Here is a 144,179-nt window from a genome sequence, read left to right as displayed (position 1 = left end):
AGTTTCTCCCAAAGGTGGTGTCAGCGTTTCACCTGAACCAGCCTATTGTGGTGCCTAGGCTACTAGGGACTTGGAGGACTCCAAGTTGCTAGACGTTGTCAGGGCACTGAAAATATATGTTTCCAGAACGGCTAGAGTCAGAAAATCTGACTCGCTGTTTATCCTATATGCACCTAACAAGCTGGGTGCTCCTGCTTCTAAGCAGACTATTGCTCATTGGATTTGTAGTACAATTCAGCTTGCACATACTGTGGCAGGCCTGCCACAGCCAAAATCTGTCAATGCCCATTCCACAAGGAAGGTGGGCTCATCTTGGGCGGCTGCCCGAGAGGTCTCGGCTTTACAACTTTGCCGAGCAGCTACTTGGTCAGGGGCAAACACGTTTGCAAAATTCTACAAATTTGATACCCTGGCTGAGGAGGACCTGGAGTTCTCTCATTCAGTGCTGCAGAGTCATCCGCACTCTCCCGCCCGTTTGGGAGCTTTGGTATAATCCCCATGGTCCTTACGGAGTTCCCAGCATCCACTAGGACGTTAGAGAAAATAAGAATTTACTCACCGGTAATTCTATTTCTCGTAGTCCGTAGTGGATGCTGGGCGCCCATCCCAAGTGCGGTTTATCTGCAATACTTGTACATAGTTATTGTTAACTAAATCGGGTTATTGTTGAGCCATCTGTTGAGAGGCTCTATTGTTTCATACTGTTAACTGTGTTTCATATCACGAGTTGTACGGTGTGATTGGTGTGGCTGGTATGAGTCTTACCCGGGATTCAAAATCCTTCCTTATTGTGTACGCTCGTCCGGGCACAGTACCTAACTGAGGCTTGGAGGAGGGTCATAGTGGGAGGAGCCAGTGCACACCAGGTAGTCTAAGATCTTTCTAGAGTGCCCAGCCTCCTTCGGAGCCCGCTATTCCCCATGGTCCTCACGGAGTTCCCAGCATCCACTACGGACTACGAGAAATAGAATTACCGGTGAGTAAATTCTTATTTTTTGTCTCAGATTTTACCTATTTTCGCAATTTTTGCAGTTTTGCGTTCCTTGTTGAATTAGCCCCTATAGCCGCAAGCATCGTGCTGTTATAACACTTCCTGCTTCGCCTCATTACCGAGGCAAAGCAGGAAGGGACATCAACAAGATGTACAGTATTAACATCTTGCCTGACGAAGCGCTCCCCCCTCCGGCGATGTTCCCCTGAGCACACAGCGCGTCAGCTCAGTGCTGATGCGCTGTGTCTCCTTCCTGGCCAGCTCCTATGCGCATGCGCAGGATCTCGCTACTCACATGAGCACCCCAGCGCAGACCGGAGCCGGCACCCGCCACAGGCAGAAACAGCTCTATCGCTGCTGTAGTGTATGGGCATCGCCACCATGCAGCTGTCGAAATCGACAGCTGCAGGTGTTGGAATGGTCAGCGATACTGACCATTCATACATTGCCCGCGCATATCGGCCTGCTATCTTTTAGATAGCCGCACCACAGCCATCATACATGGGGGAGAAGTGGTATATGCTCCACCTCCTAGATGTTAAACGTATTCCCACAGCAATGATGTAACGGAATAATTTTTACGCTGACAAAAGGAGGTCGCCGGGGCTCTGTATGTAAATGTCCCAGCGCTATTCTCCACCTTTGATGTTTGTAGTTACTGTACAAAGTTACTGTATATCCAAGATGCTATTAACCAACATTGGGAATGGAGAAGGCTAGCAGTTGCACAAACTCACAATGCTGCCAAAGTACTTTACCCACGATGCTGTGGGGATAACTTTAACATCTAGGAGGAGGAGCATACTGTAGCGCCGTGCTCTTTTTGAACCATACAGTCAGACGCCCTCCCTCCAGAGACTGACATTGCTTGAATAAATAAGCACAACTAACTTTAACGGAATACAACTATTGAAACTAAAATTCTAAATGGCACTTTTTAGGATTGGATACTATCGATTAAGGATTTCTGTCCATAAACCTTTATTGGGTAACCTTAATCATTTGAAGATAAAAGGAGTCTTGTTCAATGGTTCATTTAATATATTTTTAATGATATATTGTTATTATGTGTGCATAATGTGTATGTAATATTCATTTTTAATAAATTTGTTATTGTGCTCACTAGGTATTCCTATTACCTTTTTTTGTTAGGGGTTAAAGTGAGTCGGAACGGGGCGGAACTACGTTTCCATCAGTGGTATGTGGAATAAGCGGCTCTGCTACCATGGCCATTTATTATGGGTATAAGCGGCATTGCTACAGTGGGCATTATTATGTGTATAAGAGGCACTACTACAGTGGGCATTGTTATGTGTATAAGAGGCACTGATACCATGGCAAATTCTTATGTGTATAAGCGGCACTGATACCGCTGGCATTATTATGGGTATAAGCGGCACTGCTACCATGGGCAATATTATGTGTATAAGCGGCACTGATATCATTGGCATTATTATGTGTATAAAAGGCACTGATTATGTGGCCATTCTTATGTGTAAAAGTGGCACTGCTACAGTGGGCATAGTTATGTGTATAAGAGGCACTGATCCTGTGGCCATTCTTATGTTTATAAGTGCCACTGATACTGTTGGCATTATTATGTGTATAAGAGGCACTGATCATGTGGCCATTCTTATGTGTATAAGTGGCACTGATAACATGGGCATTGTTATGTGTATAAGCGGTACTGCTACCATGGGCATTATTATGTGTATAAGAGGCACTGCTACAGTGGGCATTATTATGTGTATAAGAAGCACTTACACTGCGGGCATTATTATGTGTATAAGAGGCACTGATACCGTGGGCATTATTATTGGTATAAGCGGCACTGCTACCCTGGCCATTATTATGTGTATAAGCGGCACTGATACTGCGGGCATTATTATATGTATAAGATGCACTGAAACCGCTGACATTATTATGGGAATAAGTGGCACTGCTACCGTGGCCATTATGTGTATAAGAGGCACTGATATCGTGGGCATTATTATGTGTATAAGAGGCACTGCTACCTTTGGCATTATAATGTATATAAGTGGCACTGCTACCACGGTCATTTATTATGTGTATAAAAGGTGCTGCTACTGTGGGCATTATGTGTATATGTGGCACTGCTACCGTGGGGAATTATTATGTATATAAGATGCACTGATACCACAGGCATTATTATGTGTATAAGCGGCACTGATCCTGCGGGCATTATTATGGGTATAAGTGGCATTGCTACCATGGCCATTATTATGTATATAAGCAGCACTGATACCGCAGGCATTACAGGTTGAGTATCCCTTATCCAAAATGCTTGGGACCAGAAGTATTTTGTATGTCGGATTTTTCTGTATTTTGGAATAATTGCATACCATAATGAGATATCATGTTGATGGGACCCAAGTCTAAGCACAGAATGCATTTATGTTTCATATACACCTTATACACACAGCCTGAAGGTAATTTTAGCCAATATTTTTAATAAATTTGTGCATTAAACAAAGTGTGTCTACATTCACACAATTCATTTATGTTTCATATACACCTTATATACACAGCCTGAAGGTCTTTTAATACAATATTTTTAATAACTTTGTGTATTAAATAAAGTGTGTGTACATTGAGCCATCAGAAAACAAATGTTTCACTATCTCACTCAAAAAAAATCTGTATTTCGGAATATTTGGATATGGGATACTCAACCTGTATTATGTGTATAAGAGGCACTGATACCGTGGCCATTATTATGGGTATAAGCGACACTGATACTGTGAGGCATTATTTATTATGTGTATAAGCGGAACTGATACCTTGTGGGCATTATGGGTATAAGCGGCACTGATACTGTGGACGTTATTATGTATGTACGTGGCATTGCTACCGTGAAAATGTATTATGTGTATAACAGGCACTGCTACTGCGGGGTATTATTATGTGTATAAGGGGCACTGCCACTGTGGGCATTATTATGTGTATAAGGGGCATTGCTACCGTGGGCATTCTCATGTGTATAAGAGGCACTGCTACCGTGGGCATCATTATGTGTATAAGCGGCACGGCTATTTACAGGGGGTTTCCTTTTGTTTGTTAACTTTCACATTACACTGTTGATATAAGTGAAGTGGAGATGGCAATTAAGGTGACTGAAGGAAGGCCACACCCCTACACCACTGTTCATGACCCCCAGATCACTAGCCACACCCCATGTGGCGGCACACAATTAGGCTCTTTGTAAATTTCAGCTCCAGGCCCATGTGGACCTTAATCTGGCACTGTCTCCAACTCATATTGTGCCACATTACAGTGGTCTCCAGTTCATATAATGCCACATTGCTGTGCACCATTACCATTATAACATCCACTACACACTCCTCTCACCAGTGGTGCAAGTAGAAAAAATGTCCTACGGGTACTGTGCAAAAAAATGGGTGTGACCAAATGCCACATGGGGCGTGGCCAATGAAAATGGGGGCGTGATACACATATGGGGGAGGGGCAGATACACGTATGACCCCAATAGTGTCAGATACACGTTGCCCCACAGTGCTAGATATACATTGCCCCACAGTGCCAGATACATATAACCCCACAGTGCCAGATACACATTTGCCCCACAGTGCCAGATACACAAATGTCCCCAGAGTGCCAGATACACATTGCCTCACAGTGCCAGATACACATTGCCCCACAGTGCCAGATGCACATTGCCCCACAGTGCCAGATACACAAATGTCCCCAGAGTGCCAGATACACATTGCCCCACAGTGCCAGATACACATTGCCCCACAGTGCCAGATACACATTGCCCCACAGTGCCAGATACAGAAATGCCCCCAGAGTGCCATACATTGCCTCACAGTGTCAGATACACATTGCCCCACAGTGCTAGATACACAAATGCCCCCACTGTGTCAGATATACATTGCCCCCCGTGCCAGATACAGAAATGCCCCTACAGTGCCAGATATGCCCCCAGTGCCAGATATCCTCCAGAGCCAGGTATACATGCCCCCCTGTGCCAGATATCCCCCAGTGCCAGGTATATATGCCCCCCTGTGCCAGATATGCCCCCCGTGCCAGATATCCCCCAGTGCCAGGTATACATGCCCCCCCAGTGCCAGATATCCCCCAGTGCCAGATATCCCCCAGTGCCAGGTATAACATGCCCCCCCAGTGCCAGATATCCCCCAGTGCCAGGTATAACATGCCCCCCCAGTGCCAGATATCCCCCAGTGCCAGGTATACATGCCCCCCTGTGCCAGATATCCCCCAGTGCCAGGTATATATGCCCCCCTGTGCCAGATATGCCGCCAGTGCCAGGTATACATGCCCCCCTGTGCCAGATATCCCCCAGTGCCAGGTATATATGCCCCCCTGTGCCAGATATGCCCCCAGTGCCAGGTATATATGCCCCCCTGTGCCAGATATGCCCCCAGTGCCAGGTATACATGCCCCCCTGTGCCAGATATCCCCCAGTGCCAGGTATATATACCCCCCCTGTGCCAGATATGCCCCCAGTGCCAGATATCCCCCAGTGCCAGGTATAACATGCCCCCCCAGTGCCAGATATCCCCCAGTGCCAGGTATATATGCCCCCCTGTGCCAGATATGCCCCCAGTGCCAGGTATACATGCCCCCCCAGTGCCAGGTATAACATGCCCCCCTCCCCTACTCACCGCTGCCGTCGCTGTCCTCCTGTCTGTCATGTGAGGGAAGGAGAGTGCAGCCTGCGCCTCTCGTTCCCCTCAGTCTCCGGCGGGTGTCTCAGTTTAATTCAGCGCCGATCCATGAGCCAATCAGAGCTCGAGAGTGCGAGCTCTGATTGGCTCACGGATCGGCGCTGAAGTAAACTGAAACACCCACCGGAGACTGAGGGGAACGAGAGGCGCAGGCTGCACTCTCCTGCCCTCACATCAGCGGCGTGTGCGGCGTGTGCGGCGGTGCGGCGGTGCGGCGTGGGGGAGGGAGGGAAGGAAGAGGAGCGGCGGCCCGTCGGTGTGGGTACGGCGTACCCACGGCTAAATTCTTACGGGTACGCCGTACCCACCCGTACCCGCCCACTTGCACCACTGCCTCTCACTGAAAATGTACTGTCACACAGTTCAAGCTGAGCAATGGATCAGACCCAATTGCTTATCAGGCAAATTGCCATTTTGAGTATAATTTTTCCCCGCAGCTGCAGCGCCCGATGTGGGACTTCAGAAAGGTAAGTATTAAAATGTGGGTGCATTGCGTGTGTGGTGTGCGTCCCCTGGACCCAGAAGCCCGTGTGCACCGCACACATTGCACCCATTATAGAAACGCCAATGTTGGGAATGTGAATGCTGATTATTTTACAGGACAAAAAACAGTACCTTATTTCACCAAAGTTCAAGCCGCTGCAGCAGCTGTATTTAAACCTTAACCTCTGTACTGTTCACACACCTTACGTACACAAGATCGTACCATGGAGGTCATTCCGAGTTGTTCGCTCGCAAGGCGATTTTAGCAGAGTTGCTCACGCTAAGCCGCCGCCTACTGGGAGTGAATCTTAGCTTCTTAAAATTGCGAACGATGTATTCGCAATATTGCGATTACAAACTTCTTAGCAGTTTCAAAGCAGCTTCAGACTTACTCGGCATCTGCGATCAGTTCAGTGCTTGTCGTTCCTGGTTTGACGTCACAAACACACCCAGCGTTCGCCCAGACACTCCTCCGTTTCTCCAGCCACTCCCGCGTTTTTCCCAGAAACGGTAGCGTTTTTTCCCACACGCCCATAAAACGGCATGTTTCCGCCCAGAAACACCCATTTCCTGTCAATCACACTACGATCGCCGGAGCGAAGAAAAAGCCGTGAGTAAAAATACTACCTTCATAGCAAATTTACTTGGCGCAATCGCAGTGCGAATATTGCGCATGCGCACTAAGCAGAAAAACGCTGCGATGCGAAGAAATTTACCGAGCGAACGACTCGGAATGAGGGCCCATGTGCGCACTCTGCGTACCTACGCCGTACGGACGTAGCAAGTACACGGTTTGCGTACACAGGCCTACACACTGATAGCACAATGCAGCAGCCCAAGTGGCTGTAAATACACTTTAAACCTTAGCAAGGAAAAGGGACACGACACCAATTGTATTTCAAAACTATGTTGGGGTCCAACCCAACAACGATTATTTACTAGCAGGGGGTTACAACAATAATACAATACAATAAGAGAAAAGGCTACAGTCAATGGTACATACGTTTGTTCGCCTGCGCTACACGGTCTGGTCCTCAGTCAATCAAGGTAGATGACCTTCAGAGATTGTGTGTGACCGGGCCTGCAGCCGGCCTTTTATACATTTGTCCAAAGCCTAATACAATGGAAACTGTAATCTCTTCACCTATAGGTCACTGGGATGGTCCTTTACAGTACAGGAAAGGTCATAGGTCGGTTTGAATAGGTGGGCGATGTCTGGTCCAGGTGCACTTGCAGTTGGTCTCCACTGGGTTCCCGCCGAATATCAGGAGTACAGTAAATACAGTTGATATTAATATTCTGCTCCTACGCATATCTATTCGCAGGAGCGTGCTATCTTCCGCAAACCAACACCGGAATATTGCTCTTAAAATACCCTACAGCTGGATACCACACACCACCTCCTAACCTAATTCTGTCCCCTCATATCCTGTAAAGGTGAATCCCTCTGTTATTATACCCTTTAAGCAAGTGTAACTCGCTGGTGTGGTGCATGTAGACATTGGGGTCGATTCTATTCGGCAACTAATGAATAGCGCCGGGAATTAGCTCCCGACGCTATTCAATTCAGCAACTAGTTACGTCGGCGATGGCCCGTTCTCGCCGACAAAACAGGTTGAATTGTCGGGAGAACGGGCATTCTCCGACTTAACTCCCCGGCGCGAGGCTGATTCCCGACAGAATCAGCCTCGCGCCGGCCGCGAGGCAGCACTTTTGTCGGGTTTCTCTTCTCATCCCCCGGGGATGAGAGAAGAATTCCCGACAATTGCAGGTAATTAGTTGCTGAATTGAATAGCGTCGGGAGCTAATTCCCGGCGCTATTCATTAGTTGCCGAATAGAATCGACCCCTATGTGTAAATTGTGCGCTATGTATATTAAATATGAAATGTGTCTTTGTGGCTTTTCCATGCGATTACAAATGCTACCATAATTACTCATACCATGCGCTAATATGCACTACCGCGTGAGTGGCTATACGCAGCTTGCGAGCATGCACACACACGGCAGCACCAGCACGCGCACGGAGGCCATCTGTGTGGAGTTTGTCCGTGATGTGTATGTCTGAAATATTTTCAACTTCGACAGGAATCATACTTTGGATTGCCAGAGAAGAAATCCATGATTAACTGGGGTACCTGGTATGCTTTCCTTTTGTGAAACATCTTCAGCTGAGAATAAGGTCAAACCACTTGTTCCATAAAAATAGCCTTTTTTCTTTTTTATCTCTGAAATGGATATTATCTTTCAGTTTTTGGTAACTTGTATTAGCATAAGATAGCAAGCAGTCTGCCCCAGCCATATGGAGAAATGGCTACAAATGTATCCAATCCAGACCAGCAACCTGGTTTGCAAATATTATTCCAGGGGGCACTGTCTTCAACTTGGTTTCATAAGTGTTCCACAGCTGAGGCACAATTCGCTACATTTATAAGAGAGCTGTCACCCTAATATTCTAATTATTCTTATTAACAGTTTCTATTATAGCGTAGCAAATTCCAAGCTAAAAATGGAAAAAATTATAAAACAAAACTGGGTAATAACAGTCACAGAAGTAGGAAGGCCCTGCTTGCAAGCTTACAATATATAGGGACATAGGCACTGATACAGTAGGTGCTATCTATTGCATGGTTGTCCACCAGATTGCAAAGGTTCTTGGAGGGCTGCAAGATACTGTATGGCCACAAAGCAATGATGAACCGGGATCAGGAGGAAGGGAAAGTGAAGGAAGAGAAGATTTGTGAGGATATGTGGGACTGTACAGTGGGGATATAGTTGGATAGGAAAGCTTAAGAAGTTCATGTGAGCGGTTCTGGAATTTGATAAGCTTGCCTGAATAGGTGAGTTTTCAGGAAATGCTTGAACGTTTGGAGACAGGGGGACATGTACAAAGCAGTGATAAAAGCGGAGAAGTGAGCCAGTGGAGAGGTTGCCCATGGCAACCAATCAGCACTGACATAACATTTATAATTTGCATACTATAACGGAATACAGAGCAGTGGCTCACTTCTCCTATTTTATCACTGCTTAGTACATGTCCCCGTAGAGGAGAGTCTTATTGTGCGTGGTAGGGCATTCCGCAGAATGGGTGCAGCCCGAAGGAAGTCCTGCAATCGTGCATGGGAGCGAGTAATGAGTGTGAATGAGAGACGTAGATCTTGTAAAGAGCAAAGAGGTCGGGTTGGGAGATATTTTGAAATAAGCAAAGAGATGGAGATAGGTGTAGTTTGGTTGATGGCCTTGTAAGTAAAAGTATTTTTATATTGAATACGGTTGAAATGCAATGGTTAGAGTCTGTATTGGAAAGACCAGAGAGACTATTGAAATAATCAATGCAGGAGACAATGAGAGCATGGATTAGAGTTTTTGCAGTGTCTTGTGTAAGGTATGGTCGTATTTTGGATATGTCTTTTAGATGTATGTAACATGATTTTGAGACAGATTGAATGCGGGGAACAAAGGACAGTTCAGAGTCAAGGATGATACCTAGGCAGTGAGCTTGTGGGGTAGGATTGATTGTCAAGTTCTCAACAGTGATAGAGATATCAGGTTGACAACGACTACTGACCAGTGGAAAAATAATTTACTCTGTTTTGGAAATATTACGTTTGAGGTGGCGAGATTACATTCAAGATGAAAGGGCAGAAAGGCATTCAGTGACACGGACCAATAGAGATGGTGACAAATCTGCTGAGGATAGATAGATCTGAGTATCATCTGCGTACAGATGATACTGAAATCCAAAAGCGCTGATTAATTTACCAAGAGAGGAGGTATACATTGAGAAAAGCAGAGGAGCTAAGACTTAGCCCTGCGGTACTCAAACTGTAAGAAGTAGCGAAGAGGAGGTATATTCAGAGAAGCTTGAAGGTATTGAAGACCTACGGATTGTAATGTTTGTATGAGAAGGGGTTACTGTTGGTAATCTGATCGCTGGGATCCTGTATCCAACCCGAGCTGCTTGACATGGAGATTTACTGTATGTTTAGCACACATACGAAAAGCCAGATGGATTTTGGTGTGTATTCTAACCAGTGCCAGATTAAGGTCCACATAGGCCTGGAGCTGAAAATCAGGAAGGGCCTATTGTGTGTCGCTGCAGTGGGTATGACATGCATGTGGCGGTATGACTAGAGATGTGTGGGCGTGGTCTATATAGGGTGTGTGGCCTGTGTTGTGGTTTCTCCATGTTCCTATTAGTGTTCATCCTGCATACCTAGCCACTGTAATGTAAAGATAATTATAGTCACCGCCATGTAATACAGAGAGCATTGCAGTAGCAGCCATATTATACAGAGAACATTGAAGTGAATACTATATAATACAGAACGCATTACAGTGACTGCTAGATAATACTGATAGCAGAGCATCAGAATACTGATAGCAGAGCATCAGTGGCCATTGATAAAACAGAGAGCACCGTAGTGCCTGTCATGTTATACACCAAGCATCCAAATGACCTCCAAAAAATACAAAGAACATTGTAATAAGTCCCATATAAAAGAGAGAACTCCAACTACCACCATAAAATACAGAAGACATCACAGCCACACACTATGGCCTGTAGAATGAAATAAAACAGACAAAGTATATCTATGGTATTAATCTATAATCAGTACTTATTGGGATTCACACTTTTCAGTGCTGGGCTCTGGCAGAAGCCCTGGTCAGGCAGCATATTGGAAGAATGCCTGGGTAAACACCATACCAGGCACAGCCCCACCACCTGCCTCCCTTCTCTGTTCTTTACTCCCGCCTATGTCCACGGCACCACTGAAGAGTGATGATTATTGACCATCATCACCCTTCATTCATCACAACCAGAGCTGGATTAAGGCATTGGGGGGCCCGGGGTACTTAAGACAGGGGGGCGCTAACGTCTAAAATTAAAAGTATAGCGTATTGGGTAGTTTGGATAAATTATACTATATACAAAGCAGATGCTCAGCACTCCCGCACAATAAATTCCACCTCGCCTGGTGCCCTCCACAGCAGAAGCAATATAGCATAGAGTATTGCCGGCACTCACGGACTTGCAAGAATAAGCTCAGGTCGACACACCTGTCTTCTTTCAACGTTACTACTTATTTCAACCTTCATCAGGAATGACAAAGGTTGAAATAAACCAAAACGTTGAAAGAAGACAGGTTTGTCTATCTGAGCTTATTCTTGCAAGTCCGTGAGTGCCGGCAATACTCTATGCTATATATATATATATATATATATATATATATATATATATATAGAAAAGAAATAGAGACAGCACTCAAGGCCATAGACAAAAAGTTTAAGGGAGGTGCAAGGCAGCAAAAAATGATATAAAGGCACTCACTTGATCCAAATGCAGGAAAAAGTAAAACAAGCCAGCACTCACGATTTTTGATGCAAAGAGAAATCAAGGTTTATTCCATGTGGTCACGAGGAGCGTACATACAAGCACAGCCCACAGCCCTGGGCTGTGCTTGTATGTACGCTCCTCGTGACCACATGGAATAAACCTTGATTTCTCTTTGCATCAAAAATCGTGAGTGCTGGCTTGTTTTACTTTTTCCTGCATTTGGATCAAGTGAGTGCCTTTATATATATATATATATATATATATACAGTTGGGTCTGATTTGCTGGCGGTCAGAATACCAATCGCGGCACTTACCTTTCCCCAATATAAGAGTTCGGCACTCACGGGTCTTGTAACATCGGTGTATCGCTCACAATGTTAGCATTTGGTATGTCCTCACAAAATTTGATCAAATTAAAATAAAACATTAACAGAGGCTGTCTCTTTAGCTGGAATGCTAACTTTTTGAGCGGTTACACCAATGTTACAAGACCCGTGAGTGCCGAACTCTCTTTCTCTCTTCTACTTGAAAACCATAGGTCGCCACCCGGGCACCTTACTGATTCTCTACTGGCATGCCAGCCACCAGCGTTGTATGTATGTGTGTGTGTGTGTATATATATATATATATATATATATATCTATCAGGGACAGTTCTAGCCCTTGCGGCGCCCCGGGCGAAAATAGGGGCATTGCTTCATAATGGGCGTGGTCAATGTGCCCCCAATAGTACTGACCCCGTTTGTGCCCCCAGTAGTATTGCCCCCGTTTGTGCCCCCAGTAGTATTGCCCCTGTTTGTGTGGCTTTTAAAAATAAAAAAAAATGAATACTTACCATCCCCGTTCCAGATTCCCGACCGCTACTGCCCTCCATCTCTTGCCGCTGGCGCCGCTCCTCTGATCTATGGGAGAGACGTCATGACGTCTCTCCCATAGAACCGCATAGACACTAGAGGTCAATCATGACCCCTAGTGTCCAAGTGCCGCTCCCACAATGCCGTGTGGTGCATTGCGTACCGCACAGCAGTACCGGTATGGGTGGAGGGGGGGCAACAACAGTATCGGATCTTGTCACAGCGGCGGTGCCCTCCGGAAGGCGGCGCCCCAGGCAAAAGTACCATGTGCACGTACCAAGATCCGCTACTGATATACACACACACACACACACACACACACACACACACGGGCTGGGTCTGATATGCTGGCAGTCAGAATACCAATCATAGCACTTACCTTTCCCCAATGCCCCCGTAACCCTTCCTTAACACAGTCTAAAGCTAACCCTCCCCCTCCCCTGCAAACTGACCCTAATCCTCCCTGGGTGGTGCCAAAATCTAACCTCCCCTTCCCGCAGCCTAAACCTAATCCTCCACCGCAGCCTAACCCTAACCTAGACACCCCCTTCCTGCGACTTAACCCTCCGGTGGTCCGGCAAACATTCGTTCGGGATTCAAGCAATGTCGGGATTCCGGCATCAGTATCGACTGCTGGGATCCCGACCACCAGGATCCAGGCTTGATCCCATACATGTATACATGTATGTATGTATGTATGTATGTATGTATATATATATATATATGTATTGTACTGAAGGTAACGGACGGCACTCCATGGTGTTGCAAGAAATGAAGACAGCTACAACATTTCTTAGAAAACCGTGGAGTGCCGCCCATTTCCTTCAGTACATTGCATGGGAAGGCACCCAGGTATTATAACATTTACAGTATGCGGAGTGACGTTGAATTTTTATATATATATATATATATATATAAATGTACAATATGTCTGGCACTCACGCTTAGAAGCATACAACGGGTCCGGTGCACAACCTCTCTCGACGAGTATATGGATCCCACACGTTGGAGGCACTCGGCGAAATAAACTGACAACACCACAGCCGGTAAAGTCAACGTTTCAGGGACTTCTCCCTTTTATCAAGACACAACCAGCACTATCACAAATAGAAATATATATACATAACAGTATCTTACCAAACACCAATCAATGAGCCGCATCCGCTTTCCCACCCGCACCGGCGCCGAACTCCACAGCTGTCTCACATCGCGCCGAGAGCAGCGTCCGTGCAGGGTGGGCGCGGCCTCCTCCTGCTGAGTACGGGTTGCCTAGCAACAATCACCCTCACGTCCTCCAGCCAACCACCGCAGCCCAAAGCCGCTGACATCACAGGCGCATCACTTCCCCCGTGGGAGCGGCCTGACCAGCGGCAGCTGACTGGCTCTCTCGCCCGAGGGGTTGCCTAGCAACCACTCCAAGCAGGAACTGGCCACGAATGCCAAATAACACCACATGTGTAAGTGAACACAAAATAAAACACATATATTACACCCATGCCTATGGAAGACGTAGAGGTATTCTGATCGTCCTCCATAATTACATAGTGGAGAGCGGCCAGACAAATAGAAATATCACGGCTGATACATATCGGGCATGTGAATAGGATGAAACAAATTATTTAGAGCTAATAATACTGTAGCAGCTAGGAATAACATACTAACATTAATAAGATATTCTAAGGTAATAGCATGTCTAAACTATAAGGGATCCCCACATAAAGTATATCTAAGATAACAAATCTGACTCCGACTCAGCCCATACCAGCTATATAATATGATGATTACAAGAAGCAACTAAAGCTCAATGCTTCATTGAGGCCATGGGGATGCACAGTCTGCAATTTGTGTATCCACCATGCCTCTTTCTGTAGCAGGGTTTTTCCCCTGTTACCCCCTCTGATGTTATCCGGGATATGATCGATCATTTTGTAACGAATGGTCGCAAGGGAATGGTGGCAATTCTTAAAATGTCTTGCCACCGGCTGATCACTTCCTTTCCCCTCCAGTGCGGCCCTAATGCTGGATCTATGTAAAGCAATTCTCTCCTTAAACTGCCTCACACTTTTGCCCACATATAGCAAGCCGCACGGACACTTAATGTAATACACAATGAATTTGCTGATGCATGTAAGGGCATACTTAATCTTAAATGCTTTCCCTGATCTGGGGTGCAGAAACGTATCACCTGTTTCCAGGCAACTACAGGTAGTACATCCTGTACATCTGTAGTTCCCCGGTTGGCGTGTAAGGAAATGAGACGGCTTTTCTGGACCATGCTTAGAGATATCATTATGAACTACAAAGTCCTTCACGTTACGTCCTCGCCTGTATGAAGCCATCAGAGAGGTATTTTTCAATGAGGGCAATTCTTTATCCCTAGAGATCACAGGCCAGATCCTCTTGGCCCTACTATATAGATATTTGCTGGCGGTAGTATAGTCCTGAGTCCACACCATCCGTGACTGGTCATCAGACCGTGTTTTGGTCCTGAGTGCATCAGATCGTGAGATGGCTAATGCTTTTTGCTGAGCTTTTTGTAGTGAATCTGTAGTATAACCTCTGGCTTTGAATTTTTCAGTCATGCAGGAGATCTGTATTTGGGCATCCTCCTCGTTGCTGCAGATTCGTCTTATTCGCAAAAATTGGGAAAACGGAAGGCTCCACTTCATGGATTCTGGATGAAAGCTGTTTGCTCTTAAGACCGTATTTCGGTCAGTGGGTTTGTAATACATGCTTGTATTAATACTGAAATCAGCACCTATTGAAACTGCTACATCCAGATAGTGGATTTTATCAAAACTGCATTCAAACGTAAACTTAATGTCAGAGTCCTTTGCATTAATAGATGTCATCATCCCTTTGAACTCTGCTTCCGTTCCTGTCCAGACGATGAAGATGTCGTCTATGTAGCGACGAAATAGAAGGATGTTCTCAGCGTATTCCTGGTTGTTAAAGAACAGCTGTTTCTCCACTATATTCATGAATGCATTGGCGAAACTGGGTGCCACGCACGATCCCACGGCACACCCAGTTCGTTGACGGTAGATCTTATTATCAAACAGAAAGTAATTTCTTTCAAGAGTAAGACCAAGCAGAGTAATGAAAAAGCCAATTTCAGGACCACAATATTCTGGTTGGTTCCTCAGGAATGTTTCCATTGCCTGTAGACCCCTATCATGGGGAATACTGGTATACAGATTAATTACATCGACTGTACACAGCAAATGGCGAGTCGGTAACGGTGAAATGGACTGTAGTATTTGAATAAAGGCAGTGGTGTCCTTCAGACACAGTGGTAATTTTTGAATCAACGACTGTAAATAAAAGTCCAGAAATTTAGAGATATTGTAATATAGGGAGTCCCTTGCCGCAATAATAGGGCGTCCCGGCGGGTTGACCACATCCTTATGGAGTTTGGGAATGGTGTAAAACACCGGAAGTATGGGCCATTGTTCACTCAGTGCCTCCCTAATTTTATCTGTGATGAATCCGTCATCCACTGCCTTCTGTAAGATCTTATTCAATTCAATTTGGTACTGTACCGTCGGGTCCTTATCGAGTAATTCATAAGTCACTGGATTATCCAGTTGTCTGTAAGCTTCTGTTTTATAGGCGGTGAGGTCTTGCACCACTATGCCTCCACCTTTGTCCGCCGGCCGTATGGTGATGTCTCTGTAGCTTCCTAATTGTTTCAAAGCTGCAAACTCCATCTTCGAGAGGTTGTGCACACCTGTGTGTTGTATAGGGGTACTTTCTTCAATGTAAGTCTCCATACACGTGGTGAAAGATTTAATGCTTTTATTTGATGACAGAGGGTTAAAGTTAGACTTCTTGTATATAGGTGTGGGTTCAGCTATCCTTGTATCGGTGGCAAAGTGTTCTCTGAGTTTGACCCGGCGATTAAGCTTGAAGAGATCAACCTTATTGGTAAAGACATCAGGCCCACACGTAGGGACAAAGGAGAGTCCTTTGTTTAATACCTGGATTTCTGTAGTGCTCAATACCCTTGATGACAGGTTGAACACTATGTTTTCTTGGATACGGCTTTTGCTGGCTTCCCTTTTGTTTTGGCCCCCCTGCGTGTCCGGGCTATTTTTTCTGCTCGTTTTTTGAGCGAGTTTTTATTCCAGCAGGCTGTTTTTGGGAGGCGGAAGTAGATGCACATTCTGTATCACTCGAAGATAGTGCCGTGCTTGATTGATCTGTTTCCAGTGCAAAATTCTTAGATTCTTGGAAACATTCCTGAGGAACCAACCAGAATATTGTGGTCCTGAAATTGGCTTTTTCATTACTCTGCTTGGTCTTACTCTTGAAAGAAATTACTTTCTGTTTGATAATAAGATCTACCGTCAACGAACTGGGTGTGCCGTGGGATCGTGCGTGGCACCCAGTTTCGCCAATGCATTCATGAATATAGTGGAGAAACAGCTGTTCTTTAACAACCAGGAATACGCTGAGAACATCCTTCTATTTCGTCGCTACATAGACGACATCTTCATCGTCTGGACAGGAACGGAAGCAGAGTTCAAAGGGATGATGACATCTATTAATGCAAAGGACTCTGACATTAAGTTTACGTTTGAATGCAGTTTTGATAAAATCCACTATCTGGATGTAGCAGTTTCAATAGGTGCTGATTTCAGTATTAATACAAGCATGTATTACAAACCCACTGACCGAAATACGGTCTTAAGAGCAAACAGCTTTCATCCAGAATCCATGAAGTGGAGCCTTCCGTTTTCCCAATTTTTGCGAATAAGACGAATCTGCAGCAACGAGGAGGATGCCCAAATACAGATCTCCTGCATGACTGAAAAATTCAAAGCCAGAGGTTATACTACAGATTCACTACAAAAAGCTCAGCAAAAAGCATTAGCCATCTCACGATCTGATGCACTCAGGACCAAAACACGGTCTGATGACCAGTCACGGATGGTGTGGACTCAGGACTATACTACCGCCAGCAAATATCTATATAGTAGGGCCAAGAGGATCTGGCCTGTGATCTCTTGGGATAAAGAATTGCCCTCATTGAAAAATACCTCTCTGATGGCTTCATACAGGCGAGGACGTAACGTGAAGGACTTTGTAGTTCATAATGATATCTCTAAGCATGGTCCAGAAAAGCCGTCTCATTTCCTTACACGCCAACCGGGGAACTACAGATGTACAGGATGTACTACCTGTAGTTGCCTGGAAACAGGTGAAACGTTTCTGCACCCCAGATCAGGGAAAGCATTTAAGATTTAGTATGCCCTTACATGCATCAGCGCATTCATTGTGTATTACATTAAGTGTCCGTGCGGCTTGCTATATGTGGGCAAAAGTGTGAGGCAGTTTAAGGAGAGAATTGCTTTACATAGATCCAGCATTAGGGCCGCACTGGAGGGAAAAGGAAGTGATCAGCCGGTGGCAAGACATTTTAAGAATTGCCACCATTCCCTTGCGACCATTCGTTACAAAATGATCGATCATATCCCGGATAACATCAGAGGGGGTAACAGGGGAAAAACCCTGCTACAGAAAGAGGCATGGTGGATACACAAATTGCAGACTGTGCATCCCCATGGCCTCAATGAAGCATTGAGCTTTAGTTGCTTCTTGTAATCATCATATTATATAGCTGGTATGGGCTGAGTCGGAGTCAGATTTGTTATCTTAGATATACTTTATGTGGGGATCCCTTATAGTTTAGACATGCTATTACCTTAGAATATCTTATTAATGTTAGTATGTTATTCCTAGCTGCTACAGTATTATTAGCTCTAAATAATTTGTTTCTTCCTATTCACATGCCCGATATGTATCAGCCGTGATATTTCTATTTGTCTGGCCGCTCTCCACTATGTAATTATGGAGGACGATCAGAATACCTCTACGTCTTCCATAGGCATGGGTGTAATATATGTGTTTTATTTTGTGTTCACTTACACATGTGGTGTTATTTGGCATTCGTGGCCAGTTCCTGCTTGGAGTGGTTGCTAGGCAACCCCTCGGGCGAGAGAGCCAGTCAGCTGCCGCTGGTCAGGCCGCTCCCACGGGGGAAGTGATGCGCCTGTGATGTCAGCGGCTTTGGGCTGCGGTGGTTGGCTGGAGGGTGAGGGTGAGGGTGACGTGAGGGTGATTGTTGCTAGGCAACCCGTACTCAGCAGGAGGAGGCCGCGCCCACCCTGCACGGACGCTGCTCTCGGCGCGATGTGAGACAGCTGTGGAGTTCGGCGCCGGTGCGGGTGGGAAAGCGGATGCGGCTCATTGATTGGTGTTTGGTAAGATACTGTTATGTATATATATTTCTATTTGTGATAGTGCTGGTTGTGTCTTGATAAAAGGGAGAAGTCCCTGAAACGTTGACTTTACCGGCTGTGGTGTTGTCAGTTTATTTCGCCGAGTGCCTCCAACGTGTGGGATCCATATACTCGTCGAGAGAGGTTGTGCACCGGACCCGTTGTATGCTTCTAAGCGTGAGTGCCAGACATATTGTACATTTATCTACAGAGTTTCACTACGGTGTTTCTGCTAGTCATGGCACCAGCTAAACTTATCTAAGTTTGAATTTGGACAGACACAGTGAATGGGAGGATTACACTGTTTTTTGTTATTCACGTTTGATTAAGATGTCTATGTCGACTGAGGTACCAGGATTTTGTGTTCCTACCTTACCTGAAGGGGAAACCCTCACACACACGGATACAGAGGCTGAAGCGATATTGTTCTCACATGATTTAATAACAGGCAGCGATGTGGATTCAATAGAACATTTGATTGCAACATTGACCAAATGAAAAAGAGAGAAGTGGATTTTCTACTGCATGGGGTTACCTTATCTGATTATTTTAGGGATAAGAGGATCCCAAGAGGTTTCAGAATCAGAAACATACCGACCATAGGCCGTCATAACCCAGATTTTTGTAGAAAGTGGGCAGCCGTATTAAATCGGTGTTCCTTTGATTTGATTTTATTGGTAGTGGCTGAATCTAGAAGAGAGTTGGAGATCACAAAAGAAAAAATCTCCACTTTTGAAAGTATTTACTTAAGCAAAATCAAGGCAGAAGCACCGCCAGATTGGTTAGAAAAATTATCAGTACAAATTGATAAATACCGGGCAGATCTTATTAATTTCAAAAAGTCCAAACGTATCACTGTAAATAGAGATTACGACCAGAACCAGGTATACAGCTGGGTATACAATAAAGCATCAGCCCAATACAGGAAACCGAGATTTCAAAGAAAATCTAAGAATTTTGCACTGGAAACAGATCAATCAAGCACGGCACTATCTTCGAGTGATACAGAATGTGCATCTACTTCCGCCTCCCAAAAACAGCCTGCTGGAATAAAAACTCGCTCAAAAAACGAGCAGAAAAAAGAGCCCGGACACGCAGGGGGGGCCAAAACAAAAGGGAAGCCAGCAAAAGCCGTATCCAAGAAAACATAGTGTTCAACCTGTCATCAAGGGTATTGAGCACTACAGAAATCCAGGTATTAAACAAAGGACTCTCCTTTGTCCCTACGTGTGGGCCTGATGTCTTTACCAATAAGGTTGATCTCTTCAAGCTTAATCGCCGGGTCAAACTCAGAGAACACTTTGCCACCGATACAAGGATAGCTGAACCCACACCTATATACAAGAAGTCTAACTTTAACCCTCTGTCATCAAATAAAAGCATTAAATCTTTCACCACGTGTATGGAGACTTACATTGAAGAAAGTACCCCTATACAACACACAGGTGTGCACAACCTCTCGAAGATGGAGTTTGCAGCTTTGAAACAATTAGGAAGCTACAGAGACATCACCATACGGCCGGCGGACAAAGGTGGAGGCATAGTGGTGCAAGACCTCACCGCCTATAAAACAGAAGCTTACAGACAACTGGATAATCCAGTGACTTATGAATTACTCGATAAGGACCCGACGGTACAGTACCAAATTGAATTGAATAAGATCTTACAGAAGGCAGTGGATGACGGATTCATCACAGATAAAATTAGGGAGGCACTGAGTGAACAATGGCCCATACTTCCGGTGTTTTACACCATTCCCAAACTCCATAAGGATGTGGTCAACCCGCCGGGACGCCCTATTATTGCGGCAAGGGACTCCCTATATTACAATCTCTCTAAATTTCTGGACTTTTATTTACAGCCGTTGATTCAAAAATTATCACTGTGTCTGAAGGACACCACTGCCTTCATTCAAATACTACAGTCCATTTCACCGTTACCGACTCGCCATTTGCTGTGTACAGTCGATGTAATTAATCTGTATACCAGTATTCCCCATGATAGGGGTCTACAGGCAATGGAAACATTCCTGAGGAACCAACCAGAATATTGTGGTCCTGAAATTGGCTTTTTCATTACTCTGCTTGGTCTTACTCTTGAAAGAAATTACTTTCTGTTTGATAATAAGATCTACCGTCAACGAACTGGGTGTGCCATGGGATCGTGCGTGGCACCCAGTTTCGCCAATGCATTCATGAGTATAGTGGAGAAACAGCTGTTCTTTAACAACCAGGAATACGCTGAGAACATCCTTCTATTTCGTCGCTACATAGACGACATCTTCATCGTCTGGACAGGAACGGAAGCAGAGTTCAAAGGGATGATGACATCTATTAATGCAAAGGACTCTGACATTAAGTTTACGTTTGAATGCAGTTTTGATAAAATCCACTATCTGGATGTAGCAGTTTCAATAGGTGCTGATTTCAGTATTAATACAAGCATGTATTACAAACCCACTGACCGAAATACGGTCTTAAGAGCAAACAGCTTTCATCCAGAATCCATGAAGTGGAGCCTTCCGTTTTCCCAATTTTTGCGAATAAGACGAATCTGCAGCAACGAGGAGGATGCCCAAATACAGATCTCCTGCATGACTGAAAAATTCAAAGCCAGAGGTTATACTACAGATTCACTACAAAAAGCTCAGCAAAAAGCATTAGCCATCTCACGATCTGATGCACTCAGGACCAAAACACGGTCTGATGACCAGTCACGGATGGTGTGGACTCAGGACTATACTACCGCCAGCAAATATCTATATAGTAGGGCCAAGAGGATCTGGCCTGTGATCTCTAGGGATAAAGAATTGCCCTCATTGAAAAATACCTCTCTGATGGCTTCATACAGGCGAGGACGTAACGTGAAGGACTTTGTAGTTCATAATGATATCTCTAAGCATGGTCCAGAAAAGCCGTCTCATTTCCTTACACGCCAACCGGGGAACTACAGATGTACAGGATGTACTACCTGTAGTTGCCTGGAAACAGGTGATACGTTTCTGCACCCCAGATCAGGGAAAGCATTTAAGATTAAGTATGCCCTTACATGCATCAGCAAATTCATTGTGTATTACATTAAGTGTCCGTGCGGCTTGCTATATGTGGGCAAAAGTGTGAGGCAGTTTAAGGAGAGAATTGCTTTACATAGATCCAGCATTAGGGCCGCACTGGAGGGGAAAGGAAGTGATCAGCCGGTGGCAAGACATTTTAAGAATTGCCACCATTCCCTTGCGACCATTCGTTACAAAATGATCGATCATATCCCGGATAACATCAGAGGGGGTAACAGGGGAAAAACCCTGCTACAGAAAGAGGCATGGTGGATACACAAATTGCAGACTGTGCATCCCCATGGCCTCAATGAAGCATTGAGCTTTAGTTGCTTCTTGTAATCATCATATTATATAGCTGGTATGGGCTGAGTCGGAGTCAGATTTGTTATCTTAGATATACTTTATGTGGGGATCCCTTATAGTTTAGACATGCTATTACCTTAGAATATCTTATTAATGTTAGTATGTTATTCCTAGCTGCTACAGTATTATTAGCTCTAAATAATTTGTTTCTTCCTATTCACATGCCCGATATGTATCAGCCGTGATATTTCTATTTGTCTGGCCGCTCTCCACTATGTAATTATGGAGGACGATCAGAATACCTCTACGTCTTCCATAGGCATGGGTGTAATATATGTGTTTTATTTTGTGTTCACTTACACATGTGGTGTTATTTGGCATTCGTGGCCAGTTCCTGCTTGGAGTGGTTGCTAGGCAACCCCTCGGGCGAGAGAGCCAGTCAGCTGCCGCTGGTCAGGCCGCTCCCACGGGGGAAGTGATGCGCCTGTGATGTCAGCGGCTTTGGGCTGCGGTGGTTGGCTGGAGGACGTGAGGGTGATTGTTGCTAGGCAACCCGTACTCAGCAGGAGGAGGCCGCGCCCACCCTGCACGGACGCTGCTCTCGGCGCGATGTGAGACAGCTGTGGAGTTCGGCGCCGGTGCGGGTGGGAAAGCGGATGCGGCTCATTGATTGGTGTTTGGTAAGATACTGTTATGTATATATATTTCTATTTGTGATAGTGCTGGTTGTGTCTTGATAAAAGGGAGAAGTCCCTGAAACGTTGACTTTACCGGCTGTGGTGTTGTCAGTTTATTTCGCCGAGTGCCTCCAACGTGTGGGATCTATATATATATATATATATATATATATATATATATACACACACATACGTGAGATGCGGCACTCCCATCTGATTCAAATAAGACACAGTACCACGGATACCGTATCAACGTTTCAATTCAATACAAAGGTTTTTCGTATCCTGATGACAATTCTGTTGAACTGAAACGTTGATACGGTATCCGTGGTATCGTGTCTTATTTGAATCAGCTGGGAGTGCCGTATCTCAACTAATGTGTGTGTGTGTGTGTGTGTGTATATATATATATATATATATGTTATATATATATATATATATATATATATGTATATATATATATATACACATATATATGTATATATATATATATACATATATACATATACACACACATACACAGTTCAGAGCCTAATTTCCGATTTAATATATGACTTGAAATAAAAACATCAATACAGGTTGAGTATCCCTTATCCAAAATGCTTGGGACCAGAGGTATTTTGGATATGGGAATTTTCCGTATATTTGGAATAATTGCATACCATAATGAGATATCATAGCGATGGGACCTAAGTCTAAGCACAGAATGCATTTATGTTTCATATACACCTTATACACACAGCCTGATGGTCATTTTAGCCAATATTTTTAATAACTTTGTGCATTAAACAAAGTGTGTGTACATTCACACAATTCATTTATGTTTCATATACACTTTATACACACAGCCTGAGGGTCATTTAATACAATATTTTTAATAACTTTGTGTATTAAACAAGGTTTGTGTACATTGAGCCATCAAAAAACAAAAGTTTCACTATCTCACTCTCACTCAAAAAAGTCCGTATTTCGGATATTTGGATATGGGATACTCAACCTGTATAGCCATACTTACAAATGATACAAGGTGAGAGCTTGAATGTTGCTCTGCACCCTGCCCCGGCACAAATCCCCACGCAGCTGGGGAACTTCCTTCTTCCAGCCTGCGTGCTCAGCCAGTAACTGAGCCGCAGGCTGCAGCTTGAATTCCTGTTGGGCGGCTGAGCCGTCGCTCAACAAACTGCCCAGCCAGCTCTGCACGCAGCCGCAGCGCCGGCAGCTGTGATGAGCGGCGGCTGGCTGGAGGCAGTGGGGAGGGGAGCGCAGCACACTGCCGCGAGGCGGATCTGATTAGAGATCTGGTCTTCGGCGGGGGGCCCTTTCAGTTAGGGGGGGCCTGGGGTACTTATCCCCGGAGCCCCCCCTTAATCCGGCTCTGATCACAACGCTGGAGCTTACTCCCAGCCACCATATCCTCCAACACCCGGGTTACATGCTTCAGCCATCCCCTGCATCCCAGCACAGTGCCATAACTAGACATTTTCGTGCCCTGTGCAAAAAGAGAATTGGTGTAACCCCTCCTCCCCCCATATTTGAAATGGGATACAGTAGCTTAGTAAAAATAATGGTCGTGACTTTGTGGGTAAGGTGCGTGGCCACAGAATAGCACCAATTCACATTACACTACACAGCAGAGTCCATTATTCACTTAAAGAATTCTGGGATAAGCAGTAGAGAATATTTGTGTCTGATGTTTACAGGGCCGGTTCGAGGGCCCTCGGCGCCCCGGGCAGGGAATGGGGGCGTGGATTAATACAGGGGGCGTGGCCAGTTACACCCCCTGTACAGTAGAAGCGCCGCTTAAATGCTGAGCGGTGCGCGATGACGTCATCGCGCACTGCACAGCAAAAGGTCCTCTCCACGAAGGGAAACTAGACGCATAGCATCTAGTTCCCTTCGCGGAGAGGACCTTTGCTGTGCGGTGCGCGATGACGTCATCGCGCACCGCTCAGCAAAGGTCCTCTCCGCGAAAAGAAACTAGACGCTACGCGTCTAGTTCCTTTCACAGGGGACCACAGCCGGGACAGCCGCAGAGCCGGGGGACACAGCGGGTAGCGGAGGGCACAGCAGTGGCGGATCTTGCCATGGTGCGGCGCCCTCCGGAAGGCGGCGCCCCGGGCAAAAGTCCTGCTTGCCCGTGGCAAGATCCGCTACTGGATGTTTAACCCTTGTTAGTCAATTCTCAAACTTTTCTTTTTCCCCCTACAAAGAATTTAGCTCCAGCAGAAGACTGGGACTTCCTGATGAAACCATGTTTAAGGTTTTCCTGGATATATTTATACTATATATTGCTTTTGTTTCTAGTACAGAAAGAAATTAGAAAAATTAACCTTGCCTTGAATGAGGTCTATAGGACAATCCCACACATGGTAAAGAGGAAGGCTTTTTATACTGTGAAAAATTCAAGGCTTAAGGATCTGGGTAGTGATGAATCTCAATGTCAGTTAGATTCTCTTCATTCCTGTACATTTCAAACACAGACTGCAATAAAATAACACATTCTTCACAGCATAAAATCTATTTACCTTTTATACGCTTCACACATTATTCTGGAGTTGGATGAGAATGGTCAACTTGCATAGGTTCTCCCAGAGTTCAAACTGGAGGGGAGAATTGTGTAATAATTTATGAGAGCTTCCTCTTCTGAGCATTTTATTTACACCAGACATTCATTTTCAAACACAGTGACATAAGACCAGGGGCGGATCCAGAAGAAAATGATAGGGGGGGGCACCATGGAAGGGGCAAGTACAGTGATGTGCGGCTTCGGTGCATGTGAGGTGGCGCTTCTTATACAATGCCCACAGTTGTAGCGCTCATTATACAATGTCCACTGTACTGGTAGTGCCCCTTATATAGACCCCATAGTAGTGGTGCCCCTTATGCAGTGCCCGTATTGCCCCCAGTAGTAATGTTGCCTGTAGTAATGCCCCCAGTCATTTAGTGCCTTAGTAGTTATGCCCCCAGTGGTAATGCCCCTGCAGTTATGACCCCAGTAGTTTACCCCTGCCCCCTTTAGTTTAGCCTCCCAGTGGTAATGCCCCCAGTAGTTTGCCTGTTTGTAGTTTAGCCACCAGTAGTAATGTCCCCCTGTAGTTTGGTCCCTGTAGTTATCCCCCAGTAGTTTGACCCCCCTGTAGTTTAGCCCTCAAGTAGTAATGCCCCTGTAGTTAAGCCGCCAGTAGTAATGCCCCTGTATTTACGCCACCAGTAGTAATGCCCTCCTGTAGTATGCCCCCAGTAGTTAGCCCCTTTGTAGTTGGCACCCAGTAATAATGTCCCCCAGTAGTTTGCCCCCAGTAGATGCCCCCCAGTAATAATGTCCTCCAGTAGTTTGCCCCCAGTAGTAATGCCCACTAGGAATTTGCCCCCAATAGATTATCCCCCAATAGTAATGCCCCCAGTAGATGCCCCCCAGTAATAATGCCCCCAGTAGATGGCCCACAGTAAAAATGTCCCCCAGTAGCTGCCTTCAGTATTAATGTCCCCAATAGATGACCCCCCAGTAGTAATGCCCCCAGTAGATGACCCCCCAGTAATAATACCCCCAGCAGTTTTCCCCCAGTAGTTTGCACCCCCAGTAGTAATGCCCCTTGTTGATGCCCCCCAGTAGTAATGTCTCCCCATAGTTTGCCCCCAGTAGATGCCCCCGCTGCACTAAGGAAGAAAAAAACATCATATTTACCAAGCCCCGTTCCCGCTTCCAGACCGCTGCAGTCTCCTCTTGGTGTCCGCTCCTCAGTCAGCACTATGAGAGAGACGTCATGACTGATGTCTCTCCCATAGTGCACGCCATACAGTGACAGCGCTGGAAGCCGGAGCTCAGTACTGAGCTCCTGCCTCCAGCTGCCGCTGTGCAGGGAGACAGGCGCCTGCTGATAACACAATCTCAGTGGGTGCCCATCATCTCCCTGTGCGGTACCGGGAAGGGACGGGGGACGGAGGTCACAAATCACAGGGGGGGCACAGGCCCGAGTGCCCCCCCCCCCTGGATCCGCCACTGTATAAGACTATCTAGTCTGCAACGTAGTTCTCTAGAGGCTAGCTCATTTATAATGATAAAGCCTATTCTTTATCTTATAACATTCACTATATATTGGTAAGAGACTCAGTACGCAATTGGCGTACGGGGTACCGTAATGGTACGCACTTAGCGTAGCAGACGCTAGACCGTGAGCGCGACGCACGAGCGACACGTACGCTCGCGGGTTTACGCTTGGTATCGAGCACGCTATAGGCGGCCGACTACCGTAATGCTACGCTACTAGCGTAGCGGACGCTGTGCCCACGAGAGGAACACGAGCGGTGCAGACGCTCATGGGATGACACACAGTAAACCTTGTTAGCAATACACTGAAAGGATATACTTATACTGTAAACCTTAATACTGAAATTCTGTAATGATATAAAGCTTCTTAACCTTGTTAATATAAAAGCTGCTTGAGCGATTGAGACGCTCAGAGTACCCTTAGCAATGTAATGATAAACACACAATACCTTGTAAGGTTCCAAAACCTTTATCTAGATGATTTTAGTATGTAAAAAGGGGAAAACAGTTACAGCTTATACACTACAAAACTAACATTAATACCTAAACAGAATAACTATACATAAATATACAATAGCGGCACAATCGCAAATAATAACAGAGAGAAAGAGTAAATGGCTAACACAGAAGGAGAACAAGATGGTCACAGAGAAACTTACACACGTGGGGATGAATCGCAAGCGCAGTCCTGGACCAGGAACCCAGCCTTCAGTGTGAAAACCTTGCAGAGTCTTGTGTGACCAAGCCTATTGCAAGCTATATTTATTTACTAACTCAAGACATACTACAATAGATACTGTGTGCTCTCTTTCCATTGGTTAGGGGGTGGGACATGTACTGCACCTGGGATCATTGGTTAGTTCAAGAAGTGGGCGATGGCTAGGACTTGTTAGTATTCTAAATTCCTCTTTGTCTGGTTATATTGAGGAAAGCTATTGTTTTGGATCTTCCAAACAAACTCTGTCTCTGGGCTTTGTTCACCCCACTGTCCCCTCCTTCAGTTGAGACAATTGACAACTCAGCCCTCATTATTCTGGAGAGAAACCTGGTCCTATTCATAAACAAAGGTGTAAGCCCTCTTCATAGAATCTCAAAGCTTAGTGTAAATAAGGCTATTGTATTCAGTCTGTGGGAAAGAAATGACTGAATTCCATTCACCTACCCTGCACTTATGTGTAATTTATTCGGAATACAATTAATCTTATTTTCTACTTCTGTGCATAACTATGCGTAAGGACATGTGAATCCCTCCCAACTATCATAGGCCCAACACCCCTTGAATTCCCCACAGCTGGACACCAAACACTATCCTCCAACCTTTGTCTGAGCCCTCCCAGCATGCAAAGAGGAATCTCTCTGTCCAAGAAGTTTTAAACTTACCATACTTGCTGACATTGTTAAGGGGAATATTATCTATAATATACGCTATTTGGGTTAAACATGTCACGATCGGGTCGCACGCTACAAGCTCACAAACTCCGCCGTATTTACACATCCCATGCGCACGAGACGCTGGAGCGTCCCTTACAAAACCTGCAGGGATGTGTACGCACGGGGGACCAGGCGATGAGCAGCATGCGCACACATTAAGGGTTAATACAAGGCATATGAATCATGATATTTTTCGACTCCGACAATAACTTGTTTAAAATGAGCATGCAAGAAAGCCTTGTTATTCCAACAAATACTGAACAGCATACTGACACACTGGTTCCCCGTCTGGGGAAGCGGTTACAATACCACTAGTCGAGATCCCGGAGGTCACAATGCCACCACCGGAATACTGAGTATTCCCCACAGGGGAACAGGGGAAACCAACGGCGGGCCCCAGTGCCTGGGGGCCCACCTTCTGCTCTAAGGATCAGATTACAGACTGTGCACTTGAATTACACATCATACATGTTACCTTATACTGGACTATGGTGTATTTTCTACAGTGCATTGCTGTTACTTATCTGGTACATTATCATGCATGCAGCAGCTGAATTTATCATATATATTTATAAAGGGGCCCAGACATTGCACTTTCTAATTTGAGGTGGCAGGCCACACCCCCTCTGTGGACTGGTTACACCCCTAAACATGGGCCCCTACCACGGCATTCCCCCAGTGAGCCCTGCATGCCCCAGTCCTACACTGGCTGCAGCCTCACACCAGTCCCAGCTTCCCAGGGCTACAGAAGGCATCCGGAAACAGAGCATGGTGAGCCCTACACGAGCACCCGAACCCCTCCTCCCCACGGAGCACAGATCAATGCTCAAGTGAGGGAGGGCAGGGCAGAGGCGCCCAGAGAGGACACCCCATCACGTTTCTGGGAGAATGGGGAAATGCTGCTGCAGCCAGCAATGAGAGAGAGTGTGGGAGAGAGGATCGTGTACAAGAGGAAGGTGCACAGGGCTCCCCTTGGTGGTTGCCAGGCACACAAGCGTAAGCAGGCTGCACGGAAAAGTTCAGGCTCAGGCAGAGCCATGGTGCAGGAACTGTGCAGAGATGTCGTGGAATAGGGATCAGGGGTGAGTGATGTCCATAGAGTGGTGCCCTGGCTCAGGTGATGCCCCTTTGTGTGGGCTTGGACCGAATACCACTGTTTTGTTCATATGTTTGTAAATCCAGTCATCAGGACACAGAGACATGTGAGTTCACTGCTGTGCTGTTTTATTCTATCACCAACTCCAGGCACACTGCACACTGGACCACCCACTTCCCAGCATCCCCCTGGTCCTAGGGACCATCACTGAAGATTCAGACTTACACATATTAGTAAGGGAGTGTTTACAAATATTAAGCATTCTAATACACTAACATCACAACCACAATCAAGGCTGTCTGTGAAGCCTTGCTATAACAGAGACTGCGGGGGTTAAAGCTCCCTCCCCGGTTGCTAGGCAACCGCAGTGCCGGCAAAAGAACTCGGATAGCTCTAAGACCCAGGGACAATTGAGCCCTGTCCCTACAGAGCAGGAAGCCCAACAGCCGCCCTGATTGGTGGGCGAGATGCGGCAAAGAAGAGAGGAGGTGGCGTTTAAAAAGGAGAGAGGAGCGGCGTGAGCGGTGTGTGCTGAGCCGCGTGTGAAGAGGACGGGGAGTGCTGTGCAGGATCAAGTGACAGCCGCAGTCAGAAGCCAGGACCCGCCAGCAGTAACCCGCCCGCCTGCAAAAAGAGAGAGCCGGGACCTACCAGCCATAACCCACCCATCAGCCTGCAGAGAGGGGGAGCTGGGACCTGCCAGCAGTAACCCGCCAGCCTGCAGGGAGAGGGAGCCGGGACCTGCCAGCCGTAACACGCCTGCCAGCCGCTGGAGAGATCCAGACACCGCTGCTAACCTGCCAGGGAGCTGGTAAGCAGGTTGCACCTACACTGTACCACCAACGATTCTGATCTGGGATATAAGGGTCAGGACAAACCAGGAGCAGTTAACCATTTGCTCCCCTTGCCCATCAGCTCTAATTGGCCAAAAGACTATCAGCCCTGCCAGCACTACTAGTGCAATATGCTCCCCTGCCCATCAGCTCTAATTGGCCATAAGACTATCAGCCTTACCAGCACTATTAGTGCAACAAGTAAGAGACTGGAGAGAGACATAGTGACCAGGTCATAGCCGACCCGCAGAGCTACATCACAGTCTTTAAATTCTGAGGACCCTGTTTGAGTGATACCCATTGATAACCGCTAAAGCAAGTGGTCCAAGCAATCACACCCCTCTGGTGCTCTGAAGACATCAGATCATTTACACCTGGCAGCATTGTGTTGTTTTCTGCACCCCACCAAGCCCTATTGGTGCAAAGCTTGCCCTGTCTGTTATAGGGATACTCGACAACTAATGCCTTGCCTGGAGAAAGGATATCCACTGTGACCTAATATGTTTTCCCTAATGTGTTGCTATATTGGCCTATGCCAATTACCACTTTTAAGTTATCCGTCATCTTACCTACAAGATGACTTTTGTGATTCATCTAAACCAATACCTGGACATCTTAGGATTGTGTGTAAAGTCTGAGACTTCCTTATTTCAGTTCATACCGCCACCTAGTGGCTCATTAGTATACTGTTTGAACATTCCTGAACCAGCCTGGTTAAATAATATTTTGGGCTTTAATGTTCTGAGAAGCACTTATGTTGACATTGTGATACGTTTATGTCTACTACGCAAATGATATGTGATATTCAGTAATGTGTTTTGTTTGACATATGCCAGATTTACTAGCCAGAGACTGGAGTTACTTGAAACGATGACTATCCTCTTTCCCTACTTAATAAACTTGTTATCACCATCAATTAGCATTTCCTTTATCCGTGGGGTCCTCCTTGGGGTGTCCATCCTCCTGTCACAGGTTCCAATGGAAGAAGCCATGAGGGTTTTGGAACCAGCGAGCGTCATCTGGAGAAAGCTGGTATGACTCTACTCCGACACAGGGGTTGTATTACAATGGCAGCGAGGAAGCCTTGATCCCAGGAGGCACTGAAGCTGGTGGCTGGGAATCTGGGAGGGAGGGAGGGGGAGGGTGGGAAGAGCAGGAACAGCAACACCCTAGCACACAAAGGGCCATAAAACCAGTGTTGCAAGTATGCAGGTATGCTCGGGTACGGAGTACCCTTAAGCATTTGGCAGCAGGTACCACCCACTGCACATTTTGCACCTGTGACTGCCATTACTGCAATTATAATGCACTGCTGAGCAACAAGACCATGGTGTTCGGCAGCAAGACACCGCCTCCCACTTTGACAGGGCTACAGGGAGCGCGATAGTGACGTCATGGTATCACATCACACTTCCACTCCTGGCGGCTACAGCTCGCACAAAGAGAGAAGCCGGGGGACGGGGCTGGGTGCCTTTTCCTGCAGTCCAGCTGTTTCCCTTCACTTGGTTTGAGTGACGCATCAGCACTGAACAGCTTTTGTTCTTCACAGGCTGGGCTGCTCGGCCTGTCTCTGGCTTCACTGTGTGGAGTAATTCTTTTTTTTATATAATGTAGACACTACTATTTGGCCCTCATTCCGAGTTGATCGGTCGGTATTTTTCATCGCATCGCAATGAAAATCCGCTTAGTACGCATGCGCAATATTCGCACTGCGACTGCGCCAAGTAATTTAACAATGAAGATAGTATTTTTACTCACGGCTTTTTCATCGCTCCGGCGATCGTAATGTGATTGACAGGAAATGGGTGTTACTGGGCGGAAACACGGCGTTTTATGGGCGTGTGGATGAAAACGCTACCGTTTCCGGAAAAAACGCAGGAATGGCTGGAGAAACGGGGGAGTGTCTGAGCGAACGCTGGGTGTGTTTGTGACGTCAAACCAGGAACGACAAGCACTGAACTGATCGCACAGGCAGAGTAAGGTTGAAGTTACTCAGAAACTGCAAAGTAGTTTGTAATCGCAATATTGCGAATACATCGGTCGCAATTTTAAGAAGCTAAGATACACTCCCAGTAGGCGTAGGCTTAGCGTGTGTAACTCTGCTAAATTCGCCTTGCGACCGATCAACTCGGAATGAGGGCCTATATTTCTATTATTATGAAGGCATTACTATATATTTCCATTGTACTGTGGACACGCTTATATATTTCTATTATACAAGGCGCACTACTATAGTATATATTCCTGTTATAATAATACATGCATTACGATATATTGTTATTAAATTGTTGGCATTACTATACATATTTATTATACTGGGGCATTACTATATATTTCTATTATACTGGGGGTATCACTATATTTTTATATTGTAATGTGGGACACTGCTATATATGTCTATTATTATGGGGATATTACTATATATTTCTGTTGTAATGTGGACATTACTTTATATTTCTGTTGTATTATGGGGCATTACTATATATTTCTTTTGTAATGTGGGACACTAGTATATATGTCTATTATTATGGGGGCACTGCTACAGTATATATTCTTGTTATAATGGGGGCATTACTATGAATTTTTATTAAATTGGGGGCATTACAATATATTTCTATTATACTGGGGGTATCACTATATATTTATATTGTAATGTGGGGCACTACTATATATGTCTATTATTATCGGGCATTACTATATATTTCTATTGTAATGTGGATACTACTATATATTTCTATTATACTGGGGGAATTACAATAATATTTATTTTATACTGGGCATATTACTATATATTTCTAATTATACTGGAGGCAGTACTATATTTCTAGCCTTGCATCCAGAGTGCAAAGAAAAGGGACTGTGCTGTGTGGCCACACCCCTAGTGTAATGTAGCCACTGCCCCTAGTGTCATGTGGTCATGCCCCCTTAAGACATGTGACCATGCCCATTTTTCGGCACACTTAGTTCCACAAAGAAAAATTTTCTACTTGCACCACTGCATAAAATCCCTCCCCATCCCAGCTGCATTACTCAGCTCCAGCAGGATTTATAACAATGGGGGTTGTTAACTGTGGTCAACAAGAGCACAGGCAGCAAGAGGCCGGTAACTTTTCACCATTGGCACGGCAGGCTGCAACAGCAGCCCCCCTTTTCCCCGAGCCAATGCAGGGATGCAAGTGACAGAGCGCATTGCTGAGCTTTTGCAAAGCTGTCTTGGGCACTCTCCACGATTTTTGTCGCCAACAATATGAGGCTACCAGATGACGCCGCTCCAAGGTACCAGCTACGGCCATAACGCAGTGCTGGTAGCAGGCCTTCTGCATCCCTCAAGTCACCGGGCAGCGCTACTACACGGCACCAGGGAGCAGCGTTTCACAGCACTGAGGACGGAGAATGGAGGCTACCAGCCGGAGAACTGCTGTGAAGCAGGTAGGGAAAGTTAGGGAGAGACATCTCACTTAACCATTTAACATCCAGAGCTGCGGTTCAAATCATCAACTGCCGGCACCCACCTGGACGCCCTGCGCTCTCCTCATTGCATTAGTCCTGTCACTTAAATATTCACAAAAAGAATGTTAACATCAAACATTGTTAACCTACTTTTTGTTTTTCAGGTAATGAGTCTTAACATTTAAACACACAAGCGCTCTGTTATCATTTTACCTTCTGCATCTCTCAACCAGCCACACCAGACAGGGTCAACTCCGTCTTGCCTATGTGACGCCCAGCCGGGAGGCACAGTCTTCAGTTGTGGCGAACAGAGAGCAAGGAAGAACAATCCAGGAATCGGGATCGCCAAGTCACTCTTTGATTACTCGATCAGTTGTCGCCACAACCAGCGCAATAGGGACTTCTGCAGCAGCCCCCGTCGCCATGTCTGGCGCAGCGGCAGCAGGAACTCATGCCGCGCCAGTCACCACGTCCAGCACAGGCGTATTCGCGGAACCCGTACTGACAGCCACGTCCAGCGTAGAACGGGATCTCAGGATTGGCGAGAGCATTAATGTTATTGATAATAATAAGGGTATGTTGCAACTACTCAATGCGGGTAGTGTGCTAGAGAACGGGTTTAAGAAGGTCGATGCGCAGGTATCAGGGTAACATAGCGAGGACACGGATGCCGCCTCAGATGCTTAGGGAGCACCTCAGACCGTCAAGGGCTAAGCGCAGATTGAAAAAGACCAATGTGCCAGGGATTAACACAGCTAGTAGCAAGCTGGGCGCAGTAGCAGAGCCAAAAATGGCAAGGTTTTTGCCGCAAGGGGGCACTCTGGATCCCAAGTTTGCGGATTTGGCTACCTAAGAATATTAGAAAAGAGAGAAAGGAGCGTTGGTGAACATATGGACGCTAACGGAAGCGGGCTTAAAGGATAAAGAGAGATGTACGGCAAAAGATTCAGGGAAGGCGGAGGCTTACAAGACATTTGATAATTGGCTCAGTGGCATGTTTGCTTACACTGGCTGTTACATAGCGGCTTATCCATACATGTTGATGAATATGTTGAAATATATCTGTTTTATGCATTCAGTATACAAGGAGCGAGTGTACGGCGAGGCGAGTGTACAACAAGGCTTTCAGAGCTAGGTCGCAGGGGAAGAAGCCAATTAAGTTTGGCGCACGGAACATCGATGTGTAGCTTAGGGCGCAGGCGACTGGCCTGGTGGATAGGGGCAGCTCAACGTCAAAGTGGACAGGGAGGCCTAGCACACAGAGGCAAGACAAGTTTAGGTTCTTTACTTTTAACAATTCGCAATGCACGCGGTCAGTTTGTAAGTTTAAACATGCATATGCACAGCCTGCAGTGGACAGCACCCCGCCAAGGAATGCTTTAAAAAGAAAGGAGCCAAGGGGCAGAAAGCTCCCGGGGTGCCTGTCCCTGGCAAAAACAACTAGTCCAGTTAGGCTAGAGGGGAAACCGGGGTGGCTATCCAGGTATCCCAAGCGCTTAGAGGCCCAGCTATTGTTTAGGGGGTTCAGGGATGGCGTCAGGATTCCAGTAACAAGGGAAGTGCCCCCAGCGGGATGCAAAGGGAACCTGAACTCAATTAGGGTGATGCCAGCAGTGGCAAGTGAAAAAATTGCGAAAGAGCTAGAGTTAGGAAGGATGGCGGGACCATTTAATGCCCCGCTATGCCCAGACCTAGTCATTTCCCAATTGGGGCTGGTACCTAAGAAAGCGACAGGAAAGTTCAGGCTCATCCAGCACCTGTCCTTCCCAGAAGGAGGGTCAGTGAATGATGCATTGGATAAAGAACAGTGTTCCATGCAATATCAGTCATTTGATCAGGCCTTGAAAATAGTCAGGCAAGGTGCTTTGATGACAAAGCTGGATATTGAGTCAGCATTAAGATTGTTGCCCCTGCACCCCGACAGTTTCAAGCTGAGATAAGCTGAAGGCTGCATAAGCCTGAGGCCATATAAGCGATCAACTTTTTGTGATTGGTTGTTAAATGACTAAGCAGTTGCTAGGCAGATCAGTTTTCCCGGTTGGTTTTTTCCTATTGGTTTAAGGGGTTGTGCATCAGGATGAAGAGGAGGGTCTTAGGTTAGTATATAGGGGGTGGCCATCTTGCTAGACTCCCTCTTGCCTTTCAGTTTATGCCCCAGGAAGGATAAGTACTATTGCTTATTTTCACTGCCTGTAAATTGTTTTTGTTTTGTTTTTTTTGAATTTCATTTGCCTTCTCTAGGGCATTATACAGTGCTGTGCCCCCTCTCTGCGTGTCATTGTATACTTTTGCAGATTCTCCCCCCTCTGCCATGCCTCGTCCAAAACGTGCAGCTCCCCCCCCCCGGCGCCTCGTGGATGCGGGGAGCGCCTTCCGCTCCCGCTCCCCGAGCGTTGCGCCACAGAGAGGACTTCCCCCTGTTTCAGACAGGCGGCGGGGACGGGCAGTTACAGCCCGCTCCCCTGCCGCACGGAGACGGGCGGCCAGCGGCCGCTCGTCACGTGGTGCCGATGCGCGCGGCTCGGCCGGGCCGCGCGTCCCGGCGCTCGCAGCGGGACGGGCCTCTCCTCTCCCTCCTGCCTCGGGCGTCTGCAGCACTTCCCCTCCGGCGGCCGGCGGCCGCTCTGCACGTGGCGCGGGTGCGCGCGGTCCGGCTGGGCCGCGCTCCCCGGCGTCTCCCGCGGGCGAAACGACTTCCCTCCCTCCTTCCATAAGTGCCTCCGGCCCTCCTCCTCCATCCCCGCGGTCGGCTCTCGGCGGCGTCCTGGGGGCACAAGCTGTGCCGGACGGCCGCGGCAGAGCTGCGGGGGGCGAGGGGGGGTCAATATGCAGCTGGGGGATATGAGCCCAGGGCAGCGGGTAGCGGCTCCCGCTGTCCCCGGGACAATACAGGGCCCCATACTACCCCCCTCCAGCGGGGGGTTTAGCACACCGCACCTCAATTTAAATAATATTGGGCCGTTTGGGCCTAGTGTCGCCGGGGCGGGGGACGTGGCAGCGGCGGCCGCCACACCCGCCCCGGCGGCAGTCACATGGCAGGGTTTTCCCCCGGCCTCGGTGGCCTGCTCGGGCTCCTCCTGGGTGTCAGACGCCCCGACGCCATTAACGGCGCCCCCGCTCGTCGGTTTTCAAACCCCTCTCCACGCCCTTCCCGGTCCTTTTCAGTTTGGGTCCACACAGACATCCGTCTCGGCGGCTTATATGACGCCCGGCGGGGCGCTTTCGGTAGCAGCGCAGCAAGGCTTCGCGGGGAGCCAGTCCTTCCCCGGGGGTTTTGCGTGGCCTCCGGCTCCAGCATTCCCCTTAGCCGCCAGCATGCCTTCCATGGGCTTCATGACGGTGTCCGGCACACAGTTTTCCCCGCACGGGGCCAGCGCGGGCGCCGGCGTGCAGTCCACGTGGTCGGTCGGTGGCCCCCGAGTCGCGGTGCCCTTGCCGGCCTTTGCGGGCCTGCAGTCAGGGCAAGCACCGGGCGGTGGGTATCAGGTGGCACAGAGTTGGCCCCCTCTCGCGGCGCCCCCTCAGTTCCTTCCGGCGTCATACGGATGGGCGGGGGCGGGCGGCTGCCCGCCGCATACGGCGTGGCGGCCGTCTTACCCCGCGAGTTTCGGTGCAGTGAGCGGGTCAGCCTTTACGCAGTCGATCGGGTACACCTCGGCGGGGGCCCCCTCCCTGCAGCTGCCGGGCGGCCATCCGCCACGGAACGGGGGGACGGGCTCTCCGCCTCCGCATTTGCGGACAAGTGTTAATGATGTTCTGGTTCCCCCGGTGCCGGTTGTCCCCTCTTTTTCTCCCTTGCAGGTTCCGTCTAATTCAGGGGCTACGCCCGTCACGAGGCGAAGGTCACGGACAAGCGCGACTGCGAACGTGGAGCTACGGCCATCAGCGGAGGCGGGTGCAGCGGACGACGCGGTTCCGGGTCCTTCAAACTTCGGTGAGCTAAATATTCCTTTACACGTTTCAACTTGTAGTTCCTCGTCTTCTAGCAGCGTATCATCCGGCTCTCCGCGGCGCCCGCGTAAATTAGCTAGGCTCATCGCGCGGCGAATGGCCAAGGAGGCGCACAAGGTGGCCGCTCCTGCGCAGGTGGTCCCCTCCGACCCTCCCCGTTACGGCGAGATGGTACATTGCGCCAACACGGCAGTGACAAGAGGGGTTCGTAAGCGCATGCGGGAAAAAATACGTAAGGGGAAGTATGTAGACATATTCACCCTTACAGAGGAAATGCGGCAGGGTTTTGACGCGGCCAAGAAACCGGGTGGTATTGGGGAAAATGCGTTTCGCAATTTTCACCAGTGGCTGCGTGGGTTTTTGGTGTTCATGGCTTGCTACACGGAATCGCGTCCCGCGGAGTATGCCAACTTGGTGAAATATTTGTTTTTAGTACACGATATGTACTTAAAATCCAAGGGTTCCGCGTGGCGGGATTACGACGAGAAGTTTCGTCGCAATCAGGATGGCAACCCCACCCTGCCCGCGGGTTTTAAGGATGTTGAGGTGTGGTTGGAGGTCACGCAGCAGGTCAAACCCACCCCGGACGTCACGGCCAAGAAGCCCGGGGCGGCCGGGGCGGTGGCTTCTCGATTGACGGGAAAAGGCAAGTGCTTTGCCTACAACGACGGCAAATGCGGCAAAGGAACGGGCTGTCGTTTTCGCCACTCATGCAGGTTGTGCGGAGCCAGTCACCCGGCCAAGGAATGCACCGCGGCGACAGGCGGTAAGCCTGCCGCTTCCACCGAGGCCGGTGGAATTGGCAAGTAAGGCCTTCTCCCCGATTATAGTTCCCGAGTTGCAGCGCTGGCTTACCTTGTACCCCGATGAGTCGGCGGCATCGTTTCTCTTGCAGGGCTTTCAGCACGGTTTTCGTTTGCCAATCCCGGATTCGGTGTATGTGGTTGCACGCTAGAATTTGAGATCGGCTCGGGAATTCCCGCAGGAAGTCCGGCGGAAGGTTGACGGGGAGATTGGGCTGGGGCGCATGGCTGGGCCCTACGCCCTTTCCCCGTTGCCCTCCTTGTGCATTTCCCCAGTAGGGGTAGTGCCCAAGAAGGCCATAGGTAAGTTTCGTTTGATACAGCACTTGTCGCACCCGCCGGGGCTGTCGGTCAACGACGCTATCCCGGAAGCCCAATGCAGAGTTCGATATCAGTCGTTTGACGACGCGCTGCGATTAGTGCGGGATTGTGGTCCGGGGAGTCTGTTGGCAAAATTGGACGTGGAGTCGGCCTTTCGGCTACTCCCGCTACACCCAGATTCCCTGCGGTTTCTGGGTTTCAAAATAGGGGGCGAATTCTACGTCGATCGGTGTCTCCCCATGGGTTGCTCTGTCTCCTGCGCCTACTTTGAGTGCTTTAGCACGTTTTTGCACTGGTGCGTCCAGACCGCCTCCGGGCAGATGGGGGTGGCTCACTACCTGGATGACTTTCTTTTTGTAGGCCCCGGAGACAGTTCGGTCTGTGGGGACATTCTCTCGGTGGCCAGGTCGTTATTCTGCGCTTTAGGGGTACCGGTTGCGCAGGATAAGTGCGAGGGTCCTTGCACTTGTCTTAGCTATTTAGGTATCGAGATTGACACGGTAGGGGGGTGCTGTCGCTTGCCCGAGGATAAGGTGCGGAAACTATTGGGTTTGATTACAGACTGTTTAGGAAAACGCAGGGTTCGGCTTAAACAGGTGCAGTCCTTGCTTGGTTCTCTCAATTTTGCGTGTCGGATTATCCCCATGGGTAGGATTTTCTGTCGCAAACTTGAGCGGGCCACCGCGGGGACGGTTCGACAGAATCACTCCGTGTACCTTTCCCGCGAGATCAAGGATGATTTGCGGATTTGGGTCTCGTTCCTGGTGTCCTTCAACAGGGAAGTGTTGTGGCCCGCTCCTTGTTGTTCCAGTAAGCAGCTGCAGTTGTTCACGGATGCTTCAGGCAGTCGAGGTTTCGGCGCGTTCTTCGCTGGCTCATGGTGCGCTGCGGCCTGGCCGGCATCTTGGGTAACGCGTGGGTTTACCAAGAACCTGCTTCTGCTGGAATTGTTCCCGATCTTAGTGGCGCTTGAGTTATGGGCCGGACGGTTCGCAAATAGGGACATTTTGTTTCTTTGCGACAACTTAGGGGTAGTGCATGCGATTAATAACCAGCGTTCCTCATCTCCGCAGGCGCTGCGATTGCTAAGGCATTTAGTGTTGGTTTGTTTGCAGCGCAATATTAATTTTAGGGCTCGCCACGTACCTGGAGTTGACAATGGAATTGCGGATGCATTGTCCCGGTTCCAGTTTGACAAATTCAGGACGTTGGTTCCGGGAGCGGAGGCAGAGGGGTTACAGTGCCCACCTTCTGTCTGGCAGATGGTCGAAGCGGTCTAACGGCGTTGGCCAGGTGTGCACTGGCTCCCTCTACGCTACGAGCGTATGATGCTGCATGGCGGGATTGGTCAGCCTTTCAGAGTAGGTACGGGGTAGCAGGTGAGTCCTCGGCCGACGCCCTGTTGACCTTTGTTTGGGAGCATTACCAAAACGGTAGGTCAAAAGCGGCCATGGCTACTGCCCTTGCGGGCATCGCCTTTCACTCGCGACTCCACGGGACAACGGACCCCACGGGGTCGTTTGTCCTTTCCAGAGCGCTGAAATCATTGATGATTTATTTTTTATTTGGGAGGGGAGCACAGAATCAGCAGAAGAATTTGTTGCCAGTTTGAATTGCAACAATTATGGTTTGAATTTTACGGGGTACTGCCACCCCACGCAGGTCACTTTTTTGGATATAGCACTTAAGGTCGAAAATGATATCATTATAACAAATACTTTTGTTAAGGAGGTAGATCAAAATCGATATTTACACTACAAGAGTAGTCATTTACAACGATGGAAGGATAATATACCGAAGGGCCAGTTCCTTCGGATAAAAAGGAATTGTTCCACCAAGGAAGGAGCGAGAGAACAAATGGAATCTCTCTATGGGGCGTTTCTTACTCAGGGGTATCCAATATCTGTTCTCGACCAGGCTTGGAAGGAGGTGGAAAATATGGAAAGAGATCTTTTACTGGATACCACCAGTAATAATACTAGGAAGAAAAACAACAAAATGACGGATAGGACAACAATGTTTGTAACTAAGTATAATACTAGTGCATATAAGATCAAGAAGATAATTAAGAAGAACTCCTCCATTCTTAAGTTGGACGAGATGTTGAATTCCAATGTAGTTCTTAGTGAACAGGTAATATTTCGGAAGTCAGATAATCTGAAATCCGCACTAGCTCCAAGTTTTTTTAGGAGACCTGGGGAAAAATCCATGGCTCCAGATGCCCAAGGGGGACAAATAGATACATGGATACCCAAACCGCCATTAGGGTTCCATAAGTGTGGTAGACTAAACTGTACAACATGTAAACACACAAAAAAGAAAACTACACAATTTGTCTCATCTGTATCGGGAGAGAAATTCAATATAAAGAGTTTTTTGAATTGTAGATCCATGTATGTTATCTATGTCCTACAGTGTGGATGTGGAGCACAGTACGTGGGGCGCACCACTCGGGCACTCCACGTTAGGTTTATGGAGCATAAAAGACAGATAGATAAGAAAGTAGGAAACACTTACCTATACCGCCATATTTTGGAATGTAATGGAGGGAAAAGTGATAATTTACAAATTATGGCAATTGAACAAGTGGCGGTAACCAATAGAGGAGGTGACAGGTATAAAAGGTTATGCAAGAAAGAGGCTTTCTGGATTTTTAGCCTAAAAACCTTGATCCCGCAGGGTCTGAATGATACGGTTGAGTTAAATAAAATTTAAGATCAAATGTTTAATATTTATAATATAAATATTTGATCTATATAAATATCATCCTTGACATATAGTGTAAGGGGGGGTGGGCTAGGATATGGTTCCTTATGATGCTGGATTATGGAGATGGAGATAATAGGATTATGTATGATAATATGAGGGGGTTGCAATTATGTATTTGAACCACAAGATGGCGTGTTGGAATCTAAATTGTAATCCAAATTAGTCCCCTTCTATTTTTGAGCAATGATACTGTTGAGCAGTATATTTAATATATTTATCATCTGTGCTAACAAAATGGGATGTGTTGATTAGTATTAATATTGTTCCTAAATATGGTCATATTTGTACTGATGTTGCTAAATAAGATATGGATTATTTGTAGCTATGATTAAATTAAATTAATTATGATTGAATTAAGTGATATAATCTTGTTGAGCAAATTGCACTAGAGTCCAGTATAATTAAATATGACAGTTGTAGATAATTATGTTTTAAAACGAGGCTTGATTCTGATATTATCAATAAGAATGATGGATTTGACTTCCGGGTGTGATAATGAGGCTTGGATCTCGTGGTTTAACTAGACAAAATGGCCGCCGGAGTCTATTTAAAGATTGAAATGAGACTGAGGCTTGGAACGCACGTTTGAGTGCGCATGCGCGAATGGCCGCGGGAATTTTAAACAAGTGGGGCTATATAAAGTGCTCATTTGGATGATGGTCATTCGAACTGAGGAAGCCGCTGAACGCATTGGGAAGGCGGAGAAACGCGTTTTCGAAGGACCTACTGACAGTGACTATCACCTCCTGTTTGTTTTACACGATCACCGGCTTCTGGCTACGATATAACAGCCAGTCTACCTGCAATTGCGGTTAGCCACCAGCAGAGGGAGCCGGAGCACTGTGGACGGATTCCCGTGGATATTGTCTCCAGATATTCTGCAGTAAATGGACAAGCACCAGCAGAGGGAGTCTTTCTAATTGGGATGGTCCTAAACAGACTGTTTTAAAGAGGTGAATGAAAAGCTTATCGCCCATGGTAATTATCCATTCAAAGTAATATATGTGTGCACACATCTTTTCGGGACATTAATTAATTGAGGACACATTCATGCAAGTAGTGTCCGTAAATACCGAGCTCACTGGTATATTATCCAATCATGTGGACATTGTGAAATCAGCTTATTCAAATCCAAGCCTCAGATATTATACGTATTTAGGTATATACATTTGTGTATGTGGAGCATTTATATTAAAGGCATCCACTATACACAGTATGCATTTTTATGTATGTTAATTTTGCTGCAGCAATATATGTTAATAAAGTACGATTTATGTGTTTTAAAATTTAATAGCAATTTGCCATTTTTTAGTTACTTTTGATTATCTCCGATAAATGGTGAGGACAGCGCTACTGATTTCCTACAGAGGGTCACACCTGTGTGGGTAGTTTGTGGTTTTTTGGGCTAGGTTGCACCCGGCGCCTGCGGATTCACGTAGGCCTATAACGTTGCAGCTGCTAGCGGAATTGCTGCGTGTGCTACCTCGGATTGCGTCCTCGGAATTTGAGGTGGCATTGTTTAGTAGCGCGTATGCCCTTGCCTTTTTCGGGGCTTTTCGGGTGAGCGAGCTAGTGGCGAGCAGCAAGGCGTCCCGGGAATCGGGTCTGCTCTACGAGAATGTGCGCTTGCAGGAGGGCCTGTTGCTCTGTAGGATTGTGCGGTCCAAGACAGATCAAACAGGTCGGGGTCGCTGGTTGTCCTTGGAGGCTCAGGGAGGTATGGGCGTTTGCCCGCTGCGGTTGACGCAAGAGTATGTGCGGTTAAGACCTCCGGGGGGCAACCAGTTGCTGGTGCACGCGCAGTTGGACCCTCTGACAAAGTTTCAGTTCTCATCGGTGTTCAAGAAATGTTTGACGGCGTTGGGCTTGCAGGAGGCGGACTTCGGTACTCATTCCTTTCGGATTGGGGCGGCTACCCATGCGGCGGCCGCTGGTTCATCACCAGCGGCTATTCGGGAGTTGGGTCGCTGGAAGTCGGCCTCCTATAAGTCCTATGTCCGTATAGATAAGTTATAAGTGCGCCTGTTGCGCTAACCCAAAAACGTGTTTACTCGTCGGTTTTTGAACGCTTACCGTTCAGGAATCGAGGGTGTGAAGCGAATTTTTAAAATTTTTCCTCCGAGGGGGCCTAATTTCAATTGGCTGTTCTACCAAGGTCCACGGGAGGTTTTTTGAGTTTTCTCCTTCACTTGGGTTTTATTGGTTACGTTGTGTTTAAGTTACAGATTATGTGCATAATCTGACATTAGGATATTTTCTTTTACAGCTGTCAGCAATTTTGGAGACCACATATGGATGGTTGGTCATTCATATGTTTTTTGGGCGGAGAAACATCCCATGGCATCTAGGGCGACTGAGATTTTTGGGTCCCGGCAATTTAGATGGTTAGGTGTTAGGGGCATGTTATGGGGTGATTTGTTGCGCGTCCTTTTTTCTAGGGAGCGCCGCTGGGGTCGCCCCAGTTGTATTATCATTCATCTGGGTGGTAATGATCTGGGCCGAGTTAAAGGCATAGACTTGATTTTGTCTATAAAGGCGGATGTGGTGGCGATACGTTGTCACTGGCCTGGGGTATGCATTGTCTGGTCGGAAATGGTGCCCCGTTTCCATTGGCGTGGTGCGGTGCGTTTCTCGGCGCTGGAGAAAGCACACAAAAAGGTGAACTCGACGGTGTCTCTGTTTGTCAAGGCCATAGGCGGAGTGGCAATTAAGCATCCTCTGCTGGTGCTGCGGAACAGGCAGTTCTATAGAGAGACGATGGGGTTCACCTTTCTCCGGAAGGAGTGCAGTTTTTTCTGGAAGATATTTTCGGTCTTTTTCGTTAGAGCTAGTTAGTTTCTGGTTGGTTAAGGTTCTGTTTGCGGATGGCGGTGGCGGTTTGGAAAACCTTGGTGGCGGGAAATCGCTGCCAACCAGCTGTCACACAGGCATAAGTGGTCATTGTGGGGCTCCCTCTTTAAATGGACGGCAGGTGTGTCCTTTTCTTGCGGTTGGACATTTAGACGTTCCCCTGCGGGAACCGAACGTTTGCCAGAGAAAGAGGGGTAAGGCCAGCACAATGCGGGTTATGCGGGAAGGAGGCGGGGTATGTGTACTCCCCTCCTTGGTTTGGTGGTTTGTCATCTAGGTGACAGGTGCTGGTGTTTGGCAGCGGTTTTCTGTTTGCCATCCTCCAAACTAAAGTTAATATATATTCAATTCAATTCTAATTCGGCCTCAATTATTAGTTTAAAGAGTTGGTCAGCGATTAATAAACATCGTCTGACCTTTAACTCCAGCTACTGTGTCCGTGTCTTTATTTCAGTGTGTGGTGTGGTTTTATTTAGTGATAAGCTAGCTTAAGTAAAAGGTTTATGTAATCACAATAAAGTTATGAGCGGCTTAGATAAGCTGAAGGCTGCATAAGCCTGAGGCCATATAAGCGATCAACTTTTTGTGATTGGTTGTTAAATGACTAAGCAGTTGCTAGGCAGATCAGTTTTCCCGGTTGGTTTTTTCCTATTGGTTTAAGGGGTTGTGCATCAGGATGAAGAGGAGGGTCTTAGGTTAGTATATAGGGGGTGGCCATCTTGCTAGACTCCCTCTTGCCTTTCAGTTTATGCCCGCCCGCCCTCCCAGAATGCGTCTACGTTTTTTGTTCTTGCTGTGGGCTATTGAAAGCCAGATTGGCGGGAAATCGCTGCCAACCAGCTGTCACACAGGCATAAGTGGTCATTGTGGGGCTCCCTCTTTAAATGGACGGCAGGTGTGTCCTTTTCTTGCGGTTGGACATTTAGACGTTCCCCTGCGGGAACCGAACGTTTGCCAGAGAAAGAGGGGTAAGGCCAGCACAATGCGGGTTATGCGGGAAGGAGGCGGGGTATGTGTACTCCCCTCCTTGGTTTGGTGGTTTGTCATCTAGGTGACGGGTGCTGGTGTTTGGCAGCGGTTTTCTGTTTGCCATCCTCCAAACTAAAGTTAATATATATTCAATTCAATTCTAATTCGGCCTCAATTATTAGTTTAAAGAGTTGGTCAGCGATTAATAAACATCGTCTGACCTTTAACTCCAGCTACTGTGTCCGTGTCTTTATTTCAGTGTGTGGTGTGGTTTTATTTAGTGATAAGCTAGCTTTTGTAAAAGGTTTATGTAATCACAATAAAGTTATGAGCGGCTTATGGGTTTTCAGTTTCAGGAGCAGTGTTTTATTGACAAATGTTGCCCATGGGTTGCGCTATCTCTTGCGCTCTCTTCGAAACATTCAGTTTGTTTTTGCAGTGGTGCTGGGAGCAGGGGCGTCAGAACGTTTTTTGGTTGGGGGGGGCAAGATAAAATCTCAGCTTGGCGCCCCTAGCTTCAGGCCACCTTAGACAGGTCTCTTGCACCTGTATGGAACTCTATGGAGCAGCTGGGAGTGGCCCCTTATACACATTATGCCAGGTAGAGCCCATTATACACATTATGCTAAGTGTAGCTCATTATATACATTACACCTGGCTGAGCCCATTATGCACATTATGCCTGGTAGAGCCCATTATACACATTACGCCTGGTAGAGCCCATTACACATGTTACACATTTGGCCTGGTAGAGCCCATTACACATTACGCCTGGTAGAGCCCATTACGCATATCACACATTACGCCAGATAGAGCCCATATATACATTACGCCTGGTAGAGCCCATTATACACATCTGCTAGTTAAGTGCCTCCTCCTCATTGTTCATCTCCCTACTGCTTCCCCAATGCAATGCAGAGGTCATGAACTTGGGATTGAACTGTAAGCAGGTGATGGATCCGGTGTGCTTGACATCCAGTACGGACACTTTCATGCTGCTCTCTCCATTCCATACATGGATCTTGCCATCTTCCGACCCGATCATAATGAACTGAGAATCCGGAGTGAAAGAAGCTTCTAATGTGACCGTTTTACTGTTGTTATAACCCCCAAAGGTGTGTAGCACAGCCCTTTAAACACATCAACCAGCCTCAGGACGCCGCCATTGGTTGAGCGACGTCCATTCGCAGGTGCGGTCATAGGGGGTCATTCCGAGTTGTTCACTCGCTAGCAGTTTTTAGCAGCCATGCAAATGCTAAGCCGCCACCCAGAAGTAGCAGAAGTACGAACTAATGCATCGCAGAGCGGCAGCAAAAAAAAATTGTGCAGTTTCAGAGTAGCTCCAGACCTACTCAGCGCTTGCGATCACTTCAGACCATTCAGTTCCGGATTTGACGTCACAAACACTGCGTTCTACCAGCCACGCCTGCATTTTTCCTGGCACGCCTGCATTTTTCCGAACACTCCCTGAAAACGGTGAGTTGACACCCAGAAACGTCTGTGAATCACTCTGTGGCGTCCATTGCGACTGAAAAGCTTTGCTCGACCTTGTGTATAACTACATCAGCTGTTGTGAAAGTACTTAGTGCGTGCGCATTGCGCCACATACGCATGTGCAGAAGTGCCGTTTTTTTCCACTTAATCGCTGCGAACATTTTTAGCTAGCGATCAACTCGGAATGACCCCCACAGTTCATCTTAAAGGTCGCAAAGAGACCCTTATCAAAAGAGCGAAGTTCATACAGATTCACCATCTCGGAATTAACTCCTGCAGCAAAAATAAGACCCTTTGGATCAAATGAGCACACTAGCTTTCCCTGTAAGTGCATCAGACCCTGACAGTTGGGAGACCGGTGGTCCCACAGGCGGATAGTTTTATCCAATGACCCAGAAATAAACGCATCGTCCACCGGAGACATAGATAACGTAACGGCCCTTTTATTGTGGCCGGGAAATAACGGCTATATTTATTATCATGAAGAGAGATGGTATCATCAATTTTGTTGGAGCTATAAACCACGGTATTTGCTGCATGTGTGTATCGGATGAGATCCACACAGTACTTCTTGCTGTACAGCGTCCTCTTGGGCTTGCCCTCCTGGCAGTCGTACAGCACGAAGGAGTCGTCGTCGCAGCTGGAAATGACTGTCTCCCCGCCAGAACTGAAGTCAAAGCAGTTGATCTTATCGGAGTTCTCGCGGAAAATCTCTGCAACCCGGAAGCTGTGCAGCACGTTGTCGGTCAGCTTCATGGCTGCCCCAGGGGGTAGGGTGATGCGCCCCGATGCAGAAGGGCCACAGAATATGGGGGTGCAGGCAGGGGTGGATTGGGATCTAAAACCAGCCCTAATAGGGGTGGGGTCTATTGGGGGGTGGAGTCTGTCAAGTGGGCGGGATCACTGCTCAGAAGGCCTGAATACAGGCATGTATGTAAAGTGCGCGCAGCAGGTGCGCTGCAAGATTTTAAGGGCGTGGCTTCATGGGGAATGGCGTGGCCACATAATAGTGCCAATTCACAATACACCACACAGTAGTGCTGCTTATACACATTGCACCAGGTAGAACCTCCTATACACACTGCGCCAGGTAGAGCATGTTATACATATTGCACCAGATAGAGCACGTTCTACACTTTGCGCCAGGTAGAGCACGGTACACACTTTGCACCAGGCAGAGCACGTTATACACATTGCACCAGGTAAAGCACATTATACTGTACACATTGCACCAGGAAGAGCATGTTATACACTTTGCGCCAGGCAGCGTCCATTATACACTTTGCGCCAGTCAGATCACATTATACACATTGCACCAGGTAAAGCATATTATACACATTGCACTAGGTAGAGCACGTTATACACGTTGTGCCAGGCAGAGCACGTTATACACTTTGCGCCAGGCAGAGCACGTTATACACTTTGCGCCAGGCAGAGCACATTATTACACATTGCACCAGGTAAAGCACATTATACTGTACACATTGCACATTATACACATTGCACCAGGAAGAGCACGTTGTACACATTGCACGAGGTAAAGCACATTATATACATATTGCACCAGGCAGGGCACGTTATACACATTGCACCAGGCAAAGCATATTATACACATTGCACCAGGCAGAGCACGTTATACACACTGCACCAGGCAGAGCACGTTATACACATTGCACCAGGTAGAGCACATTATACATATTGCAACAGTTAGTTATTATACATATTGCACCAGTTAATTGTACAGTACTTACTGACTGTCACACAACTGGTGTGTGACGCAGTCAGAATTTGCTGGTTGCTAGCTCCTGCTTTGCATGCTAGCTGCAGCAGCCACGAGTCCATTGTGCAGTGTGCTTGCTGTGACGGCCCGGGCTGGAGGGGAGGCTGAACACATGATGCAGCTGGAAGGGAGGCGGAGCCGTCAGTAGTGACCGACGGCTCAGAATATTATGCATTATTGGGAGGAGGGGTTGCTGCGCATGCGCAGAAGCTCACGCGGCAGCAATTTTCAAAGTGCTTCACTGAGCTTCTGTGCATGCGCAGAATCTTTCAGTGAACGCTGCCGTGATAGCGGCTGGCGGGCAGCCAATGAGAGGATAACAGAACGGCCAAACGGAATCCAGTCCGGCATCCTGGCATGCCAATCTGCCGCTGGGAATAACTTTCCTGATACTGCAGCTCTCCCTGGCACCCAGCCCACACTGTAGAGTCAAGGTGCATACACACGGTGAGATTCGGGCTAACCCTGATTTTTCACTGTGTGATAGGGACTAGGGGTGTCATTCTGACCTAATCGCATGCTGCAGTTTTTCGCAGCGCAGCGATCAGGTAACAACTGCGCATGCGTATGCACCGCAATGCGCAGGAATATCGTACAGGTACAAAGTGGATAGTTGCTGAGCGATGGATTTAATGAAGAATCCATTTGCACAGCCAATCGCAAGGAGATTGACAGGAAGAAGGCATTTGTGGGTGTCAACTGACCGTTTTCTGGCAGTGGTAGGGAAAACGCAGGAATGTCCAGGCGTTTGCAGGGCGGGTGTCTGACGTCAATTCCGGGACCAGACAGGCTGAAGTGATCGCAAGGGCAGACTAAGTTCATACCTACTCAGAAACTGCACAAAATGTTTTTGCAGAGCTCGGCTGCACAAGCGTTCGCACACTTGCAAAGCGAAAATACACTCCCCCGTGGGCGGCGACTATGCGTTTGCACGGCTGCTAAAGACAGCTAGCAAGTGAGCAACTCGGAATGACCCCCCAGGTCGGTATCGCAAGCACATAATGAATGTAATTGCGATGCTAACTATGGGGGTCATTCCGAGTTGATCGTAGCAGTGCTAAATTTAGCACAGCTACGATCTTTAACTCAGACATGCGGGGGGACGCCCAGCACTTGGCTAGTCCGCACCGCATGTCAGTGCCGCACCCCCCCCCCCCCCCCTGCAGAAGTGCACTTCAAGAGTAGCTCCCGACCAGCGCAGCTTTAGTGCATCGGCATCACACCAGGATCGCAAGGTGACTTTCACCTTGCGATCTGCTCTAACTTTTCTTACGATTTTGACTATACAGTCAAAATCGTAAGAAAAAATCTCACCGTGTGTACACACCTTAAGACACAGATGAGCAAGGAGTCGCCGGCACTAACCTGTACGGATGCTTCTGTCCGAGGATAAGGTCGCACTTCCATTTCCTGCAGGCTGTTGGTTCCTTGTCCCCAATGGCTGTATGGCTCCAGGATGACCCCGTGCAATTACATGGCTTGGACGGCTCTGGACGCCTGGCCACTCAGTCAGTGCCCTGGCTGCCCCTGGTCATTACGTTGATGGCAGCACTCTTCATTGCTGCTGTTCCGGCTTTAATTCCGCAGCTCCGGCAGCATGCTTCATTGCTGTGGCTCGGGCTTGCATGGCTCCAGCAGCACGCTTCATTGCCATGGCTTCCTGCTTGCATGAGCTTCTGCACATGTGCAAAAGCTCTGATCATGGCAGCAGCAGCCGCGTATATATGAACCGGCCAAAGCGTGGGGGGAGCACGGCCACTGGAGTTAGCAGGGGGGGGGCGGCCGACCAGTGGACTGTCGCGGCATCCCGGCGCCCCAATGCACCGCTGGGTGCAGGTATACAGGGGATAGGGGGGTGCACCTGAGGTAATGGGAGGGGGGGGCTGAGGATGGGGGGTTATTGGGGCACAGGGGGAGGTAATGTTTGGGAGAGTTGCAATCCCTGTTAGGGTCACTTAACTTTGCGTGCAGGGTAATCCCAATGGGGCAGATCTTCAAACGGCATTTGGAGAAAGCCACTTCGGGTGTAAAAAGGAAGCACCACTTTATCAGGTTGGGAGCAGAGATGAAGGAGGATTTGCGCATGTGGGAAAGATTCTTGCAGAATTTTAATGGCGTGCGTCTGTGGCATGCGAACCATGAGCTGCAGCTTTACACAGACGAATCTGGGGCCCAAGGCTTTGGCGCCTATCTGCAAGGGCAATGGTACGCTGAAGCCTGGCCAGAGAGATGGAGAGACAAGGGTTTAACAAAGTACCTAGCAGCTTTGGAGTTATTCCCAATAGTAGTGGCGATTGATATTTGGGGACAGCAGCTTGCCAACATGCACATACAGTTCTGGTTCAACAAACTGGGTGTAGGGCAGGCCATAAATAACCAATGCGCGTCCTCTCCACCAGTAGTGAGGTTACTCAGGTGGCTGGTCTTTTAAAGCGAGGCACGTGCCAGGTGTGCTGAATGTCATAGCCGATGCACTATCTCAGCAAAAATAGGGAGTGTTCATGGCAGTAGCACCGATAGCCAAGCGCGTGGGACTAACTTGCCCATCTCATCTTTGGGAGATAGTGGAGCCGATCTAAGAGATCTGGTGGAGAGGTCATTGGTGCGAAGAACTTGGGCAACCTATACGATGGCTTGGAAAAGATGGACGCAGTTTCAGGCAGGAAAATCATGTGTGCGCAGAGATTCCATGCAGCAGCTATTGTCATTTTTGGGTAAGCTGAGGAAGGAGTGCGTGTCAAGGGCCTCGGCCGTAGCAACGCTGGCAGGTATTTCCTTCTTCACAAAGGTAAAGGGCAGGGAAGACCACACTAAGGCTTGCGCACAATCCTCAGGGGGTTGGCCAGGGCGGAGGTTAGGGTCCCCGACGCGTGAGAACCAATCACCTCGGATAGACGTAAGGAGCTGGTGGGTGCACTACAGTGTGTCTGCCGCAATGAGAGCAAAGCGCTGTTGTTTAAAACAGCATTTGTTATGGCTTCTGGAGGCGCTTGCAGGATTAGTGAGCTGGTCGCAGCATGAAATTGCATCTTTGTTACTTTACAGGAATGTAGTAGTGGCTAAGGACTCGGTCCTATGCTGGATACATAGGTCCAAGACAGATCGAGCCGGTAAGGGAAGGTGGGTCCAGCTGAGAAGGCACAGGGAGCCAGCAATATGCCCGGTGGCAGCGGTGCTGATCTTCACCAGGGATAGGCCGTCTGAGGGAGCGGCATTTCTAATACACAAGAACAAATCACCTCTAACAAAGTATCAGTTTACAGCGGTGTTAAAAAAAAAATGTGTGGCGGCACTGGGATGGGATACCGGTAGGTTTAGTACGCATTCCTTCAGGATAGGAGGGTTATCGGAGGGAGACATTAAGTAATTAGGAAGGTGTTAGTCGGAGTGTTACAAGAGATACAACAGACCCATGGTCTCCTCGGATGTAGGTAACGTGTTAAAAGAGGCTAACCAACACCTTCTCCTCCCCTTCCCCCCTGTTCCGCAGGCAGTGCATATAGAAGGCATGTATGGATCATGGCCACTCCTTCATTCATTGGGCAGGAGCACAGGTGGCTACCAGGCTGTATGGACGCCATTTAGCCTTGGCACAGGGCAAATGGGAGGTGAATTGGCTAGGAGTCAGGGGAATGAGCTGGGCCCAATTGAGAAGGGCGGCCATCAGGGAGGAGACTGTGGTGGGTCAGGCATAGGAGGTATTGGTTGTGCATCTTGGTGGGAATGACCTGTTTAAGATAAAGTTGCTGGACATGATCAGAAGGATGAAGGAGGACCTGCAATGGTTTGGTGGTCGGTGGAGCTGCACGCACATAGTATGGTCCAGGTCCCGAGGTTGGCATGGCGAGGGGCATGGGCCAGAAAAAGGGTGAACACGGCTATGTGTAAGCTAGTCCCTGCCATGAGTGGGAGCATAGTGCAGCACTCGGACATCACGTTTAAGTGTGTTGGTCTATACAGAAGTGATGGAGCGCATCTATCGGAAGTGGGGCTCAATTTGTTTAACAATGCTTTGCAGGAGGTGTTGGAGCAGGTTTATAGGTAGCTGTCACAGGGTGGGGTGTGGGGAAAGGGGTGAGCAAGGCATGGTACGTAAGGGGATGGCAGACGGCCAAGCATATTCACCAGGCCGCACGCCTGCCTCCAGCTTGAAATGGTTGAGCCGCATGGGTTGCGCGCCAGTGAGGGGGTATGCACGAGGTGCGCGGTTCCTGGGTGGTAGGGGAGGGGGGGACATGGTCGTCCGGCACCAGTTGGGACGACCGTGCCCCCCCACCCAGGTTTGGGGGGGGTGAGGTACTTGCATTTGCAAGTGGACTGGGCATGCCCCCACCCATAGGTAGGAGGGGAGGCAGGACGTGCCCCACCACCTATTTAAGGAGAACCTTCCTCACCAATACTTTCCTGACCCTGCAACTTTTTGTGTGAGGTTTGTTGATGTGTGTTTGAAGAGTGAAATAAAAGCGGTGAACGATTTGGCCCAACAGAGGTGTCAACTCAATTCTTTGGAACGCACGTGTACAGGCGGTCGCCGGATGGTCGGCCTCTTCCCCTTATAGTTAAAGGCAAAAACAGACAAATGAAACGGGGAAAGTGATCTACACTTTTTATTGCACTTCAGAAGAGCAGCAAGAAAACGATGACAGATTTGTGGCATTCAAAACATATCCAAAAAATTAAGTGTATTTCTATTTTATTGTATCAAACCTTTTCCACTCTATGAAGGGATGTCATCAGTAACACCTGGGGAGCTCCAACAGCAAACTGCTGAGTCAGAATTCCTAAACCACTTATTCTGAGAGATGATAGAAATTTCCTTTTTTAGATGTTAGAAAATAATACTAATTTGCTGCAATAAAGCTTATATCAAATTCAATAACATTTTGTGATAGTCTTTTTTTTCGTCCTGGCAGTTTACAGTGTAAAGCAGAGCCCATTGTTAATGATGTTAATACTCAATTGTTATTCCTGATAATAAAGGGTAACAAATATGAAGGCGGACAAATAGTCTTCTTGCTATGGATCAGTTTGGCTATAGATACCTTCTGTCTAACAAACAGTAGCATGCTGTGATTGGATACAAGTGCAGTGCTGCTAGCAAATCATGGGGGTAATTCCAAGTTGATCGCAGCAGGATTTTTGATAGCAATTGGGCAAAACCATGTGCACTGCAGGGGAGGCAGATATAAAATGTGCAGAGAGAGTTAGATTTGGGTGGGTTATTTTATTTCTGTGCAGGGTAAATACTGGCTGCTTTATTTTTACACTGCAATTTAGATTGCAGATTGAACACACCCCACCCAAATCTAACTCTCTCTGCACATGTTATATCTGCCCCCCCTGCAGTGCACATGGTTTTGCCCAACTGCTAAAAAAAATTCCTGCTGCGATCAACTTGGAATTACCCCCCATATTGTATGTCTCTTATACGCTAATGTTTGAAGTAGTAACAGCTTTGATAGATTAGTGTCTGCATTATGAGAGAAGAGGCAGTTGATGAAAGATTGTTTCTAATACCCTTTTCAGGCAGATAAGGCTGAAATTCCCTGCTTTTTCCCCCAGCATCTTAATGCCACGTCGCTTAGCTGGACCCAGCATGACCCCCTTTCACACAGAGAAGCAAATTACCAGGTGAAGCAGTTCTACCCGGTAATTTGCAGATCAAAACAGATTTCTTCTGCAGACCTTGTGGAGCCCAGGGCAAATGTTTCCTGTGCCCCCCCCAGGTAAAATAGAGTTGGTGCACGCCCCAAAACAGGGGCGTGGCTCCTTCATAGGGAAGGGGCGTGCCCATAGTTATTCCCCTGTACTTGTGCCCCCAGTTAATTTCCCCCCTGTGGCTGTTCCCCCTGTAGCAGTGCCCCCTTTGGTAGTGCCCCCTGTAGTTGTGCCCCAGTACCAGTGCCCCTTATCGTAGTGCCCCCATTAGCGGTGCCCCTTGTAGCTGTGCCCCCAGTTGATTTGCACCCTGTAGCAGTGCCCCCTGTAGCTGTGTCCCCAGGACTTGTGCCCCCTATAGATTTGCCCCCAGTAGATTTGCTCTCAGTAGCTGTGCCCCCTGTAGATTTGCCCTCAGTACTTGTGCCCCCTGTAGATTTGCCCCCAGTAGCTGTGCCCAGTAGTTGTGCCCCCAGTTAATTTGCCCCCAGTAGCTGTTACCCCTGTAGCAGTGTCCCCTGTATTTGTGCTCCCTTTAGCAGTGCCCCCAGTAGCTGTGCCCCAGCTGCTATTCCCCCTGTAGATCTGCCCCCATTAGCTGTGCCCCCATTTGTAGTGCCCCCTGTAGTAGTGCCCCCACTTGTAGTGCCTCCACTTGTAGTGCCACCAGTATGTGCCCCCACTTGTAGTGCCACCAGTATGTGCCCCCTGTAGTAGTGCCCGCACTTGTAGTGCCACCAGTATGTGCCCCCATTTGTACTGCCACCAGTATGTGCCCCCTGTAGTAGTGGACCCATTAGTAGTGCCCCCTTTAGTAGTTCCGCTTTGAAACCTTAAAAAAATAAAAATCACAATACTTACCAGCCTCACTCCTGTTTCCAGACCGCTGCTGCTACTGTCTACGGGCGCCGGCTCCTCTCTATGGGAGAGACATCCTGACGTCTCTCCCATAGCAGCGCCGCACTGACACTAGGAGTCAATTATGACCTCTAGTGTCTGTCAGCGACGCCGGCTGCAGCGGGCGCACATGGTGCTCGCTGGAGCGGGTAGATTAGTAGAGGCTCTTGCTACGGCGGCGGCGCCCTCAAGGTAGCGGCGCCCCAGGCAAAAAGCCTGCTTGCCCGTGGCAAGAGCCGCTACTGTTCTTCTGTATGAAAGGGTCAACCCATGTCGACATTACAGAGTCTCCGACCCTGGTAAATTCCTGGGTCGAAGTCCCGGGAATTTCTACCTGGGCCGACCCTTTCATACAGAAAAAGGAGCCGTGTTTAGAACATCTTAACTCAGTAATTTGACTTTCTGTGTGAAAGGGGTATGAGTGGAGGAAACCCAATTTTTCTAGGGCTAGACCAAAGCACATGGTTAAATTAAATATAACCAGACATGTATTGTCATTTGGAAGTGATTAAAGTGTTGTTTACAAAACACTATAGATTGGCACATATGAATTATAGAGGCATTGTTTAATAAGTGACAAGCGCAATAAAAAACTTGGAAAATCAGTTAAAGAGGATAGTCAGAAATTAATGGTTTGCTTTTTATTCGCAATGATATACAATAGGTAACAGAGTTTAAAACGTTATTACATTGTTGCAAGAAAAATCGATGGTCTCATGGGTTTTCATTACTGGGGTTACAAGAACTAGATAAAAGTATTTCTTTTTCGCTTCCTTCTAACCATACCCTAACCCAGACTTCAAACTGGCACACGTATACCTGCAAGATGGAGAGAAATATTTTAATACAGGGAAAAACAAATTGCAGTTAATGTGAAGAACCAATCTGCATGATCATTAGTCAACAATATGCCTTCAGTATAAATAAACTGAATAAAGGAAGCAATATATTATTATTTTCATATCTGATTGCTATTATCTTATTTTTTTATTTATAGATTTGATTACCTTCTCCCCAGTGAGGCCCACCTTTCTGGTGATATTGCCCCATATTTTAAGATCACAGATTGCTATGAAAGAGGTGGAAAAATGCCAGCTCTGTTCTGCTAGTCAAGAACAGGAAAATAAAATAATATGGCTGTGTACTGTGTAAATTAACTTTGTAGAGACACTACAGATAACATGTTCATTATAATAATAGTAGTAATAATAATAATAATAATAATAATAATACAGGTAGTAGTAATAATATCACACTTTCAGATAGTACTGTGATACCGCCTAAACAACGCTAATGCCGAGTCGGACCCGGGATTTGTACATGGGTCCTTCCCAGGTGCAACCCGGCTGAGACCCCTTTCAGACCGGTGGCCTGACGCGGCTTATTGCTGGGTTGGCGACGTCACCACCGACGCATCCGGAGGCAGCATTTGGAGAGGAGATTATCTCCAAGCGCTGCCTCTTCTTATGCTGTGAATGGGTCCCGGATCACATCAATCTGGCTTACCCGTTCACACTGCACCGTGAGCCGGGTTGAACCCGTGCTCAGCCCTCCTCGCTACCCGAGTTTAAATATCGGGTCACTGGGTTGGATTATTTCAACTGGCCCCTTTCAGACAGTAAATATAATATTAATACAAAAAAAATCCAAAAAACACATCAGTTTACAAACAGCTAATACAATTAGAATTGAGTACTGTACATGTGTTAATATCTAATTACTATCATTAATATAAAGTATGGTCAAGAAAAAAATATTTAAAAAAATAACAGACAAGAACAACTTTACAATCTTAAAAAGAAGTTCTCCCTTATAGTAGAAATTGACTAATTGTGGGGCACACATAATTGGTCATTAGTAAAATTCCACTGTATAAACAGTGATTTGCTACTTATTAGTCATTTGCTTTGGGTCTCCATAATGAGCAAGCTGCGTTTGATGAGGATTGGTTATATTTTCTTCCTGTGGATTCTTAGGGGTTAATTTACTAAGGTGGGAGTTTTTTCTTTTTTAGAACTGGTGATGTTTCCCATAGCAACCAGTTTCTATCTATTATATTCTAGAAGCAGCTAGGTAACTGTCAAGTAGAATCTGATTGATTGCTATTAGCAACATCACCAGTTCTTAAAAACTCGCAGCTTAGTAAATTTACCCCCTAGGCTGAAAAGAACCCCCAAACCACAGGACTTGGATGGGCAATAAAATGGAAAACAAGGGGTTGTGTTGGGATGTTTTAATTTATAATAAAAAAAAAAATATATATTATTTTTACTTCCATTACTTGTGGTTCCTCAAGTCCCAGAATGTCCTGGCAGTCATGGGTATGCTACAGCTTGTAGTACTATAAGTTCCTAGCATGCCCAATTTCTTAATAGGCAGCCTGGGCATGCTGTGAACAACGGATTACCTCCTCCCACTCCTTCCTACAAGATTTTGCACATGCTACTGCCTATCTCTGGAATTCTCTACCTCTCCCCATCCAGTTCTCCACCTCTTTACAAAACTTCAGATGGGCTCTCAAGACCCACTTTTTCACCAAACCCAGCCAACTCTCCTCCTAACCCTCTTGTCTACACTAGAGATGAGCGGGTTCGGTTCCTCGGAATCCGAACCCGCCCGAACTTCAGCCTTTTTTGCACGGGTCCGAGCAGACTCGGATCCTCCCGCCTTGCTCGGTTAACCCGAGCGCGCCCGAACGTCATCATCCCGCTGTCGGATTCTCGCGAGACTCGGATTCTATATAAGGAGCCGCGCGTCGCCGCCATTTTCACACGTGCATTGAGATTGATAGGGAGAGGACGTGGCTGGCGTCCTCTCCGTTTAGAATAGATTACAGAGACACTTGATTTACTACTAATTTTGGGGAGCATTAGGAGTACTCAGTACAGTGCAGAGTTTTGCTGATGGTGACCACCAGTTTTATTTATAAATAATCCGTTCTCTGCCTGAAAAAAAACGATACACAGTCACATACCATATCTGTGCTCAGCCTCAGTGTGCTGCATGATATATCATCTATGTATATCTGACTGTGCTGAGTGCTCACTGCTCACACAGCTTAATTGTGGGGGAGACTGGGGAGCAGTTATAGCAGGAGTACAGTGCACACTTTTGCTGGGGTGGTCTTCTGTTTGCCGGCGGTCGGGCTCCCGGCGCTCAGTATACCGGCGCCGGGAGCCCGACAGCCGGCATACCGACACTTATTTTCCCTCGTGGGGGTCCACGACCCCCATAGAGGGAGAATAAAATAGTGTGGCGCGCGTAGCGCGCCACCGTGCCCGTAGCGTGGCGAGCGCAGCGAGCCCGCAAGGGGCTCATTTGCGCTCGCCAAGCTGTCGGTAAGCCGGCGGTCGGGCTCCCGGCGCCGGGATGCTGGTCGCCGGGAGCCCGACCGCCGGCCAGCCGTAGTGAACCCCTTTTGCTGCTAGTGACCACCAGTATATTGTCTGCCTGAAAAAGTTAAACACTCCTGTGGTGTTTTTTTATTTTTTTATTCTATAAACACATTCTCCTGACAGTACGGTAGTCCACGGCTGTGGCTATCTCTGTGTCGTCAGTGCTCGTCCATAATTGTATACCTACCTACCTGTGGTGGGTTTTTTTTTCTATCTTCTTCATACTAGTAGTTTAGGAGTCTGCTGACAGTGTCCACCAGGTCCGTCATTATATTATATACCTACAGTAGTAATATATTTAGTATATTATCTATACTAGCAGACGCAGTACGGTAGGCCACGGCTGTACCTACCTCTGTGTCGTCAGTGCTCGTCCATAATTGTATACCTACCTGTGGTGGGTTTTTTTTTTCTATCTTCTTCATACTAGTAGTTTAGGAGTCTGCTGACAGTGTCCACCAGGTCCGTCATTATATTATATATACCTACAGTAGTTATATATATTTCTCTAACGTCCTAGTGGATGCTGGGGACTCCGTCAGGACCATGGGGATTAGCGGCTCCGCAGGAGACAGGGCACAAAAATAAAGCTTTAGGATCAGGTGGTGTGCACTGGCTCCTCCCCCTATGACCCTCCTCCAAGCCTCAGTTAGGTTTTTGTGCCCGTCCGAGCAGGGTGCAATCTAGGTGGCTCTCCTAAAGAGCTGCTTAGAAAAAGTTTTTAGGTTTTTTATTTTCAGTGAGTCCTGCTGGCAACAGGCTCACTGCAACGAGGGACTTAGGGGAGAAGAAGTGAACTCACCTGCGTGCAGGATGGATTGGCTTCTTAGGCTACTGGACACCATTAGCTCCAGAGGGATCGAACACAGGCCCAGCCATGGAGTCCGGTCCCGGAGCCGCGCCGCCGACCCCCTTGCAGATGCCGAAAAGCGAAGAGGTCCAGAAACCGGCGGCAGAAGACTTTTCAGTCTTCATGAGGTAGCGCACAGCACTGCAGCTGTGCGCCATTGTTGTCACACACTTCACACCAGCGGTCACGGAGGGTGCAGGGCGCTGCAGGGGGCGCCCTGGGCAGCAATGAGAATACCTTGTTCTGGCTAAAAAATACATCACATATAGCCCTTGGTGCTATATGGATGTATTTAACCCCTGCCAGGTCTCACAAACTCCGGAGAAGAGCCCGCCGAAATAGGGGGCGGGGCCTATCTCCTCAGCACACAGCGCCATTTTCCTGCTCAGCTCCGCTGCGAGGAAGGCTCCCAGGACTCTCCCCTGCACTGCACTACAGAAACAGGGTAAAAAAGAGAGGGGGGGGGGCACTTTTTTTGGCGTATTTGATATATATTAAGCTGCTATAAGGGAGACAACACTTCTATAGGGTTGTTCCTATATATATTTATAGCGCTTGGGTGTGTGCTGGCAAACTCTCCCTCTGTCTCCCCAAAGGGCTAGTGGGGTCCTGTCTTCGATAAGAGCATTCCCTGTGTGTCTGCTGTGTGTCGGTACGTGTGTGTCGACATGTATGAGGACGATGTTGGTGTGGAGGCGGAGCAATTGCCGGTAATGGTGATGTCACCCCCTAGGGAGTCGACACCGGAATGGATGGCTTTATTTATGGAATTACGTGATAATGTCAGCACATTACAAAAATCAGTTGACGACATGAGACGGCCGGAAAACCAGTTAGTACCTGTACAGGCGTCTCAGACACCGTCAGGGGCTGTAAAACGCCCTTTACCTCAGTCGGTCGACACAGACCCAGACACGGACACCGAATCTAGTGTCGACGGTGAAGAAACAAACGTATTTTCCAGTAGGGCCACACGTTATAAGATCACGGCAATGAAGGAGGCTTTACATATCTCTGATACTGCATGTACCACAAAAAGGGGTATTATGTGGGGTCTGAAAAAACTACCTGTAGTTTTTCCTGAATCAGACGAATTGAATGAAGTGTGTGATGAAGCGTGGGTTAACCCCGATAGAAAACTGCTAATATCAAAGAAGTTATTGGCATTATATCCTTTCCCGCCAGAGGTTAGGGCGCACTGGGAAACACCCCCTAGGGTGGATAAGGCGCTCACACGCTTATCAAAACAAGTGGCGTTACAGTCTCCTGAAACGGCCGCCCTCAAGGATCCAGCAGATAGGAGGCTGGAAACTACCCTGAAAAGTATATACACTCATACTGGTGTTATACTGCGACCAGCCATCGCCTCTGCATGGATGTGCAGTGCTGGGGTGGTTTGGTCGGATTCCCTGACTGAAAATATTGATACCCTGGATAGGGACAGTATTTTACTGACTATAGAGCATTTAAAGGATGCATTTCTATATATGCGAGATGCACAGAGGGATATTTGCACTCTGGCATCGAGAGTAAGTGCGATGTCCATATCTGCCAGAAGAAGTTTATGGACGCGACAATGGTCAGGTGATGCGGATTCCAAACGGCATATGGAAGTATTGCCGTATAAGGGGGAGGAATTATTTGGGGTCGGTCTATCGGATTTGGTGGCCACGGCAACAGCCGGGAAATCCACCTTTTTACCTCAGGTCCCCTCCCAACAGAAAAAGACACCGTCTTTTCAGCCGCAGTCCTTTCGTTCCTATAGGAACAAGCGGGCGAAAGGACAGTCATATTTGCCCCGAGGCAAAGGAAAGGGTAAGAGAGTGCACCAAGCAGCTTCTTCCCAGGAGCAGAAGCCCCCCCCCCCGGCTTCTGCAAAGCCCTCAGCATGACGTTGGGGCTTTACAAGCGGACTCAGGGGCGGTGGGGGGTCGACTCAAGAATTTCAGCGCACAGTGGGCTCACTCACAGGTGGACCCCTGGATCCTGCAGAGAATATCTCAGGGTTACAGGTTGGAGTTCGAGAAGTCTCCCCCTCGCCGGTTCCTAAAGTCTGCTTTGCCAACGTCTCCCTCAGACAGGGCGACGGTATTGGAAGCCATTCACAAGCTGTATTCTCAGCAGGTGATAGTCAAGGTACCCCTCCTACAACAGGGAAAGGGGTATTATTCCACACTATTTGTGGTACCGAAGCCGGACGGCTCGGTAAGACCTATTCTAAATCTGAAATCTTTGAACCTGTACATACAAAAATTCAAGTTCAAGATGGAGTCACTCAGAGCAGTGATAGCGAATCTGGAAGAAGGGGACTTTATGGTGTCCCTGGACATCAAGGATGCTTACCTGCATGTCCCAATTTGCCCTTCACATCAAGGGTACCTCAGGTTCGTGGTGCAAAACTGTCATTATCAGTTTCAGACGCTGCCGTTTGGATTGTCCACGGCACCTCGGGTCTTTACCAAGGTAATGGCCGAAATGATGTTTCTTCTACGAAGAAAAGGCGTATTAATTATCCCTTACTTGGACGATCTCCTGATAAGGGCAAGGTCCAGGGAACAGCTGGGGGACGTAGTAGCACTAACCCAAATAGTGCTGCAACAGCACGGGTGGATTCTGAATTTTCCAAAATCTCAATTGACCCCGACGACACGTCTGCTGTTCCTGGGAATGATTCTGGACACGGTTCAGAAAAAGGTGTTTCTTCCGGAGGAGAAAGCCAAGGAGTTATCCGAACTTGTCAGGAACCTCCTAAAACCAGGGAAAGTGTCTGTGCATCAATGCACAAGAGTCCTGGGAAAGATGGTGGCTTCTTACGAAGCGATTCCATTCGGCAGATTCCACGCACGAACTTTTCAGTGGGATCTGCTGGACAAATGGTCCGGATCGCATCTGCAGATGCATCAGCGGATAACCTTATCGCCACGGACAAGGGTGTCTCTTCTGTGGTGGTTGCAGAGTGCTCATCTGTTAGAGGGCCGCAGATTTGGCATACAGGACTGGGTCCTGGTGACCACGGATGCCAGTCTGAGAGGCTGGGGAGCGGTCACACAGGGAAGAAACTTCCAGGGAGTATGGTCAAACCTGGAGATATCTCTTCACATAAATATACTGGAGCTAAGAGCGATTTACAATGCTCTAAGTCTGGCAAAACCCCTGCTTCAGGGTCAGCCGGTGTTGATCCAGTCGGACAACATCACGGCAGTCGCCCACGTAAACAGACAGGGCGGCACAAGAAGCAGGAGAGCAATGGCAGAAGCTGCAAGGATTCTTCGCTGGGCGGAAGATCATGTGATAGCACTGTCAGCAGTGTTCATTCCGGGAGTGGACAACTGGGAAGCAGACTTCCTCAGCAGACACGATCTACACCCGGGAGAGTGGGGACTTCATCCAGAAGTCTTCCACATGATTGTGAACCGTTGGGAAAAACCAAAAGGTGGACATGATGGCATCTCGCCTCAACAAAAAACTGGACAGGTATTGCGCCAGGTCAAGAGACCCTCAGGCAATAGCTGTGGACGCTCTGGTAACGCCGTGGGTGTTCCAGTCAGTGTATGTGTTTCCTCCTCTGCCTCTCATACCAAAAGTACTGAGAATTATACGGCAAAGGGGAGTAAGAACGATACTCGTGGCTCCGGATTGGCCAAGAAGAACTTGGTACCCGGAACTTCAGGAGATGCTCACGGAAGATCCGTGGCCTCTACCTCTAAGACGGGACCTGCTTCAGCAGGGACCGTGTCTATTCCAAGACTTACCGCGGCTGCGTTTGACGGCATGGCGGTTGAACGCCGAATTCTAAGGGAAAAAGGCATTCCAGAAGAGGTCATTCCTACACTGGTAAAAGCCAGGAAGGAGGTGACTGCACAACATAATCACCGCATTTGGAGAAAATATGTTGCGTGGTGTGAGGCCAGGAAGGCCCCCACGGAGGAATTTCAATTGGGTCGATTCCTACATGTCCTGCAAACAGGATTGTCTATGGGCCTCAAGTTGGGGTCCATTAAGGTTCAAATTTCGGCCCTGTCGATTTTCTTCCAGAAAGAATTGGCTTCAGTTCCTGAAGTCCAGACTTTTGTAAAAGGAGTACTACATATACAGCCCCCGGTTGTGCCCCCAGTGGCTCCGTGGGACCTTAATGTAGTTTTGGATTTTCTCAAATCCCATTGGTTTGAGCCACTCAAATCGGCGGATTTGAAATATCTTACATGGAAAGTAACCATGCTACTGGCCCTGGCTTCAGCCAGGAGAGTGTCAGAATTGGCGGCTTTATCGTATAAAAGCCCATATCTGATTTTCCATTCGGACAGGGCAGAACTGCGGACGCGTCCTCATTTTCTGCCTAAGGTGGTGTCAGCGTTTCACCTGAACCAGCCTATTGTGGTGCCTGCGGCTACTAGCGATTTGGAGGATTCCAAGTTGCTGGACGTTGTCAGGGCATTGAAAATATATATTTCAAGGACGGCTGGAGTCAGAAAATCTGACTCGCTGTTTATACTGTATGCACCCAACAAGCTGGGTGCTCCTGCTTCTAAGCAGACGATTGCTCGTTGGATTTGTAGCACAATTCAACTTGCACATTCTGTGGCAGGCCTGCCACAGCCTAAATCTGTCAAGGCCCATTCCACAAGGAAGGTGGGCTCATCCTGGGCGGCTGCCCGAGGGGTCTCGGCATTACAACTCTGCCGAGCAGCTACGTGGTCGGGGGAGAACACGTTTGTAAAATTCTACAAATTTGATACCCTGGCTAAAGAGGACCTGGAGTTCTCTCATTCGGTGCTGCAGAGTCATCCGCACTCTCCCGCCCGTTTGGGAGCTTTGGTATAATCCCCATGGTCCTGACGGAGTCCCCAGCATCCACTAGGACGTTAGAGAAAATAAGATTTTACTTACCGATAAATCTATTTCTCGTAGTCCGTAGTGGATGCTGGGCGCCCATCCCAAGTGCGGATTGTCTGCAATACTTGTACATAGTTATTGTTACAAAAAAATCGGGTTGTTATTGTTGTGAGCCGTCTGTTCAGAGGCTCCTACGTTGTCATACTGTTAACTGGGTTCAGATCACAAGTTGTACGGTGTGATTGGTGTGGCTGGTATGAGTCTTACCCGGGATTCAAAATCCTTCCTTATTGTGTACGCTCGTCCGGGCACAGTATCCTAACTGAGGCTTGGAGGAGGGTCATAGGGGAGGAGCCAGTGCACACCACCTGATCCTAAAGCTTTATTTTTGTGCCCTGTCTCCTGCGGAGCCGCTAATCCCCATGGTCCTGACGGAGTCCCCAGCATCCACTACGGACTACGAGAAATAGATTTATCGGTAAGTAAAATCTTATTTTTTTTTTTATATCATTAATTATCATCTCTATACTAGCAGACGCAGTACAGTAGTCCACGGCTGTAGCTACCTTTGTGTCGTCAGTCACTTGTCATCCATAAGTATACTAGTATCCATCCATCTCCATTGTTTACCTGAGGTGCCTTTTAGTTGTGCCTATTAAAATATGGAGAACAAAAATGTTGAGGTTCCAAAAATAGGGAAAGATGAAGATCCACTTCCACCTCGTGCTGAAGCTGCTGCCACTAGTCATGGCCGAGACGATGAAATTCCATCAACGTCGTCTGCCAAGGCTGATGCCCAATGTCATAGTACAGAGCATGTAAAATCCAAAACACAAAATATCAGTAAAAAAAGGACTCAAAAATCTAAAATAAAATCGTCGGAGGAGAAGCGTAAACTTGCCAATATGCCATTTACCACACGGAGTGGCAAGGAACGGCTGAGGCCCTGGCCTATGTTCATGGCTAGTGGTTCAGCTTCACATGAGGATGGAAGCACTCAACCTCTCGCTAGAAAAATGAAAAGACTTAAGCTGGCAAAAGTACAGCAAAGAACTGTGCGTTCTTCGAAATCACAAATCCAAAAGGAGAGTCCAATTGTGTCAGTTGCGATGCCTGACCTTCCCAACACTGGACGTGAAAAGCATGCACCTTCCACCATTTGCACGCCCCCTGCAAGTGCTGGAAGGAGCACCCGCAGTCCAGTTCCTGATAGTCAGATTGAAGATGTCAGTGTTGAAGTACACCAGGATGAGGAGGATATGGGTGTTGCTGGCGCTGGGGAGGAAATTGACAAGGAGGATTCTGATGGTGAGGTGGTTTAAGTCAGGCACCCGGGGAGACACCTGTTGTCCATGGGAGGAATATGGCCATTGACATGCCTGGTGAAAATACAAAAAAAAAAAAAAAATCAGCTCTTCGGTGTGGAAGTATTTCAACAGAAATGCGGACAACAGGTGTCAAGCCGTGTGTTGCCTTTGTCAAGCTGTAATAAGTAGGGGTAAGGACGTTAACCACCTCGGAACATCCTCCCTTATACGTCACCTGCAGCGCATTCATCATAAGTCAGTAACAAGTTCAAAAACTTTGGGCGACAGCGGAAGCAGTCCACTGACCAGTAAATCCCTTCCTCTTGTAACCAAGCTCACGCAAACCACCCCACCAACTCCCTCAGTGTCAATTTCCTCCTTCCCCAGGAATGCCAATAGTCCTGCAGGCCATGTCACTGGCAATTCTGACGAGTCCTCTCCTGCCTGGGATTCCTCCGATGCATCCTTGAGTGTAATGCCTACTGCTGCTGGCGCTGCTGTTGTTGCTGCTGGGAGTCGATGGTCATCCCAGAGGGGAAGTCGTAAGACCACTTTTACTACTTCCACCAAGCAATTGACTGTCCAACAGTCCTTTGCGAGGAAGATGAAATATCACAGCAGTCATCCTGCTGCAAAGCGGATAACTGAGGCCTTGGCATCCTGGGCGGTGAGAAACGTGGTTCCGGTATCCATCATTACTTCAGAGCCAACTATAGACTTGATTGAGGTACTGTGTCCCCGGTACCAAATACCATCTAGGCTCCATTTCTCTAGGCAGGCGATACCGAAAATGTACACAGACCTCAGAAAAATACTCACCAGTGTCCTAAAAAATGCAGTTGTACCCAATGTCCACTTAACCATGGACATGTGGACAAGTGGAGCAGGGCAGACTCAGGACTATATGACTGACAGCCCACTGGGTAGATGTATTGACTCCCGCCGCAAGAACAGCAGCGGCGGCACCAGTAGCAGCTTCTCGCAAACGCCAACTCTTTCCTAGGCAGGCTACGCTTTGTATCACCGCTTTCCAGAATACGCACACAGCTGAAAACCTCTTACGGCAACTGAGGAAGATCATCGCAGAATGACTTACCCCAATTGGACTCTCCTGTGGATTTGTGGCATCGGACAACGCCAGCAATATTGTGCGTGCATTATATCTGGGCAAATTCCAGCGCGTCCCATGTTTTGCACATACCTTGAATTTGGTGGTGCAGAATTATTTAAAAAACGACAGGGGCGTGCAAGAGATGCTGTCGGTGGCCAGAAGAATTGCGGGACACTTTCGGCGTACAGGCACCACGTACAGAAGACTGGAGCAACACCAAAAACGCCTGAACCTGCCCTGCCATCATCTGAAGCAAGAAGTGGTAACGAGGTGGAATTCAACCCTCTATATGCTTCAGAGGATGGAGGAGCAGCAAAAGGCCATTCAAGCCTATACATCTGACCACGATATAGGAGGTGGAATGCACCCGTCTCAAGCGCAGTGGAGAATGATTTCAACGTTGTGCAAGGTTCTGCAACCTTTTGAACTTGCCACACGTGAAGTCAGTTCAGACACTGCCAGCCTGAGTCAGGTCATTCCCCTCATCAGGCTTTTGCAGAAGAAGCTGGAGACATTGAAGGAGGAGCTAAGACAGAGCGATTCCGCTAGGCATGTGGGACTTGTGGATGGAGCCCTTCATTCGCTTAACCAGGATTCACGGTTGGTCAATCTGTTGAAATCAGAGCACTACATTTTGGCCATCGTGCTCGATCCTAGATTTAAAACCTATGTTCCGCAATTGGGGGTGCGAGGAAAAGGCTCAGAATTCCGAGCCCACCCGCTGGCGTTGATGCAGGGCAGTCTGGAGCGACTGCTGATGCTGACATCTGGTCCGGACTGAAGGACCTGCCAACGATTACGGACATGTCGTCTACTGTCACTGCATATGATTCTCACACCATTGAAAGAATGGTGGAGGATTATATGAGTGACCGCATCCAAGTAGGCACGTCAGACAGTCCGTACGTATACTGGCAGGAAAAAGAGGCAATTTGGAGGCCCTTGCAGAAACTGGCTTTATTCTACCTAAGTTACCCTCCCACAAGTGTGTACTCCGAAAGAGTGTTTAGTGCCGCCGCTCACCTTGTCCGCAATCGGCGTACGAGGTTACTTCCAGAAAATGTGGAGAAGATGATGTTCATTAAAATGAATTATAATCAATTCCTCCGTGGAGACATTGACCAGCAGCAATTGCCTCCAGAAAGTACACGGGGACCTGAGATGGTGGATTCCAGTGGGGACGAATTGATAATCTGTGAGGAGGGGGATGTACACGGTGATGAATCGGAGGATGATGAGGTGGACATCTTGCCTCTGTAGAGCCAGTTTGTGCAAGGAGAGATTAATTGCTTCTTTTTTGGTGGGGGTCCAAACCAACCCGTCATTTCAGTCACAGTCGTGTGGCAGACCCTGTCACTGAAATGATGGGTTGGTTAAAGTGTGCATGTCCTGTTTATACAACATAAGGGTGGGTGGGAGGGCCCAAGGACAATTCCATCTTGCACCTCTTTTCTTTAATTTTTCTTTGCGTCATGTGCTGTTTGGGGAGTATTTTTTGGAAGGGCCATCCTGCCTGACACTGCAGTGCCACTCCTAGATGGGCCAGGTGTTTGTGTCGGCCACTAGGGTCGCTTAGCTTACTCACACAGCTACCTCATTGCGCCTCTTTTTTTTCTTCTTTGCGTCATGTGCCGTTTGGGGAGTAGTTTTTGGAAGGGCCATCCTGCGTGACACTGCAGTGCCACTCCTAGATGGGCCAGGTGTTTGGGTCGGCCACTTGGGTCGCTGAGCTTAGTCACACAGCTACCTCATTGCGCCTCTTTTTCTTTGCGTCATGTGCTGTTTGGGGAGTGTTTTTTGGAAGGGCCATCCTGCGTGACACTGCAGTGCCACTCCTAGATGGGCCAGGTGTTTGTGTCGGCCACTAGGGTCGCTTAGCTTACTCACACAGCTACCTCATTGCGCCTCTTTTTTTTCTTCTTTGCGTCATGTGCTGTTTGGGGAGTATTTTTTGGAAGGGCCATCCTGCGTGACACTGCAGTGCCACTCCTAGATGGGCCAGGTGTTTGTGTCGGCCACTTGGGTCGCTTAGCTTAGCCATCCAGCGACCTCTGTGCAAATTTTAGGACTAAAAATAATATTGTGAGGTGTGAGGTGTTCAGAATAGACTGAAAATGAGTGGAAATTATGGTTATTGAGGTTAATAATACTTTGGGATCAAAATGACCCTCAAATTCTATGATTTAAGCTGTTTTTTAGGGTTTTTTTGAAAAAAAAAAAACACCCGAATCCAAAACACACCCGAATCAGACAAAAAAAATTCGGTGAGGTTTTGCCAAAACGCGTTCGAACCCAAAACACGGCCGCGGAACCGAACCCAAAACCCGAAAAATTTCCGGTGCACATCTCTAGTCTACACTCACTGGGGTAAATTTACTAAGGTGGGAGATTTTTTAGAACTGGTGATGTTGCCCATGGCAACCAATCAGATTCTACTTACCATTTATTTAGCTGCTTCTAGCAAAAAATAGTTATAATCTGATTGGTTGCTATGGGCAACATCACCAGTTTTAAAAATCTCCCACCTTAGTAAATTTACCCCACTGTCTACCCCTTTTGTGTCACCCCAGTTGCAAAAAATAGTTATAATCTGATTGGTTGCTATGGGCAACATCACCAGTTTTAAAAATCTCCCACCTTAGTAAATTTACCCCACTGTCTACCCCTTTTGTGTCACCCCAGTTTGTTAGCCCTTCATCTTTTAGATTGTAAGCTCGCAAGAGCACGGCCTTCTCCCCTCATGTGCGTTTCCTTCTCATACTTACACTATCTTATACTTCATACTTCCTTTGATGACACCTGACCCCTGGTTGTCCATACTAGTTTTATATCGTCTTGAACTGTAAGTGCTGTTGTTGCTAATGTTTTTGTGTGCTCGGTAATGGGCGCTGCAGATCCCTTGTGGCACCATACAAAAAAAAAAAAAAAATTGTGCCAGGGACAGATAATAAGTTTTAAGTTTTGTAATCATTAACTAACTTACACCAATGCCCTGTATACAGTAGTTGTATATATGTGGCTACTTGATTTGGATTCTGAGAAAAGCAGGAAAATACGAGACCGTGCTTGGATTTTCACAGATCCTTGAAGTTGGGAGTTGAAAATTTCCCCCTACCCCAGTGGTTTTCAAATTGTGTGCCATGGCGTCCTGCGCTGCTTCTGGGTACTTGCAAGGGTACCCTGAATTGATGGTCCAAGGACAATTTAAATTATTTACGGTCATTGTAATAGATAAAAACCAGTGCTTGTGGCTTCCAATTAGAGATGTGCACAGGACACTTTTTGTGTTTTGTGTTTTAGATCTGGATCTCAATTCATGTTTTGGACCTTGATCTGGATTTTTTTTTTTTTTTTAAACACCCCCATAAAAACAGCTAAAATCACAGAATTTTTATTTTTTTATCCTACAGTATTAAGCTCAATAACATTCATTGCCACTCATTTCCTGTCTATTCTGAACACCTCACAATATTGTTTTTAGGCCAAAGGGTTGCACCGAGGTAGCTGGATGACTAAGCTAAGAGACACAAGTGGGCGGCCCAAACACTTGGCCCATCTAGGAGTAGCACTGCAATGGCAGACAGGATGGCAGTTTAAAAAACTAGGCCCCAAAGAGCACATAATGCAAAGAAAAAAATAAGAGGTGCAAGATGGAATTGTCCTTGGGCCCTCCCACCCACCCTTATGTTGTATAAACAGGACATGCACACTTTAACCAACCCATCATTTCAGCAACAGAGTCTGCCATACGACTGTGGATGTTTGTTTGGGCCCCCACCAAAAAAAGAAGCAATTAATCTCTCCTTGCACACACTGGCTCTACAGAGACAAGATGTCATCATCATTCTCCGATTCCTCACCCATTTCAATGTTTACAGCCTCATACTCACAGATTATTAATTCGTCCCCACTGGAATCCACCATTACAGGTCCCTGTGTACTTTCTGGAGGTAATTGCTGGTAAAGGTCTTCCTGGAGGAATTTATAATTCATTTTGATGAACATCATCTTCTCCACATTTTCTGGAAGTAACTTCCTACGTTGATAGCCAACAAGGTTACAGGCAGCACTAAACACTTTCGGAGTACACGCTGGAGGGAGGGCAACTCTTTTTCCTGCCAGTATACATACGGACTGCCCGACATGCCTACTTGGATGCTGTCACCGATATAATCCTCCACCATTCTTTCAATGGTGACAGCATCATATTCAGTGATCGTAGACATTTTAGTAATAGTTGGCAGCTCCTTCAGTCCGGACCAGATGTCAACACTTGCTCCTGACTGCCCTGCGTCACCGCCAGCGGGTCGGCTAGGAAATTTTATTTGTTTCCTCGCAGCCCCAGTTGCAGGAGAAAATGAAGGAGGAGCTGTTGACGTGTCACGTTCCACTTGAGCTGACAATTTTCTCACCAGCCGGGTCTTTACACCTCTGCAGACTTGTGTCCACCGGAAAGAGAGATACAACGTAAAGTAGGCTTTAATCCTAGAATCGAGCATGGTGGACAAAATGTAGTGATCTGGCAATGCGAAAGAAGGGCTCCATCCACAAGTTTTACATACTTAGCGGAATCGCTCCGTCTTAGCTCCTCCTTCAATTTCTCCAGCTGCTTCTTCAAAAGCCTGATGAGGGGAATGACCCGACTCAAGCTGGCAGTGTCTGAACTGACTTCACATGGGGGAAGTGCGAAGGGTTGGAGAACCTTGCACAACACGGAAATTATTCTCCACTGTGCTCGAGCCAGGTGCATTCCCCCTCCTTTGCCCATGTCATAGGTGGATGTATAGGCTTGAATGGCCTTTTGCTGCTCCTCCATCCTCTGAAGCATATAGAGGGTTGAATCCCACCTCGTTATTACCTCTTGCTTCAGGTGATGGCAGGGCAGGTTCAAGAGTGTTTGCTGGTGCTCCAGTCTTCGGCACGCAGCCGCTGAATGTCGAAAGTGGCACACAATTTTTCGAGATACAGACAGCATCTCCTGCACGCCCTTGTCATTTTTGAAAAAATTCTGCACCACCAAATTGATTCTGTGTGCAAAACATGGGATGTGCTAGAATTTGCCCAGATGTACTGTAATGCTCGCACAATATTGGTGGCGTTCTCAGATATGACAAATCCCCAGGAGAGTCTAACTGGGGTAAGCCATTGTGTGATAATGTCCCTCAGTTTCTGTAAGAGGTTGTCAGTGGTGTCTCTCTTATGGAAACCGGTGATACACAGCGTAGGCTGCCTAGGAACGAGTTGGTGTTTGTGAGATGCTGCTGCTGGTGCCTCTGCTGTTGTTGCTGTGGAAGGCAATACATCAACCCAGTGGGCTGTCACAGTCATGTAGTCCTTAGTTTGCCCTGCTCCACTTGTCCACATGTCCGTGGTTAAGTGGACAACCGCATTTTTGAGGACACTTTTCTTAATGTCCCTGTACAGTCCAGGAATTGCTTGCCTAGTGAAGTGGAATCTAGACAGGATTTGGTATCGGGGACACGGTACGTCCATCAACTGTCTTAATCCCACTGCACTAATGGCAGATATCGGACGCTTGTCTAACACCAGCATAGTTGTTATGGTATCAGTAATCCGCTTTGCAACAGGTTGACTGCGGTCATATTTCATCTTCCTTGCAAAGGACTGTTGGGCAGTCAATTGCTTAGTTAAAGTAGTACAAGTGGTCTTCAGACTTCCTCTCTGGGATTATGATAGACTCCCAGCAGCAACAACAGCAGCGGCAGCAGTAGGCGTAGCACTCAAGGATCCTCCGGAGGAATCCCGGATAGGAGAGGACTCGTCAGTCATGCCAGTGACATGGCCCGCAAGATACTTCTGTTCCTGACTGAGGAGGAAGTTGACGTTGAGGGAGTTGGTGGTGTGGCTTGCAGGAACTTCGATATAACAGGAAAAAGGGATTTAGGTGTCCATGAATTACATACGCTCTTACCCAAAGTTTCACAACTTGACAACCACTTATGATGAATGTACTGAAGGGTGGGTGTTCCTAGGTGGTTAACGTCCTTACCCCTACTTATTATTGATTGACAAAGGCAACACATGGCTTGACACCTGTTGTCTGGATTTGTGGAGAAATAAATTACACACCGAAGAGGTGGCTTTTTTGTTATTTTGCCCAGGCATAACAATGGGCTTTTTCATCCCATGGAGAACCACCATCTCCACTGGTGCCTTATTCAAACAAACCACATCACCATCAGAATCCTCATAGTCAACTTCCTCCTAAGTGCTAGCTATACCAATATCCTCCTCATCTTGGTGTACTTCTACAGTGACATCCTCAATCTCAATATCAGCAACTTGACTGGCGGTGCAAATGGTGGTAGGAGCCTCCTCTTCCCATACAGTCTTGGGAAGGTCAGGCCTAGACATCACAACCGCAGACACACTTGGACTCTCCTTGGGGATTTGAGATATCTCTGAATGCAGTGGTTTTTTTCCTGTGCTTTAACAAGCTTAATTTTTTTAAATTTTGAGGGGGAGGAGGACTTCCATCCTCATGAGAAGCGGAGCCACCAGTCATGAACATAGACCAAGGCCTTAGCCTTTCCTTGCCACTTCGTGTTGTGAACGACATATTGTCAATTTTACATTTCTCATCAGATAATTTATTTTTTATTCTGATTATTCAGTTTTGCTTCTTGGATATCACATGCCCTCTAAGACATTGGGCATTGGCCTTAGCAGACGGCGTTGATGGAATTGCATCGTCTATGTCATGACTGGTGGCAGCAGCTTCAGCACTAGTACTAGGAAGTGAAAGTGGTTCCTGATCTTTCACTATTTTTTCCTCCAAATTTTTGTTTTCTATTTCACAGGGCAGCACTCTATTATTACAGGACACAGAACAGTGCCCCTGTATTTTTACAGCATCCCTGTATATTTAAAGTATACAGGACAGGGCCAGTGTTCCTTTATTTTAACACCCCTGTATTTTTACAGCACACAGGACAGGGGCACAGCACCCCTGTATTTTCACAGCACCCCTGAATTTTTACATCATACAGGAAAGGGCCAGTGTTCCTTTATTTTTACAATACCCCTGTATTTTACAGCATACAGGGCAGGTACACAGTACCCCTGTATTTTCACAGCATCCCTCTATTTTTACAACATAAAGGACAGGGCCTTTATTTTTACAACACCCCTGTATTTTTACAGCATACAGGACAGGGACACAGCACCCCTGTATTTTAACAACACCCATAGGCGTTCGCAGCACATTTTATTAGAGGGTGCAAGATTGGAGGGGCATGTCTAGTACCGCATATTGGGTGTGACTAACACCACCTATTCACCTTGTCTAGCACCACCTATCGGGCGTGTCTAGCACTGCATATTGGCACTAATAGAGTACACAGTGAAGGCTTGCAGATGATTATTAAATCATCATACAATCAACAATCACAGTGTGACAAAAGCAAAAATCTATACCATGGCCCTGGCAACCGCTAATACAAAGTGGTGGAAATATACCATGGCCCTGGCAACCACTAATACAAAGTGGTGGAAATAAATGTGTGTGCATAGTATAATTTATAAATAAATATATATATATATATATATATATATTTCCAGCAATGACAGCACTCAGAGATTTTTTCAGCAATGAAAAGTGTATTAAAGCAATTGACGTTTCGGAGCTACAAGCTCCGTCCTCAGAATACACACCACGATACAAAAAAAACGAACAAACTTACCCCCTTATGTAGAGACCCACAGCCCCGTGAACACCGTCTCTGTACTTCCGCCGACTCGAGCGTCCCGTCTGGACGCTCGAGTCGGCAGAAGTACAGAGACGGTGTTCACGGGGCTGTGGGTCTCTACATAAGGGGGTAAGTTTGTTCGTTTTTTTGTATTGTGGTGTGTATTCTGAGGACGGAGCTTGTAGCTCCGAAACGTCAATTGCTTTAATACACTTTTCATTGCTGAAAAAATCTCTGAGTGCTGTCATTGCTGGAAATCTACTTAGGATATGGACATGCACCTGAGGAAGTTGTTTCCGTGTATGCGAGTGCCGGTATTTACCGGATGGATAGATAGATATATATATATTTTTTTTTAGATGTGTAGAAGCTGCGCTTGCACATTCTTTTCACACATCAGCTGGGGTGCTCAATCCAGAGCAGAGTCCAATCCAGACAAAGTCCCAAATATATTTTTCAAAAATGAGAATGCACTCACCAGACTTCTTCAAAATGTACAAAATGAGGCTTTAATGCCAACAGCCTTTTTCAAGAACAGAGCACCAGATTGCCATCTCCATTGCACTGATCTTCACGCAAGGGCCATATATACCATCATTGCGGTCACCCCCACCAATCTATCAATCAACTCCAGGAAATATTGAAAAACATTAGAGTAGAGATGCCAACAACACAGCACATTAGAAGTAAGCCACCCTGAATTCCTGCATGTATACAATGTGAAAAGTCTGTACAGGATAACACCTTGTTATACCTTAAAACCGCTGAAGTCCACCAGTGAAACGCACGCCAGGACCCTGAAACGCATTGCGCTTCCGGCCCGGCCCGCGTCACTTCCTGTGTCTTACATACACAAGCGTCCCCATACTAAAACTCTCACTGAAGATCAGATGTAACGGGTGGAACGCACACGCACGCAGTGGAACGCTTCGCGCTTCCTACCTAGCCCGCGTGTCACTTCCTTTGTGCAGTACACAGCATTATCACATAATCAACGTCACTAAGCAACGATCAGACCAGCTTAAAACACAAATGATGTCACCTATCACATCCCCTTCACACCGACATCATAATAGGAATATCTAGTCATGGTAAAAAAATGAATAATGTGTATAATGAAAGCGGGTGGGTTAGTACTTAAATCATATAGGACATTTTTATAGTTTAATCCACATATAACCACATTAACAGACTATCCTACTTCACTCATTATATGTGATAACTATAGCCACTAGATGTTAACTCCATCATGGTAATTCATTGATGGATATACCAACTTACCCATATTTATAAAGTCAACCCCCCATAAACATTAATTTGAAATAGGTTTAAAACCAATACTAGAGGGATTGGTCACTTCATGTGCTGTGCCGTTCACATCATGCCCAAGACACTATCCAAATATAAAAAAAGGGTCACTACTCAACAGCTAGTTCAATACCAACCTAGTGATCCGCAAATATGGTACACATGTGTTCTATGTTTGATGTATTTTTTAATAGCATATTACCTCAATGTTTTGACCATTATCCCGATTTGGGTCCTGACAGAGAATTAATATTTTCAACAGCGTCTCTGAACTCTGCTGGTTAATCCCACCCCCCTTCCAGAGAAACTGATCTTTTCAGACAAAGAGGTTAGTTTACAGTCAATAAATTGCCAACACAGTACTGTATGTAAATGAAGGGCTGCTACGTAAATGAAGATACTACAGTTACTTTGGTTGGGGGAAAGGACTAGAGAGTACCAGAGGGAATGTACATTTAACAGTACAGTACTGGGCTGCTAATCGCTCTAGAGTACTGGATTAATGGAGTATTAGCCTCCCAGTGGTGAAAATGTGTATTGCATGCTGCGTATGAAGTCATGCCTCAACGCGCCTGTCCGTGCAACAACTGAACAACATGAGCCATCACTTAGGCATGACGAGGCTCCTCCGTTTAGGTGGAGAAACAGCAACAATGAGGGAGGCTCCATCTGTATATGGAATCCAAAACCCACGAGAATCCGTCAGCGGGATGATGACATTTTGTCTCGTTCTGGGATCCGAGTCTGGCAGGAAGTCAGTCCCGAGCCGGGCTCGGATCGTGAAGGGGGGATAGGGAGGGGGGTTAGAATCTCTAATATCCGAACCCGCTCATCCCTACTTCCAATCAAAAAATATGTGGACAAATAGAAGTGAATCCTGTCCCTCACCACATAACTGAACCTAAGGATGACATATAAACCCCGATTTACTTCATTTAGTATTTTTTTCCAATGAGAAACTTTTGGCCTAGGGATGCCGTGAAAAAAATGCGGATATTCATGACTAAAAACGTTTGGGAACCACTGCGCTACTCTGACTAGATAATATTCCAACTAGTTGGAGTAATTTAACTGCAGTGTGTCATTGCAAAGAGCAGAAGTGGGGATAAGCGTATAATAGGCTGCAGTGTGCGGGTGGGGCAGGGAAAGATGTGTGTGACCGGCTTCTGTGCAGGGTGTACTGCTCGAGACGACAAATACAGTATTTTTCCAGATGTCAAACTATGGACAGGTGGCAGGAATAAACTACCCCCAAAGGCAGAAGATGTTACAGCGCATCTAAGATCTTACATACAATATCATACTGTATGTAGGCTTTACTACAGCTCTTTACGATTATATATAATGTAAGTTGATCTTGTTTACTGCATCTCCTGATATGAAACTAATATGTTTACCTATTTGCTGGGCAATACTGTGCAGTGACATTATATATTAACTGAAAGCTTGTGGTACTGTAGAATTTACCTGCGCCCCATCGGAACATGCCACATCACAGGACGCGCCATCACCATAACCACTTGAACGATTTTTTGCACACTGTGTCCGTACAATATTGGCAATTATATAATATTTTACTCCGGAAACAACCTACAAGAGCAAAAAAGAAAAAAATGGTAAAATTAAACATTTTGACAAGAATATATAAGATCACTTGCTTAGTACCACTGGCAGCATATAGGACAGCTGTAAATGTTCTCGTAGCTTACAACATTAGACATCCTGTAGAAAAGAAGGTGTGTGCGTGAGACTATAGGGTGCAGGATTGCTGGCTGATTCATTATTCATTTCTCTCTCAGCTATTTAGAATTTATTAAGTGAGTAAAAAGTGAAGATATCACCTGGAAAAAGCAGGGCACAATGGTAAGATTTTAATTTGTCATTTTGGCCATTTCATCCAATTAAACCAACCAGTACTGTATATAGCGCGGGGTGTATCAAGCCTTGGAGAGACAAAAAAGTGGAGTACTAGTTGCCCAGAGTAACAAAACAACTTAACTGTCTTTTCAAAGACTGTACTGAATAAATTACAGTTAGAAGCTGATGGGGTTTCTTTGGGATGCTTCTCCAGTTTATATCTCTTCAAGGGGCAGATGCAAGGGCATAGCTACCATAGATGCAGGCAGTGCAGCTGCTATGGGGCCCAGAGCTGAGAGGGGCCCAACTTCCCGGTCACAGTTACATGTGTTACACACATTTGTCTCCATTGGTTGGTACGTAGGGGTTGTTTCAATCTTTTTCCTTGGGGCCTGCAATATAGCTAGGGATACCTCTGGACTTGCTCATTGTAGTGAGGTATAAAATAAACTGGAGGGCAATTTTTAAATATAATATAATATGAGCCAGGGAACTGTAATGAGGCACAATATGAACGGGGAGCACTATATATTGTACCGTGCGGCATAATGATTAATAAAACAAACTAGGGCACTACTATGGGGCATAACATTAAATAAAGCTCTACTGTGGTTCAGAAAATTAACTACAGTAGGGCACTATTATAGGGCATACAATGAACTGCTGTAGAGAAGTGTCTTTCTGAAGCATTGGAATGGGGCCCCTTAAAAAAGTTGCTATGGGGCCCACAAAGTTCTGGCTATGCCTCTGAGCAGTTGTATTAAGCCTAGAGAAGTAATAAAGCAGTGATAAGTGGAAGGTGATAACAAACCAGCCAATCAACTCCTTTAAATCTGAACAGGGTAATTACAGACCAGTAAGTCTTACATCTATAGTGGGGAAATTACTGGAATGCATTTTAAGGGATAGAATACAGGAGTTCCTTGACACCAATAAGGTTATTAATGAGAACCAACATGGATTTGTGAAGAGAGATCATGTCAAACTAACTTAATAGGCTTTTATGAATCAGTTAGTGTAAACCTGGATCAGGGTAAAGAGGTGGATGTAATCTTTTTAGAGACTTTGCCAAAGCTTTGGATACAGTACCTCCCATGAGACTTCTCTACAGTACAAATTAAGAGAACTTGGGCTGGCCAGCACAATATGCACTTGGGTTAGCAATTGGCTGGACAAAAGGGAACATAGAGTGGTGGTAAATGGAACCTTTTTCAAAATGGACTAAAGTACTCAGTGGTGTGCCACAGGGGTCTGTACGTGGACCACTATGGTTCAACATTTTCATTAATGATCTAGAAGTAGGTCTAGAGAGCAGTGTGTATATTTTTGCAGACGATACCAAACTGCGTAAGATTATAAATTCGGTGGAGGATGCAGAGTCTCTTCAGAACGACTTATTTAAATTGGAAACATGGGCAGCAAAATGGAGAATGAAGTTCAATATAGACAAATTTAAGGTAATGCACTTCGATAGCAAGAACAAGAATACTACCTACATACTAAATGGGTAAAAACTAGGGAAAAAGATTTAGGTGTTCACATAGATAATAAACTTAACAGCAGTACCCAAAGTAGAATTGCAGCAAAAAAAGGCAAACAAGGTTTTAGCATGCATTAAGCGGGGAATTGATGCAAGGGATGAGAGTGTTATACTCCCATTATACAAATCACTAGTGAGGCCACATCTCGAATACTGTGCACAATTCTGGGTACCATACTACAAAAAGGATATCATGGAACTAGAAAAGCTCCGGAGACAGGTGACCAAATTAATTAAGGGGGTGGAGACTGTAGAATACAAGGAAAGGCTTGATAGGCTAGGCATGTTTACACTGGAAAAAAAAGGAGATTAAGAGGGGACAGGATTAACTTTTACAAATATATAAAGGGTCAATACACAGAGCTAACGGGGGATTTGTTTTTGTTTTTTGTAAAATAATCACAAAGGACACGTGGACACCAGCTTAGGTAAGAGGAGAGGAGATTTCACATACAGAGACGAAAAGATTTCTTCACAGTAAGGACGATACGCATTTGGAATTCCCTGCCTGAGAGAGTAGTAATGGCAGACTCGTCATTGCTTTTAAGAATGGACTAGATCAATTCCTAATGGAGAAGGATATACAGGGTCATGGTGGGTAAATCATGTAATTTAATATAAAAACAAACGAGTATTTTAGTTTACGGCTAAACATTCACCACAGTTAAAATATTAGTGCATTAGTGTAGGAGCTCACTAACAGGTTGAACTCTATGGACAAATTGTCTTTTTTCAACCTCAAAAACGATGTTACTATCTGTCATTTTTCAAACCCGTAATGATTGGCTGGGGCATTATCACCTTCCACTTATCACTGCTTTTTCACTTCTCCATGCTTAATACATCTCCCCCACAGTCTGTAGTCTCATCAAACCTCAAAAATCTGTTTATAAATAAACCAGAATGATGTCAAACTTTGACCACTGTCATCGCCATTGTTTGGCCTGGAAAAGCATATGGGGGCAGATGCAAATGCAATCTGGCGTTTCACTATGAATACCAGATTCATGTAATTGGTTATACACCAGAGGCAGATTTATAATGGGTGCAGGGTGTGTAGTGCACACGGGACCCTGGGCATTGGCGTTTCTATAATGGGTGCAATGTGTGCGGTGCACATGGGCCCCTGGGTTCAAGGGGGCCCACACTGCACCCATTTAATATACTTACCATTCCAGGGTCCCGCGGCAACTGCCCTCTAGTGCAGGCATAAATCACTTGAAAAATGGCCGCTGTGGACATTTCCGAGTGATTTGCACACGCACACTAGAGATGTCCCCGGGAACATGGCGCCTGCGCCTTATTCCCTGCGCAGGCGCAGCAGACCCTGTCAGTATGTCAGAGTCTACTTGCTGCCAGAGAGGAGGGGGCCCACGACGGAGGCTGCACGTGGGTCCCCTCCTCTCTTAAAATGCTCCTGACCCTGGGTCATTCACTGTATTCTTACCTTGTGCTGACAAGCAGGTCACTCCTCCACCACCTTTCCACCGGCATTGGGGTCGATTTACTAAGCCTTGGAGAGAGATAAAGTACCAGCCAATCAGATCCTGTCATATTTCGAACACAGCTTGTAACATGGTAGTTAAGAGCTGATTGGATGGTACTTTATCTCCGTCCATTTTATCTCTCTCCAAGGCTCAGTACATAGAGCCATATCGCCAACTGTCCCGATTTTCGCAGTCTATTCAGTGGAGACAGGAGGAGAGGGGGCATGCCAGCAGCTCACAGAGCGCTGGGCATGCCCCCTCAGTGATGAAAATGGGGGTGTGGGCTCATGATCACGGGCCCCCCGCGAAGCCATGCCCCCTTTACCATAGACCATGCCCCCTAAACGGACGGGTGCGCGCACTGAACAGAACTTGGGGAGGTATGTAGATCCAATTTTCAGGAAGATAGCACCATACAGTGAAAGAGAAAAAACAACTTTGGCTCTGTGCCAGAGACTTTGCTTTATTGTGCACATATCATTGGGAAGATGGCACCATAGAGGAGGAGGGACCCACTTGCCAGCACAATATAATAACTAAGTAGGGGGGATGTGGGGGAACTAACTTCGTTGTATCTTAATATGCCCGTTACCCACACTGTTGACTATTGTACTGTATGTACACAGTACTTACCTCCCAACTTTCATTAAAACAGCATTGAAGTCGCATGCACCCAAAAGGGGCATGGTCTCTGTAAAAAGGGGCGTGACTTGATGGGAATGCCGCGACTGCCTGCCACGCCTCCCATTTTTCAATGGCCAGTGTTATGCGAGCTGCTGGCATGCCCCCAGTCCCTCAATCTTCTGTAAATAGATGCTGTATTCATGTGCACTGAAAACAGCTGCTGATACAAGTATATAACAAAGTGTAGAATTCACTGCATACTTCTTGCTGTAGGCAGTGGTATTGCTTAACTTGGTAGGCATGGGAAGCAGTGCCAGCAGAAAGCACCCCAGCCCCCCCAAACCTCGCACCCCAGTACACTTGGGGCTGCAGCTAGCGGTTGCATACAGTGACACTAAATCGCTCACATTGGAGGCCATACTCATACTTTAACTCTGCACCTAGCATAGGGCTGGTACAAGTTTCCATGGTGGCATGTAGAGATGCACCAAGCATGATTGCAGATGCTCAAAATGGGCATTTAAGTCCTTGTACATTTGGATGCACGTCTGTACATCAGATGCAACTACGGCAAAAGATGTACAGGCAGCCGCCGCTGCGTCCGATTCAGAATCAGGCTCTCAGGGTTTTTTCTAAAGATTTCACTCCTACAGATTATGAAAAAAAAAAAAAAGCACCGTGACCTCCAGTTTACCAGATTTTTTTTTTTGTCCCTAAAGCCACCACTACTTTTATATGCTCTCTCTAAAGGCTGTTAAAACACATACATCTCACAGAAATACGAGGCAAAGGCATGTTTGTACCTCTACATAACCAGCTTTGCCTAAGATACTTCCAGTGATAGAGGCAGGAATTGACTGTGGGGGTAATTGAGACCTGATCGCTTGCTAGCTGTTTTTTGCAGTCCTGCGTTCACATAGTCGCCGCCCACCGTGGAGTGTGTTTTCGCTGTGGAAGTGTGTGATTGCATGTGCAGCCGAGCGGTACCAAAAAAAAAAAAAAAAAATTATGCAGTTTGAGTTGCCCAGAACTTACTCAGCTGCTGCGATCGCTGCAGCCTGTCCGGGGCCGGAATTGACGTCAGACACCCTCCCTGCAAACGCTTGGACACGCCTGCGTTTTTCCAACCACTCCCTGAAAACGGCCAGTTGCCACCCACAAACACCTTCTTCCTGTCAATCTCCTTACGATCGGCTGTGCGAATGGATTCTTCATAAAACCCAATCGCACAGTAACGATCTGCTATGCATGCGCGGTTCTGACATGATCGCAGTGCTGCAAAAAACGCTAGCGAGTGATCAGGTCTGGATTACCCCCAGTGACTGATAAATGGAGCTCCTAGCATGTAACCAAGGTACTTACTGGGAGCTCCATCAAGGTATTAAAGAACACCTGTGTTTATGAGGAGAGTACTTTTAAAGACAACTGCTAAGTATATCTTAAGATTCTTAATATGTTCAGTACTAAGAATTCATTTTCTTATTGTTTACCAATTTCTTCAGTCTGTAAATACCTTGGTGTAATCCACGTCTTATTACTGTCTTCAGTTAGGAGTATGATTCGATAGGTGGTATTACCGATACAGGAGGGACCCACATATAACTGACAATGGGGTATATTCAATTAGTCGAAACTGCCATCTTGTCAGAAAGAAGGCAGTTTTCGACTTTTAGGTCTGAAGGGTTCCAAGTCGGGCATTTCGACTTGTTGGAAAGCACATGGATCGGCGGAATAGCCGCTGAGCAGTGTGCTTCTGTTGGAAACAAGGTAGAATTCTACAGTTTTTAGACGCATTTCCGACACTCTCAATCGGAGTTTAAAAAAAGTCGGATTGAGGAGATAAGACTGGGGAGTGGGGCGGCATGCTACAGGGGCAGCAGGGCGCAGGTACCTCTATAGCAGGGCGTCCCCCCTGTCAGGCACTTCACTCCCGCAGTGGTCCCCGGCCGGCACTGGGTGCAGACTCCGCCGGCCGGCACTGACAGCAGCAGCAGGACGGGACACCAGGAACGGACAAATCCGGCTCAAATCAGACAGTCGGATTTTTCAGTTAATTGAATAGGTCCTGTTGGATCCATTCTGACAAATGCATGTCGGAATGGATCAGACTTTAATTGAATATACCCCATGAGAAGAACTCTGACGACATTGCCTTGCGCCTTATTTATTATCATTCCAAAATATATCCTAACGGGAAATTGTAAGTGCTTCAATTCATACGGCAAAGCTGATGTTGGGATTCTAGGGATAAACGCGATTTTACCTGCTGCAGGCCCCATCAGGATGATTTCCTCAATGACATTAGGCAACAGACGTCTATCTACAAGCGTGTGCCATTGCAACTTCGTCAATGTTTACCATTATATCCACAGACTTACACTTTTTTGTTGTATGATTTTTTTGTGAAATTGCCTTATTGATTTCTTCTACTGTTTTATTTTTTGGCGAGACAACAGCACGTCCGCAAAGCCACTGGAAATTCTTTTGTGGTTACGCCTCAATGTCTGGGTATACTTTTGCTCTTAAATCGCTCAAACGCAATTCCCTAAAGTATTCGTTATTTGGACAAAGACATGGTATTCTGCTATTGACTAATCACGGATTCCAAGAAATATGCCGCAAAATTAGCAGCATCGTGATCTCCTTGTAGTTGAACTTGCACATTATAGTTAGCTTCAATCTTTGAACGTATTGCCAGTGCCACACGTAGGATTTTTTCATGAACACACGTATTGTATCTATTTGTGCCTCTAGAAACTACAGGCAATGTTTGCCTAAAATCACCGGTATAAACAAAAGTCATTCTGCCCATGACTTTATTATTAGAAGATGTCAGGTCTTTTAATGTTGTATTAATTGCATTTATATGGGATTTGTGAGTCATAGTGCATTCATCCCAATCAACGACGCTTCTTTGAACACGTTAGCAATCCCACCATTCATTCTTGGGCATAGGTCGGTCTGATCTGGTGGAATGTTGAGCGATAATTTTAAAGTAGAATGAATGGTTCTGCTGCCATTCAAATGTGTCGCCCCCTAGTCCCGATGATACAACGGCTACTGCTATTTTCTTTTGAATTTATATTTCTGTCAAGAGTAAGTTAGTCAAATATGTTTTGCCAGTTCCCCCTGGAGCATCAATGGAAAACAGTTTTCCTTGGTACTTATTGCTGGACTCTTTCCAACATTGTTTCATATGCCAGTTGCATTCTACTTTTTGGCCACAAGATGTCCTCACGCCATTCATTTCTTTCTATTTTGTTTGCTAATTAGCCAATTAACATGATCGCGAGATGATGCATAGCCTATGCTACTCAGAGTATCTCAAGAAACATTTCAGTGAAAACTCCAAAGTAGTTGTCGAGTGTATCATATAACGGGTGTGGTATGCAAGGTCGACAGTAAGTAGGTCGACAGTGTTTGGGTCAACCACTATTAGTTGACAGTAAGCAGGTCAACAGGGATGCTAGGTTGACAGGGTCTTTAGGTTGACATGTTCTAGGTCGACAGGTCAAAAGGTCGACAGTGACCGGGAACCCCAATTAGTGCACAGTGTCCCCTCGCATGCATAGGCAAGGTGTCTCGCTCTGCTACCGCTGCGCTCAGCACAGGTTACTGTTCCTAATTGTAGCCCACGTGGATCGTAAAGTATGAAAAAGAAAAAAAAAATGTGAAAGACTCATGTCGACCTTTTGACCGGTCGACCTAAAGACCCTGTCGACCTACTTACCATCGATCAATAGTGGTCGACCTACCTAAAGACCGGATCCCCGTATAACATGGTATCCGATCTCTAGGTCGACCACACTTAGGTTGACATGCAACCACAAAATGTCGACATGAGTTTTTCGCATTTTTTTTTAACTTTTTCATAGTTTACGATCCACGTGGACTACAATTAGGAACGGCAACCTCTGCCGAGCGCAGCGGTAGCAGAGCGAGGCACCTTGCCCGAAGCATGCGAGGGGACACTGTGCACTAATTAGGGTTCTCGGTCACTATGAAGAAAACAACACCAAAAAACCCCCCACCCACCTCATGTCGACCTTCTGCTTTTGTTGACCTAGTTACTGTCAACCAATACTGGTCGACCTAAGTGTGGTCAACCCTGTGATCCACACCCATATAAATGAATATATATATATAATTATATTATACACCCCCTCACATATGTAGCATCGCTAATCCATGCTTCAATGCGTACGCATCACAACATGGATGGCAAGACTGGTGTGCCTGCAAATGTGTCACGCCTGTGCGTACATATGCACGCGCCCATTCATTCCTATGAAACAAACGCCTGCTGCAACTATATACATCAAATCACGGATTAGTATTGTAATAAATATAAAAATGTTTTACTTTTTTTTTTTAAATTTAAAATTAAATAATTATAATAAAATCAAAATAGGAATAAAACACAACAATGGCTCATCTGGACTTGTCACTATACTGGGTATTGTTGTAATATGGCCTACTTTATGGACCTTGCACCATAAAGTTCTGTATTAAGCAGTGGGATACATATTACCATATATGTGTAAACAGTCCTTAGCAAGTTGGTACTGTAGGCTGTAGGGTTATCCACTTAATATTAAAAAACTGCAGATATAATGAACAAGGTGACTTAAGTCCAAAAATAAGCTTGAAGCGTTTTTCTGGGTAATGGTCAGCCAGTTTCCTCAGAAGCATATCCTACAGTAAGTGTGTCCAGGGCACCTCTTATATAGCTCTTAGATTAGGGGTCATCTATTGCAGCCGTGTGTAAATAGCTTATTCGTCCATAAAAACATAAATATTTAATAGTAAGGAATACAGTCAAGAGTTACATTTCTATTTATCGTAAAGACAGGGGGGACTCCTCCCACATCCAGTCAGTCACACAGTCCTTCCCTCAGCATTTCTACACGAGATATATACATATTCTCACTTGTTTATATCTCTTACCTCCACGAGATAGTGAGGTATCATATCATTACTCCCTGATCATGTGATCGCTTCCTGGTCATATGATCGGCTGGTGTATACAATTCGGTTGTGCAGTTCAGGGTCACATGATATATGACACCAGCGGGTACTACTGGAACTGTGAATATTGTAACCAATCTACTGTAGCTATGGAAAACTAGAGATGAGCGCCTGAAATTTTTCGGGTTTTGTGTTTTGGTTTTGGGTTCGGTTCCGCGGCCGTGTTTTGGGTTCGAACGCGTTTTGGCAAAACCTCACCGAATTTTTTTTGTCGGATTCGGGTGTGTTTTGGATTCGGGTGTTTTTTTCAAAAAACCCTAAAAAACAGCTTAAATCATAGAATTTGGGGGTCATTTTGATCCCAAAGTATTATTAACCTCAAAAACCATAATTTACACTCATTTTCAGTCTATTCTGAATACCTCACACCTCACAATATTATTTTTAGTCCTAAAATTTGCACCGAGGTCGCTGTGTGAGTAAGATAAGCGACCCTAGTGGCCGACACAAACACCGGGCCCATCTAGGAGTGGCACTGCAGTGTCACGCAGGATGTCCCTTCCAAAAAACCCTCCCCAAACAGCACATGACGCAAAGAAAAAAAGAGGCGCAATGAGGTAGCTGTGTGAGTAAGATTAGCGACCCTAGTGGCCGACACAAACACCGGGCCCATTTAGGAGTGGCACTGCAGTGTCACGCAGGATGTCCCTTCCAAAAAACCCTCCCCAATCAGCACATGATGCAAAGAAAAAGGTTAGGTGGTATACAATTATGGACGGGCTGCCGAGTGCCGACACAGAGGTAGCCACAGCCGTGAACTACCGCACTGTACTGTGTCTGCTGCTAATATATAGACTGGTTGATAAAGAGATAGTATACTCGTAACTAGTATGTATGTATAAAGAAAGAAAAAAAAACCACGGTTAGGTGGTATATACAATTATGGACGGGCTGCCGAGTGCCGACACAGAGGTAGCCACAGCCGTGAACTACCGCACTGTACGGTGTCTGCTGCTAATATAGACTGGTTGATAAAGAGATAGTATACTCGTAACTAGTATGTATGTATAAAGAAAGAAAAAAAAACCACGGTTAGGTGGTATATACAATTATGGACGGGCTGCCGAGTGCCGACACAGAGGTAGCCACAGCCGTGAACTACCGCACTGTACTGTGTCTGCTGCTAATATAGACTGGTTGATAAAGAGATAGTATACTACTAATATTATATACTGGTGGTCAGGTCACTGGTCACTAGTCACACTGGCAGTGGCACTCCTGCAGCAAAAGTGTGCACTGTTTAATTTTAATATAATATTATGTACTCCTGGCTCCTGCTGTAACCTATAACTGGCACTGCAGTAGTGCTCCCCAGTCTCCCCCACAATTATAAGCTGTGTGAGCTGAGCAGTCAGACAGGTCAGATATATATAATATTATATATAGATAATAGATGATGCAGCACACTGGCCTGAGCCTGAGCAGTGCACACAGATATGGTATGTGACTGAGTCACTGTGTGCTGTGTATCGCTTTTTTCAGGCAGAGAACGGATTATAAATAAAAGTGGTGGTCACTGGTCACTATCAGCAAAACTCTGCACTGTACACTACTGAGTACTCCTAATGCTCCCCAAAATTAGTAAATCAAGTGTCTCTCTAATCTATTCTAATTCTAAACGGAGAGGACGCCAGCCACGTCCTCTCCCTATCAATCTCAATGCACGTGTGAAAATGGCGGCGACGCGCGGCTCCTTATATAGAATCCGAGCCTCGCGAGAATCCGACAGCGTCATGATGACGTTCGGGCGCGCTCGGGTTAACCGAGCAAGGCGGGAAGATCCGAGTCACTCGGACCCGTGAAAAAAAACATGAAGTTCTGGCGGGTTCGGATTCAGAGAAACCGAACCCGCTCATCTCTATGGAAAACACACCATTTATATTCTCTTATACTTGTTAAAAATGATTATTTACAGAGATTCTGTATGAAAAGCCGGGGGTCGGGATGCAGGCGGTCAGCATCCAGACGCCAGCATCCTGATCATGGCAATGCCGATAGGCGTGCATTAGGTACCGTAGCCTCCCTACCCACTATCCCTAACTCTCCCTGTCCGCAGCCTAACCCTAACTTCTCCCCGGTGGTGCCTAAACCTACCCCCACCCCTCCTCCGGCAGCCTAAACCTAACCCTCCCCTTAGTGCTTAACCCTAACACTCCCCCGTTGGTGCCTAACCCTAACCCCCCTCTCTGCAGCCTAACCCTAACCTACCCCACCCCACAGTCTAACCCTAACCCCCCCTGGAGTGTGCCTGAGGCTAGAGGAGAGAAAATTCCGCACACAACGTAGGAAAGGGTTCTTCTCGGTAAGGGCAATAAAGATTTGGAACTCCCTGCTGGAGAAGGTAATAATGGCAGACTCTGTAAATGCATTTAAAAATGGATTGGACACATTTTTAACTAAAAAAAAAAGTATCCAGAGTTATAACATTTAGCATAGTGACATTAATATCTGGGAGTGGTAAGAATCATAGTTGTCAATGGATACTAAACAATTACTTCAGCAAGAGTCGGCAGAACCCGCTCAGCAGATCCTGCTATGCTGGTGTTGCTGCAGGTTGCCGCTGGCACAGGCAGTGTGAAGTTGAGCTTGTGTGTCAGGTCCCTCTTCTCTCCTCCTCTTTGGCAGCGGCGCCGGCAGTTTGAAGTGCTGCCCTCCCCAAAGGGCATCTCATCAGCCGCCGCGCAGATAGGACTCCCGCCCCAGACGTCCTTTTGCTGAGCTCGCCCACACCACATACAGGACACTAGTAGCGGCAAGTGGAGGGATCGGTGTGTGCCGCAGTGACCATCAGCCTTGGTGCACTGCGGGCACACACACACACACTTTCCTTCTGAGCAGAAGGTGGAGTGGTTTGCAGAGTAGGTGTGTATGTCGGTGGCTGTGGGGAGGGGAGTACACATGCGTGCTGTCCAGGGCTGTGTGCTGGGGAAGAGGTGACAGAGCTGAGTGTTGTGCAGGGCTGTAGAGAAGTGTGTTGTCTGTGGAGGAGGCGGTGGGGGACATGAGTGTGCTGTCCGGGGATGTTTGCTGAGGAGACCTGATTTCTGTGTCCATCTCATGCCAGCAGGCAGGTTAAGATGATGGGCAGCTTCATCACGTTAGAAGTGAGGGAGGCTTCAGTCATTAGCCAGCTGACTGCTGGTGTGGACGCTGGTGGGGAAGGTAGTGTGGCGATGCCTGCATGTGCGGAGGTGAGGGTCTGGCTGTGGAGTGCCTGCGATGGTGGCTATGACCTGGGTGAATGTAGTTGCCGATGCCTGCATGTGGAGAGGAGGGGGGGGGGGGGTAGGCTGCAGAATGCCTGTGACCTGGGGGATGGGAGTGTGCCACCTGCTACTGTGTGCTGGGGGGGGATGACTAAATACTAGTGGGTGGGGCAGATGGGAGATCTGTGGGCTGGCCGGAGGTAGGTTCCTCTTAGTCAGCCACACAGTCCCGGTAAGCCCCCTCTTACCCCTCTGCATTGGTAGTGCGGGCAGAAGTCCTGATGCCCCCCCTCCCCTCTGAGTCATAGCCACACAGCTTGTCCTCAGCACAGCAAATTGCATAGAGGATTGCTCTGCTGAATAATCAGCAACAGGTCCTACATTATCACAATAGATGCACTGTGGACCTTGTGTGGCACTACTACTGTGGGCGTTATGCGTGGCACTACTACTGTGGGCGTTATGTGTATAAGGGACACTACTGTGGGTATTGTGTAGGGCACTACTGTGTGTGGTAATGTGAATAAGGTGCACTACTATGTGATGCAATATGAATCATGGGCACCAAGTACAATGTAATGTAAATTAGATTGTGTCTCTTTGTAGCATAATTTAAATTGGGGTTACTAGTGTGTTACCAAACCTCCTTCCTTGTGAGATCACACCACTTTTGAGATGCACGCTGTCCCTCTATTATGTATAGGAGGTAGGGCGCAAATTTATCTTTTGCAGGGGGGCGCTGAACACCCTAGCACAGTAGCACTGGCCCTGACTTCAGCAGGCACATTATAATATGAACAGCTTAACACACAATACAGGTTGAACCCGAAGGGCATTTTGCCTCTTTTTCAACCTCACTAACTATGTAACCACAGGTTAAAAGATACACCATGTATTTTGAATCCCAGTTTATGAAAAACTTTCAATAGTATGGTTCTTTTTTAATAGGTATTAACACAGATGTAATTTTCCTCTCTGTACGAGTACACATGGGGCCTCATTCAGGTTGGATCGCAGTGCGTGATCCAACCGCAAAAAATATGAAAAAGATGCAGGCGCATGAGCAACGCCCATCCTGCGCCCACATTTTCTGCAGAGGGTGGCGCAAGAAAATGAGATCGCCTCTGCCTGTCAACCAGGCAGAGGCGGAGTAGGGGGGTGGCCACACTCAGTTTCCCGGACGTTGCGGGGGCGGCGACAGAGAAATGGGGGCGGTGATGGGGAAACGGTGGGCATGACAGGGACATGATTGCGACAGCTGCGTGACGTCACCCACAGCCGCTGTGATCGGAAAAATGGCGGCGGGCCTCTTGCGGGCGCAGCCAAGCTGCGTTGTCAGGAGGCAACCTTAATTTCTGCTAACAAGTAGAAATTGTGGAGCGATCACAATTTCTGCTTGTTAAAGGGGGGGGGGGGGGGTCAGCATGCTGAGTGGCCTTTCCATACGATAGGCGCCCACCAGCATGCTAGCAAAAGGATTGCAAATTCTGCTAATTAGTAGAATTTGCAATCCTTACTGAATAAGGCCCATGGTGCATTTGGGTTGCCCACACTTGAAGAAACCTGGTGGTTTTGTGTCAGCCACCCAGATGCAGCCTTGTTAGTGATGTTTTATCACCAATCCTTAGATGACTAGGAACTAAAATGGTTTTCAACTGGCATTTCTCTTAAAAACGACCTGTGATCCAGTTTGTAGTTTTTCACACAGTATATTGGGTCTAATTCAGACCGGATTGCTGTTGTGGAAAACTGCAAAGCCGCTGATTATCAAATGACTGCGCATGTATCGTAATGCGCAGGAGCGAGACCAAACTGCGAAAAAATCCTGCAGCTTTTTTTTTTTTTAATCGATAGGCATATGCAGATGGATTGACAGGAAACAGGCATTTAGGGAGTGTTGTTTTCTGGGAGTGTCAGGAAAAACGCAGGTGTGGCCAAGTGTTTTCAGGGAGGGTATGAGATGTCTGCTCCGGCCCGAACAGCCTGTTTTTCGCACTGTAGGAGTAAGTCCTGGGCTACGCACAGACTGGAAAAATCATTCGATGGCGAGTGAGCTGCGAATGGATTTGCAGCTGACCGGCGTTTGGCAAGGTTTTTTGCATGGCGTATGCAGACTTGCACGGGGAGGATTTTCACTCTGGCTGGGCGGTGACTATCAGATAGCAATCCTCTGCAAATTCGCAGAGGTGCGTTCAGGTCTGAATTAGGACCATTATCTTGTTCAAGTATTCTGTAGTTACAGGAAATAATATTCTTAATTTCACTCAAACGATTGTTAAATTTACGCACAAATACTAATTGTCTGTTAGATACATCTTTGTCTTTGGGATATGATTATTTGCAATTATTTTGAAGCAAAGTTTGTCTATCGATATTAACTACATCAGCAAAATGCTTGGTTTAGTCGCAGCACAGCGTATCATGCAGCTTGCCGCAATGCGTATGCCTGTACGAACGATAGAGATAGAGATAGATAGCTTTCACCCAGCACAGACTCCATGATTTGGTCAATTTACATTCTAATCATGCCGTTTAATAACCTGGCTAGAATGCTGAGTTTTCCCGGCACACTGCTGTCCCCGTGCACCAAGTAAGAACTTACACTAACATTGCTTAGCAGGGCCCAGGGCTGCTGGATATGAGACAGTACTGCTCTAGCACACTGAACATGCTTTCATTCTAGAATTATTTTTTTTTTTGCTTTCCTACATACAGTAGTGGGCTTTCTTGCACCCTGCTGGACAAAGTGTTCTCTCCCAGTTGAGAGAAATGCTACCCTTTAATCACAGTTTAATATAATAATTATATAGTAATCATATATTATTCTTTTAGTCCAACATGCAGAACTTACTAGGTACATCTTTAACAAGTTACCTGCGTTTGAGCCGAGATTGTGTTGCATTGCTTGTAGAAGTATAGATCATTCGATATTTTATTATACTCCTTCACAGCAAAGTCGAGTAAGTCCTGAATTCTCGCTTTATTGGCCTTCTTACCGAGATCAACTTCTGATTTACCTCCAGCTTGAGTCTCACTAGAAACGCTGGCAGACCACAGACAAAGTGTAGCTACCAGGCACCAGCACAACCGCACAGCCATAATGTTTCCTCCTGTAAGTAGTAAGAGACTCTATAAACACAAAAACAATACACAACAATAAACAGGCTTACCATACTACCCCTTTAAACCGGGACACTCGTGGATTGCACAGATTATGGGACTGATTAAAAGCAAGGTGAAATGCAGGCTCGACTTTAGACAGTGTCCTGGTTTAAAGTGATCGTATGGTGGTAAGCGGTAATAAACAGCTTATGTACAAGTTACTTGTTTTAATAATTAAGCTTTGTTAGCAATTCTTATACACAAAATTTAGGAAAATTAGGTTACTATAAAATGGAGCGACTGGTAACCCTGTGTTCCTTTACAAAGTCATGTACACACAGGGGTGTGTATGTATGTGTGTGTGATGGCCGAGGAGGCACTGGAGAGCCCCAGAGCCAGATTTACATGCAATCTATGAGCCAAAAGGTAAATCTGAGCATTATGCACAGGTGCAGCAGTATAAACTCCTGGAAATTTGGTAGGTTTTGATCAGAGATGTGCGGACAAGGTAGGTGCCATAGACTTTTTACTCCAGAAAAAATTTTGGTTATAAAAATTATTGCAAAAATACAATTATTTCAAACAAGTTCTTTGTACTGTATTTTTCATATACTTTGTGCAGTCACAACTCTGGCACAAACATTAGTATGACAGGAAAGGCTCTGCCTCACCCCACCCACCTGCCACTGAGATATATGTATCTCTATAAACAAATACACACAACTTACAGGGACTGGATCCCGCAGTGAATTGGCAGGGCTCTCATTGGCAATGAACCTCAAGAGCCTGACCCTGACTCTAGGCTCTTTAGATTCAGCCATCTACAGCACTCTTGGTCAGCGTTTACTGGTGGTCCCATTTCACAGTCCAGCAGTGCCGATGCTGCTGCAGCTCACGGCTGAGTGGTACCAGGCAGGAACCAACCATCCTGCAGTGGTTATCAGGGCTCCTGGGATAGAGCCAATTAAATATTCAGAAGGGGGTGCACCGCAGAGCTCTGTTGGAAGAGCAACGGACACACTTGGATCCTGCTCTTAACCACACAGGTGCTTCTGTACATGCAGGTGCCCCTTCAGGGCTTGGAGCATGCTTGCCTACCTGACCCTCTCCATGAGGGAGAAAATGCTCTGCTCCTGGACTTTCCTGGTAATGTATGATCGCCATCACCTGTGGTGAAACACCTTTCTTATCAATTAACTAGCTCACCACAGGTGATGGCAATCGTACATTACCAGGAAAGTCCAGGAACAGAGCATTTTCTCCCTCATGGAGAGGGTCAGGTAGGTAAGTACTGCTTGGAGCCCAGAGGCAGGTGACTCCATTGCATCTAGGAGTTACACGCACGTCTATTCTACCTACAGTTACAGATACCACTTCTTGCCAAGGTAAGGCTGGGCAAACCAATGTTAAGCACATACATGTCACAAATATATTTCATTTTATCATTACTTGTGAAAGGCAAAATAGGAAAAACTTTTTCTAACAGTCATGTAAAGTTATTTATCTTTCTCCATACAAAGGCATGCAATGGCCCTAATGAGACAAAAAATATACTGAAAAACCAAAAAGTAACATATGGGAAATGCATACTTACTGCTTTCAATATTTCCAGTCTATATCTACTGAAAGTTGTCTGTTAATCTCCAATTCACCGTGTTCAACCACTGCTGATAGTTTTAAAAAGGTAGTGTATTAGTGATAACAACAGTGCTTATTACAAAACCTGTTACACCACCCATTATGCAACGTCATTAGGTGTCACCAATTAATGAATGATGCAATTTCCAACCAGTGTGTCATAAAGCAAAGCATCACTATAACAAACTGGATATACAGGTTGAGTATCCCTTATAAATCCCACATTTTTGGGTCCCTTTCTGAGATAAAGACATACGTATTATGGGGGTAATTCAGACCTGATTGTAGCAGCAAATTTTTAGCAGTTGGGCAAAACCATGTGCACTGCGGGGGAGGCAGATATAACATGTGCAGAGAGAGTTAGATTTGGATGGGGTGGTTCAAACCATACTTGCCTACCTGACCCCCTCCATGAGGGAGAAAATGCTCTGTTCCTGGACTTTCCTGGTAATGTATGATTACCTTCACCTGTGGTGAAACAACTTTCTTATCAATTAACTAGCTCACCACAGGTGATGGCAATCATACATTACCAGGAAAGTCCAGGAACAGAGCATTTTCTCCCTCATGGAGAGGGTCAGGTAGGCAAGTATGGTTCAAACTGAAATCTAAATTGCAGTGTAAAAATAAAGCAGCCAGTATTTACCCTGCACAGAAACAAAATAACCCACCCAAATCTAACTCTCTCTGCACATTATATCTGCCCCACCTGCAGTGCACATGGTTTTGCCCAGCTGCTAACAAATTTGCTGCTACGATCAGGTCTGAATTACCCCCTATATACATTATCTACAGTTATAATATATATCTATCTCAAAGTCTGAGATTGTCCGGCATCCCGCACCTCAGGTGATCTTGGACTCCATTACATGCTGACGAATATGTTAGTTAAAATTTGAATGAAAAGAAATGACACAATTTATATTGTTTTTTTTTTTTTTTACATTTTACATATTCCTATTTGTACAAAAAAAAAAAAGTCAGTTAGTGGTTACATAGGGTCTACATTGGGTAATGTTATTGGGATCCCTTTACTTGGGATGCCGGCAGTCAAACTACTGGGAGCGGCATCCCAACGCTCAGGATCCCGACACCAACTTGGTAAGTTAACTACCATTAACCCTAACCTCCCTAACCATCCTTTCCCTGAGCCTAACCTCCTTCCTCCCTGCAGTCTAAACCTAACAGTCCCTCCCCCGCAGCCTAACTCGCCCGTAGTGTGCCTAACCCTAACCCTTCATCCAGTGGCGTAAATTCGTCCCATTTGCCCGGAGGCAAGATAAATATTGGTGCCCCCCCCCCCTATTTCCTATATTAAGATAAATAAATGTAAGTGTGTGTGTGTGTGGTGTTCTGAAAAAAATGTATATACTGTATTTATACATTTAATTGTCTTTTATTTTAAATCACACAATTCTTAGCAGTCATACCCAGGATTAGAACCCATGACCTGTTACACTGACAGCAGACACTTTACTGATGGAGTTATTTGCTCCTGTCGAGGAAGCATGAGAATTCTAACTATATAAAATTACGTGTAATTGTCAGAGAAGTATCTTCATATAGCTAAAATTCTCATATTTCCTGTACAGGAGCAAATAGCTTAATCAGTAATGGGTCTGCTTCCAGTGTAATAGGTTGTGGTTTCTAATCCTGGGTGTGACCCTTGTAAAATGTGTATATTCAGTATAATAAAGAGGGTGTGATGTGTAAGCTGCAGGGACCAGTGAGGAAGTCTGCCACTAAAAAGATAGCGACAGATATCAATTAACTTAATTCAATGGTGTCACAGAATGGGAGGAGAGGTGCCCGGCGGCAGATGACTCCGTTGCCTCCCAGAGTTCTGCCTCTGCCTTCATCACCCCCGCAGCCTAACCTAGACTGACCATATTATCCCTTTAACCTGGGACACTCAGGAATTACACAGGTTCTGTGGCTGGCTGACTACAAGCCTGCATTTCACCTGGTTTTAAGCAGCCACAGAACCTGTTTAATTCATGAGTGTCCCAGGTTAAAGGGATAGTATGGTCAGCCTACCTAACCCTAATCCTCCTCTCGCAATGTAAACCAAACCTCCCCCCCACGGCTTACCAGAATCCTATCAGACCTCGATCGGAAGTACAGCGTTCGGGATCCCGGCACCGGCATTTCAAGCCATGTTGGGATGCCAGTGTCGGCATTCTGAACAGTGTTGGGATTCTGGCGTCGGTATTCCGACTGCCGGAATCCTGACCAGATAACAAAATCAGCTATAATGAACCAGTTCAACTAGCCACACTCTGCAATATTGCTAGGCATGAGAAAGGGCCCATCACTGGCACACTAGTACTCAAGAAAGAAATGGTTTAGTACACTAGGCATCAGGGAGGGTCAGATTGGCATACCAGTCACCAGGAAATAATCAAATAATCAGTATTTAGCCTGCATGTGCAGAGAGAGTTAGATTTGGGTGGGGTGTGTTCAAAACTGAAATCTAAATTGCAGTGTAAAAATAAAGCAGCCAGTATTTACCCTGCACAGAAACAATATAACCCACCCAAATCTAACTCTCTCTGCACATGTTATATTTGTCCAGTGGTGCAAGTAGAAAAAACTTCTTAGTGGTACTGTGTGTGCGTCTAAGGCGCACGCGCCAATAAATGAGTGTGGAGACATGCCACACTGGACATGGCCAATGAAAATGGGGGTGTGATACACATATGGGGGCCAGATACACACAGGACCCCAATAGTGCAGTGTCAGATACACATATGCCCCCCACAGTGCCAGATGCACATATGCCCCCACTGTGCCAGATGCATATATGCCCCCACAGTGCCAAATACACATATGCCCCTACAGTACCAGATATGCCCCCCCACCCCACCCCGGTGCTGTAAAGTGAAATGGCACTGCAGCATCACTTTACTTCACCGCGGGTCACAGCACTAGCACAGTGATCTGATGGCCGACTGCCCACTCGGATCACTGGTCCCTGGGTGCAGGTAGGTAGTATTTTTTTTCCAACTTTTTTTTTCACTCAGTGATCAGCCTGTGTGTCTAGTGATCACAATGGGACAGAACCGAGCACAGCCCCCAATGCCAGCAGCAGTACTGAGGGGTAGATGAAGTGGCAATAGGGGAGAAAACGTTAATTGCGCATGCTATGTGCGCTGATACAGTTTCTCCGCCATGTAATAATGTAGCGGTTACCAGCAAATGCCTGGGGTGCTCTGCGCCCCTGTCATTGTTGGCACTGCTATCTACAAGATAACGGGAGATGTTGTGATAGTAGTGAGCATACCCAGTGGAGCCGACCGGGAGGAGAGACAGAGCACATCAGCACTAGGCGAATGCGTTGTGGGGCTCTAGCAGGAATCTCCTGAGGGGGTAGTTTTCACTCCCCCACTCCGTCAAATGAGATGTTAATATACGTTCGCCTCAGTAAAGAGGCAAAGCAGGAAGCACTATAGCAGCATGATATGTACCGCAAATTGGGGGTAATTCCAAGTTGATCGCAGCAGGAAATTTGTTAGCAGTTGGGCAAAACCATGTGCACTGCAGGTGTGGCAGATATAACATGTGCAGAGAGAGGTAGGGTGTGTACACACGGTGAGATTCGGGCTATGCCCGATTCTCACCATGCGACAGGGGCCGGGTCGGCACTTAGCCAGTATCGCAAGCACATAATGAGTGTGCTTGCGATACATGCTATGTGCGATTTTGGCTAAGTCACGATTTTGACTCTCTCTTCTATAGAGATAGCCAAAATTGACTTGCCTGCACAGTCTATTTTTTCTTTCGATGCCGACCGCGCGGGACCGCACATCGGCATCGAATCGGGATCGCAAGGTGACTGTCACCTTGCGATCTGCACTAACTTTTCTTCCAATTCTGACTATATAGTCAGAATCGGAAGAAAAAAATCTCACCGTGTGTACACACCCTTAGATTTGGGTGTGGTGTGTTCAATCTGCAATCTAAATTGCAGTGTAAAAATAAAGCAGCCAGTATTTACTAGTGATGTGCACCGGACATTTTTCGGGTTTTGTGTTTTGGTTTTGGATTCAAACCTCCCTGAAAATTTTTGTCGGATTCGGTTGTGTTTTGGATTCGTTTTTGTTTTTTTACAAAAACCCCTCAAAAACAGCTTAAATCATAGAATTTGGGGGTCATTTTGATCCCATAGTATTATTAACCTCAATAACCATAATTTACACTCATTTTTTCAGTCTATTTTGAACACCTCACAATATTATTTTTAGTCCTAAAATTTGCAACGAGGTCGCTGGATGACTAAGCTAAGCGACACAGTGTCAGGCAGGATGGCACTTCAAAAAAATAGTCCCCAAGCAGCACATGATGCAAAGAAAAATGAAAGAAAAAAGAGGTGCAAGATGGAATTGTCCTTGGGCCCTCCCACCCACCCTTATGTTGTATAAACAGGACATGCACACTTTAACAAACCCATCATTTCAGCCACAGGGTCTGCCACACGACTGTGACTGAAATGACTGGTTGGTTTGGGCCCCCACCAAAAAAGAAGCAATCAATCTCTCCTTGCACAAACTGGCTCTACAGAGGCAAGATGTCCACCTCCTCCTCATCGTCCGATTCCTCACCCCTTTCACTGTGTAAATCCCCCTCCTCACAGATTATTAATTCGTCCCCACTGGAATCCACCATCTCAGGTCCCTGTGTACTTTCTGGAGGCAATTGCTGGTGAATGTCTCCACGCAGGAATTGATTATAATTCATTTTGATGAACATCATCTTCTCCACATTTTCTGGAAGTAACCTCGTACGCCGACTGCTGACATGGTGAGCGGCTGCACTAAACACTCTTTCGGAGTACACACTGGAGGGGGGGCAACTTAGGTAAAATAAAGCCAGTTTCTGCAAGGGCCTCCAAATTGCCTCTTTTTCCTGCCAGTATACGACTGTCTGACGTGCCTACTTGGGTGCGGTCACTCATATAATCCTACACCATTCTTTCAATGGTGACAGAATCATATGCAGTAACAGTAGACGACATGTCAGAAATCGTTGGCAGGTCCTTCAGTCCGGACCAGATGTCAGCACTCGCTCCAGACTGCCCTGCATCACCGCCAGCGCGTGGGCTTGGAATTCTTAGCCTTTTCCTCGCACCCCCAGTTGCAGGAGAATGTGAAGGAGGAGCTGTTGACGGGTCACGTTCCGCTTGACTTGACAATTTTCTCACCAGCAGGTCTTTGAACCTCTGCAGACTTGTGTCTGCTGGAAAGAGAGATCCAACGTAGGTTTTAAATCTAGGATCGAGCACGGTGGCCAAAATGTAGTGCTCTGATTTCAACAGATTGACCACCCGTGAATCCTGGTTAAGCGAATTAAGGGCTCCATCCACAAGCCCCACATGCCTAGCGGAATCGCTCTGTTTTAGCTCCTCCTTCAATGTCTCCAGCTTCTTCTGCAAAAGCCTGATGAGGGGAATGACAGAACCTTGCACAACGTTGAAATCATTCTCCACTGCGCTTGAGTCAGGTGTATTCCCCCTCCTTTGCCTATATCGTAGGCAGATGTATAGGCTTGAATGGCCGTTTGCTGCTCCTCCATCCTCTGAAGCATATAGACGGTTGAATTTCAGCTCGTTACCACCTCTTGCTTCAGATGATGGAAGGGCAGGTTCAGGACTGTTTGCTGGTGCTCCAGTCTTCGGCACACGGTGGCTGAATGCCGAAAATGGCCCGCAATTCTTCGGGCCACCGACAGCATCTCTTGCACGCCCCTGTCGTTTTTTAAATAATTCTGCACCACCAAATTCAATGTATGTGCAAAACATGGGACGTGCTGGAATTTGCCCAGATGTAATGCACGCACAATATTGCTGGCGTTGTCCGATGTCACAAATCCCCAGGAGAGTCCAATTGGGGTAAGCCATTCTGCGATGATCTTCCTCAGTTTCCGTAAGAGGTTGTCAGCTGTGTGCCTCTTCTGGAAAGCGGTGATACAAAGCATAGCCTGCCTAGGAACGAGTTGGCGTTTGCGAGATGCTGCTACTGGTGCCGCCGCTGCTGTTCTTGCTGCGGGAGGCAATACATCTACCCAGTGGGCTGTCACAGTCATATAGTCCTGAGTCTGCCCTGCTCCACTTGACCACATGTCCGTGGTTAAGTGGACATTGGGTACAACTGCATTTTTTACACTGGTGACTCTTTTTCTGACGTCTGTGTACATTTTCGGTATCGCCTGCCTAGAGAAATGGAACCTAGATGGTATTTGGTACCGGGGACACAGTACCTCAATCAAGTCTGTAGTTGCCTGTGAATTAACGGTGGATACCGGACACACGTTTCTCACCACCAAGGCCTGAGTTATCCGCTTTGCAGCAGGTTGACTGCTGTGATATTTCATCTTCCTCGCAAAGGACTGTTGGACAGTCAATTGCTTACTGGAAGTAGTACAAGTGGTCTTCCGACTTCCCCTCTGGGATGACCATCGACTCCCAGCAGCAACAACAGCAGTGCCAGCAGCAGTAGGCATTACACTCAAGGATGCATCAGAGGAATCCCAGGCAGGAGGGGACTCGTCAGACTTGACAGTGACATGGCCTGCAGGACTATTGGCTTTCCTGTGTAAGGAGGAAATTGACACTGAGGGAGTTGGTGGTGTGGTTTGCAGGAGCTTGGTTACAAGAGGAAGGGATTTAGTGGTCAGTGGACTGCTTCCGCTGTCATCCAAAGTTTTTGAACTTGTCACTAACTTCTGATGAATGCGGTCCAGGTGACGTATAAGGGAGGATGTTCCTAGTTGGTTAACTTCCTTACCCCTACTTATTACAGCTTGACAAAGGCAACACACGGCTTGACACCAGTTGTCTGCATTTAGTTTGAAATAATTCCACACCAAAGAGGTGATTTGTTTTGTATTTTGACCAGGCATTTCAATGGCCATATTCGTCCCACGGACAACAGGTGTCTCCCCGGGTGCCTGACTTAAACAAACCACCTCACCATCAGAATCCTCCTTGTCAATTTCCTCCCCAGCGCCAGCAACACCCATATCCTCATCCTGGTGTACTTCAACAGTGACATCTTCAATTTGACTATCAGGAACTGGACTGCGGGTACTCCTTCCAGCAATTGCAGGGGACGTGCAAATGGTGGAAGGCGCAACCTCTTCCTGTCCAGTATTGGTAAGGTCAGGCATCGCAACCGACACAATTGGACTCTCCTTGGGGATTTGTGATTTAGAAGAACGCACAGTTCTTTGCTGTGCTTTTGCCAGCTTATGTCTTTTCATTTTTCTAGCGAGAGGATGAGTGCTTCCATCCTCATGTGAAGCTGAACCACTAGCCTTGAACATAGGCCAGGGCCTCAGCCGTTCCTTGCCACTCCGTGTCGTAAATGGCACATTGGCAAGTTTACGCTTCTCCTCAGACGATTTTGATTTAGATTTTTGGGTCATTTTACTGAGCTTTATTTTTTGGGATTTTACATGCTCTCTACTATGACATTGTGCATCGGCCTTGGCAGACGACGTTGATGGCATTTCATTGTCTCGGCCATGACTAGTGGCAGCAGCTTCAGCACGAGGTGGAAGTGGATCTTGATCTTTCCCTATTTTACCCTCCACATTTTTGTTCTCCATTTTTTAATGTGTGGAATTATATGCCAGTAATAGATCAACGTATAATACTGGTGGTCACTGGTCAGCAAAACTCTGCACTGTACTCATCCTATATAATATACTGGTGGTCCCCAGTCCCCACAATAAAGCAGTCTGAGCACAGATATATGCAGCACACTGAGCACAGATATGGAGCGTTTTTCAGGCAGAGAACGTATAATACTGGTGGTCACTGGTCAGCAAAACTCTGCACTGTACTCCTCCTATATAATATACTGGTGGTCCCCAGTCCCCACAATAAAGCAGTGTGAGCACAGATATATGCAGTACACTGAGCACAGATATGGAGCGTTTTTCAGGCAGAGAACGTATAATACTGGTGGTCACTGGTCAGCAAAACTCTGCACTGTACTCCTCCTATATAATATACTGGTGGTCCCCAGTTCCCACAATAAAGCAGTGTGAGCACAGATGTATGCATCACACTGAGCACAGATATGGAGCATTTTTCAGGCAGAGAACGTATAATACTGGTGGTTACTGGTCAGCAAAACTCTGCACTGTACTCCTCCTATATAATATACTGGTGGCCCCCAGTCCCCACAATAAAGCAGTGTGAGCACAGATATATGCAGCACACTGAGCACAGATATGGAGCGTTTTTCAGGCAGAGAACGTATAATACTGGTGGTCACTGGTCAGCAAAACTCTGCACTGTACTCCTCCTATATAATATACTGGTGGTCCCCAGTCCCCACAATAAAGCAGTGTGAGCACAGATATATGCAGCACACTGAGCACAGATATGGAGCGTTTTTCAGGCAGAGAACGTATAATACTGGTGGTCACTGGTCCGCAAAACTCTGCACTGTACTCCTCCTATAATACTGCTGGTCCCCAGTCCCCACAATAAAGCAGTGTGAGCACAGATATATGCAGCACACTGAGCACAGATATGGAGCGTTTTTCAGGCAGAGAACGTATAATACTGGTGGTTACTGGTCAGCAAAACTCTGCACTGTACTCCTCCTATATAATATACTGGTGGCCCCCAGTCCCCACAATAAAGCAGTGTGAGCACAGATATATGCAGCACACTGAGCACAGATATGGAGCGTTTTTCAGGCAGAGAACTTATAATACTAGTGGTCACTGGTCAGCAAAACTCTGCACTGTACTCCTCCTATAATACTGCTGGTCCCCAGAATAAAGATATTTGCAGCCCCTTGAAACAAAGTGAGAGGACGCCAGCCACGTCCTCTCACTATCATTTCCAATGCACGAGTGAAAAATGTCGGTGACGCGCGGCTCCTTATATAGAATCCGAATCTCGCGAGAATCCGACAGCGGGATGATGACGTTCGGGCGCGCTCGGGTTAACCGAGAAAGGCGGGAGGATCCGAGTCGCTTGGACCCGTGAAAAAAAAGGTGAAGTTCGGGCGGGTTCGGATCCCGAGGATCCGAACCCGCTCATCACTAGTATTTACCCTGCACAGAAACAAAATAACCCACCCAAATCTAACTCTCTCTGCAAATGTTATATCTGCCCCCCCTGCAGTGCACATTGTTTTGCCCAACTGCTAAAAAATTTCCTGCTGCGATCTACTTGGAATTACCCCCATTACCTATCCCCCTGAGATCCAGTGCACAGAGTGCAATATGCAATATACTCCACAACCCAGTGGTGTAACTGTAGAGGGTGCAAGGGGTGCACTTGCTATGAGGCCTGCCACTTTGGGGCCCCACTGGCCCAGCAAGCAACAGGGGGATGCTTGCTGGGCCAGTGGGGCCCCAAAGTGGCAGGCCTCATAGCAAGTGCACCCCTTGCACTATGCTTTTTAAATTTTTTTTTTAAATTATTATTTCTTATGAACAAAATGTGGCCCACAGGTTCCAGGCCTGGCAGTTCCGAGTAGTATATGGGTGTAGGAGTGCGTTGTCACTGGGACTGTGCAGGCAGAAGCAGGTGGAGAGGAGAAGGAGGATAAGCCCTGCTGCTGCACATCACCGGGACTTGCAGCCTCGTTATGAATTGTTTATATTGTGTTTATTTATTATCATTGTTATTATTATTTATAGAGAATATGGGATACATTTACCAGTATATGTTTGGATTATGGGAGGAAACCGGAATACCTGGAGGAAACCCACGCAAGTACGGGGAGAATACACAAAATCCACACAGTTGGAGTCATGGTGGGACTCAAACCCATGACCCACCTAATTGAGACACAACTATTTTATTTTCTTATAGTGGAACAACAAAGAAAATTTAAATAACCTTAAAATACACACAGAAAAATAAAATCTATAATTTATCTTGATACATGTAAGAACAAAAGCAGCCTCTGTACTACTTACACAATGGGACAGGACTCCGAAGGTCTCTCTAGACACTCATTAGATAACAGGTTACACAGCACCCTGACACCCAGGCTGGGAGAAGGAGAGGCTGTGATCTCTGTGTCACTTACAGCTCTCTCTACCCTCCTATTTCTCCTCTGTTCAGAAAGCTCCATCAGTAGCTCATGAAACCTGATAATCCTGTGCCTCTGCCTGCATGTCATACTGTCCTGCTCGCATCCTGGCTGCCTGATTCTGCTGCTACATAAGAGGTAAAGCTAATGATGTCAGTGTCCTCCAGGGCCGGACTGGCCATCTGGCACTTCTGGCACATGCCAGAAGGGCCGATGGGCAGGTGGGCCGATCCAGTCCCTAAGAGAGCCGGGAAGGCCGTGCGCAGCACAACCTCCTGTCTGGTTCAGCCGCCCCCACCGGTCTCCATGGAAATGGGGGCATGCTGCGAGTCCACGCCCCTGGACTCGCGGTGCGCCCCCATCCCCAGCAAACATCGCCATGATAACACCCCCATGACTCGTGGCACGCTCCGTATATTGTGGTGGCGCACCCCCCGTGACGTGCGCGCCCACCCCCTGTGGCGAGCGCACGTGCCCCCATGACGAGTGCACGCTCATGAGTGCCCAGGCCGAATTTGAGCCCCAGTCCGTCGCTAGTGTCCTCTGTTTAGGATTAGGCTGCGGGAAGGGAGGGTTAGGGACATAAGAGGGGAGGGTAACCATACTTAACCAATTCCTATCGGAATTCTCTGCTTTGGGATGCCGGTATCGGTCTTATAACTGCCGGCATCCATTCAGTCGGGATATCGTATTTATCCCAACTAGGGAGCTAAAGTTTATGGTATTTTGTAATATTCACAGATATGATGCTCACCGATGTGAGAACCCATCGGGTGAGCGGTGGAGAGAGGGTAGAAGCAGAAAGAGATAATGAAAAGAGAGGCTGGAAGAATGGGGAGGGTGGGGGGAGAGAGGGAGAGAATGTGGGTAAGTGAGTGTGATGAGGATAGATTGACTGGGTGCAGATATAAATACAATCTGACAAGAGGGCTCTGCGAAGCCCAAGAACGTTGATTATATGTATATATCAAACCCTGAGAGTACCATGCTGTTTTTCCTGCATTTGCAGATTTACCTTTTTTATTGTATTCATTATTTGTATGGGCACCCAGATGGATGGAGTGATCTATCTTTTTGAAAGTGTGAATTTATAAACATTTAGGGATCGATTTAGCAATGAGTTTTATCATACGAAATGAGTTGCATATAATAAATGGTGTTCCAGCCAATCAGCTCCTGTCATGTGTTTGAAAAATGACAGTTGGGAACTGATTGGCTGGAACACCATTTATCATACGCGAGTTAGCTTTAAAATTCATTGTGAATGATAAAACTCTTTAATAAATCAGCCCCTTAGAGAGGAAGAGAGAGAGAGAGAGAGCGCAGAAAAGGTGGTAATGACTTGAAGCAGATTAACCGCTGTACTGGCATGGTCAGATCACATGCCACCGCGCAGCCCCACTGTGTCCCCCAGTTTTTGATGATGAGATCCATTCTGCAGATGTGCATAATATAATATTTAAAAAAATACTTTTTAAGCTATATTAAATAAAAAATGTTTCAAAATGTTTCCAGTCTGTCTCCTTTCAAACGCCTTCTCTGTAACGTTACATTAAACACCATGGTCAAAATGACTTCAAATCTCAGATTGCCACCTATTGCTCTCTACAACTGTGGGGTGTTGCAGCTCCTAAAAGAAAACAGCTGAGCAATTTTTGTATGTGTAAAATCTATAGGAGTGCTGGATTCTGTTTGCATGTGTGTGTGTGTGTATAATATATACATAGTTTACACACACACACACACACACACACACACACACACACTTGCGAAAAGGTCAGTAGTCTTAAAGTACAGATTAGAAAAAGAAAAAACACTTGAATTTGCTGACTGAAACCACTAGTTGTATGAAAACCTTGTTACACCCTACACAGAGCCGGTTCTAGACCTTCTGGCACCCAGGGCGAAAGTTCCCTTTGGCGCCCCCCCCCGCGACTGGTAAAATAGAGTTGGTGCATGCCCCCAAAATAGGGGTGTGGCTTCATAGGGAAGGGGCGTGGCTACAGTTATGTCCCCTGTAGGTGTGCCCCAAGTAGCTGTGCCTCCAGTAGTTGTGCGCCGCTTACAAACACAAAAAAAACCCTCAAAAAACCCACAATACTTACCAGCCCCGCTCCTGCTTCACGACTACTGCTGCGCTGCCCTCTGTCTCTGGCCGCCCGCTCCTCTCTATGGGAGAGACGTCATGATGTCTCTCCCATAGCAGCGCCGCACAGACACTAGAGGTCAATTATGACCTCTAGCGTCTGACAGTGGCGCCGGCTGCAGCGGATGCCCACACAGCACACGGCGGCTGCTGCAGCCGGGGAGCAGAATGCAGGGGGGCGGCGGGCGCCGGGGCACTGCGGTCCGCGGGCTCAGGCACCTGTGCCTAGAACCACTTCTGCCACTACACTTGAGGTGCATACACACAGTGAGATATGGACTATCTCCAATTTTGACTATGTGGGAATTTGGCCACATGCCAATTTTGACTATACTTTGTAGTAGATTGTACACAATATTTCCAGGATTGACTTGCTTGCACAGTCTATCTTTTCTTGCGATACCGACCCCGCGGGAGTGCGCATTGGTATCACAGCTGGCTAAACACAGTGCAAGTTGCACTAACTTTCCTTGTGATTTTGACTATAGTCAAAATTGAAAGGATAAATCTCAGTGTGTGTGTACACAGTTTATTCATCATGATACTTAAGAGCAGGGGTGTATCTAGGGGTGCGGGCGCCCCCTGGCAAAGTAAGGGACTGGCGTCCCCCATATTTGAAATAGGGAAGGTGCATGTGCAAAAAAGGGACATGATCTTGTGTGAAGGGGGCATGACAATACAATAGTTCCCCCAATTCAAATTATGCTACACAGTAGTAACCCTTATATACATCATGCCCATACAGTAGCAGTTCCCCTTACACATTATGCCCACACAGTAATTCTTATAACACTGAGGAGACATCAGCAGTGCCTGGCCTGGCTGAGGAGGCAATGCCACCCAAGGCCAGGTAGCATAATCAAATAGTAGTGCAAAGAAGTGCAGTGCAGCGCACTACCCACTGGTGCAAGTAGAAAAAAATTCTTAGTGGTACTGTGTGCGCACGCCAAAAAATGGGTTTGGCCACATGCCACATGGGGCGTGGCCAAAGAAAATGGGTCCGTGATACACATAAGACCCCAATAGTGCAGTGCCAGACACACACATGCCCCGAATAGGGCCAGATACACACATGCCCCCACAGTGCCAGATACACACATGCCCCCACAGTGCCAGATACATACATGCCCCCACAGTGCCAGATATGCCTCCACAGTGCTAGATATGCCCCCACAGTGCCAGAAACACATATGGCCCCACAGTGCCAGATACACACATGCCCCCACAGTGCCAGACATACATATGCCCCCATGTTGCCAGATATGCCCCCACATTGCCAGATACACATGCCTCCATGGTGCCAGATATGCCCTCATAGTGCCAGATATGCCCCCACGGTATTAGATATGCCCCCACAGTGCCAGATATGCCCCCACAGTCATAGTCCCCATCCCCCTCCTAGCACATAGCCATAGTCCCCTCCCAATAAATAGCAATAGCCCCTACCTCCTCAAGCAATAGCCGTAGTCCCCCCCACCACATAGCCATAGTCCCCCTCCCCCTCCCAACACATAGCTGTAGTCCGCACTTAGCACATAGTAGTAGTCTCCGCCACTCCCAGCACATACATAGCCTCCCCACACAGCACACAGCCCTAGTCTCCATCCCACAACATCCCAGCAGATAGCCATAGTGTCTGGCAATACCTGCTGTGCTGAGTTGCCTGGGATGGAGGGCGGAGGATCACTCTGTAGGCAGGAGCTGGCGCTGGTGTCTGGCACCGCACCAAACTATGTGAAGACACTGAAAATAAACTACAGCTCCCAGCAGCCCTTGCCGCCGGGAGCTCTCAACAGCAAGGGTTGCTGGGAGTTGTAGTTTATTTTCAGTTTCTTCCCTGTAGTGCATTGGGGTGCCGGACACCGGCGCCAGCTCCTGCCTGCTGAGCGATCCTCCGCCCTCCATCCCAGGCAATGCACAGGCAGCTCGGCACAGCAGGTATTGCCAGACACCACGGCTTAAGGGGTTCCACCCATTGGCCGAGGGTGGCACCTTTGGGCGGCACCCCTGCTCGGTTGGCACCCCTGGCGAGTGCCATCCTGGCCAAAGGGTAGATACGCCCCTGCTTAAGAGAAACCTATAACACACTAGATATAACTTGAAGGTAAAGAAACACAAAATAACTTAAATATTTTACTTTTTAGCAAATTCCCTAGCTGACACTTGTGTTGCCTGGCGCCTTCACAAAGACTGTGCTTGGCTTATAGGAACTGGCTGATTTGTCGCAGTAATCCAGTAAATTAGGGCAATGTGCAAAATTCCAAGCTTAAAATTGTCTGCATTGTGCCAAATAGCATTTGCTGCCTCCACACTAACGTATCTTTAAAATAAAAGTTTATTTCATTACAGTAAATGTTATACAGTACTTACAATTCAAATCCAAATATATTTACCTCGTAATAGTGAAAACTGATTTTCAGTGCTGCCCCTTGATAAATCTTTAACAAGGAAGTGAGTCCTGCTAAATGAGGAACAGGTTTCTCCAGTGTCATCAGGTAATACTAACCACGCCTAAACACAGAGAGGAAAAACATCAACATGTGTATCAGCTTTAAGAAATGCTGACATGTGATCCTAGTGTATGTTTGCGATGAAGAATAGATATTTACTCTTGCTGAGCTACTGTAGTGCAGTTGTGCAAGAAGAAAAAAAAACTACCGTCATTGCTCAGCTAAAGGTAATTCCTTCCTTGTGTAGCAGTTACATGTACAGTACTGTATGTTTGTACATTTTTCAGTGCCAGTATGAGTTTCCAGTCTTTTTATACTCTGCCTCAAATGCTTTGATTATACAGTCATTTAATAACAAACACAGAACATAAATGGTGCATAGCTATACAGGTTGAGTATCCCTTATCCAAAATGCTTGGGACCAGAAGTATTTTGGATATCGGATATTTCCGTACTTTGGAATAATTGCATACCATAATGTGATATCATGGCGATGGGACCTAAGTCTAAGCACAGAATGCATTTATGTCTCATATACACCTTATACACACAACCTGAAGGTTATTTTAGCCAATATTTTTAATAACTTTGTGCATTAAACAATGTGTGTGTACAGTGGCGTAAGTTTGTCCCAGTTGCCCGGAGGCAAGAAAAATATTGGTGCCCCCCCTATAAATATATATATATTTATTTGCTCCTACATAGCAAGCCTCCAGATTCTAACTATATGAAGCTACTACAAAACCGTTGCAACTAGGCAGATCTATGTAGGGGTCCAGCCACACACTACATAGATCTGCTCAGTCACTCACAATACTGATTATTTCTCTGACAATTATATTACAAGTGTCATACCCAGGATTAGAACCCACAACCTATTACACTGGAAGCATGCTCCTTACTGGTGGAGTTATTTGCTCCTGTAGAGGAAGTATGAGAATTCTAACTATATGAAGTTACGTGTAATTGTCAGAGAAATAACTTCATATAGTTAGAATTCTCATGCTTCCTTTATAGGGGCAAATAGCTTCATCAGTAAGGTTAGAGATGAGCGCCTGAAATTTTTCGGGTTTTGTGTTTTGGTTTTGGGTTCGGTTCTGCGGCCGTGTTTTGGGTTCGACCGCGTTTTGGCAAAACCTCACCGAATTTTTTTTGTCGGATTCGGGTGTGTTTTGGATTCGGGTGTTTTTTTCAAAAAACACTAAAAAACAGCTTAAATCATAGAATTTGGGGGTCATTTTGATCCCAAAGTATTATTAACCTCAAAAACCATAATTTACACTCATTTTCAGTCTATTCTGAATACCTCACACCTCACAATATTATTTTTAGTCCTAAAATTTGCACCGAGGTCGCTGTGTGAGTAAGATAAGCGACCCTAGTGGCCGACACAAACACCGGGCCCATCTAGGAGTGGCACTGCAGTGTCACGCAGGATGTCCCTTCCAAAAAACCCTCCCCAAACAGCACATGACGCAAAGAAAAAAAGAGGCGCAATGAGGTAGCTGTGTGAGTAAGATTAGCGACCCTAGTGGCCGACACAAACACCGGGCCCATCTAGGAGTGTCACTGCAGTGTCACGCAGGATGGCCCTTCCAAAAAACCCTCCCCAAACAGCACATGACGCAAAGAAAAAAAGAGGCGCAATGAGGTAGCTGACTGTGTGAGTAAGATTAGCGACCCTAGTGGCCGACACAAACACCGGGCCCATCTAGGAGTGGCACTGCAGTGTCACGCAGGATGTCCCTTCCAAAAAACCCTCCCCAAACAGCACATGACGCAAAGAAAAAAAGAGGCGCAATGAGGTAGCTGACTGTGTGAGTAAGATTAGCGACCCTAGTGGCCGACACAAACACCGGGCCCATCTAGGAGTGGCACTGCAGTGTCACGCAGGATGTCCCTTCCAAAAAAACCCTCCCCAATCAGCACATGATGCAAAGAAAAAGAAAAGAAAAAAGAGGTGCAAGATGGAATTGTCCTTGGGCCCTCCCACCCACCCTTATGTTGTATAAACAAAACAGGACATGCACACTTTAACCAACCCATCATTTCAGTGACAGGGTCTGCCACACGACTGTGACTGATATGACGGGTTGGTTTGGACCCCCCCCAAAAAAGAAGCAATTAATCTCTCCTTGCACAAACTGGCTCTACAGAGGCAAGATGTCCACCTCATCTTCACCCTCCGATATATCACCGTGTACATCCCCCTCCTCACAGATTATCAATTCGTCCCCACTGGAATCCACCATCTCAGCTCCCTGTGTACTTTGTGGAGGCAATTGCTGCTGGTCAATGTCTCCGCGGAGGAATTGATTATAATTCATTTTAATGAACATCATCTTCTCCACATTTTCTGGATGTAACCTCGTACGCCGATTGCTGACAAGGTGAGCGGCGGCACTAAACACTCTTTCGGAGTACACACTTGTGGGAGGGCAACTTAGGTAGAATAAAGCCAGTTTGTGCAAGGGCCTCCAAATTGCCTCTTTTTCCTGCCAGTATAAGTACGGACTGTGTGACGTGCCTACTTGGATGCGGTCACTCATATAATCCTCCACCATTCTATCAATGTTGAGAGAATCATATGCAGTGACAGTAGACGACATGTCCGTAATCGTTGTCAGGTCCTTCAGTCCGGACCAGATGTCAGCATCAGCAGTCGCTCCAGACTGCCCTGCATCACCGCCAGCGGGTGGGCTCGGAATTCTGAGCCTTTTCCTCGCACCCCCAGTTGCGGGAGAATGTGAAGGAGGAGATGTTGACAGGTCGCGTTCCGCTTGACTTGACAATTTTGTCACCAGCAGGTCTTTCAACCCCAGCAGACCTGTGTCTGCCGGAAAGAGAGATCCAAGGTAGGCTTTAAATCTAGGATCGAGCACGGTGGCCAAAATGTAGTGCTCTGATTTCAACAGATTGACCACCCGTGAATCCTTGTTAAGCGAATTAAGGGCTGCATCCACAAGTCCCACATGCCTAGCGGAATCGCTCCCTTTTAGCTCCTTCTTCAATGCCTCCAGCTTCTTCTGCAAAAGCCTGATGAGGGGAATGACCTGACTCAGGCTGGCAGTGTCTGAACTGACTTCACGTGTGGCAAGTTCAAAGGGCATCAGAACCTTGCACAACGTTGAAATCATTCTCCACTGCACTTGAGACAGGTGCATTCCATCTCCTATATCGTGCTCAATTGTATAGGCTTGAATGGCCTTTTGCTGCTCCTCCAACCTCTGAAGCATATAGAGGGTTGAATTCCACCTCGTTACCACTTCTTGCTTCAGATGATGGCAGGGCAGGTTCAGTAGTTTTTGGTGGTGCTCCAGTCTTCTGTACGTGGTGCCTGTACGCCGAAAGTGTCCCGCAATTTTTCTGGCCACCGACAGCATCTCTTGCACGCCCCTGTCGTTTTTTAAAAAATTCTGCACCACCAAATTCAAGGTATGTGCAAAACATGGGACGTGCTGGAATTTGCCCATATTTAATGCACACACAATATTGCTGGCGTTGTCCGATGCCACAAATCCACAGGAGAGTCCAATTGGGGTAAGCCATTCCGCGATGATCTTCCTCAGTTGCCGTAAGAGGTTTTCAGCTGTGTGCGTATTCTGGAAAGCGGTGATACAAAGCGTAGCCTGCCTAGGAAAGAGTTGGCGTTTGCGAGATGCTGCTACTGGTGCCGCCGCTGCTGTTCTTGCGGCGGGAGTCCATACATCTACCCAGTGGGCTGTCACAGTCATATAGTCCTGACCCTGCCCTGCTCCACTTGTCCACATGTCCGTGGTTAAGTGGACATTGGGTACAACTGCATTTTTTAGGACACTGGTGAGTCTTTTTCTGACGTCCGTGTACATTCTCGGTATCGCCTGCCTAGAGAAGTGGAACCTAGATGGTATTTGGTAACGGGGGCACACTGCCTCAATAAATTGTCTAGTTCCCTGTGAACTAACGGCGGATACCGGACGCACATCTAACACCAACATAGTTGTCAAGGACTCAGTTATCCGCTTTGCAGTAGGATGACTGCTGTGATATTTCATCTTCCTCGCAAAGGACTGTTGAACAGTCAATTGCTTACTGGAAGTAGTACAAGTGGGCTTACGACTTCCCCTCTGGGATGACCATCGACTCCCAGCGGCAACAACAGCAGCGCCAGCAGCAGTAGGCGTTACACGCAAGGATGCATCGGAGGAATCCCAGGCAGGAGAGGACTCGTCAGAATTGCCAGTGACATGGCCTGCAGGACTATTGGCATTCCTGGGGAAGGAGGAAATTGACACTGAGGGAGTTGGTGGGGTGGTTTGCGTGAGCTTGGTTACAAGAGGAAGGGATTTACTGGTCAGTGGACTGCTTCCGCTGTCACCCAAAGTTTTTGAACTTGTCACTGACTTATTATGAATGCGCTGCAGGTGACGTATAAGGGAGGATGTTCCGAGGTGGTTAACGTCCTTACCCCTACTTATTACAGCTTGACAAAGGGAACACACGGCTTGACACCTGTTGTCCGCATTTCTGGTGAAATACCTCCACACCGAAGAGCTGATTTTTTTGGTATTTTCACCTGGCATGTCAACGGCCATATTCCTCCCACGGACAACAGGTGTCTCCCCGGGTGCCTGACTTAAACAAACCACCTCACCATCAGAATCCTCCTGGTCAATTTCCTCCCCAGCGCCAGCAACACCCATATCCTCCTCATCCTGGTGTACTTCAACACTGACATCTTCAATCTGACTATCAGGAACTGGACTGCGGGTGCTCCTTCCAGCACTTGCAGGGGGCGTGCAAATGGTGGAAGGCGCATGCTCTTCACGTCCAGTGTTGGGAAGGTCAGGCATCGCAACCGACACAATTGGACTCTCCTTGTGGATTTGGGATTTCAAAGAACGCACAGTTCTTTGCGGTGCTTTTGCCAGCTTGAGTCTTTTCAGTTTTCTAGCGAGAGGCTGAGTGCTTCCATCCTCATGTGAAGCTGAACCACTAGCCATGAACATAGGCCAGGGCCTTAGCCGTTCCTTGCCACTCCGTGTGGTAAATGGCATATTGGCAAGTTTACGCTTCTCCTCCGACAATTTTATTTTAGGTTTTGGAGTCCTTTTTTTACTGATATTTGGTGTTTTGGTTTTGACATGCTCTGTACTATGCCATTGGGCATCGGCCTTGGCAGACGACGTTGCTGGCATTTCATCGTCTCGGCCATGACTAGTGGCAGCAGCTTCAGCACGAGGTGGAAGTGGATCTTGATCTTTCCCTAATTTTGGAACCTCAACATTTTTGTTCTCCATATTTTAATAGGCACAACTAAAAGGCACCTCAGGTAAACAATGGAGATGGATGGATTGGATACTAGTATACAATTATGGACGGGCTGCCGAGTGCCGACACAGAGGTAGCCACAGCCGTGAACTACCGCACTGTACTGTGTCTGCTGCTAATATATAGACTGGTTGATAAAGAGATAGTATACTCGTAACTAGTATGTATGTATAAAGAAAGAAAAAAAAACCACGGTTAGGTGGTATATACAATTATGGATGGGCTGCCGAGTGCCGACACAGAGGTAGCCACAGCCGTGAACTACCGCACTGTACTGTGTCTGCTGCTAATATATAGACTGGTTGATAAAGAGATAGTATACTCGTAACTAGTATGTATGTATAAAGAAAGAAAAAAAAACCACGGTTAGATGGTATATACAATTATGGACGGGCTGCCGAGTGCCGACACAGAGGTAGCCACAGCCGTGAACTACCGCACTGTACTGTGTCTGCTGCTAATATATAGACTGGTTGATAAAGAGATAGTATACTCGTAACTAGTATGTATGTATAAAGAAAGAAAAAAAAACCACGGTTAGGTGGTATATACAATTATGGACGGGCTGCCGAGTGCCGACACAGAGGTAGCCACAGCCGTGAACTACCGCACTGTACTGTGTCTGCTGCTAATATATAGACTGGTTGATAAAGAGATAGTATACTCGTAACTAGTATGTATGTATAAAGAAAGAAAAAAAAACCACGGTTAGGTGGTATATACAATTATGGACGGGCTGCCGAGTGCCGACACAGAGGTAGCCACAGCCGTGAACTACCGCACTGTACTGTGTCTGCTGCTAATATAGACTGGTTGATAAAGAGATAGTATACTACTAATATTATATACTGGTGGTCAGGTCACTGGTCACTAGTCACACTGGCAGTGGCACTCCTGCAGCAAAAGTGTGCACTGTTTAATTTTAATATAATATTATGTACTCCTGGCTCCTGCTATAACCTATAACTGGCACTGCAGTAGTGCTCCCCAGTCTCCCCCACAATTATAAGCTGTGTGAGCTGAGCAGTCAGACAGATATATAATATATATATAGATGATGCAGCACACTGGCCTGAGCCTGAGCAGTGCACACAGATATGGTATGTGACTGACTGAGTCACTGTGTGTATCGCTTTTTTCAGGCAGAGAACGGATATATTAAATAAACTGCACTGTGTGTCTGGTGGTCACTCACTATATAATATATTATGTACTCCTGGCTCCTGCTATAACCTATAACTGGCACTGCAGTAGTGCTCCCCAGTCTCCCCCACAATTATAAGCTGTGTGAGCTGAGCAGTCAGACAGATATATATAATATTATATATAGATAATAGATGATGCAGCACACTGGCCTGAGCCTGAGCAGTGCACACAGATATGGTATGTGACTGAGTCACTGTGTGCTGTGTATCGCTTTTTTCAGGCAGAGAACGGATTATAAATAAAAGTGGTGGTCACTGGTCACTATCAGCAAAACTCTGCACTGTACACTACTGAGTACTCCTAATGCTCCCCAAAATTAGTAAATCAAGTGTCTCTCTAATCTATTCTAATTCTAAACGGAGAGGACGCCAGCCACGTCCTCTCCCTATCAATCTCAATGCACGTGTGAAAATGGCGGCGACGCGGGCTCCTTATATAGAATCCGAGTCTCGCGATAGAATCCGAGCCTCGCGAGAATCCGACAGCGTCATGATGACGTTCGGGCGCGCTCGGGTTAACCGAGCAAGGCGGGAAGATCCGAGTCGCTCGGACCCGTGAAAAAAAACATGAAGTTCTGGCGGGTTTGGATTCAGAGAAACCGAACCCGCTCATCTCTAAGTAAGGTGTCTGATTCCAGTATATCTATAATAAAGAGGGTGTGATGTGTAAGGTGCAGTGACTAGTGGGGAAGTCGGCTAAGGAAGAGATACCGGCTGCTGTCAGTTAACTTATTTGAATAATGTAGCTGAACACACAGAACAGGAGGAGAAGTGCCCCCCTTCAAAGCAAGAGCCCGACGGCAGCTGACTCCATTGCCTCCCAGAGTTCTGCCTCTGTGTGTGTACATTCACACAATTTATTTATGTTTCATATACACCTTAAACATACAGCCTGAAGGTCATTTAATACAATATTTTTAATACTTTGTGTATTAAACAAAGTTTGTGTACAGTGAAACATCAGAAAACAAAGGTTTCACTATCTCACTCTCGCTCAAAAAATTCCGTATTTCGGAATATTCCATATTTCGGAATATTTGGATATGGGATACTCAACCTGTAATACATTTCTAAGAGCTGGGTTATGTGTCGGCACAGGATTAAATATCACACTTAAATCCGGTTACACACTAAACGATGTTTGTACCCGGCGATATTGTCACCGATGCCGCCAGCATCGGGCGGGGTGGGGTGGGGGGGATATGGGGTGAGCAGGGGCCATGCTGCATTCCATAGCATGGTCCTCACTGGCTATGTCACACGGCCGACAGACGATGTTGCTGACGGGTGTGCATGTGAACGATGTGTCGGCATCGACCTCATGGTTCACTTTATCAACTAGTGTGTAACCAGCATTAGGGGGAGATTTGTCAAACCTTGGAGAGAGACACAGCGGAGAGACATACAGTATGAACCAGCTTCTACAGATGGAGAAACACTAATCGTGGCTCCGTCTGCAACAAGGTGCACCCGGAGAGGCGCGCCGCCGGGAATGAATGGGACATGCGTGCGTCATAGACGTGCACGCGGCCCATTCAAAGTCTCTGTACGCTCGGTGGCCATTTTACAGGGTGTGTTTTAAAAGGACTGTTAGAAGCTGATTGGTTGGTACTTTATCTCTCTCCAAGGTTTGATATATCTCCCCCTTATCTATTTCACCTGACTGTTTAACTTTACTGACACATTACTATCCTGGGGAGGTGCACTTGAGAATAAAATCAATAGGATGAGAAATTAAAAGAGCCTATAGACAGAGGCGGATTTAGACCTCAGGGGGCCCTAACCAAGACAACGATCTGGGGCCCCACTTCTTCAAACAATCCATAGCACTATTTCTGCAGCGGGGTTCACTGGTATTCCACAGGGAATAACATTGGGGTGTAGAGTTGGATCTTGATCCGAGGCACCAACAGGCTAAAGCTTTGACTGTTCTCGGGATGCCTTGCACCGCCTCCTCTATATCCCCGCCTCCAGGCACTGGAGCTCAGTTTGTAAGTTGGTGCCTGCAGTGCAGGCAGCTAACAGAGAGGGCTGCGCTCAGAGCCGGCCCTAGGCATAGGCAAACTAGGCAATTGCCTATGGCATTTGGGATTCTAGTGGCATCCCAAGCCTAGAGCGGGCTCAGCTTAACAGCGGCGGTTCGCAGGGACTGGGAGACGCTGGCGGGCGGCCGTCCCCATAACTCTGACTCACGTGGTGGAAGCCTGCGCACTGCAATCTCTGATGTCCCGCAGCTGGCATCAGGGAGGAGGCAGAGCGGTGGGAACTCCAGAACTGGGACTCAGAATACGGACCTCTGTCACTCTCTCCTCTCTTTCTCGCCACTCTTCAACAGCGGAGGTCGCGCCGGCGGCTACACTGACCTTCTAGTGGTCCCAGACCAGGGAAACCGCAGCATGTTTGTCTGTCCGGGACCCAGGTTAGAGAGGCAGGGACGACAGGGTCTTGGGATTGTGTTTAAAAATGTAAATGAGGGAAGGGAGCAACTCACCTGCACATCTGAATACATGCAGGGCTGCAGCTGGAAGAAAGGGTGAATATGTACATATATGTGTGTGTATGTGTATGTGTGTATGTATATATATATATATATATATATATATATATATATATACACTGTATATGAGGGGGAGCATTGTAGTGCAGAACATTTTATTCGCAGAAATGCATAGCCACATTTTTAAAAGGACAACAGGTATTGATTGTGCCCAAATTTTCATCTATATATAGTGTGTGTGTATGTGTGTGTATATATATATATATATATATATATATATATATATATATATATATATATATATATATGTATATATATATATATATATATATATACAATGTGCAGCACATAATGGATTTGTCATGTGTACATGTGTCCCTTAAAGGGAATCTGCTGCAGATTTTGGGGAGGCCTATGGGTGATGTTACCCATGCTGTGATGTGCTGTATGGATACTCAGGGTCTGTCATGTGTACCACAGTATGTACAAATATATATTTGTGTGTGTATATATATTACGCCACACTACTGTGTGACATAATTTGTATTAGGGGGTACTATTGTGCAGACAAGCCTCTTCCCAGCAAGAACACGCCCCTTTTTTGACTGTGTGCCTGCGGCGCGCAGTGTATTTGTTTATAGTATTGGGGGTGGGGGTGCCAATTCTCTTGCTGGCAAAGGCATCAAAATGAGGATTGCTATGGACGAGGGGTGATGGGTGTTCCTGGCTGCTGCTGTGATCTTTGCTGCTGGGAGAGGGGTGCTGGGTCCGAGGCGGACCTAGCTAGGGGGCACCAGCCAAAATCTTGCCTAGGGCAACAAATTTCTTAGGGCCGGCTCTGGCTGCGCTAGGCAGCCCTGGAAAGAGCTTTTCTGAAGAATGAAGACTTCAAGCACTGCAGCACAGGCACTTAGAAGTGCTATATGTCAGTCTGACATAGCGTGCTGCGGCTCCCTCACCTCCTCCAGCAGCGCTGTATACTCCTGCGCCCTGGTTGCTGGGTACTTACAGCGGAAGCGCTCCGGCTTCATCAGGCACACACCCGCCACTGCTCTCCAGGATCGCGTGGCTGCAAGTTCAGGAAGGTGGTAAGAGGGTCCCCCAGGCGGGACCCGCCGAAATCGCGATCCGGCGCGGTCTCCGGCGACGGTCTGCTCCGCTGGCATGGACACTGTGGCCGTGCAGGGACCCCACTATATCCACCAGGCAAGGGGCACAGGTCGGATTTCCTAAAATCCGTTTAGTATAGGCCCTGCAGTACTCGGTGGTGAAGTCCAGCAGAGGGAATAAGGCTCTGACCTGTAGCCCCTCCCCCAGCCCCAGGCGCCATTTACTGCAAATGTTCCTCCCTGGAGCTGCATCTCTCTCTCCCTCACTCCCTGTCAGCGTTTGGGCGCCATTACAAGAGCTGTGCTGATCCTGGGACTGCTGGGCAATGTCTCCTCTGTAAAGCCACCTGCCTCATCAGCGCTGTGCATTTACAGGACACTTAAGTATTCTACATATCATTTAGACAGTGTTAGTTAAGAAAAAGTGCATAACTACAGGGATATTTCAGTACAAGTATCCTGTGATATACATCCAGTATTTACTGTGCATTGTTATATCTTACATGTATAGCTTTACTTAGTATTGCCAGTCCAGTGCAGTTTTATTGCTGTTTGTAACAAATTCTGCATTGTACATGTGACTGTGTGGTTCCTATTCCGTGTATATCACACATATTGCTGTCCCTATATTCTGTACCCAGAGGGGGGCTAAGTGCGTCAGGGATATTTTTTCTCTGTGTATTTCAGTCACCATAAACCACTTAAATCCTCTGTGTTCTGCATTTGCTGTCACGCTGCACACGTTTTTTTTTTTTTTTGTCAGGTACTGTGTCTGGCTATATTGTACTGTTACTCCCTAGAGCTACATTCCCCAATAATGTTTGCATCACACCGGGGGCAGTACCCTTCTGTCAGCCTGCAGCACTGGTGGCACACCAAGACCCACCCTGGGCTGATTTTTCTAACCTGCTGACTACGCTAGTAACAAGACTTATACCCCGTGTGGGACCTTGTGCCATTGCAGCCACATATTGTCCCTGCAGTTAATCCGCCATGGGCAGATGCTCTGTCAACTCAGTTACAGCAATTGAATCAGTCTTTGGTTAAACAAAAACCTAACCCTCGCCCTCCTAGGACCAAAGGGTCATCTAAGCGGACCATTTCTTCCTCAGAATCCACGCATGTTACAGATACTTCATCCGATGAAGATGACGTATACACTGATCCCTCAGACACTGATGCAGATGCTTCTGATGGGGAATCAATTTCACAGGTGTATGTTCCTGATCTCTTGGAGGCTATCAAACTGATTCTTCAAATTGATGATGAATCTGAACCTCCAGAAACCCGATAAGTTCAAACGTCAGAAGGTCACTAAATTAGTTTTGCCCCATTCTGACCATTTAGTTGACATATGTCAGGAATCCTGGGAGTCTCCAGGTAGGAAATTCTCCCTGTCCAAGAAGATGCTAGCTCGTTATCCCCTCGCTGCAGAGTTAAGTAAAAATTGGGAAATGCCGCCGCTGGTGGACTCACATGTCGCGCGTCTGGTGGTGTCCTCTACTCTGCCTGTCACTACCGTCACTTCTCTGAAGGAACAGACGGATAAGCGTGTGGAGGGTTGCTTGAAGTCTATTTAAACCCTTGCAGGTGCTGTGGATAGACCCACTATAGCGGCTTCTTGGGCTGCAAAGGCTATTGAAGCCTGGGTTCAAGAAGTTGAAGCGGCGCTAACTTCTAATTTTTCTGATAATGCCAGACAGTGTCCGAAGGCTAAAAGTACCACCTTTTGTTCCTTTCGACCTCCAAGTAAAGCAAAGAGTCAGGCGTACCTGAAACAGGTTCACACTTCCAAAACCTCCAAGCCCAAACGTTCCTGGGCTGCCCGTCAGCGTGCTTCCAAACCAGACAAGCCTGCTGCATGACGGGGCGGGCCTCCTCCTGGGGGTTCCCAGGGTGGGAGGCCGACTTCTGCGGTGTGCTTAGGTATGGTTACAGACCACTTCAGACGCCAGGGTAAGGGAAGTCGTCACTCACGGATACGCCATCTCTTTCAAGAAACGTCCCCCTTGAAAGTTTTGCTCAACAAATATCCCTTCGGATCCGGTGAAAGCAAAAACTCTCCATTTGGTGGTACAATCCATCCTGGACACAGGAGTGGTAGTGACGGTGCCTCTGGCTCCGAGAGGCAGGGGGTACTATTCAATGCTGTTCCTAGTTCCGAAACTGAATGGAACCTCATGACCCATTCTCAACCTCAAGCCTTTGAACAAATTTGTGAGGGTTTCCAAATTCCGTATGGAAACTCTACGCTCTTTTGTTCTGGCCTTGGAGCCAAAGGACTATATGATATCCCTGGACATTCAGGATGCTTACCTACATATACTTATTGCCATGTCGCATCAGCAGTACCTGCGGTTTGCTATTGGCAACCTACATTATCAATTCCAGGTCTTAACTTTTGGACTGGCCACAGCTCCGAGAATTTTCACCAAGGTCATGGCGGTTACGATGGCTCTGCTTCACCGTCAGGGTATCAGGATCCTGCCATATCTCGACGACTTGCTGATCCTGGCAAATTCCCCAGAGGTTCTCCTTCGTCATCTGGAACTGGTGGTCCAATTCCTGCAAGCCCACGGGTGGCTCATCAACTGGAAGAAAACCTCCCTGGTCCCTGCTGAGAGCATGGTGCACCTGGGGGCATTGTTGGACACACACAACCAATGGTTGTTCTTGTCTTCGGAGAAGGTCCTGAAGCTTCAGGATAGGTAAATCTTATAGGGATAGTTCCGCAACAGGTTATTAATGCAGACCTTGGCCTAAAAAGGGATTCTTGGTCTGTGACCGACTTTAAGCTGATAATGTACACAGAATGTGACAATTACTAGTCGGTGGTGCTCCCAGAGTCAGTAATTTTAAGGTATTTACAAGAAGAGAAGAAAGACTCTATGTTGGGGCACTCTTAATAAAAAATTAGACATCTAAAACGTAACTTTTAATAAATATATATAAAAATTAAAGTGACATGGTTAATAAGTTTATACATAGCAGTTATGTCAAACTTAACAAAATAGATATAGTAATGAACGCCTTGGTGAAAAATATTTGTGATACAATAAAAAATGGTCTATCTGTAAGATATAATAGGTTATATATATTTTTTTGATCCCAACAAGAGATATGCTTTGGTTACCTCTGCGTTATAAATGTTTTCAAGTGAAAAAGAGAGGGAGGTCAATGTAATATGACAAATTAGATTAATTAAATAATTAAATAATTAAATAATTAAAAATGTTGCCTATAAGGGTTACTTTACACCTACTGCTCTATGTTTAGGCAGCCGTGTACCCAGAAAGGCTTTTGCTGGGTAAATATGGTATAAATCGACTTATGCTACAAGCAAAGAGGTCTATGAATGTAGAAGTAATTTATGCAAAATAGAATATTTCGTATATACTTTATTGGGTAAAAACCCTAAATTAGATAATGACAATAAGAAAAGATTAGGTAAGGAAGAAAGAAGTTGAGGTTATAAAAGGAGGTGTCTTACTTCTGCTGTTCAGCTGGGTTGTTTACTGCACCTGGTGTTCGCTGCTGGTCCCCCACGCAGTTACTGACCAGGCCTGCCACAGATTTGCTTCCAAGATCGAACGGGATCAGGCGTATCCTGTGGAGTATGGCCGTAATCTGCTGAATGAGAGAGTATGACTACCAAGATGCTTCTGCTGTCCAGGTTAGTGGATGAGAGAGCATGAAAATTGTAGGCTGTATATAAGGGAGAGCATATGGAGATAATTTTTTCAATATTGCTGATAGAAAATGTACTTTCAAAGATCTCTTCAAAAATATAGGCCTATAATGGATTGATTTCCAATTTAATAGTGAAGAGTACTATTGATTACACATCGATGCACATTATCACAGTAGTTGGTGAAAAGAAATTTGAGATACCTTAATGAATATTAAGTATACAAATGCTGATCCTCCAAGTGGGAGGATAGGACAAGATACTTCCTTTCTCGCCCAAGAGTGTCGATACACTCGGCGATGCAAGTACTAGGCCTCATGGTGTCGGCTTTTGACATGGTAGAGTATGCTCCATTTCATTCCCGCCCTCTGCAGAGGTTAATTCTCTCCAAGTGGGACAGCCTGCTTCACCGGATCAGATCTCACATGATCTCCTTGACTCCGGAAGTTCGTCTGTCACTGAGGTGGTGGCTACAGGATCAACAATTGAGCAGGGGGCATCCCTTCTGGATCTCCAACTGGGTCCTTCTAACGACGGATGCCAGTCTGCGGGGTTGGGGCGCAGTGTTGGAACAACACTCTCTTCAGGGTTGGTGGACCAGGGAGGAATCTCTCCTCCCGATAAATATTCTGGAGTTGCCAGCAGTGTTCAATGATTTGGAACTGGCCCTGCCTCTGGTACAGAACAGGCCTGTTCAAGTACAGTCGGACAACGCCACCATGGTGGCATGCATAAATCATCAAGGCGGCACTCGAAGCCGCATGGCAATGTTGGAAGTGTCAAAGATTCTTCGATGGGCGGAACGCCATCTGCCAGCCATATCGGCAGTGTTCATTCCGGGTGTCCTCAACTGGAAAGCGGACTTCCTCACTCATCAGGACGTACATGCCGGAGAGTGGAGCCTTCATCCAGAAGTATTCAAACTCCTAGTCCCAGATGTAGACCTGATGGCGTCTCGACACAATCACAAGGTTCCGGTCTTCGGAGCAAGGACAAGGTATCCTCAAGCAGCGTTCGTGGACACACTGGCTATTCCATGGAACTTTCGGCTGCCATAGGTGTTCCCACCGGTGTCACTCCTGCCCATGGTAATTCGGAAGTTCAAGCAAGAAGGAGGAATGCTGATTCTACTCGCTCCAGCGTGGCCCAGACGGCATTGGTTCTCAGACCTGTAGGGTCTCTCGATAGAGCGTCCTCTTCTTCTTCCTCAACACCCAGACCTCTTCATTCAGGGCCCCTGTGTATACCAGGATTTGGCCCGACTGGCTTTGACGGCGTGGCTCTTGAACAGTCCTGAGTGCCAAAGGTTTTTCTGAGGCGGTCATTCAGACGATGTTGCAAGCCCGCAAACCGGCTTCAGCTCGGATTTATTATAGAGTCTGTAATTCTTACTTCATCTGGTGTGCGTCTACGAATTTTGATGCATACAAGTTCAGTACTGCCAAACTTTTGGCGTTTCTACAACAGGGCCTGGAATCAGGCCTGCGTCTGGCCTCCCTAAAGGTTCATATATCTGCCTTTTCGGTGTGGTTTTAGAGAAAAATTGCGACTCTGCCTGACGTTCATACCTTCACTTAGGGTATTTTATGGATTCAACCTCCCTATGTCCCTCCTGTGGCTCCTTGGGATTTGCCGGTTGTTCTGGATGCCTTACAAGAGTCTCCGTTTGACCCTCTTGAGTCTGTGGACCTTAAATGGCTTATGCTTAAGTTCTTGTTTTTGCTGGCTATTGCCTCTGCTAGAATGGTTTCAGACTTGGGTGCCTTATCCTGTAGGTCTCCATTTCTGATTTTTCACCATGACTGTGCGGTTCTTAGAACTCGCCCTGGTTATCAACCTAAGGTGGTATCATCTTTCCACCTTAACCAAGAGATTGTGGTTCTGGCCTTTATCTCTCCTGATGTGTCCTCCAAAGAGCGGTCTTTGGATGTGGTACAGGCTCTCTCTATGTGAAAAGAACTGCCTCCCATAAGAGAACTGATTCTCTCTTGTTGTTTTTGGTTTTCACAAACGTGGCTGGCCTGCGAATAAGCAAACCTTGGCCAGATGAATTAGAATGGTGATTGCACAAGCTTATGTACATGCTGGACTTCCAGCTCCTGCTACTATCAAGGCCCATTCTACTCGGTCTGTTGGACCTTCTTGGGCGGCCCGCCATGGCGCGTCCCTAGAACAATTATGCAAGGCGGCTACGTGGTCCTCAGTGAACACGTTCATCAGGTTCTATGCCTTTGATACTTCCGCCTCCCAGGATGCTTCCTTTGGACACTGGGTTCTTGTGCCCGCTACAGTGCATTCCTCCCATGAGGAACCGCTTTAGGACATCCCTGATGTTGTTCCCTGTGGAATAACAGTGTACCCCACTGCAGAAAAGGTGATTTATGGTAAGAACTTACCTTTGTTAAATCTCTTTCTGCGAGGAACACTGAATACCAAAGGGCACCCACCCTGATGCACTTAGCTTCTTTGAGTTTGTATGGCATTAACCACTGGTATCTTCTCCTGTCGTAAGAATGTGGTTCGCTATGGCTACTAACTGTTATCATCTTTTACCTGCTACTGCATTGGACTGGTTAACAAAACTGAACTCCAGTGCCTGGAGGCGGGGATATAGAGGAGGCGGTGCAAGGCATCCTGGGAACAGTCAAAGCTTTAGCCCACAGGTTCTCAAACTCGGTAACTGCTCCCTCCAGGGTCGCCCGTTACCTGATCTGCCTGTCTGAGGCACATCACTGCAGGTGACAGCTGCTGCTGGGGGAGAGAGGGGGGTTGCTCCCTGCTGCAGGGGGGGGAGAGAGAAAGGGGTTGCCGGCTGCTGCAGGGGGGGGGGGGGAGAGAAAGGGGTTGCCAGCTGCTGCAGGGGGGAGAGAGAAAGGGGTTGTCAGCTGATGCAGGGAGGGGTTGTCACCTGCAGCGGAGAGGGGGGTGAGGGTGTTATGTGTCGGGTGTGTTATGTGTTGTCACAACTGAGGGTTTTGGCTGACAGGAGGAAGCCTCAGTTGTAAGGACTGAAATGAACTTAAACCGGGGAGGTTTAATCAGACCCCTGGACATGTAAGTGTTAAAGGAAACCCGAAGGTGTGACCATGACAACCAGGTAAAAGTAAAATAAAAGTTTATTAACAGACTCCGTGTAATAACAGACAGCAAATAATGGCAATGGCAAATAATATAGTTCCTGGAACACTTTGACCATGGAAGGTATCACAGAGCACTGGTAGGTTAAAGAACAGCTGTTAAAGTCCTTTGATGGAATAACCTTACCAGGCCTGGCTGTAGTAGTGAAGATAACCGAGGAACATGCCAGTAGATGTAATAGATGAAGCTGGTAACTTGAATAAGCTGTTGTATTTGCTGGATAGAACCAGCCAGGTGGCAAGACACGGAGTGGATGCTGAATGGGATCAGCCAGGTGATAAAGTCACGGAGTGAATGCTGGATGGAACCAGCCAGGTGATGAAACACGGAGTGGATAGTGTAAGATGCTGGGGAGCGTGGAAACAGAGGAGTTGAAGGATGGTTACCGGTGGTAGTGGATACTGCTGGTAAGTAGGGATCCGCTGGAACAACACCGGTACTTTAAAGGAGCTGGAATCTGCTGGAAGCGGACTGCTGGAAGCAGATGAGTTAATAGCTGGAAGCTGGAACAGCCACAGAGGACTGCAGAGTCAGGCTGCACCGCAGGATGGTAGGCAGGTGCGGGTCTCTTAGTGGATGCTGGAGACAGGAGCTGGAACCTGGAGAAACAACCACAGGAGAGAGAGACTGGGACAAGGTATGACAAACAAAGCACTGACGATTTCCTGGCCCAGGCACAGGATACTTATACCTGAAGCAAGGCAGGCATTGGCTGGGCAATTATGCAGATTTCCAGAGGCAGTGGATTGGTGGAACTGAAACATGTGATTGGATCCAACATGGCTGCGCCCATGTTAGAACCTGGAGGGAAAGCTGGCTTGGAAAACCATGTGGAAACATAACTGTAATGGTGGCGCCGGCCGCAGAGGACAGGAGACGCCAGACTGACAAATGTATGCTGAGACACGTGGATGACAGCGGAGGCCGCGGCAGCATGAAGCACCACTCTGACAACCTGCAAACTATAACACAGGAGCGGCGGCGGAGGCCGCGGAGGATGGGAGACGCCATGCAGGATTCAAACATGGCTCCGCTGTGACAGCGTCTCAGCGTGACAGGAGGGATATGCAGAATGTGGACACAGATGAGATCCGGCCTTGGAACGCTGAGCCAGCCTCAGGAGACATCTGAAAGGCAAGTAATGGCGTCCAGATACCCGGATCGTGACAGCACCCCCCCCCTTTAGGAGTGGCCCCAGGACACTTCTTAGGCTTTAGAGGAAACTTCGAGTGGAAATTCCGGACCAAGACAGGAGCATGGACATCTGAGGCATTGGTCCAAGAGCGTTCTTCAGGACCATAGCTCTTCCAGTCAATAAGATACTGCAACTGACCGTAACGAAAATGTGAGTCCAGAATCTTAGCCACCTCATACTCGACTCCCCGTTGAGTCTGAACTTTAGGAGCTGGAGGAAGTGCAGAATGAAACCGATTCAGGATCAATGGTTTCAACAGGGAAACATTTAATGTCCTGGGTACTTTCAAGAAGGGAGGTAACTGGAGTCTGTAAGCAACCGGATTGATGACTTGTTCAATTTTAAAAGGACCGATGTAACGAGGTGCAAATTTCATGCTGGGAACTCTCAACCTCAAATTCTTCGTGGACAACCATACACGATCACCCACCTTGAGAGCAGGAACCGCTCTACGCTTCCTATCGGCAAACTTCTTGTACCTGAATGAGGCTTTAAGCAGGGCCGCGCGGACATTCTTCCAGTTATTTGAAAACTGACGCAAGGTGACATCCACTGCTGGAACAGAAGTTGCTGGAAGCGGTTGGAATTCTGGAACTTTAGGGTGGAATCCATAATTGATAAAGAATGGTGTTGAAGAAGATGAGGAATGGTATTGATTGTTGTGGCTGAACTCGGCCCAAGGAAGGAGTTGAACCCAGTCATCTTGGGAGGAAGACACATAAATGCGGAGGAAGGCCTCCAAGTCCTGATTCACCCTCTCGGTTTGACCATTGGTCTGAGGATGGTAAGCTGTAGAAAACTTTAATTTGACTTGGAGGGCTTGACACAAACTTCGCCAAAATTTGGCTACAAATTGTACTCCACGATCGGAGATGATCTCTTCAGGAAGACCGTGAAGTCGGAAGATCTCTTGGATAAACACTTGAGCCAACTTGGAAGCTGACGGAAGATCGGTGAGCGGTATGAAATGTGCCACCTTGGTGAACCGGTCAACTACCACCCAGATGGTATTAAACTTGTTGCACATAGGCAGGTCTGTAACAAAGTCCATCGACAAATTGGTCCACGGTCGACGGGGAACAGATAATGGAACCAGTTGCCCCGCAGGCGACTGGCGGGAAACTTTGTGTTGGGCACACTTTGGACAAGAGGCAATAAACTCCATGACGTCCTTCTTCAGAGTTGGCCACCAGTAGGACCTAGAAATAAACTCAAGGGTTTTCTGAATGCCTGTATGTCCGGCAAAACGGGAAGCATGGGCCCAATGCATGAGCTTCTTCCTTAACACCGGCTTCACAAAACTTTTCCCTGGTGGAGGTGTAGAGTCCATCCCTACCGTGGAGAATGCCAACGGATTAATAATAGGATGCTTGTCCGCAGACTCCGACTCATTTTCTTGCTCCCATGAGCGGGAAAGGGCATCGGCCTTGCGATTCTGAGAACCCGGACAGAACTGGAGTTTAAAGTCGAACCTGGAAAAGAAAAGTGCCCATCTGGCCTGATGAGGGTTAAGACATTGTGCGCTTTTCAGATATAAAAGATTCTTGTGGTCGGTAAGTATAGTGATTGAATGAGAAGCTCCCTCCAACAGATATCTCCACTCCTCTAGAGCGAGCTTGATGGCTAGCAACTCCTGGTCGCCAATGGCATAGTTGCGCTCAGCTGGGGAGAACTTCCGGGAGAAGAAACTGCAAGGATGTAGATGGCCATCTTTAGCCCTCTGGGATAACACCGCTCCTACTCCAACGGAGGAGGCATCCACCTCTAAGATGAAAGGAGAGTCGATGTTGGGCTGTTTCAGAACTGGTGCAGAGATGAAACGTTGCTTTAGAAGATGAAAAGCTTGCGTAGCTTCTTCAGACCACTTGGACGGGTTAGCACCCTTCTTGGTTAATGCAGTGATAGGCGCCACAATGGTAGAAAAGTCTCGTATAAACTTTCTGTAATAATTGGCGAACCCTAAGAACCTCTGGACCCCTTTGAGGGTTAAGGGTATCGGCCAATTCTGGATTGCTTGTAGTTTCTCAGGATCCATCTCTAGTCCGGAACCGGACACAATGTAACCTAGAAACGGAATGGATTTAACTTCAAAAACACATTTCTCCAATTTGCAATAGAGATGATTGACACGGAGACGGGACAGAACCTCCTTTACCCAGAAACGATTTTCCTCTAGATTATTGGCAAAGATGAGGATATCATCTAGATAAACCACAACATGGCGGTATAAGATGTCTCTGAAGTTCTCATTCACGAAATGCTGGAAGACAGCTGGAGCGTTGCTCAATCCGAAGGGCATGACGAGGTACTCATAATGTCCATCACGGGTGTTAAAGGCGGTCTTCCACTCGTCACCCTCACGGATCCGGATGAGATTGTAGGCACCCCTCAAATCCAACTTTGTAAAGATGGTTGCTCCACTGACTCTATCAAAGAGCTCTGTAATCAAGGGTAAAGGATATCGGTTCTTGACAGTAATGTCGTTCAGACCTCTGTAGTCGATGCACGGCCGCAGACCACCGTCTTTCTTCTTAACGAAGAAGAAGCCTGCGTCAGCTGGAGAAGAAGAAGGTCGGATAAAACCCTTCGCCAGGTTCTCTTTGATGTACTCCTCCATGGAGTGCGTCTCAGGCAGAGACAACGGATAAGTTCGGCCTCGAGGTGGAACCTTCCCTGGAATGAGATCAATTGGGCAGTCCCATTCTCTATGAGGAGGAAGGATATCAGCAGAAGCTTTACTGAACACGTCCGTGTAGTCTTGATATGGAGGAGGTGGAACATCAGACGACCTGGGGAAAGAAGAACAAACAGGAAGCACTTTGGACAAACAGGTCTCAGCACAGGAGGGACCCCATGCTAGTATCTGCGTAGTCGTCCAGTCAATCAATGGATTGTGGAGGCGGAGCCATGGAAGGCCCAAAACCACTGGATGTGTGGCTTTTGGAATCACTAGAAAGAAAGGAAATAAATTCTGAATGAAGAACTCCCACTCTCAGACGAACTGGTAGAGTCCTTAGAGAAATAACTGCGTCAAAAATCTTGCTGCCATCCACGGCAGTCAAGGAGATGGACGAGGAAAGTCTCTCGGTGGGTAGAGACCACCGCTTAACATAAGCTTCCCAGCTGCTCGGAATCGAGGAGGGCAATGACGTTCCTGTAACGTTGAGCAATTTGAAGCGAGACTGGGAGATTACAATCATGAGGAGATGGAGAGGAGATCATTACTCCTAGCCGGCCCTCTCATTGGCGAGCTAGGATTTGGAGTTTCCCGGACGTTTGGGACAGGCATTGATAGTGTGAGACGGAGCTGCACAGTAGAGACAGAGAGACGTCTTCGGCGCTCAGCGGGAGATAGACGGGAACGACCAATTTGCATGGGCTCATCCTTGGATGGAGATGGTTGACGAGGAGGAGGAGCAGAAGATTTAGGAATAGATGATCTTCCTTGTTCAGTTGCTCTCTCTCTAAACCGTAGATCAACCTTCGTGCATAATGAAATTAGCTCATCCAACTTAGAAGGCAAGTCTCTGGTAGCTAACTCATCCTTGATGCGTTCAGATAAGCCATGCCAGAATGCAGCATACAGGGCCTCGTCGTTCCATGCCAGTTCGGATGCCAGGATTTTGAACTGTATGAGATACTGTCCCACAGTACGTGTTCCCTGGCGTAAACGGAGAATCTCAGATGAAGCAGAGGTTACCCGGCCTGGCTCGTCGAAGATGCGCCTGAATGTTGCCACAAAGTCAGTATAGGAGGACAGCAGGGGATCAGACTTCTCCCATAAAGGTGATGCCCAGTCAAGGGCTGAGCCACTGAGAGGGGAAATGATATAGGCAATTTTAGTACGGTACTGGGGAAATTGCCAGGTTGAAGCTCAAAATGGATTTCACATTGGTTGAGAAATCCCCTGCAGAACCTTGGAGATCCGTCAAATTTTGCTGGCGTTGGAAGATGAAGACGTGGAATGGAAATGGGTAAAGGTGGGTGGGGTTACAGCTGGTGTCACTGTTGTGGACGCATCGGACGTGCCAGGTCCACGGAGGGTCGTTTGAATCCCATCCAGCCGCGTAGAGAGATCCTGGAGACAGCGGATGATGTGGCCTTGTGCAGCCTCCTGATGTTCGAGTCTGACTGCCAGTTCTTGCATCGGCCTGGCCGCTTGATCCTGGTCTCCGGCTGGATTCATATGGTCATTGCTTACTGTCACAACTGAGGGTTTTGGCTGACAGGAGGAAGCCTCAGTTGTAGGGGCTGAAAGGAACTTAAACCGGGGAGGTTTAATCAGACCCCTGGACATGTAAGTGTTAAAGGAAACCCGAAGGTGTGACCATGACAACCAGGTAAAAGTAAAATAAAAGTTTATTAACAGACTCCGTGTAATAACAGACAGCAAATAATGGCAATGGCAAATAATATAGTTCCTGGAACACTTTGACCATGGAAGGTATCACAGAGCACTGGTAGGTTAAAGAACAGCTGTTAAAGTCCTTTGATGGAATAACCTTACCAGGCCTGGCTGTAGTAGTGAAGATAACCGAGGAACATGCCAGTAGATGTAATAGATGAAGCTGGTAACTTGAATAAGCTGTTGTATTTGCTGGATAGAACCAGCCAGGTGGCAAGACACGGAGTGGATGCTGAATGGGATCAGCCAGGTGATAAAGTCACGGAGTGAATGCTGGATGGAACCAGCCAGGTGATGAAACACGGAGTGGATAGTGTAAGATGCTGGGGAGCGTGGAAACAGAGGAGTTGAAGGATGGTTACCGGTGGTAGTGGATACTGCTGGTAAGTAGGGATCCGCTGGAACAACACCGGTACTTTAAAGGAGCTGGAATCTGCTGGAAGCGGACTGCTGGAAGCAGATGAGTTAATAGCTGGAAGCTGGAACAGCCACGGAGGACTGCAGAGTCAGGCTGCACCGCAGGATGGTAGGCAGGTGCGGGTCTCTTAGTGGATGCTGGAGACAGGAGCTGGAATCTGGAGAAACAACCACAGGAGAGAGAGACTGGGACAAGGTATGACAAACAAAGCACTGACGATTTCCTGGCCCAGGCACAGGATACTTATACCTGCAGCAAGGCAGGCATTTGCTGGGCAATTATGCAGATTTCCAGAGGCAGTGGATTGGTGGAACTGAAACATGTGATTGGATCCAACATGGCTGCGCCCATGTTAGAACCTGGAGGGAAAGCTGGCTTGGAAAACCATGTGGAAACATAACTGTAATGGCGGCGCCGGCCGCAGAGGACAGGAGACGCCAGACTGGCAAATGTATGCTGAGACACGTGGATGACAGCGGAGGCCGTGGCAGGCATGAAGCACCACTCTGACAACCTGCAAACTATAACACAGGAGCGGCGGCGGAGGACGGGAGACGCCATGCAGGATTCAAACATGGCGCCGCTGTGACAGCGTCTCAGCGTGACAGGAGGGATATGCAGAATGTGGACACAGATGAGATCCGGCCTTGGAACGCTGAGCCAGCCTCAGGAGACATCTGAAAGGCAAGTAATGGCGTCCAGATACCCGGATCGTGACATGTGTGCTGTGCAATGTGGCAGGGGGTGGCTGTGCAGGTGGGCGCAGTGTGGCAAGGGGTGTTCAGACCCACCTCCATGTATGCCTCCCCACACGCTGACCTCACTGCACATCACTGATTCCCACTCACCCCACACTGTCACACAGTCCCACTCACCACGCACTGTCACACAGTCACACTCTCCCCGCACTGTCACACATCCCCAATCACCCTGCACTGTCACATATACCCACTCACAGCAACACATTCCCAGTCACTCCGTACTGTCACACATAAATGTAATACCCCACATATGCATACATACAGTACATTCTGAAAGTATTCACAGCGCTTCACTTTTTCCGCATTTTGTTATGTTACAGCCTTATTCCAAAATGGAATAAATAAATTTTACCCTCAAAATTCTACACACAATACCCCATAATGACAACGTGAATTATTTTTTTTTTTTTAGATTTTTGCTAATTTAATAAAAATAAAAAACTAAGAAATCACATGTATATAAGTATTCACAGCCTTTGCCATGAAGCTCAAAATTGAGGTCAGGTGCACCATGTTTCCACTGATCATCCTTGAGATGTTCCTACAGCTTAACTGGAGTCCACCTGTGGTAAATTCAGTTGATTGGATATGAAGGGCCCTAGGCAGGGAGGTGACCAAGATCCCGACAGTCACTCTGTCAGAGCTACAGCATTCCTCTGTAGAGAGAGGAGAGCCTTCCAGAAGGACAACCATCTCTGCAGCAATCCACCAATCAGGCCTCCTTACTAAGGAGTGACCAGACGGAAGCCACTCCTTAGTAAAAAGCACATGGCAGCCGCCTGAAATTTGCCAAAATGCACCGGAAGGAGTCTCAGACCATGAGAAACAAAATTCTCTGGTCTGATTAGACAAAGATTGAACTCTTTGGCGTAAATGCCAGGCATCATGTTTTGTGGAAACCAGGCACCGCTCATCACCAGGCCGATACCATCCCTATAGTGAAGCATGGTGGTGCCAGCATCATGCTGTGTTTGATGTTTTTCAGCTACTGGAACTGGGAGACTAGTCAGGATAGAGGGAAAGATGAGCGCAGCAATGTACAGAGACCTCCTGGTTGGAAACCTGCTCCAGAGTGCTCTTGATCTCAGACTGGGGCGACGGTTCATCTTTCAGCAGGACAACGACCCTAAGCACACAGCTTATCAAAGGAATAGCTTCAGTACAACTCTGTAAATATCCTTGAGTGGTCCAGCCAGAGCCCAGACTTGATTACAATTGAACATCTCTGGAGAGATCTGAAAATGGCTGTGAACTGACGCTTCCCATCCAACCTGATGGAGCTTGAGCGGTGCTTCAAAGAGGAATGGGCGAAACTGCCCAAAGATAGGTGTGCCAACCTTGTGTTGTTTTTGAGCATAGGCTATGAATGCTTATGTACATGTGATTTCTTTGTTTTTTATTTTGAATAAATTTGCCAAAATCTCAAAACTTATATCACATTGCATTGTCATTATGGGGTATAGTATGTAGAATTTTGCGGGAAAAAATAAATTTATTCCATTTTCAGATAAGGCTGTAACATAACAAAATGTGTAAAAAGTGAAGCGCTGTGAATACTTTACGTGCGCACTGTGTTTGTGTGTGTGTGTGTGTGTGTATATGTATATATATATATATATATATATATATATATATATATATATAAAATCCCCTGAGGAAGGAGACACGAAACAGCTGTTGGGACATGCTGAAATTCCATAGCAAAGAGGGTTCAGAGCACAGTTCCCCCGCACTGACTGTGACATGCTGCAAATATATGATGTTTAGCCTGAGTCATGTTTATGACTATATCCATGCTGCTATATGTTTATGCTGCTAACAGGATGATTAAATAAGTGTTTGGCTATGTGCAAAGGTGTGCTGGTTCATCCCTGCAAGTTCCAGAAAGTGGATTGTTTGGACGAAAATGTTTAACCTGTGCACAGGGCATCTTTTGATGTGAGCTGTGAGTGCCGCGGACTGGAGACATACAGGGCAGCATGCGTTGCTGTTACTGGAAGGCATCGGCTATTATGCTTTTATTCCATTTCTGAGGAGTGGAGTGCCACTGACTGCTTATGAGAGAGATATATATATATATATATATATATATATTTTTTTTTTAATCTGTTAATCTGTTGCTGGGGCCAGGGAACCAGTGAGGTCCCAGGACAGGGGAGGTCCAGAGGGAGAGAGACCCATATAAGCAGGTCCCCAGTGAAGGAAGAGGGGTCCGGTGAGGAGGGATCAGCACAGTGACGGAGACCGGAGGACTGGTAGTACTTACCCAGGAGGAAGGAATAGACCTCAGACCCTGGGAATGGACTTCGCTGCAGATATCAGTGCTGGGTCCTACCAGAGACCGGATTAGTAGCAGAGACCTGCACTGAGACGAGAGGACCAATGTGGACCCGTGGAGTTGCCCACAATGGTGCCTGCGGCTTCCACTTATTGAAGAGCAGCCGAGCAGAGCGGCGGGGATCGACGCAGAAGAAGGTGACGTGGCTGGAGACCAGAGGAGACGCGGGCAAGCCTACCTAGACATCATTCAGCGAAGCAGGAGGAGTCCAGCTGACCATGACCGCGCAGGCACCGCTGAGGACGACCCGGCAACCAAGGAACTTTGCGGAAAGGACCCCTTTTACGGCTAAAAGGACGGTACAGACCAGCAGGATCCTGCAGCAGGAGAGATGATCCCCCTTCGGAGCGCATCAGACCACACTGAAAAAGGTGCATCCCTGGTGCGGTGCTCTGCATCCTGGATGGCGCCGAAGACCGTGGAGTGTTGGAGGTTGCAGAAGCGCTGCAGCTTGGAGTGAGAAATCGCTGCAACCCTTCCGCTGCTATGCTCTGCCCTGACTTAACCCTTCCGCTGCTAGAACTCTGCATTTGGGAAACATTAGACAGGGGGCAGGCTCCCCTTATTGTGTAAAGCAGGGGTGGGCTCCCTAACTCAGGGCCCCGCAGGTAGCGGTGCAAGTGGGCGGGTATGGGGTGGGTACGGCGTACCCTTAAGAATTTAGCTGTTTGTACACCGTACCCACCGCCGCCGGTCCGACGCTCCCTCCCTCCGCTGCTGCTCACCACGCCGCTGCTGCATGAGGGGAGGAGAGCACAGCGTGCACCTCTCCTGCCTCTCAGTGTCTACCTTTAATTTGGCGCCGGCCCGTGAGCCAATCGGAGCTTGCGGGCCAGCAGCCAAGGCTCCTGATTGGCTGCTGGACCACGAGCTTTGATTGTCTCACGGATCGGCGCCTAGTTAAAGGTAGAGTGACACCCGCACCGCAGCCGGAGACTGAGGGTCAGGAGAGGCGCACGCTGCGCTCTCCTCCCCTCATACACAGGAACAGGATGACAGCAGCAGCGCGGTAAGCAGTAGGGGAAGGGGGGGGCATATCTGGCACTGCGGGGGCATCTCTGGCACTGGGGGCATATCTGGCATTGGGGGCATCTCTATCTGGCACTGGGGGCATATCTGGCACTGTGGGGACATTTCTGTATCTGGCACTGGGGAGACGTGTATCTGGCACTGGTGGCATATCTGGTACTAGGGAGACATGTGTATCTGGCACTGGGGGCATCTCTGTATCTGGCACTGGGGGCATCTCTGTATCTGGCACTGGGGGAATATCTGGCACTGTGGGGGCATTTCTGTATCTGGCACTGTGGGCATATCTGGCACTGTGGGGCATGTGTATCTGGCACTGGGGGCATTTCTGTATCTGGCACTGGGGGTATATCTGGCACTGGGGGCATATATGTATCTGGCACTGGGGGCATATCTGGCACTGTGGGGGCATTTCTGTATCTGACACTGGGGGTGCAATGTATATCTGACACAGTGGGGGCATTTGTTTATCTGGCACTGTGGGGCAACGTGTATCTGGCACTGTGGGGCAACGTGTATCTGGCACTGTGGGGCAACGTGTATCTGGCACTGTGGGGTAACGGGTAACGTGTATCTGGCACTATTGGGGTCATATGTGTATCTGCCCCCATTTTCATTGGCCACGTCCCATGTGACATTTGGCCACACCCATTTTTGGCACACGCATACAGTACCTGTAAGATATTTTTTCTACTTGCACCACTGCCCGCAGGACTAGTTAATTTTAGGGGGTAGGCTCCCTCATTTAGGGCCCCGCAGGACTAGTTAATTAGGGGGTATACTCCCCTTCCTCAGTGCCCCTCACATAAGAAAAAGGGGGTTGGCTCCCCTTAATTACCCAGTGCCCCTGCATATGTATAAATAAAGGGGGTAGGCTCCCTAAGTTTCTGTAGCCCCTGCATATTTATTTTTAAAAAGGCAAATACTCCCTTCAGTGCCCTGCTTAACCCTTTATTCCTTCCGCTGCACACTCTGCATTGGGGCAAGCTTGACTAAGTGGTAGGCTCATCTCATTACCACAGTGCCCCGCAGGACAAATTAATTAAGGGGGTAGGTGTACATCGTGTCCCTGTTTTTTTTTATAGAAACCCTGCATTCTTATTAGAGATGAGCGGGTTCGGTTCCTCGGAAACCGAACCCCCCCAAACTTCACCCATTTTACATGGGTCGGAGGCATACTCGGATTCTCCCGTATGGTTCGGTTAACCCGAGCGCGCCCGAACGTCATCATCCCGCTGTCGGATTCTCGCGAGATTCGGATTCTATATAAGGAGCCACGCGTCGCCGCCATTTTTCACTCGTGCATTGGAAATGATAGTGAGAGGACGTGGCTGGCGTCCTCTCACTTTGTTTCAGGGGGCTGCATATCTTTATTCTGGGGACCAGCAGTATTATAGGAGGAGTACAGTGCAGAGTTTTGCTGACCAGTGACCACCAATATTATACGTTGTCTGCCTGAAAAACGCTCCATATCTGTGCTCAGTGTGCTGCATATATCTGTGCTCACACTGCTTTATTGTGGGGACTGGGGACCAGCAGTATTATATAGGAGCAGTACAGTGCAAAGTTTTGCTGACCAGTGACCACCAGTATACGTTGTCTGCCTGAAAAACGCTTCATATCTGTGCTCAGTATCTGTGCTCACACTGCTTTATTGTGGATATATTATATAGGAGGAGTACAGTGCCGAGTTTTGCTGACCAGTGACCACCAATAGTATACGTTGGCTGCCTGAAAAACGCTCCATATCTGTGCTCAGTGTGCTGCATATATCTGTGCTCACACTGCTTTATTGTGGATACTGGGGACCACCAGTATATTATATAGGAGGAGTACAGTGCAGAGTTTTGCTGACCAGTGACCACCAGTATTATACGTTGTCTGCCTGAAAAACGCTCCATATCTGTGCTCAGTGTGCTGCATATATCTGTGCTCACACTGCTTTATTGTGGGTACTGGGGACCACCAGTATATTATATAGGAGGAGTACAGTGCAGAGTTTTGCTGACCAGTGACCACCAGTATTATACGTTGTCTGCCTGAAAAACGCTCCATATCTGTGCTCAGTGTGCTGCATATATCTGTGCTCACACTGCTTTATTGTGGGTACTGGGGACCACCAGTATATTATATAGGAGGATTACACTGCAGAGTTTTGTTGACCAGTGACCACCAGTATACTTTGGCTGCCTGAAAAACGCTCCATATCTGTGCTCAGTGTGCTGCATATATCTGTGCTCACACTGCTTTATTGTGGGTACTGGGGATCACCAGTATATTATATAGGAGGAGTACAGTGCAGAGTTTTTCTGACCAGTGACCACCAGTATTAAACGTTGTCTGCCTGAAAAACGCTCCATATCTGTGCTCAGTGTGCTGCATATATCTGTGCTCACACTGCTTTATTGTGGGGACTGGGGACCAGCAGTATATTATATAGGAGGAGTACAGTGCAGAGTTTTGCTGACCAGTGACCACTAGTATTATACGTTGTCTGCCTGAAAAACGCTCCATATCTGTGCTCAGTGTGCTGCATATATCTGTGCTCACCTCACACTGCTTTATTGTGGGGACTGGGGACCAGCAATATTATATAGGAGGAGTACAGTGCAGAGTTTTGCTGACCAGTGACCACCAGTATTATACGTTCTCTGCCTGAAAAACGCTCCATATCTGTGCTGCATTGTAGTATATAGTAGGAGTACAGTGCATAATTTTGCTGACCACCAGTATATAATATATAGGAGTACGGTACAGAAGGCCACTGCTCTACCTACCTCTGTGTCGTCAAGTATACTATCCATCCATACCTGTGGTGCATTTCAGTTTTGTACAGTTTGCTGACCACCAGTATATAATATATAGCAGTACGGTACAGTAGGCCACTGCTCTACCTACCTCTGTGTCGTCAAGTATACTATCCATCCATACCTGTGGTGCATTTAAGTTTTGCACAGTTTGCTGACCACCAGTATATAATATATAGCAGTATGGTACAGTAGGCCACTGCTCTACCTACCTCTGTGTCCTCAAGTATACTATCCATCCATACCTGTGGTGCATTTAAGTTTTGCACAGTTTGCTGACCACCAGTATATAATATATAGCAGTACGGTACAGTAGGCCACTGCTCTACCTACCTCTGTGTCGTCAAGTATACTATCCATCCATACCTGTGGTGCATTTCAGTTTTGCACAGTTTTCTGACCACCAGTATATAATATATAGCAGTACGGTACAGTAGGCCACTGCTCTACCTACCTCTGTGTCGTCAAGTATACTATCCATCCATACCTGTGGTGCATTTCAGTTGTGTGCAGTATATATAGTAGTAGGCCATTGCTATTGATACTGGCATATAATGATCTGAAAATGGCTGTGAACTGACGCTTCCCATCCAACCTGATGAAGCTTGAGCGGTGCTTCAAAGAGGAATAAGCGAAACTGCCCAAAGATGGGGTAAATTTACTAACATTCGTAATTTTCGGAAAAAGGTCAAAGTTCAATCACGAATGACATCGAAAGTGTAAAATTGCAACTTTTTTAATTTATTACGACTAATTTACTAAGCTGTCGTATTCTGCATTTTCATTTGTTCCGATGTCGATGTCATTCGTGTTTTTTCCCCGTTTTTTACGGCAGTGATTAGCAAAACACTGCCGACTTTATCACAATGAATCTCGGCCGGATCTGTGTGATCCGTGCTGGGGTTCATTTTTTTTTTTAAATAAACACTGTAAAATGACAAAAAAATATTGCGTGGGGTCTTCCCTCCTAAGCATAACCAGCCTCGGGCTCTTTGAGCCGATCCTGGTTGCAGAAATATGGGAAAAAAATTGACAGGGGTTCCCCCATATTTAAGCAACCAGCATCGGGCTCTGCGCCTGGTCCTGGTTCCAAAAATACGGGGGACAAAAAGAGTAGGGGTCCCCCGTATTTTTAAAACCAGCACCGGGCTCCACTAGCTGGACAGATAATGCCACAGCCGGGGGTCACTTTTATATAGTGCCCTGCGGCCGTGGCATCAAATATCCAACTAGTCACCCCTGGCCGGGGTACCCTGGGGGAGTGGGGACCCCTTCAATCAAGGGCCCCCCCCCCCCAGCCACCCAAGGGCCAGGGGTGAAGCCCGAGGCTGTCCCCCCCATCCAATGGGCTGCGGATGGGGGGCTGATAGCCTTTGTTGAAAATGTAAAGATATTGTTTTTAGTAGCAGTACTACAAGTCCCAGCAAGCCTCCCCCGCATGCTGGTACTTGGAGAACCACAAGTATCAGCATGCGGCGGAAAAACGGGCCCGCTGGTACCGTTAGTACTAATACTAAAAAAATACCTAAAAAAAGACAAGACACACACACCTTGAAAGTAAAGATTTATTACATACATCCACACAAACATACATACATACTTACCTTATGTTCACACGCAGGTCGGTCCTCTTCTCCAGTAGAATCCATGGGGTACCTGTTGAATAAATTATACTCACCAGATCCAGGGTACCAGGCTCCTTGGCGAATCCATTTGTAATCCACGTACTTGATTAAAATAAAAAAACGGAGACCCGAGCCACGCACTGAAAGGGGACCCATGTTTTCACATGGGTCCCCTTTCCCCGAATGCCAGAAACCCACTCTGACTTCTGTCTAAGTGGGTTTCTTCAGCCAATCAGGGAGCGCCACGTTGTGGCACCCTCCTGATCGGCTGTGTGCTCCTGTACTGATTGACAGGCAGCACGCGGCAGTGTTACAATGTAGCGCCTATGCGCTACATTGTAACCAATGGTGGGAACTTTCTGCTCAGCGGTGAGGTCACTTTCGGTCAACCGCTGAGCAGAAAGTTCTTTGTTTTTTTATTTTGAATAAATTTGCCAAAATCTCAAAACTTTGCATTGTCATTATGGGGTATTGTATGTAGAATTTTGTGGGAAAAAATTAATTTATTCCATTTTCAGATAAGGCTGTAACATAACAAAATGTGTAAAAAGTGAAGCGCTGTGAATACTTTCCGTGCGCACTGTGTGTGTGTGTGTGTGTGTGTGTGTGTGTGTGTGTGTGTGTGTGTGTATATATATATATATATATATATAAAATCCCCTGAGGAAGGAGACACGAAACAGCTGTTGGGACATGCTGAAATTCCATAGCAAAGAGGGTTCAGAGCACAGTTCCCCCGCACTGACTGTGACATGCTGCAAATATATGATGTTTACCCTGAGTCATGTTTATTACTATATCCATGCTGCTATATGTTTATGCTGCTAACAGGATGATTAAATAATTGTTTGGCTATGTGCAAAGGTGTGCTGGTTCATCCCTGCAAGTTCCAGAAAGTGGATTGTTTGGACGAAAATGTTTAACCTGTGCACAGGGCATCTTTTGATGTGAGCTGTGAGTGCCGCGGACTGGAGACATACAGGGCAGCACTGGAAGGCATCGGCCATTATGCTTTTATTCCATTTCTGAGGAGTGGAGTGCCGCTGACTTCTTATGAGATATATATATATATATATATATATATTTTTTTTTTTTTTAATTATATGCACAGGGGTCCCTTTGGTGTAAATTGCCCCTTACATAGGCATTAGGTGACCCAGGCATCCCTGTCAAGGAGATTTTGGTGCCACTGTACTTGTATGTTTTCCTTCCCTGGCCTGCAACAACCAAACCTGGGAAAATTGTCCTCTACTGATTGGGTCCCCCAGGTTGTAGGGCAGAAGGTACCTGGGGCGATCTGTTGCTGGGGCCAGGGAACCAGTGAGGTCCCAGGACAGGGGAGGTCCAGAGGGAGAGAGACCCATATAAGCAGGTCCCCAGTGAAGGAAGAGGGGTCCGGTGAGGAAGGATCCGCACAGTGACGGAGACCGGAAGACTGGTAGTACTTACCCAGGAGGAAGGAATAGACCTCAGACCCTGGGAATGGACTTCGCTGCAGAGATCAGTGCTGGGTCCTACCGGAGACCGGATTAGTAGCAGAGACTTGCACTGAGACGAGAGGATCAATGTGGACCCGTGGAGTTGCCCACAATGGTGCCTGCGGCTTCCACTTATTGAAGAGCAGCCGAGCAGAGCGTCGGGGATCGACGCAGAAGAAGGTGACGTGGCTGGAGACGAGGGGAGATGCGGGCAAGCCTACCTAGACATCATTCTGCGAAGCAGGAGGAGTCCAGCTGACCATGACCGCGCAGGCACCGCTGAGGACGACCCGGCAACCAAGGAACTTTGCGGAAAGGACCCCTTTAACGGCTGTAAGGACGGCACAGACCAGCAGGATCCTGCAGCAGGAGAGATGATCCCCCTTCGGAGCGCATCAGACCACACTGAAAAAGGTGCATCCCTGGTGCGGTGCTCTGCATCCTGGATGGCGCCGAAGACCGTGGAGTGTTGGAGGTTGCAGAAGAGCTGCAGCTTGGGGTGAAAAATCGCTGCAACCCTTCCGCTGCTATGCTCTGCCCTGACTTAACCCTTCCGCTGCTAGAACTCTGCATTTGGGAAACATTAGACAGGGGGCAGTTTCCCCTTATTGTGTAAAGCAGGGGTGGGCTCCCTAACTCAGGGCCCCGCAGGTAGCGGTGCAAGTGGGCGGGTATGGGTGGGTACGGTGTACCCTTAAGAATTTAGCTGTTTGTACACCGTACCCACCGCCACCGGTCCGCCGCTCCCTCCCTCCCTCCGCTGTTGCTCACCACGCCGCTGCTGCATGAGGGGAGGAGAGCACAGCATGCACCTCTCCTGCCTCTTAATGTCTAACTTTAATTCGGTGCTGGCCCGTGAGCCAATCGGAGCTTGCGGGCCAGCAGCCAAGGCTCCTGATTGGCTGCTGGACCACGAGCTTTGATTGTCTCACGGATCGGCGCCTAGTTGAAGGTAGAGTGACACCCGCACCGCAGCCGGAGACTGAGGGTCAGGAGAGGTGCACGCTGCGCTCTCCTCCCCTCATACACAGGAACAGGATGACAGCAGCAGCGCAGTAAGCAGTAGGGGAAGGGGGGGGGGCATGTGTACCTGGTGCTGGGGGCATATCTGGCACTGCGGGGGCATCTCTGGCACTGGGGGCATATCTGGCATTGGGGGCATCTCTATCTGGCACTGGGGGCATATCTGGCAGTGTGGGGACATTTCTGTATCTGGCACTGGGGAGACGTGTATCTGGCACTGGTGGCATATCTGGCACTAGGGAGACATGTGTATCTGGCACTGGGGGCATCTCTGTATCTGGCACTGGGGGAATATCTGGCACTGTGGGGGCATTTCTTTATCTGGCACTGTGGGCATATCTGGCACTGTGGGGACATGGGTATCTGGCACTGGGGGCATTTCTGTATCTGGCACTGGGGGCATATCTGGCACTGTGGGGCATGTGTATCTGGCACTGGGGGCATTTCTGTATGTGGCACTGGGGGCATATCTGGCACTGGGGGCATATCTGGCACTGGGGGCATATATCTATCTGGCACTGGGGGCATATCTGGCACTGTGGGGGCATTTCTGTATCTGGCACTGGGGGTGCAATATATATCTTACACAGTGGGGGCATTTGTTTATCTGGCACTGTGGGGCAACGTGTATCTGGCACTGTGGGGTAACGGGTATCTGGCACTATTGGGGTCATATGTGTATCTGCCCCCATTTTCATTGGCCACGTCCCATGTGACATTTGGCCACACCCATTTTTGGCACACGCATACAGTACCTGTAAGATATTTTTTCTACTTGCACCACTGCCCGCAGGACTAGTTAATTTTAGGGGGTAGGCTCCCCTCACTTAGGGCCCCGCAGTACTAGATAATTAAGGGGTATACTCCCCTTCCTCAGTGCCCCTCACATAAGAAAAAGGGGGTAAGCTCCCCTTAATTGCCCAGTGCCCCTGCATATGTATAAATAAAGGGGGTAGGCTCCCTAAGTTTCTGTATCCCCTGCATATTTATTTTTAAAAAGGGAAATACTCCCTTCAGTGCCCTGCTTAACCCTTTATCCCTTCCGCTGCACACTCTGCATTGGGGCAAGCTTGACTAAGTGGTAGGCTCATCTCATTACCACAGTGCCCCGCAGGACAAATTAATTAAGGGGGTAGGTGTACATCGTGTCCCTGCATTCTTATAGTGTGGGGGGTCTTGCATTTATACAAATGTATTGTGTTCCATGCTTTTAGGATCACAATTAACGTAAATTTCATGCTGGAAAGTGTTTGCTAGAGATGTGTTTCAAAATGTGTTAATGAAATTTATTTTATTTATGCTTGAGTGACCGACGTTGCTGATGCAGTATGGCTTATTGAAAAGGGGTGTGTCAGATGCTAATTCTGGTATTCAAGACTGAGTTTCAATAGACATAGCCAGCCTGCTAATTGTGTACCTGTTTAAAGTTAATTTACCTG

At 47.1% G+C, this 144,179-nt stretch overlaps 1 protein-coding gene and 1 pseudogene across 1 annotated transcript; both read right to left on the bottom strand.

Annotated features, from left to right (window-relative positions):
• Positions 1–46,092: 46,092 nt before the first annotated feature.
• Positions 46,093–47,483, bottom strand: LOC134910991 (WD repeat-containing protein 82-like; annotated as a pseudogene).
• Positions 47,484–55,688: 8,205 nt separating this feature from the next.
• Positions 55,689–108,761, bottom strand: LOC134910283 (cystatin-like). Its single transcript, XM_063918135.1, has 4 exons — positions 108,658–108,761; positions 92,192–92,427; positions 77,043–77,165; positions 55,689–55,881 (listed from the first exon to the last, which is right to left on the bottom strand). Exons 2-4 carry the CDS (start codon positions 92,414–92,416, stop codon positions 55,777–55,779), a joined length of 453 nt encoding a protein of 150 aa, XP_063774205.1. The 5' UTR covers positions 92,417–92,427; positions 108,658–108,761; the 3' UTR covers positions 55,689–55,776.
• Positions 108,762–144,179: the final 35,418 nt, after the last annotated feature.

This window comes from Pseudophryne corroboree, chromosome 4 (assembly GCF_028390025.1).
Source record: "Pseudophryne corroboree isolate aPseCor3 chromosome 4, aPseCor3.hap2, whole genome shotgun sequence".
In the NCBI taxonomy this organism is placed as follows: domain Eukaryota; kingdom Metazoa; phylum Chordata; class Amphibia; order Anura; family Myobatrachidae; genus Pseudophryne; species Pseudophryne corroboree.
This window is presented reverse-complemented; position numbering and strand designations above follow the sequence as displayed.

Coding starts and splice junctions, on each gene's coding strand:
- LOC134910283 (XM_063918135.1), bottom strand. CDS start 92,416: ATGGCTGTGCGGTTGTGCTGGTGCCTGGTAGCTACACTTTGTCTGTGG. Junction 77,166..92,191: donor CAATCTCGGCTCAAACGCAG/GTAACTTGTTAA, acceptor TTGCTCTTGTAG/GTTGTTTCCGGAGTAAAATA. Junction 55,882..77,042: donor CATGTTCCGATGGGGCGCAG/GTAAATTCTACA, acceptor TCCATCTTGCAG/GTATACGTGTGCCAGTTTGA.